The sequence below is a fragment of the Schistocerca nitens genome, chromosome 3 (assembly GCF_023898315.1).
Source record: "Schistocerca nitens isolate TAMUIC-IGC-003100 chromosome 3, iqSchNite1.1, whole genome shotgun sequence".
NCBI classification, from domain to species: domain Eukaryota; kingdom Metazoa; phylum Arthropoda; class Insecta; order Orthoptera; family Acrididae; genus Schistocerca; species Schistocerca nitens.
In genome coordinates this window covers 449,757,568-449,901,746 of record NC_064616.1, presented here as the reverse complement: position 1 = coordinate 449,901,746, position 144,179 = coordinate 449,757,568, and positions in this window count along the sequence as shown.

Below are 144,179 nucleotides of genomic sequence, written 5' to 3'. Positions count from 1 at the left end.
TCCTCTGTGAAACAGCTGTGGAAAAAGACATTTAGTATTTCGGCCTTTAGTCTGTCAACCTCTGTTTCAGTACCATTTTGGTCACAGAGTGTCTGGACATTTTGTTTTGATCCACCTACCGCTTTGACATAAGACCAAAATTTCTTAGGATTTTCTGCCAAGATTACTATTACTATTACTATTACCGCTTTGACATAAGAACAAAATTTCTTAGGATTTTCTGCCAAGATTACTATTTTATAAGATTAATAAAGGAAACCTGAGTCAGCACGATCTATCCTCTATTCAAATCCACTCCCCAAATTCCTTGTACTAATTGGCGGCATACCAGGGTGCTCCCGTTGATGTCTTTTAGTGCACCCCAGAAAGATAGCCATAGTAGTGGAGAGTTATGTTGGGGCTTCTCTGTGAGAGACCAGCCTGCAACACTGGAGTCTGCTCATAGCTGCTAGTCGGGGGCAGCAATTGGTGTGCCCCCCTGGAACAGTGGTGATTGATCAGCTCTCCAAGGACCATCAGTGAGGACTGCGAAGGCCTGTTGTTGGAAGGCACCGAAGTCTTCTCACCAGTGAAGGCAGGGATGATGCAGCAGCAGCTCTCAGTATCAGAATCTGTCAAATCTAATCGAAAGTGGCATCTTAGATCATAGTCATTTCAGTAGAAAGCTGATGGAGCATCAAAGGTTCTGCCTCGGTACAGTTTAGTGGCAACACTGACCTAAAACTGAGAGCTAAGCTGTGGAAAGTATGGTATATGTACTTCTTCAACTACGTTGACATTATCCTTCTGCAGGGATGACCGAATGTGCCCTACTTTTCTAAGCTCTTCAGGACTCTTGTTGATTTCAACATGCCATAACTTGACCTTTCAGATGCTCTTTCCTGAAGTGTCAGGAGATGAATTCATACTCTTGTGTTCAATATGAGCTTTCTTACGGAACTCTGTGCAGTCACAACTATGACGACATGCGTGTGTCGCCATGTCACTTTGCTACTTTGCCTGCTCGAGCGCTCAGCTATGCAAGGTGTTACAATAGCTTCCAGGTTTGTTGATATTTCATCAGTATTTCTTTCAGTGGCACTCAGTCTGGTCATTGACCCTGTCTGCTCTGCCTCAGCTTTGACAGGGATAAACTTCAACCACTTTTTATTCCACTTTGTGGAATATTATTTGTGGTCGCAACAATAGTTTATTTGACCCACAACAGTCTTAAGCTGCTTCATATTACTTAAAGATGGTGACATTTTAATTGCTTTGATATGATAGGGTGTGGATGTGATAGGTACTATAAACATTGAATTTGTGTCCCATGTACTTTATTTGATTGAAGATGAAAACATACTTCTGTTTATTGCAGTTTAAATTAGCCTGTTCAAATGGCTCTGAGCACTATGGGACTCAACTGCTGTGGTCATCAGTCCCCTAGAACTTAGAACTGCTTAAACCTAACTAACCTAAGGACATCACACACATCCACGCCCGAGGCAGGATTCGAACCTGCAACCGTAGCAGTCGCACGGTTCCGGACTGCGCGCCTAGAGCCGCGAGACCACCGCGGCCGGCTAGCCTGTTCTAGAGCTTGAACGAGGTTTCTAAATTGGAAATTTTTAATGTCCAAATAAGCTCAACAACCCGGCCGTACATCCCACATTAATACCCGGTGGGCGGAGTACTTCTGAGCAGCGATCTTTTGCCGACCTCATGACGGGCGATGCAAAGTATCGTGAGAAAGTTGTAGACCTGCGTAGGCCTTTTCCAAACTTCAGCTGTAGCCTTACTTCGTCTTGTCGTTTAAGGTCTTCTGAGCTGGCAATCCAAACGCTGTTGCTCTATGGCGCGAAGGCTTTGCGCTGCATGGGGTACAGAGGGGTCTTAATTCATATTTGCCCAGAGCAATTCTTGTCATAGAGTTGTAGGATTTTTCACATCTATCATTTATTAGTGACCACAGACAACTGTAGCATTGATTTGTAGTAATCAGTTGTGAAAGATAGTTTTTACAAAGGGTCAATGACCCCACAGGCACATAATGTCGAACACTACTATGGAACAAGAATAACTAACGTAAAACGTATCTTTTGCTAGTCAGTGTTTATTAACAGAATTTTGGCAATGAACTTTGGCTGTGAACTACACTCCTGGAAATTCAAATAAGAACACCGTGAATTCATTGTCCCAGGAAGGGGAAACTTTATTGACACATTCCTGGGGTCAGATACATCACATGATCACACTGACAGAACCACAGGCACATAGACACAGGCAACAGAGCATGCACAATGTCGGCACTAGTACAGTGTATATCCACCTTCGCAGCAATGCATGCTGCTATTCTCCCATGGAGACGATCGTAGAGATGCTGGATGTAGTCCTGTGGAACGGCTTGCCATGCCATTTCCACCTGGCGCCTCAGTTGGACCAGCGTTCGTGCTGGACGTGCAGACCGCGTGAGACGACGCTTCATCCAGTCCCAAACATGCTCAATGGGGGACAGATCCGGAGATCTTGCTGGCCAGGGTAATTGACTTACACCTTCTAGAGCACGTTGGGTGGCACGGGATACATGCGGACGTGCATTGTCCTGTTGGAACAGCAAGTTCCCTTGCCGGTCTAGGAATGGTAGAACGACGGGTTCGATGACGGTTTGGTTGTACCGTGCACTATTCAGTGTCCCCTCGACGATCACCAGTGGTGTACGGCCAGTGTAGGAGATCGCTCCCCACACCATGATGCCGGGTGTTGGCCCTGTGTGCCTCGGTCGTATGCAGTCCTGATTGTGGCGCTCACCTGCACGGCGCCAAACACGCATACGACCATCATTGGCACCAAGGCAGAAGCGACTCTCATCGCTGAAGACGACACGTCTCCATTCGTCCCTCCATTCACGCCTGTCGCGACACCACTGGAGGCGGGCTGCACGATGTTGGGGCGTGAGCGGAAGACGGCCTAACGGTGTGCGGGACCGTAGCCCAGCTTCATGGAGACGGTTGCGAATGGTCCTCGCCGATACCCCAGGAGCAACAGTGTCCCTAATTTGCTGGGAAGTGGCGGTGCGGTCCCCTACGGCACTGCGTAGGATCCTACGGTCTTGGCGTGCATCCGTGCGTCGCTGCGGTCCGGTCCCAGGTCGACGGGCACGTGCACCTTCCGCCGACCACTGGCGACAACATCGATGTACTGTGGAGACCTCACGCCCCACGTGTTGAGCAATTCGGCGGTACGTCCACCCGGCCTCCCGCATGCACACTATACGCCCTCGCTCAAAGTCCGTCAACTGCACATACGGTTCACGTCCACGCTGTCGCGGCATGCTACCAGTGTTAAAGCCTGCGATGGAGCTCCGTATGCCACGGCAAACTGGCTGACACTGACGGCGGCGGTGCACAAATGCTGCGCAGCTAGCGCCGTTCGACGGCCAACACCGCGGTTCCTGGTGTGTCCGATGTGCCGTGCGTGTGATCATTGCTTGTACAGCCCTCTCGCAGTGTCCGGAGCAAGTATGGTGGGTCTGACACACCGGTGTCAATGTGTTCTTTTTTCCATTTCCAGGAGTGTATTAAGTAATCATATTAAGTCGGTAAGTAACATAAAAAATATCGCTGTGCATGAAACTTCAAAGCATTTGACATGAAAATTTACATTTCATCTGCAGCGCGAATTTACAGATTTCTTTTTACAAAGCACACATTTTCTTCTGGCCTGACCACTAAGAAAAACATGTTTAGCTACAAGTTTTTTACAGAAACAGGTACAGTCGTCCTCATTTGCCGTTGTGGTCCACGCTAAATTTGCCATATTTCTGTAGTATAAACACCCCAATAGGTCGGCAAACTGTTAATGTGTCTACGTTCGCTTCTAGTGATCTGGCAAGCAACGGAGCATATTTGACTGCAACATCAGCTACCCACATCAAACTGGGAATACACCTGAGCTACCCAAGCAAGACTCACGATCCGTCCTCATAGCTTTTCTTCTGCGAGTACCTCGTCTCCTACCTTCCAAATTCCAGAGAAGCGACAGAAGTAAAGCTAAGTAGCTGAGTTGGTTGAGCACTTACTCACGGACGGTACAAGGTCTAAGTTCGACTCTCGGTCCAGCACACAGTTTTAATATGCCAGGGAGTCTGATATTCGGTGCTGACAGAAAATTTCATTCTTGGAATATATCACTTTTTGCCTCCTGTAGCAGCCGGTGAATTTCAGTATTAGCATCTAGTCTGTTTACTCCAATCGTAAGTCGGTTCTACTGATGTGCAGTATTTGGCTGATCAATGCCAATTTTTTGGTTAGTAGCGGCTGAATATCGGCGTGCTTCTTGAATGGGCTGTACTCCAAATTCACTTGACAACAGTGTAACCACACTGTTGTCATTCCGTGGTATGGCACCCATATTATCGTTTGTTCCAGTCTGTAGTCATAAAACTCTCTGGGTTACTTGTTACGAGATTTCAATTCAATTAATGTTAATTTGTCTGCATTGTTTTGACGAACAGTTGCAGCAATTTTCACATTGTTTCCTTGCAAAGTAGTTCGTAGTACTGGAGATGTAAAATACTTTCATATTAAACAGAAAACTGTGGGTCTGAATATTCATTCTCTATTGTATTTGTCAATCTCTTGTCAACATCTTTTCCAGAACCTGTATCTCGTGCTTCAAGTCTTCCCTCATACAAGTCATTTTGGAAACAGTACCCTGAACTAGTTGCTGCAAATCATGCTTTGACCCCAAAGCAGATCGACTTTCCATGGGTATCCTGTTTAGAGCTATGACGTCCATAATAGGGTATCATTGAGTCATCAGTACTAAAGTTTTTCCCACTAGGAGCATACACGAGAAAGTTTTCGTTCATGATGTCGAACAATGGCCGAATGTTATCCCTTTTTTCAACTGTGCATAAGTTGTTATCTGCGATATGTTTTTCAGTGGTTTACATTAGCGTGTGCCGCACAAAATGTCGTACGACTTTTTCGTTGACAAATATCTCAAAGAACTTGAATGTTTCACTATCTTTATTGAATGTAAGCACTACACATGAGAGTGGCAGTGACCATTCATCCTGCTGGGGAAGAAAATCGCTTTTTATACATTTATATGGCCTGACATTGCCCTGACTTCCATGTAGTAAGGAAGTACGACCAGAATTGTTGTTAGCCCTATCAGATCGCCCAGGTCATGGAGACTGTTCAGGAGGACGATAACGGCGCCGCCGCGACCTGCGTGAATTGTTCCCAGATGGAATAGGAATAGGTTCCCAGATTTGAGAATTACTTGTATGACAGACCTCATTGGTGATTGTGCTATCATCGTTTCCGCGTTGTAGTACAAATGGCTCTGAGCACTATGGGGCTTAACATCTGAGGCCATCAGTCCCCTAGAACTTAGAACTACGTAAACCTAACTAACCTAAGTACATCACACAAATCCATGCCCGAGGCAGGATTCGAACCTGCGACCGTAGCGGTCTCGCGGTTCTAGACTGCAGCGCCAGAACCGCGCGGCCACTTCGGCCGGCAATCTACTGTCATTGAAATTGGGTTGTGTTAATGTGTTGTCTCTTGGTCATAAAAAAAATGGAAAAGCGTTTGTTGGTTTAATTAATTTGCCACCAGAGAAATCTTCCTCTACCGGTTTAAATACTCCTCACAGGAAAAAATGACATTATGGAAAACCGTAGCGGTCGCGCGGTTCCAGATTGAAGAGCCTAGAACCTCTCGGCCACACCTGCCGGCTTATAGTACAACCATCTCTGCTGGAACGAGTAATAGGTTTCGGTTCAACCTATTTATGCTTTCGCAATCCTCTTATCTTGAGTCGCTGTCTGATGTTGTACCACCGCAAGCTAGGTCCATGTAAGCATCGATGCCTTGCGCAATTTCATAGTCATATAGATCATTCTGTATTTTGGCTCTTTCATGAGTAGTAAACATGCTCTAGGACCTCAGAAAGAAAATAAGAACATCAAGCATAATATGTCCCCACGGGGTCGTCACCAACTCAAAAAAGTAATGAGCTGATTTCAGAACAAAGTTCATAGGAATAATTTGTATTTCTCTGAATCACATATATAATTTACTGTATCAAAATTTGACTGAGAAATAACATAACAGATATGAAATACCTGCATTTGTATGCACTAGGTAGCAAACTTTTTCCAAGAAAGAACTTGCCTACCCAGTTGGAAAAAGGATCTCTAGCTCAGACCTATTCCCGTCACGTGCGCGGCGTGGGAAATTAGGCCGCATACAGCTGCGAACCTCCTATCTCTATTTTCTACTTATGTTGCTATAGGGGACTGCCAAATGCTCGGAACAACCAGGCAGCATCATGTGCAGTGCGGGTCAGCCTATGCCCAGGAGACCTTATCTTCGGGGTCGTTTTCGACCCAGTTAGGATAAACAGGGTGAAAAGTATTTAAACCGACAAACTCTGGGAGGTTGTAGGGGACATCAAAACAAATATTTTTCCCTAATGTCATTTTTTCCTATGAGGATTATTTAAACCGGTGGAGGCCGTATTGCGCTCTTCAGTTTTTAAAGGCCGTATTACGATCTTCAGTTGTTACACGGCGTATTACGCTCTTCACTTGTATAGGCAACTACTGTCCACCAGTGCACTAGTGCATTGTCTCTTTTTACTAATGGAACGATACACCTGGAGTGAGTTCACTGATATGGTTGGTGGGTACTATAGCGCACCACAACGGACGAGCTGCACAGCGGGTTTATCAACAAAATATCCTAATCGCCGTATCTCGCATCATACGACCTTTGCTGCTGTGTACCAACGTCTCCGTGAGACCGGGTCATTTAGCAGATTACCTGGACAGGGACGCCGTCGCACGGTAAGAACGCTGCAATTTGAGGAAGCTGTCTTGCAGCATGTGGAGCGGGATCCTTCAATCAGCACTCCTGCAATTGCACGCAACATGGGGACGAATCAGACGAATGTAAGAACAGTCCTTCGAGAGCAATTGTTACATCCATTTCACTTACAGCGTGTCCACAACCTGGAACCTGTTGATTATCCACCCAGAGCACAGTTTTCGCAGTGGTACCTGGAACAGTGTGAAATACGTCCTACATTTCCATCCTCTGTGTTGTTTACCAATGAAGCAAGGTACGGACGCGATGGGGTCTTCAATATGCACAATTCGCATGTTTGGAGTGAGGATAACGCACATGCCACAGTTACTAGCGCTCATCAAGTGCGGTTCTTCGGTAATGTGTGGGTCGGTGTTGTTGGTGACTGTTTAATTGGGCCGTATCTGCTACCTAGGCCATTAAATGGCAGACACTATTACAATTTTCTCGCCAGAGCATTGCCAGAATTGCTGTAAGACGTCCCGCTCCCTACAAGACAACGCATGTGCATCCAACATGAGGGGGCGCCGGCACATTTCAGCCGTCGTGTGCGTCGATTCCTGGACCGACGGTTCCCAGAAACGTGGATTGGCGGAGGTGGTCCTGTACCATGGCCTGCTCGATCCCCAGATATGTCCCCTCTGGACTTTTTTTGTGGGGAGAGATGCGCAACCTTGTTTACGCAACTCATGTTGCATCAGAAGAGGATCTGGTTGTCCGGATAGTAGCAGTAGCAGAAACAATTCAGGATACTCCTGGGGTTTTTGCCCGTGTCAGACAGAACATGATCCGACGGTGTACCCTTTGTCTACGTGTCAATGGAAGACTTTTTGAAAATCTACTGTCATTGGCTCTGAGCACTATGGGACTCAACTGCTGAGGTCATTAGTCCCCTAGAACTTAGAACTAGTTAAACCTAACTAACCTAAGGACATCACACACATCCATGCCCGAGGCAGGATTCGAACCTGCGACCGTAGCGGTCTCGCGGTTCTAGACTGCAGCGCCAGAACCGCGCGGCCACTTCGGCCGGCAATCTACTGTCATTGAAATTGGGTTGTGTTAATGTGTTGTCTCTTGGTCATAAAAAAAATGGAAAAGCGTTTGTTGGTTTAATTAATTTGCCACCAGAGAAATCTTCCTCTACCGGTTTAAATACTCCTCACAGGAAAAAATGACATTATGGAAAAATATTTGTTCTGATGGCCCCTACAACCTCCCAGAGTTTGTCGGTTTAAATACTTTTCAACCTGTATGAGTCAACGGCACATGTGTCACAGATAACATGATGCGGTGTGATGGCACTTGGCTCAAAAATGAGACTAGGTGATCTGTTGGACCGAGTGCCACTTGTAAACGAATAATGAGGCTTCTCCAGTGTGAAGCTGCAAGTTAACAAAAACAATGTGTCTCGAAAGTCACCGAGAAACCTGACAGCTGTTGAATGAGTATCAGACGAACAAGTTTCAGAGTAATAACTGTTCTCAGAGTGAACGTATGTCAGAAGTTGGTCCCAAACAGTCTCTACTGAAAAACATTTGCTCAGTATATTGTTAGCCAGTGGAATTAAATCCGGTACCCGTCACCATTTAATAAATAAAAAAAAAAAAAAAACGTGATTGTAGCCCTGTTCCGTCTACAGCATAAACCAGATTGTATACAAAATGAACCAGACCTCAAACGACATGACTACAGACTTTAATCAAAGATATCTTCCGCATATTTTGGTATTAGATACTCGTGGTCTTCGGTGATCTGATGTACAGCAATGATGTACTTATTATTTATTCGGTTTGTTACATTAATTATTTTTTCTCTGTGCAAATATTAAAATCCTGAAATATACTAGCATCGAAACGTACAACATAAACCTCAGGGTAATCTAACAGCTCTCAGACGAAACAAACTGGAACCACGACCGAGCAATACTGGATGAAAATTTGAGTGCGAAGAGTGAAACTGGCGAAACTATTGTCACAGGAAGTACCGTGAGTGGGTGGTACTAGTTTGTTCCCAAACACTACACGCAGTGCACACCTTCGACATTTACATATTTATACAGATAGTTTCTGAGTAATACAGACACAAACATATGACCAGTTCAGAAATCAAACGAAGTGAAATTACTCTGTAAGTAGCCAAGGGAGGCCATAGGTCACCTGTACCAAATACTCAAATATCCATCAAAATCCTCAGAATTTTGTTGGTGGCGTTTGGGTTCAGATTATATAGTCGTATTTAATTACTTGACCTATGGAAATGTAGTGATCTACTTCTCCGTTTAAAGAGGTTGAACGTTCTGCGGATGTTAGATGCACTGTGCGCGAGGTTTGCCTAATGTGGCAGTTACCGCAATAGAACGTAATTCTCGCATAGTGTATCACCGCATTGTCCTTTACAGTCCTTAAAAGTGGTGATATTTCAGCCATTGCATGAAATATTAGTTTTATATGAAGCTATTTATGTAAAAGGAAATGACCTATGGTACAGTTTGCTGGGATATCCCCCGAAGTGGGGTCAACCGCCTATCGGAGAAAGTGTTCTTTCGCGCACATTAACCTCTCCCAAATATGTGAGAGACATGTTGTATGCACATTTTTGTAGTGTAGAGGGGTGTAATGGGTGCGTGTATAGCGCTGTGATATGCTGGTGTAGTAGGATGACGATGAGAGAAGAGTGAGAGCGAAACTCAGTGTCGCTACATAAACTACTCTCTCGAGTAGCACCAAGACAGCTGTCAAGCAACTCAGCGGGACTCATCAGCAGAAGCAGCATTTCCTGAAGATGGCGAACAGTTGGATCGCCGAAATATCGAGTCAAGTTGATTTTAGGATCCGGCAGCAAACCCGAAGAGACTTTCTAGATTATGCTTCTGTATTTTTAATTCTTTCTTTTTGTGTAACACTGTTTTACCTTCCATTATCTGAAAATTGCACTTATAATTAATTGCTCATTAATTTCCACTGACTAGCAATTACTTTCTGCGTTTCTCCAACTGCCTTTTAGTTTGATGCCTTCATTCTCTTTATGCTGTTGCAACCATCTTTGTTAGTTTGAAGAGCCAAACGAATAGCGAAACACAGAGATAAGTGTCTTCAATCACTATTAATCTGTTCTAGTATGAGGTGCGGCTGAAAACAACGGGACGAGTGCAGTCAAACATCCTGATTTAGGTTTTCCGTGATTTCCCTAAATCTCTCCAGGCAAACGCCGGAATGGTTCCTTTTAAAGGGCACGGCCGACTTTCTTCCCCATCATTCCCTAATCCGATGGGACCGATGACCTCGCTATTTGGTCACCGCTCCCGAATCAACCAACCAACCACTCCACGCTGATTTTCAATTGATGGAAACAGTGCTGGTAGTCTACTTCTGTGAGATCCTTGATGACATTTCCCGCTTTTTCTTTCGCTGCTTCAACGAACTGAAATCTTCTTCCTTTTAATATAGATTTCACCTTCGGGAATAGAAAAAATTACATAGTGCTATGTCTGGAGAGTAGCGTGGGTGGTCTAAAACGGATTCAGTACTTCACTGCAAAACCTCTTAACCGATAATGCGGTGCGTTGTCTTGATGCAGAGCCCATGACTTGTTCTGCCATAAATCGGGTCAGTTTTTTTCTTTTTTTCTCACAGAGTTGAACTATAACCTCTAGGTAGTAGTGCTGATTAACAATTTGACCTCTAGGAACACGGTGAAGATACACAGTTCCATGAGTATCGAAAAAAAAAATCATTCACCCTTGCTTTGAGTTTTGATGTTCTTATTCGAGCTTTATTTCGCTCTCGGTGAAGTTGGGCCCTTCCATTGTATTAACTGGCTATTAGTTTCAGAATAATGAGTGAAAAAAACAAGATTCCTTATATATTATGATTCGTTCGTAGAAACTGGAATCATTTTCGATGGTATTAAAAGTGTCAGTACAAACATTCTCATGAGCTTCTTTTTGTTCGATCGTGAGAACCTTCGGCATCAGTTTCCCACATGCTTTTCTGATGTTAAATTGGTTATGTAAAATTTGCCTTAAGTATTATTTGTCAATTCCTGCAGTTTCAGCAACCCATCGAATACTCAACCGACGGTCAGATCGAATCAGACTGCCTACTTTTCGATATCTTCATTCCTTTTTGATGTTGAAGGACGTCCCTGGTTTAGTCATTTTGAAAGTCTTCTCGGCCATCTGGAAAAGCTTGAACCACTCACGAAATCGTGTATATGATAAACAGTCTTCATCATACACTTCTTTTAGTAAAAGGTTAAGTTTCAATAGCTATTTCTCCAAGTTTAATGAGAAACTTCGTAACAATTCGTTACTCTGTTATTGCACTTATCATTTTTCCGGCAAAACTAAATAATAGCTCCTACACAAATGGAGGCCACGGCAACACTGATTTGTCTACAGTCACCAGAGATGGCGCATTCGACTGAGAAGGCTTCACGCTTCACAACTATTGGTCATTCATCTTTAGCGCATGCACACTTACTCTGTGACAGCATCAGTCCCACCTATATTCACACCTTGTAGGTAGATGGAGTTCTGAAGCCATGAAGATTTTCTCTATAAGTCAGAGGGATCGTTGGTAGTCTTGTCATATCTGGACCCATGCAATAGTCATTCAACGTGGAAATTTGTTGGCACCAAGGTCGTGCTGTTACACAAGTCCAGAGGATGAATCTGGGTTTAACAATCGTTTTGTAGATTACAAAGTACTGTTCTCCCGGGATATATTACTCTCCTGTTAAGGGGATTTCATAAGTGCTCAGCAAACATCACATCTTATTTCCTCAGGTTAGTTACTGGGCAGTTTTCTGCAAACATCTCAGCAACTACTGATACCAACCGTTTGCGTCAATGACGATGACAAGCCTCATCGATGGTTGCTTGGAGCATATCCAGTTTAGCCACAATTCATCTATGACTCATTAGCTTTAAAGTCACGAGAGAACATCTTTAACTCAGTATCATGGTGCACAATTCTTAACTGTGAATGTAATTAATGCAGACTGATTTTCCAAGGTAAGATTTAGATATACTGGTCCAACGTTAAAAGCCAGTTACGGAAAGCATACTAGGCCAAAACTCGACAGTAAACATAATCTGCTTGACAAACATGATAAATTTCTAGAAACCTTCATCATTTATGTCCATATCTAATGTCCATACGTTTTAACGTTACAATAGTATCACTAACGAATCAGCTGCATAACTAACAACACATGGAATAAACGAAAATTAGATCAATGTATGAATAATATTCAAAGTGAGTTACAGAATTTTACCACGGACACTGCTGTAAAATGGTGAACAATAACGTCTAACAGATTAAAACAGTACAATACATTAACGCTGTATCTAGCTCTGCGAACAATGTTAGGAATATATATCGTTGGTTGTAACTAAAGTATCAGGGCAGAAGGTCGACGTTAAATACTTTGCCTCATCTGTCGGAGAGTAAAAATATTGATGATCGGCCAGAATTGTGCAAATTACTTAATATCGACTTACTCTACAGCTGGCCACATAAATCAGAGTTTCACTGATGCGGGCAAGTATATAGGGCTTTCTTAAAGGAGAGTATTCGAAGCAATTATCTCACAAGCTGCTAAAGGAAACAGGAAAGTTGTAAGGTGAATCAATGATAAAATCGCTGAATATCAGGTATGCATATCAGTAGGATGAAAGTTCAAGAATGCTAGTGAAGACCATTGTACAAAAAATAATTGTTGTTCTCAGTAATCAGAACAATGTACTTAGAAAGGACGGTTTCCAACCAGATTATCACAACCGTCAATTGAAACCTATCTGGAATGGAGAACATGATAGATTTCACACTGCAGCCAGAGATTCGTAATTATTTTACATGCTTCATGGGAAGCTTTGGTTTCTATCATATGTTTTCACTAGTGTCAGTGTTTGTTCTGAGTTACGATACACTCTGTGTATAAAAAAATAACATATTGCCTATACTATATTAACTGCTTTTAGCAATGCCGCCGAAAAATCCTTTGGCAAGGTAACTAAAAAGTCACCATCTGATAACTTACAATTCACAATTCTTGCTGAACCTCGAGATTAAGCACATGGAAGAACAGTTGTATGATTTTCCACATTCTTTGTCGTCTCACAACTAAATTTAACTTTCCTGCTGATAAACGCAATGGTAGTGTTGTACTGGACAAGTGGGAGTATGTTCAACACATGTAGTGTGTTAAGGTGGCAGATTGAATGAATGTAAATTTTGCACCTTTCATGAAATATTTTATATGTCATAACAAGTGGAGGAATATGTCACCTGACATACTTTAGTGATAATGAGCATATTTGCCTATCAAAATGTACTATATATAATCCAAAGGGATGACACTCAATTCGACGGTATTAATACACTAAACCCAAATTCTGCATGTAAATGAGCAAAAGCTGAAAAAGCTGCTGGAGGAAATGTTTTAGTTTGGGGGCAGATGCGAGTTGCGCCATCACAGCCCGAGTTCAACAGAACGCTTCTAAAAAGGGGTTGGTGATGAATACGCTTGGCGATACATCGAGGAGAACAGGTAGCGGGCCAGCGCTGCTAGCGATGGAGAAATTCTGTAGAAAACTGCATTGGGGAATTTCCAGATAGATACAAATAGACCTGCGACGCAGCTGATCGCGTGAAATGCTCGTGGTACACTCGTTATGTACACGTCTAACTTTTAGGCGTCAGGAGAGTGCACAAAATGTTAGATTGGCTGAAATAAAGTCGGAAGGATTAGAAAGGGGCGATATATTTCGATGCAGTTTAAAGGTAGGCCCTTTGCGATTGGCAGAGGTAGATTCCACAAGATGAAAGGAATGCTCCCATTGGTCTGATAAAGCCATGACGTGAAGCACGAAAGAACACAGGTGGGGGACAGTTTGCTACAAAAGACACAAAACTGAAAACTTGAAGGACTCTCCTCTGAACCAGCGTCAAGTGTAGAACAGGGCCAAAAGAGGAATTTTGTGTGAACACTGTGTCCACTTTGGCTGACATTCAGCTAGAAATTAGCTGAAGAGTCGTTAAGCTTCGACAGCAGACAAACGAAATAGCCACGTCGTTAATTATTCTTGCGAGAACTGAGAGGGCGTTGAAGTATAAACGCTGCACCATCTATGCACGTATATGTCGCAATACTTTCCAGACTACGGATGAGTGCATGTTTTCTCGCCTGACGAGAAACATAGGACAGTTTCAGCTGATAAAGTCAATAAAGATTTTGATTAGCTTTTTATAGGATATTCAGAGGGCGAGAATAGCCATGCAGCTCGTCACAGTTAAAAGGTAATTGCCGCTCGCAGACACGTAAACTTTCTGGTTCACCAGATTGCATACCTCTCTTTCCCACCCCCCACCCCCTTTTCTTTCCTACTAATCAGAGCACAGTATGAAAATGATTCTTCACCTGACATCCAGTAAAAATTATGTAACCTCAAAATGAAAGTCTCATAATTTGCTTATAAGTCAAAGAAATGCGTTATTTCCGGCAGAAAAGAGTTTTCATGTTACATTATTTCAGTAAAGTCAATATTTTATTTTATACTCATCCCTCTCTTCTCTATTTGCAACCAGTATTGAAATACTGCGCCAGATATGTAGTAAAATGTTACGTAGTCTCAACTAGAGAGCGGCATTATTTCCTCGAATATCAAAGATATGCACTATTTCTGGCATAAAAATAATGGCATGGAGTTCAGTTATTTATGGACAGACCAGTTTTCTTCTTTGTACCTCTCCATTTCCTCTGTCCAACCAGTATTAAAATGTTACGCCAGATACACTGAGAGGCACCCATCTGCCTTGCTCATACTGTGGCGTCAAGCAGTCAGGCCTGCAAGATGAGTGGTCTGCCAAGCGAATGGATTCATTCTTATTTATCGAGTAACATGAACTCTAGTACTCACACTTAAGTTACAAGTTATCCTCCTATATGATTAATACGCAACGGAAACACGCATCTGACTATCAGTAATTTACAGAACTCTGACTGTACACTACGCACTGGCAATACCACATTTTCTTTTTTTTTTTTTTTTATTTAACGGCTTATGTCAACACGTGGCCGCCGCACTGAATATGAATGGCGCACACATAAATTTGGGACATTATGACAACATACAATTCGAAGGAAAAGTCCACCAATCCTTTTCTTTTCACTATCTTATTTATTCCGATAAATTCTCTAACCTAAACACACAAATTCTATAACCTACAACAATAACACATGAGAAATTCCGCCCAGTGGGCATGGCTTTACAATAGTGAATCTCTATATTATGATCTCGTAATTATTTAACGCTACAGTGCACTTTCTGGATAGGATGGTGGATCATTTATTATTTCTCACACTTCGACTCTCACAATCATCATCACGAAACTATCCTCCAGACCGAGCAGTACAGAAGGAACAAGCATAACCCACTAATCTTTTGAAACTACCTCGCTACTCTCCCATGCAAACCACACATACCCAAATTACATGACGTACACCACACTACAATATGAAACGCTACACAGGGAATAGTCGCAACGTTATCACTTTCAGCTTTCCCACTTCAATTAATATTTATCCCAGTTTCACACGACACTGGCCCACTTCGTAATTCTACTTTCCTACTATGAACTCTGGAGATATATGCACGTCTTCCTGCGCAATGCAAGCCAAGTGGCGTTGCTGGATTGACGGCCGACTCACCTTGCTTCTCTCTCAGAGTTTGAATCTAGCGTCACACGGAATCATATCACGCAAAGTAATAATAAGAACGTATTCATCACACACGCGAGTCCTCAACTGATACCATGGACGAGTACTTCTCTTTATCTTTTGTCTCATACACAGTTTGAGACTCACACAGTACTCACCACGTGGAAGTACTCGTCTCTAATTTCAAGTCCTGCACACGCCATTTCTTAAATATTTCAACTTATGGTACACATGCTATTTCTTAAATATTTCAACTTATTGTACACACGCTAGTAATTCAGCTTAACTTAAGCACACGGAAGTATTTCAACTTATTGCTACACGTGGTTTCATTGTGACCGTTGGTCACTTCCGAAGATTACTACAATCCCATTAATATTACCTGCCTGACACTTAATTCTCCCCACAAAAGTTCCTGAAATAGAGAAATTATTATTTGAAACTACTCTTAAATATTCCACATGCATACCATGTCTCCACTCTTTTGTCATTACGGAGCACAACTAAAAAAGGTCTTAACAGCACAAGATCCAGCGGCAGAGTGCTGAAACATGGCCGTTCTCCAGGTCCTCTCACACCTCTGTCGAAGTGGGGGAGCACCTTGCTACCGTATTGGTCAGCCACATTTCAGGCGCTCAAAGCTCAGGTAAATTTCATCTCTTTGGTCCCACTGAAGGTGGCCAAAGGATCGTCTCAAAGATGATCATATATTCACACTCACTATCTGCAGTTAGCAGACGACCATATATTCATTCATTTCACAGATCTCACCAAACTGGATGTAGGGATTCATTTTGTGGGAGTGCACATGTGATCAATAAAATAAGTAAATTGTCATTCTTTCCCACACTGGTATCCGGCTTCGCTGTATTAATTGAAATTGAGTTATTTTACAAAAAAAATGTGTTGTTCTGACAAAAATAATGAAGTATGTTGTACCTATTTTCAATGTCGGGCGGTACTGTACCCTTTCAACACGTTAAAAGTATGTACCCCTCAGTTTAAAGTCAATTATATACCCATTATTTCCGCGAAAGTCCCACACCGTCAATATTACAGTGAAGTCAAGGGAAACGTTTTGCACATACATACCTCCAGCGTAAGATTAAAATGACTTCAAGGTCAAAGGTATGCATTGTATACGAAAGAGTAACGTCTGTGTATTTTTAAAAAAGGCTGTACTCCTTGTGTTCTTTCTGTATTTTATACATGAAAAAGTACTGTAGTTCTTAAACACACCTGTGATACGGTAATCATTTTCTTTTTGTTGCCTCTGACTACGTAACCTTCAGTTTAAAGTCAAACACATTCATTATTTCCGTGAAAGTCATATACCTCTGACTTCAGTGTGAAAGTGAAGCCGAAGTCAAAATTACGTATTACTTACCTAAACATCCATACCTATGGCGTAATATTCAAATGATTTCAAGTTCAAACATATGCATTATATGCACGCTCGCGTGCACGCACGCGTGTGCACACACCTCTGTACTTAATACACCAAATGCTGCGATCTGTAGTAATCATTTCTCTCTCTCATTCTCTCTGTCTCTCTTTCTTTTTCTCTTTCTCTCTCTCTCTCCCTCCCCCATTCACACCTCCGCCCGCGGTACACGTATCTCTGTATTTCATACGTCAAAAATCATGAAAATTCTGTATAATCCTTAACCGAACATGTGATCAGTTATCAATTCTTGTCAGGTTTTGCAGAAATTGCAAAAATTTCCCACGAACTTCTTGTCTGAACTGCATCGTCATTCAATTTCCTCATTCAGTCTCGTGCCAAATATGGTTTTGTGCACGTCTTCCCACCTCCGTCTCGCTATTAAATGTCATCTCTCATCTTGTTTTGTTAAAAACTATAAATACTCTCATCTTTCAAGCTCTTTCGTCACACAAAAAAATGGCTCAAATGGATCTGAGCACTATGGGACTCAACATCTGACGTCATCAGTCCCCTAGAACTTAGAACTACTTAAACCTAACTAACCTAAGGACATCACCGGCCGCGGTGGCCTAGCGGTTCTAGGCGCTCAGTCCGGAACCGCGCGACTGCTACGGCCGCAGGTTCGAATCCTGCCTCGGGCATGGATGTGTGTGGTGTCCTTAGGTTAGTTAGGTTTAAGTAGTTCTAAGTTCTAGGGGACTGATGACCACAGATGTTAAGTCCCATAGTGCTCAGAGCCATTTGAACCATTTGAACCTAAGGACATCACACACATCCATGCCCGAGGCAGGCGTCGAACCTGCGACCGTAGCAGTCGCGCGGTTCCCGGCTGCAGCGTCTAGAACCGCTTGGCCACCGCGGCCGGCTTCGTCACACACATGCCTACAGTAGGCATACTACGGAGTTGCAGTGAACGTTTTCATTTGGACACTGCGAGGCAGAGAGAGAGATCCAGAGCAGAGGGAAAATATCTCTACTAGGTCTCATTCACCATTGTAAGACACACCGCATCTGAAAGACAGATAGGCACTCTCTAACGCTGCGAAAACAGACTGAAGAATGAAATGGAAGGAAAACTCAAACACAAAAAACTACGTATTAAATTAGTCATAAAAAGAATTTTCGGAGAGTGGTTTAACATGCAAATATTTATGCACTATATGAGGAGCTACAATCCATCACTGAACTTTTACCAAAAAAGTATGCGATTCACATTTTTACATTCAGTTTTTTCTACATAAAATGAAATTGCAATGGGTCATTAAATTTCCATAAATGAGATCAATCAACAAACTTTCGTGATTTGTGCTGATACGGAATGCACATTGGTTGGCTGTTCGCAGTCGTAACATTGACTGACTCGTATTTCTATGACGTACATTTACATAAGTCATCAGGTATAGATTTTTATGCACTCTGAAGTTATAGTGACGAATATTCAGACTTTCGACTGTACTAAAGTGTCCATTGCATGGAGTAGCTTAATAAACAGCTGCAATCGATTGCCACACGAACAATGGATTAACTGTTGTAGACCAAGTAGATGATTGTTAGCGCTAAAGAGGAGGAAGCTTTCAAACAGCACAAATCAGTCACATCTTCAAAAGGAACGCTTTACGAAAACAGATGTGAAACACGGGGCTCAATGTCATTTTACTGGCAGGTTTCGTAGTGCCTCACGAGGTGGATTTAATGTTCATTGTAGACCTAATTTTAAGGTCCCTATTGAGTTCCACAATCTAAAGAATTATGACGCACATTTCATAGTCATGAACAACTAGGAACGTTTAGAAGAAATATCTAAAATAAATACAACCTTTGTTTCTGCGATTACACAGAATATGGAAAAAAAATAAAACATTCACTAAATCTATCATAATGAACTATCGCAGCGACATAAACTTTTGGTTTATAGGTTCCTTTAACTTTCTGGTATATTCTCCCGAAAAATGCGTCTCATATTTAGAGCCCTAAGACTTAAAAATAACAAGCGCACGTTTCCTCCGCCAGCGAAGAGTTAAACTGGATCCACAAGAAGCGCTTATTTCCCTACGAGAAGGTAACTGACGAATCTGTTTTATCGGAGGAACAGTTAACACAGATTGCGGCCTTCGAAATCTTGCAGTGAAACAGCAGTCAAATAACTGGATTACCAAAGAGCGTGCAAAGTATGGAGCTCATTTGAATACAAGACCTTGGGAGACTACTCCGATTTTTATTTTAAAAGCGACTGCTTTTTTCTACATGACGTGTTTGAACACTTTTGATCCTGCCTATTATGTGATCTCACCTCGCTTGCAGTGGGATGCGTTGCTGAAAATCACTGAAGAAAACTGCTTTTTAATGGTATTGAGCAATAACAGTTGAGCGTGGTAGCAGAGGAGGGATTGGCCACTGCTGCCACTGAGATGCAGTTGCAAACAACTGGTTCATGGCTGATTATGATAAAAATGAGTGTTATATAATACACCTCAAACCTAACAGTCTGTACAGCTGGGCCATGATACGCGTTCCACACTCTGGGTTTCCATGGATGCCGGTTGAGGGTTTTGATGTGATGAGTGTATCCAATGTCTCAAATGTGGGCTATACCTTACAAGTAGATCCAGACAACCCTGAAAATTTAAATGAACTCCACTCAGATCTACCAATACGTCCAGAGAAAACAGTGCCAACACCTAGCATCAACAATCTGGGCATCCCAAACAAAACATATTTCCACACTATATAATAAACAAAATTATATAATTCATTATAGAAATTTCATGCAGTGTCTTAGAAATAAACATATATGCCGCAAAATTCACGGCATTTTCGCATCAATCCGCATCGATGAAAATGCTGAGAAATACGTGAAATCAAAGAACGATTTTGAAAAAAAAAAGAAGTTCAAATTTATGAACGATAGCGTTTTCGGCAAAACTATTCAAGATGTCCAGAAAATGAGCGATGTCAAATTGGTAACGTATCAGGAAGGAAGACACGGTGCTGCTGCGCTGTTTGACACACCTAATTTCAAGCACAGCATCATATTCAGTGAAAATTTAGTTGCGACTAAAATGACCAGACTTAATATTGTTTTCGACAAACTCATGACCACGCGGATGGCTTTGCTAGACATTTCCAAGATACGGTTTGTAGAACCTGTTTATGATCACATGTGCAAAAAGATTGATCCAAGATGTACGTCATGTAAGGACAGCAAATATTTATGACATCATTAAAAACGATGTACATAGATGATATGACACTTCAGCTCATCATTCGCTGTTACACCACTACAGATTCCATTTATAAACTTTGAGTTCTCACAAACCCATTCTGTGCTATCATCACTGATATTAACATGCTTTGCAGATGGCTCAACGTTAAATTATAATTATGTTTAAAGTACTGCTTCACTTAATCAAAAGGTGATGACAAAGAGGATAATGACTATAACAATTACGTCCACGAAGTTTAGGTCTTCTTCTTCATCTTCTTCTTCTCCTCTTCTTCCTTTTTCTTCTTCTTCAGCTGCTGCTACTCAGTCTGAAGGAAGAGGGTAATAGACAACAGATTTTCCCAGATTCTGTAGCAGTGAAGAAGAGACATGCACGAATGATCAGTAATACTGTTAATAGTAAAACATATGTTAAATAAAAAAATTATGAACATGAATGATTTATCGGAATAAATCTTGCGGAGGAGCTAAAATGATGATGAGAGTTATGACGGTGGTGATGGTGGTGCTGACAGTGACAGTGACAGTGACGTTAATGACGGCCCGGAATCAACAGCAGGCACTGTAGTGAGTTTCCAGGTTTTATACTACGCCTCTTTGTCGAGTCAGTACGAATTTATTATCGCATATGCTTAATAATGGTTTATGTAATAACATTCCCAGAACACCCTTTTTCCACGAACACCAATTGTGAGGAAAGAGATAAACCTAAGAAAGCTTTTTCCCGAGACACACACACACACACACAGACAGACACATAAGAACAAGAGAAAGCGAGTTGAAATTTGTGAAGGCTTGTCTCATTCACTTCTCCACTCAACTGCAAGCCTCTTGGGGGAAGTATAGGAGACGTTCTGCGTTAAAAAATCATCATGGCATGAACCACAACAATATTTGTTCTTATTATCGATAGAGATTTCCACACCTAATGATGCAGCACGACAGCTCATGTCTCAGCAGCTACATGAGGCTGCCGGCGGCCTTGCAAAAGGTAAGATTTCGTATGTCTGAAGTCATCTGGAGTGTACTTGTCAGTTCGCCTGGCTTCACAATCAATGGTACTAGTTCTACCCAAAAATCAATAATTACATTGACTGCCCTTTCAAATCTAGCCCTTCACTTTAGTATTTTCATGAAACATCATAAACTTTTAGGAAATAATCAATGCTTTGTGAAGTTCTTCTTCAGTGGATATTATTACATTAACATGTGAATTGTTAGCCATAGCTTTAAAAGCTATAAAAAATACTGGTGGCTCCAGTAATTCATTCAGATTATTTCAGAGAACAAAATCGATATTGCTGGTAATTCAGTGGAGACTGTCTTCACTTCGGGAACATCAAGTGCATTATTGTTCTCTCTCTTACCGATATGTATGTCATCATCTATCAATATCCATCGAACAATTTTGTTGAATGCAAGCTTAACGACGTGAATGTATTTATAGCCATGGTTTGAATTTAATGGTTTGTGGGAGAGGTAGCTTAGCTTATAGACATCGCTATCCTTGAGAATTTTACAGGTCTCGTGCTGTGTCACTCGTTCTAGGTGGTCTAATTCTAAACAATATTGATCATATTGTTAGGTTACTCGCGGATTGTCACACATGGGAAGTGAAATGAGACATCAGGACGAAATAGATATGGTTTCACTTTTTATTCTGGCCCTCAGCTATAGTAGATCAGCAACAGTTTGGTGAAGGCTTCCATTTGCCTCTCATGAGAAACAATAGGTATGCGGCATTGCTGACAACGCGAAAAGCGGGGCTGAGCATGGCATCACTCGAATGCTGCTGTCAACAACATCTCCAGCAGCGACCGTGATGACAGCATGGCACTGCAGCTAATAATTCTGTGGGGGCGGCCGTGATCTCCCTCCAGCGGGTGGGCAGCTCTCTGATCCTGTGGTGGCCCTCTCGTGACTCAGGACAGGCTTCCCTGTCCAGTGGTCAAACAGTGGATCAACAGTGGACCCCGTTCTGCATTCCAGGATGTTTCTCTGGGTGTCACGGGCTCATGGTGTAAGCTGTGATACCGAGACAAGAATATTTTAGAACTCGAATGGCTGAGTACTTATACACTCCACACTATGTTCATTTAGGGATTAAGGCATGTACTCTAAACACTTCTGTGGTGGCAAGTGGGGAAACACTTCCGTCTTTCTACTAGCATAGCACAGCATTGGCTATTGCCATACCACAACTAGCTGGCTCTGCTTCACGATGCCTGTTGGCCAAGTTTTGCTTCACAATTCATAACACTCTTGCCCGCCTGCAGCTGCTTCTGTTGCAAGTCACTTTCATTCTGACATACTTTGTGACTGAATACAATCAATACGTTACAATATAATCCTCTGGTTCCCAGGTACCTTACACTATGAACTATTAAATCATTTCCAACGACAACTACTGTTGAATCACCACTCATCTGCACTATTGCTGTTGGTCCAAAACTGATGTCATATAGCCGGCCGGGGTGGCCGAGTGGTTCTAGGTGCTTCAGTCTGGAACCGCGCGACCGCTACGGTCGCAGGTTCGAATCCTGCCTCGGACATGGATGTGTATGATGTCCTTAGGTTAGTTAGGTTTAAGTAGTTCTAAGTCTATAAGGGACTGATGACCTTAGAAGGTAAGTCCCATAGTGCTCAGAGCCATTTGAACCATTGATGTCATATACTATATCACTCATTCTGTCTGCTGGTTCACTAAAAAGTAATGTTGGCAGTCTACACCATGCCTCTGGCATAATTTTCTCTTGTGGCTCTACTTCATCTCCATCACCATCTCCTTCTACTTCTGCTTCTTCTTCATAAATACTTTAAGCCCATCTTCTTTGTCTACGTATGTTTTGTTCCCCTATCGGAAGAGTTGTCCCAATGTCCCTAATGGTTGAGAAATAGGTCTAAATGTTCTTTCCAGTACAGAAACACGAGCTTCAGGTTGCCTTTTTTGAAGGAATTCCAGTTTCCAGCGAATATTTCAACACCTGTCCCTAAAGACTACTCTTCCATTCGGTCGAACTGAGATAGACGTGTTGACAACTGCAGTGCTCAGTCACAACAAGCAAGCAACTCAATTTATACCACTCCTCACAATTTTTGGTGATAGGTGTTATCGTGTCCTGAATAATATTGTAACACCATATGGCTGTCAGCTACTGGAGGGTGGAAGGTTGTACCCCTTGTGATACATCATAACGTAGTTACCTGGAGGCACCATGCATTAAGCTGTATTCCCTCTGTAATACATTATAATGTTGTTGCCTCAGATGTAATGACTTATACATTATTCATTAGGTAGTAGTGGATCTTTGTAACACTAGGTGGATGACAACTACTAGGAAAACTGTGTATCATGAAGCTGTTGCCTGGAGCCATAATGCATTATGTGTCAGTCGCTAAGCGTTAGGTTTCATCTGGACAGACCTTCAAGACCCAACAATACTGACCAGCCGCTGTGTCATCCTCAGCCCTTAGGCATCACCAGATATGGATACAGATGAGCGTGTGGCTACCATACAACTCTCCTACCCTTTGTCAGTTTTTGTGAGTGGTGCCACTACTTCTCAGTCAAGTAGCTTCTCAGTTGGCCTCACAAGGGCTGAGTGCACCCCGCTTGCCAACAGCACTCAGCTGATTTGGATGGTGACCCATCTGAGTTCTATCCAGCTCTTTACTTCAGTCATCTGATGGGGACCGATGTTACCACTGCAGCAAGGCCGTTGGCATAGTATTCTAACACCAGATGGATGTTAGTGACAGGAGCGAGGAAAACCATAGTCCCACCATAATACATTATAACGTTGTGTCTGTAGGCATTATTCTTTAGCCCTTGGGTTATAATTAAAACTGTTGGCAGACAGAGCTTAGTTTATAACCTTTTCTCTCACTCGTGCTGGAAGGTATACATCTACACCAGCCCATTTTCGTGTGTTCTTTTTACTGTAGAATGACAATAGTGTCCCATATGGTCTGTAATCCACGATGGTCAGTGATCTATGACGATTAGGGATCACTGACGGCGGGGAATCACTGATGGTCAAGAATCATTGACGATTAGTGATCTCTCACGGTTAGTTATCTGTGACGGCGAGCGACCAATTATGATCAGTGATCGATAGGCATTATGCATTAGCCACTAGGTATTAGCCTATAGGTGTCAGCTATTAGGCGTTAGTATTTGGCGTTAACCGTTAGGCGTTAACTGTTGGCTGTTCGCTGTTGCCGAGTGGAAACTTTGAGGGAATGTTAGCCCCCTAGGGGTGGAATTGTGCCATCTAATTTGATTTCCATAGAAATAATATAACTTACCACCAAGATTTGTGAACCATAAATTTTCACTGTAGCGTTTACCGTTTAGCGTTTTCCATTTACCTTTTAGCGTTTATTGTTAAGTTTTCAGCAATTACTATTTAGCATTTACTGTTTAGCGTTTACCATTATGCATGTAGCGTTTACTGTCTACCGCTAAGCGTTTAGCACTTACCGGTTAGCATTTACTGTTTATCATTTAGCGTGAACCGTTAACCTCTTTTTAAGCCATTTTGGGTTCACTGTTATGGCTTAGCGTTTTCCGCTTAGCGTTTAACATGTAATGTTTTCCGTTTTGCGGTTACCATTAGACGTTTAACGAAAAATGTTCAAATGTGTGTGAAATCTTATGGGACTTAATTGCTAAGATTATCAGTCCCTAAGCTTACACACTACTTAACCTAATTTATCCTAAGGACAAACACACACACCCATGCCCGAGGGAGGACTGGAACCTCCGCCGGGACCAGCCGCACAGTCCATGACTGCAGCGCCCAAGACCGCTCGGCTCATCCCGCGTGGCAGACGTTTAACATTTACTGTTTATTGTTTATCCATTACCATTATGAATTTAGTGTTTACCGTTCGGTCTGTACCACGGCAGGTGTGGGATATAAAACACACAATTGGCACATTTACATCATCTTGCATTTTTAGTACAGCGCCATGATTAGTCAGAAAAAAGACGAAGGCGATTATAAAGCATATATTTGCTCTCTAAGGAAATAACGTAATTTGACACCATTTTAGTGCCAGACATAATTTATATTTGACTTTTCATATAATAATCAAAATATTTTAGTGTCTATTTCCATCACCTTGGATTTTTAATACTGTTGTAGAAAGACGTGTGGGACTATAAAGCACAAAATTGGTCTGTATGAAAATAATATAACTTGTCACCATTTGTGTACAGCACTGTGACTGGGCGGAATGAGGAGAGGGAGGATTATAAAGCACAGCATACAACTGGCCTGTTTCCACACTAGGACGGCTAGACACAAAAAGGGGAGGTTGAGAGGGTTTTTAATTTCCCACGCTATTTTCTAATACTACACTCTAAAGTGGAAAGGGAGGAGGGTGTATAAAGCACAGAACGAGTCTGTTTCCACATAAGGAGGGAAGGGTTTTAAATTTTCCAGGGGCATATTTGCACTAATTCCATCACTGATATTTCACATTATGACTGACTGTTGTTAAGCAGTACTGCACTGTGTGATTGTTTAAAGATAAGGAGAGGGATTTAAATTTTCCACTCACTCAGTTGCGATATTTCCGCTATCTTGAAATTTTTTTAATTTTGTGCTATGAGTGGCTGACCACTGATAAGGATGATGACGTCACTGATGTTACGTCAACCTCTTGGGTTCTATTTGTGTGTGTTTGTTGCCAAATGTTTGTTGTAATTCTGCTCCTGCTGCTGTTAAAATTAAACTAGCAAGTGGCCTTATAATAAGAGACAGAGGAATCTTAATCTCTCCGTGGTCAAACAACACAGCGGAAAAATTAGCACTGTTTGCTCATCCAGTGTTGGTTAATATTTCACTAACGATAACGTCTGACGTTGGCCCTGTTTGGTTGCGTGATGAACCTGGTTGTTTATGGGGTGCGTTGTCTTCCCTCATACGCCTTATTTTGGTTTATTGGTTGGCGCTGCCCCGTCCACCGTGGGCTTATAATGACATGCACAGTGATCACTCGTTTCAGTGTTGCATTAAGAATGACGGTGGGAGGGGGGGGGGGCGTGAGTTTACCTGTCGAAATATCGGCGGTTATCGAAGACATTATCGGGCTACCTGTTCTTTGAACACTACATAACTTTCTACCACGTGTGGGACCAGAAGAAGTAACCATTACATAATTTAACACCTGCTGTTTGTCTACACAATATAGTGGGTGATATTTATTGTCCAAAACGTTGTTGCAGTTCAAGGGGTGAGAGTAAGATAATGCAGTTGCATTTATTAGGCACTTGCACGAATAAATGATAAGTTGAGGACGGTAGGTATCTACCATGATTTAACAAAGGCATTTCATTGTGTCAAACATGCTGTACTTGAGATCATAAGTTAAAGCATTACGTGATTAGATGACAACCCAGCAATAGTACACTTTACATGTAGAAAACTGGTACGACGTGTTTGTCCTTCAGGGATATGAAACAGTGACCACATCCGAATCTGACTACGGTACTGCTAGGTGGAAGATGGCACGTTGATCTTCATTTCTTAGAACCGTGGCATTTCTTAATATATAATAGTCATCTGCTACTAAACATGATAGGAAAACTATTTAGATCTCAATAATATTTCCTTGAGCACTGTACAGACAGCTATTCAGTATTCTGTAGGCTCCATTTTCATTAGGATTCGTACAGATCTGAAGCGTTTGAGAGATAAAGCCACGATATTCAAATCTATACGTATAAATAATTTGTATACTCTATACTTGTAGCATATTTTATATTTTTCTTAAGATTTTAGCTTCTTTAAATCCTTTTTAAGTGGTATTTGCATTCAGTAGTGATCGATTCCATATCCAAGTACAAATGTGTGCGAAATTTAAGGACGAATTTCACTTTCGCATGCTGTGTCACCGCCAGGTAACATAGCTCGATGAAACTTCGACCACACACGAAATGCAGTGCTGAAATTTTGTCTAGAAAGTAACTGAAAGAAATAAGCAATGATACCAACACGAATGACACCTCTATTCAAAGACAATAATTACACTGGGATCACCGCAATTTATGATAGTCCAGTGGACAGTACAGAAGACGGGACATGGTGTTTAATAGGGTGTGCGATAACCACGTGCTCTGAAACGTGATCCTATGCTTACCACAAGGTTGGTAAGACGTTCTTGTAGTCGGGCGTTCCATTCCTCCTGAGCGCCTTTCACAACTGCTGAATGGTCGTTAGTGCGTGTGGAAGTGCTACAATACGGCCTCGCAATGTATCACACACGTGCTCGGTGGGATTTAAGTCGGGCGAATGAGTATGGCAGTCCATTCATCGAATATCCATTCGTTCCAAGTACTCCTCCACCTGCGCACCTGCGCTGTTCGATACGGTTCCACTTTGTCATCCATACAAATGAAGTCCGGGCCGAATGCACCCCTGAAAAGACGCACATGGGGCAAAATACAAAATACAGTGTCACAATAACGCCTACCGGTGTAAGTACCGTGTTTAAACATCTGGAGGTCAGTACGTTAGTTCAACATGATGCCTCCCCACACCATAGCACCTAGACCACCAAAACGATCATTTTAGATTATGTTCCTCAGTGCATCACGTGTTCTCACCTCTCGCCATATGAAGTTACCTCCAGAGTTACTACTCAAAAGGGATGGTCACGATATGTTGTAGCGCAAACTGTATTCATATACAGTGCAATTAACCGAGCAACAAAATATACATACACTATAATAATTGCACCTGCTATGGACTATTGGAGGAGGAGATACAAGGTGTCAAAGTTGCCATGAGAATACGGTAAGTGTAAATTCTTTATTACACAAATGGCGACTGCGCTATCGGAGGTAAAAAATATGCAAGGCGGCAATAACAGCGTTGTCAATGCATAGACTGTTCTTGCAGAGTGCACATTTTATGAAAGCAGATTGGTCATAGGTCTCATGGAAACACTTTTCCGTTAATCCTCTTTCAAAACAGTACTCCAACGGTGTTTGAAATACACCTGGTAAGTCGTTGGTTTAGCAGCACACAAAAAATGCTAATCTGATTAAGTTGGAGAATCGTGTCGCTGAGAACTGGAAATACAGGAACAATTGAAGGCGTAAGAAGTCTGTTTGCTATAAGTTAATGTCATTGTCAGAAGATACCATAACTGCATCTGTGATAAATTATAAATAAAAAAAATGTGTATGAACGGAAGAAGAAAACGTCGGAAAGTTACACAATGTTTGTTCACCTTCCTGCAATCAGCTTGTTGATGAATTCAATGCCTTCAGGAACTGTAGAGTGCTGTAATTCGTTAACTTTATTGGCTGTCCAGGAGTTAACCAAAAGAAGGGCTTTACTTTTTCTTTTATATCTGGCCACATTATTTTTGGTAGGGAGACTTTTAAATTCCTCTTCGCCATATTGGCTGATTTGCTAGCAAACGCTTTGATGGTCGGTAAATTTATGTTTATATTTGCAGGAAAACTGCCAGTGGACAACGATACATGGACATACAAATGGTGTACCAATGTACATTCCATCACAATCCCAAGCGTTATCATACTGTATAATAGCGTGTGGTAGCCGCTATGGATTGCCCGCATCTCGTGGTCGTGCGGTAGCGTACTCGCTTCCCACGCCCGGGTTCCCGGGTTCGATTCCCGGCGGGGTCAGGGATTTTCTCTGCCTCGTGATGGCTGGGTGTTCTGTGATGTCCTTAGGTTTCTAAGTTCTAGGGGACTGATGACCATAAATGTTAAGTCCCATAGTGCTCAGAGCCATTTGAACCATTTTTGAACCGCTATGGATCCTACGACAACAAAGACATGCTTGCTTCCCTTCTGTACGGGGGTCCGTCCAGATCGTAACCCATAATCAAATACTGACTGGTCGACATTAATACTTGATCTGGTGACACAGGTTTTTCCTCAGTGAAGGAGATGGTTACTCTCACGAACTGATAAGCTTTTTGTTGAATATCAGCATCCACTTCAACGAACAGCTTGCTTACTTTTGTGAGCTATTTTGCGACGAGTTGGAAGCTTTGAACTGCAGTGAGTTGTGAGGATCAATTCTCTTTTTTATTATCAGTGCCCAAAACCTCTAGTTGCAGTCATGTATTATTGCATTTTCCTGTCCCTTTGCTGTAAAATTGATCATGTAATTCACGATTTATCATATCTTGTAGAATTTTTGGGTTTTACGAATGACGTTTTTTTAGCCTGTTTTCAAAGTTTTGTAACATAGTCTTGCTCTTTATTTCCCTTTTCTGTACCAACACTGTCGTAATCCTCAAGTGCGGTGTCGTATAAATTGCTAATCGACTTCGACACAGACTGGGAGGATCAAAATTTTCATTACTTTCCTTAATTGTTTTGTCCATATCTTGGCATCTGGCATAAGCCACATATCCTTCTGGAAACAATGTTCGTTTCCTTGGAGGTGATCGGCGATAAGATAATCCGCTGGTTCCCTAGAAATTCTCCACTGGTGACATTCTTGCATCCGTCACTGCCGCGACACTATTATTTTCTTCATCTGATTCCTCTCTCACTTATGCGTCTTCATCTATTAAGAGTGTAGTAACCTCTGCCATTCCTCTTCCGTTGCTTTACTTGTTCATAAATAACAGTTTCTTCTCATATAAGTGCATCTTCTGCAATACGAAGTATTCCACCAACACACAATTACTACCTATCTTATTGGTACAGGGTGAAACATTTACCAACTCTGTAAACACACCTCCCCACCACAAAGACAATCTGGTCTACTCTAACAGCAAACGCAAAGACATCTGACGTATTGTGACCACTGCGCTGCTTGCATAATGATACATAATTTGAGGGCTTTAGTAGAGAGGGAAAACATATTACCTATTCTTCCCTCTCCTGTCAATGCTGTTTTAGCATAGCAGTTGAAACTTCACAAAGAGTGTTTCTTTCTAGTCAGTAAAAAAGAAGAAAAAATAATACATTTGTTCTATTCTTTGCAATAGCTACCGTGACCTTCCCTTGTTATGCTGAAGTTTCTCTCATTCGGGAAGAGCAAGCGACCCCTCTACTAGTTGGTCCAGTCCCAGTGCTGTTGACGCTATCGTAAACGGTAGGGCCGATGTGCGGATGTTCAAGGAACGCAATGTACTGTTCGGCGGACAAAGAGACCGCCCACAAACAGTTACCGTGCCACTGTGAAGCCAGTTAAATGTGGTTGCTACTGCACCCGATGTTTGATGCAGATACCTTCTTGCCAGTTGCACAATGCAGTGGTCCTCTGTTGCGTTAGTTGGCCCTTGTCGACCACCTCCTCTCCTTCGGGGAGCCATGCCTGTGGTTCAGAACTTCACTCGCACACGTGAAACAATTCCGTGAGTAATACCAAGCTCCTCGGCTACACCCATCACACTTCGGCTGTGTAGTAAGGAAAAACACCACCACAGTACACAGTAACTGCTTCCCGATTGACAGACACAGTCTTTTCCCTTTCCTTCAGCTGACTCATATTGCGTGGCCAGCGCCATTTGGCGCTATAGTCACGCTGACTTGACGTCACGTTACGCCCGGTTTACTGTGCACGACTTGGGGCCCTCTGGCAACATGCTCCTGCACTTTGATTCATTTCCACGAAGTTGTAATATTTTGTGTATTTTATCTGCTCTTACAGAGCAGCATAGATTAGGTTCACATGGTGCAACGGAAAATAAAAATAAATAGGTGTGAATGGTTCTCACACATTAGTCAGCGATTCACTTAGAAAATACTCAACTGTTTCCAGCCGTGGTATAAGTTCAAAAATTAACGACAATACGATATAAAATTATGGAACAGACGAGACACTGTGATAGCTGTATGATTTCAAAACATCGAAGAATACTAGCCCAATTAGAGGTGAACGTGCGCTCCCGGCAGAACGTCCGGTGTATCTGAGTGACACAAGGACACTGTTGGTACCGCCAACGAGTTTCTTTTCTAACAGGATTCAGTGCACATAATGAGACAACTGAGTAACCACTTGCAATAGAAGGAATATCGTCTTTTTTGTACCAAGGCTTTTAAGGAACTACAGATAATGTATCAGTTTAATATTCCTGTCCAAAGAACCTCGGTCGTGAGATTGAGCAACAGTCGATCTAACGTACATGATCCAACGTAAAGTGTAGGCTACATACGTTTCATATATTGCGTGATCATGGTCTAATGAAGAACATAGGGCCCGTAAGTATCCAACAATAAAGTGAACTTAACAATCTAACAAATAAACTGGATTTTACGAAAATGTGGATTTGAAATACTACTGATGGACAGAGTAAGGTGTAATGGGTAACAAACCGCAAGAGCAAGTATCTGCTATTCGGATGCCAAAATACAATGCAGCTCCAGTAGCAATAAGAAACGGACAAAGTAACAAACAAAACAGAAAGCAATTGTACAAGATCGGAGGGAGGGTTCAAAAAACTATTAAAATAGATCAGGAGTAGAAGAATACAAATGAAGACTAAAACAATACAATGTGTTAAACAAAATGCCAAGGTACCTTGATAGAAACAAGACGGAACTTTTGGAAAACGTATATTGAGCAACAGTTGAAAGTAAGTGCTTCAGGATACCATGCGGGGCACCTCGGCTGTGTTACAGCGGCACCCTGAAAATACTCTTCCGCAGTAGCGGTGGATACAAACGGGACCAATAAAAAACTTTTTAATTTAGATTCGCGGTCAATAGAAAGATAGGAACCAGGCAAGATGACGATTTGAACAGTTAAAACTACTTACGTTTTTCGACCAGTTGCAGAATTGGATGAGGTACAAGACGAAACCCAGTCACCACTTAAGAAAAAGTATTTCCAAACTTAACGACTCTATTAAGCACATTATTCCGACTACGTTGCAGATGACAACCTGTCAAACGATAAAAAGCATGAAAAGCATCTTACCGGTAAAAATCCAATTTAACAAGTAATGTAGTTCCCCAGGAGCAACCAAAACAAAACAAATAAAATGCACATGCTCCAGATTTTAGCCACAAAATAGATAAAGACTCATAAACTTAGCATGATATTTTACACAAATGAATCGCGAAGCTTAGGTACACTAAGAAAGAAATACACTGTGTTTTGCAGAAGGCGGAGTTTAAAAACCCAAATTCATACAATGAATGCTAATTATTGTTGCTTCATCCAGAGAGAAAACGCATTTTTGTCATTGCTGTAACTGTAGTAGTTGTTGTTGAAGTACAAGGTTTCCTTAGGCTTCTTTCACACTACTAACTTCGTCGCGGCGATTCTACTGCAATGCGTTACTATCGTGCGGCTGAGTCGCGTGGGTTAATGGCCAGCCACACGACTGAACCGCGCGGCTGTAGCTCTGTGACATGCCCTGTCTTTGTGCTTGTGCGAGCCAGTTAAGAAATGGATTCTGACGACGAAGTGTTGCTTTTGGCATTGTTGTTGAAAAGATGCCACCAATGTCAATGAAAGTATTAGATATATCTTACGTTAATAACTCAAACAAGGGCTCCTTTTTTGCAATTTATAAGGGATTGAGAAAAATCTCCGAGAAATTTATTAACTGCTTCGGAATGTCTAGACGCCTTTTGACGAGATATGCTGTGCTGAGGGCTAATATAACAAGAGAAGATACGCAAATAAGTAGTACTGTATCATCAGAGGAAAGACTCGTGGATACGTTAAGATACGCATACGTTTATTTTAAAAGTAGGTTTCTGAACAAAGAACCAACTCTTTCATATTTCATCTACATAGAGAATAAATGAGTAACGTCTCATGACTCGGATGATATAGGCGATGGTGCTGTTGCTTGGTAAATGAACAGGATATAAAATGTATTCAATTAAGTAATAACAAAAAATACATAAAACATTGGTTTTTCTCCGATATAGTTTTATTTTTGAAGTGCGGAACAAATATTTTACACATCTCATCGCAAGCATTACGTTTTTCGATCTTATAGCTGCAATCTTTGTTTCCTGAATCCCAAATCACAGGACGCCGTTCTATTTCAGTGATGAAAAGTTTCACGTCTGAAGTCTTTTTGCGGCAAGAAAGCACGAAAAATTCTTTTAAAACAGCACAGGAAACGCAGGCGATTCGACAGTGAAAAAGCGCAACAAACGACAAACGCAGCACAACCTGACGAGGCGAGGCGAAAATAGTTTACCTCCTTCCACTGTAGACGCACTGGTGGATCGTCATATGAAAGGCTGAATTGCACAGTCGGATCGCGGCCACTGTGTTACTGTGTGTGCGTGTAAGCACACAAAGAAAGCGTGGCAGCGCAGTTATACGCGCCAGCGGGTGCACACAGAGAACACTGGTTAACCTACTGTATTTTGGCGGAATCCTGTAACCCATGGTATGCTTAATAGAGGACGAGAGGACGACTGGTATGGAAATTTATCAAAGAATTTTTTCCCTGCTCTCATCTGAGAAACATGAAAATAATTTGCAGGAAAAGTGTACCGTATTTTAGTTCCTATCTTCATTCAGAGTGAAGTAGTAAACTTCTTCACGGTAATTTCTTTTAATGTTTTGATTTTTCTAAAATAACAATGGTGTGTTATTGATGCAGTGTAGAACAGATCCAATACAACTCTTGCGTAACTCTCTTTGAAGCTATGAACACTCTGATGACTTGCAGAAATTTGCCAACTATTCTCCAAATACAATATCACTAGTGATTTAAAAGATATTTGTAGTAAGAAGAGCCAACTGCTCACTCTGTACAGGTGTAGCAACGGAAAGATGGTATGCTATTTCCTTAACTTTTACATATGCTAAAAATAACTGAAATGCAGAAATAATATATTTGTTAATTTCTGGTTCCAGCTGTTCACTGGTAAAGTTAAACTGGGTTACAGACTTCCCCTGTAATTACAACAGAATTGGTGATTTATTTTCATCTTCCCTGTTAATCTTTCCTCTAGAAGTGTCATCAATGACGAGTTTTGAGTACCACATATGGTATATTTATCTAGATGGCACGTTATAAATGGTTCAAATGGCTCCGAGCACTATGGGACTTAACATCTGTGGTCATCAGTCCCCGAGAACTCAGAACTACTTAAACCTAACTAACCTAAGGATATCAAACACATCCATGCCCGAGGCAGGATTCGAACCTGCGACCGTAGCGGTCACGCGGTTCCAGACTGCAGCGCCTAGAACCGCACGGCCACACCGGCCGGCCGGCACGTTATATTTCACTTATTTTACCAAACCAAAACAGAAACTGAAAGAACTTATCATTAAGTTCTAAAGAAACAATTTGGTAAAACACATTTGTATTCTCACTGTGTGCCTTGATAATAAATTATCGATCCTTTTACGCCTGATATCATTATCAGGCGTAAAAGGATCGATAATTTATTATCAAGGCACACAGTGAGAATACAAATGTGTTTCACCAAATTGTTTCTTTAGAATCGTAAGAACAAGGTTGTGCTGTATTACTGGTACTGACAGCGTACTTCTGCTGTGACAGCAGTGGGTTCACACCTTTGTTTTTATAGTCAAGTCTGTGATCAGTTTCTTTTGATTTGGCAAGAGACGCAGAGTTTAACGTAGCATCTAGAAAAACGTCACGTGTTACTCAAAACTTGTCACTGAGTACACTTCTCTGAAAAAAAGTTTAACAACTCAGATGAAAATGAACTACTGATTCTGATGCAATTCCAGAGGAATTCTGTAATCCAGCGTATCTGTAACATTGAAATGAAATGTGGTATGGCTAGGGCCTCCCGTCAGGTAGACCGGTCGCCTGAACAACTGAGACTGAAAATTACCAGGGATTTTATTTATGCACTTCAGTTATCTTTGAATTTTGAGAAAGTACAGCGAATACCGTACAATCTGTACGGTCTTATCACTCTGTAGGATGAGTGAGTGAATCATCTTACCACAAACATGATTTAGTTCATCGGGGATATTGATTTTGACGAAAAGTTGACAAAGCTCTGCAAATCATTAGTGTGTTCATAGCTTCAGGGCTGTGAAAGTATTTTATTGTGTCGGTTCTACTCTCCAGCAATAAATACAGCACTGCTCTATCAGAAAAATTCCTGTTTATCTATGTATAACAAAGGTACAAAAACATGATAAGTAATACTTTATGAACCACTTGAGACTAGTCATTAAGTTTAAAATAGATTATAAATATATACAATCCATATTTAACACACCAAAAGATAACTAAGGTGAAAACTTCACCACTTCACTCTGAATGAGGTTAGGAACTAGGGTATGGTACAGAATTTGCTATAAATTATTTTCATATTTCCCAGGCGAGGGACAGGAGAAAATCTTTTGATAAGTTTCCATTCCAATCATTCCCTATTATAAATAGGATGTGTTGCAGGATTCCACCAAAACTGCAACAAATCGGTCATCTATTTTTGTCTGTGTTAACCTTTACTTATTTGAAGAAGCATAATCTTTCGTTAGTAATGGCTACATTTCTCTTGTTGACAGGTTTAATTTTGCTTCCTATTAAACTAGTAATTGACGACCAGAGAGGTCAATGCCTCATGGAAAAAAAATGGTTCAAATGGCTCTGAGCACTATGGGACTCAACATCTTAGGTCATAAGTCCCCTAGAACTTAGAACTACTTAAACCTAACTAACCTAAGGACATCACACACACCCATGCCCGAGGCAGGATTCGAACCTGCGACCGTAGCAGCCCCGCGGTTCCGGACTGCAGCGCCAGAACCGCACGGCCACCGCGGACGGCTCATGGAAAATATCGTTGTGTCTGTTTGCAGTAACGTAAAAAAGAGATTTCATTTTCATACTAGCAAATTTTCTTATCACCAGTTATCGATAACTTTTTAAAAATTACAGTACTGGATTAAAAACAAATTAAAAAATATAGCCTCTGCTATATCGACAAAAGCCGGCCGAAGTGGCCGTGCGGTTAAAGGCGCTGCAGTCTGGAACCGCAAGACCGCTACGGTCGCAGGTTCGAATCCTGCCTCGGGCATGGATGTTTGTGATGTCCTTAGGTTAGTTAGGTTTAACTAGTTCTAAGTTCTAGGGGACTAATGACCTCAGCAGTTGAGTCCCATAGTGCTCAGAGCCATTTGAACCATTTTTTATATCGACAAAGTAAGGAAGTTGTGTATGTTAACCATATTGCAATGTACTCTCCTCTTTGTGTGCTATCATGCACCAAAATCTCGTTTATGTACCTCAAACAGTTTAGTAGATATGATGCATGATTTGAATATTTCATTCTCGTGTGCGCATGACTGGAAGGGCATATGCTACAAATAACACATTTTCTCAAGTTTAAAAATGGTTCAATATCTTAGCTACATCTAAGTTGTAGCAACGTATGGTGTAATATGCACCAAATGCAAAATCATAGCGACGCCTATTTTTCATTGCAAACTTTTCGAATTTCGGGTAATGTCACCCTTAAATGTGAATATCACAATAAGTATGACAATTGTGGAGATGATGAGCGTTTCACCATGAAGCTGACACAAATAGCTATATGTAGCTTAAAAATATTTTTTTATGAATAGTTTCGGTAACATCGTTTGAGAAGGGCGGCAGGGCGCGCCTCAATTGTCAGTGCAGCATATCGCCAACTCCTGCAATGGAGACAGACAAAGAATCTCTGAATCATTCCGGTTTGCCTGCAGCCTCGAAACCACGCGAGTTGGCCCAGCCAGCCAGCTGCCATTCTTTGCTCCCTCATAAGATAACAAGAGTATATTTTCCGAGACGGGTCAAACCACCTCGCACTGGGCCTCCATGGGCAGGTTGTCCAATTTCTTTCTGCGTGCATCCTTATGGGGATTGCGAGTGAAAAGAAAAATGCGACTCGGTTGTATGGGCAAGTCGCATATAGGAGCGCAATGAAACGTGATGATTGCTCATCGAGTGAAAAGAGTAAGGTAATAACATTCTGTGATGAAGGTAACACAGAAAGCAAAACGTTTGGGAGGATGTGCTACAAAGTCATGAGTGAGGAAAGTCTGCAAGTGGTATGAAGAAGCAGGATAAATCAGAACTGTTCCAAGAACTGGCGGAAAACCAGTGTAAACCAAGAGAGTCGTACAATTCGCCATCTTCCTCTGCAAAATCGGCGACACACTGTAAATTATATAAATGCCTTCTTGAACAATTCAGAGATTGTCGTTTAGCAAAGACTCCAAGAAAGAAGCCTTTGTGAACAAAATGCAAAAGCAGGCACATATGCAATGGGCTTTAGAACACAGGCAGCAGATGCAAGAAAACTGAGATATAGTAATTTGGAGTCACAAGACTAAGACCAACATCTTTGGAAGCAACGGATTTAAAATTCGTTCGTCGTCGGCTGGATGAAGACTTGATGCCTTGGTGCATTACTGCCACTGTGAAGCATAGAAGCATCCCATCAGTGTCATGGTGTAGGGCTACATGGCAAGACTTGCTACTAGCCATCTGTAAGTGCTACAGGAATAAATTATTGCCAAACCGTAGCAAGAATAAGTTTTAGTGCTGAAATTGATGCCCTACCCGCGACTTGTTTCAAGGTAACAACGATCAGTACACCTTTCAGCAAGACAGTGTGCCATGTCACAGCACTAAAAACAGTAAGAAATAGTTTTCTGACCATCTCATTTTTATGCTGACTTTGCCTAGCAACAGTCCCAACCCTTGCTCGATTGAGAACTTGTGGTCGAGGCTGTAAACTATGGTTTCACGATGGAATCCAAGTAACAGAAGAAGATTCTAGACGTCATCGTTATTTCATCATTTGGAGGGATGAAACTAAATCTTCGATATTTGGTAGACTGGATGCTCTACAAAATCGATTATCAATGGAATATTCCAACGAAATACTGAAAAACGTTGCAATAAGTTTTGCACCAAATAATCTTTAACTTTCTGAAATTGTGAATATTTCATTTGGATTTTCATCATATTTTTACGTTTTACTCAAATTTTCAAACGATGAATGTTAGGGCATGTTCCCTGATGATTTGATGTAAATTATAATGTATATTTCAACCAGAATAGACTCTTGAATGTAATATTCAATGACTCTCTATAAAGTGTCTAGAGTTAAAGCTACTACTGTAAACTGCAGGTTCGTCATATCAAAAAACTCTTTATTCATGGCTGTTTAATAAGCCTTCAAATCGACTAATTGCCCTATGCTAAAAGTCTCAGAGCTTTCCACCATTAATAGACATTGTCAAAATGAAGTTAACTAATCTAAAATTTCATATTACAATGGCCTACCGCACTTATAGAATAAGTTTCCTTCAAACGACGACGAAATATTGCTTCGGGAATATCATAAACATTTATGCATCCTAACAACTCATTTTTCCTTCTTTGAATTCTACCAAAGAAGCAACCATCTTATTTTCATCCCATTCGCCGCCCCAAGAGGACTTTTCTTACAATACACACCATAACTGAAACTGATATGCCTTTACTTAATTGCGCATTGCAAAAGAAAGCATTACAATAATTTCTGCTCGTCTACACGCCTTATACAAGCAAGTATCATACTGTTCAAAGAATCACATAAAAAATAAGGCATATGGTCGTAAAAGAAAACAATAAAAAGAACTTGGGGCAAGATAAGGATATGATAAAGATATCATCAACTTACTCAAGTCACGTATAAGTCCATGAATATGGAGTAGGATTAACAAGAATAACACACGAGAATAACTAAATATCTTGTCTGTTAGTCCAAAAGACATTATGTTGAGTGTTCTGAAAATTTTAACACTTCGAAAAACTTACACGGCACTTACCTAACGAAAACCGAACTGGCGCTTTCGGGCGGTGGTCTAGCGGTTCTAGGTGCTCAGTCCGGAACCGCGCGACCGCTACGGTCGCAGGTTCGAATCCTGCCTCGGGCATGGATGTGTGTGATGTCCTTAGGTTAGTTAGGTTTAAGTAGTTCTAAGTTCTAGGGGACTTATGACCACAGATGTTGAGTCCCATAGTGCTCAGAGCCATTTGAACCATTTTTTTGGCGCTTTCGGTTTTACTGTGCAGTATTTTAGTGTTTCACTGGTAGAACGCTAGTGCTGCAAAGAAGTATTGACATAAACTGGTTAGTCGGCTTTTCCTACTCGTCAACTTGCTCGGGCTCCCCTACGAGTCATGCACGTACAAAAGTGCGACACCTGATCGACCTACTGAACAACTGTATGTTAGGAAATAACAGGTAGTGGACAAAGTGGGCTGATGTTTGTACTGACGGTGGTTGTTTAGTCTACAAGTTTAATGGATAATTGATAGTCCTTATTAGAAACACAGCTTCAGTTTCAGTGTCGACCCATCATAGTGAAGCACTCACTTCAAAGGATTTCAGTCCTCCATTAAATTTATTGTTGGGTCTGGTTGTGAATATAATAAACTAAATGAAAACTTGTCAGGCGAAGGAAGTATTTCTTAAAACAGTGTGTGATGTTATGGCACCCGAAAACACGTCTTTGCTGCAGGCATGCTATTCTCACTCACAATGCCTCATTCGCGAATGTACTTTCTCCTTATTCAAATTACGGTGATATATCTCTTTCTTCAAGGAAACACCGACGAGATGCCAAACGGATTTTTTGTTAAACGATTATAGTTATGTGTTATATTCGAAAATATATTCGAGTCTAATCTCTCCTTACAAGTACTAAACTTACATATTTGCAGAAGATATTTTTCCAGAAAGTATTACAACCAAGGAAAAGAAAAATTAATGAAAGTGACATCGACGATTATTTTTTCTTGTGAAACCTGTTTTCAAGATCACCAATCATTACACGATCAAACGGTTCTAAAATTACTTTCAACCGGGAAAATATCGACAACTTCACATGGATTCAAGATTTATTTAGATTCAAAGCCTCAATTTACCATTTCAAAAGGAGAAAAGCGAATTGAATTGTGCTGAGACAGTATACTGAACACCAAGTGCAGCAACGTAGAGCATCATGATATTTAGATATGAGCGAAAGAACCGTGGTAAAGTTTAATAAACATGTATTCCACTTGCAAAATGAAATCAGATTTTCATAGTCGCTATAATAAAGGGAAACAGCATACAAACATTAACGTGCAACAGAGAATGAGAGTAACTGGAACCAGTTTTATCTAGAGATTTGAGAAGTTGTGTAGTGAGAAACGAGCTTATCCACCCCTTTAATTACGTTAATAATAAATCTCTTCAATTCATTGAGTGTGAATTTAAAACATTTATTTCATTTATTATTGTATTACATATTTAAACTAACCAAATTATATAAATACCACATTTCAGTTATGTTAGGCTACACCATTGTTTTTGCTTGGAACGTCAGGTAAAGTTTTTAATATATTAAGAACAAAAAGAATCAAAAAATTTTGCGAAACACTGGTCTAGAGCTTTCATTACTTGTTCAGTATTGGAGCACATAGCCACAACGGAGGACTGGAAGAACGAATGATTAGCAAATCCGAAAAGTGTGGAGAGCATCCATTAGAGCACTATATCCACCCTGTTTTGTTTGGACAAAGAATGCTTATGCTCTAAAAGATTCACAAACTATTACCACAGCAACTGTGGATGATCATCTATATCGAAAATTGAAGTGATAATCCTATATTAAATTTTATAGAAGGATGTTTATTGAGCTCTGTAACTGTAACTTTACGTGAATGAGTGACTGACGAAATAATACATTCAGTCTGCCGCTAAAACTGCACTTTCATTGAGATGTATTTTTAGCAGAACTAATGAAAAATTTATATTGAAGAGTGTGACAAGTGATTATTATTGTCAACTTTGTTTATAATTGAGAAAATGGCTCCAATAAAGCTACACCGTTGGCTCACATGAGTAAATCGAGCAAATGACCTAATAGGACTCGCTACAATCCACAAAATTAATTCAAATAAGTAGGTCGTCCAAACAAATTTATTCGCAAATAAGCTATGCGTAACCTACATAACGAATAAAACAGAATTCCAGTGTATCTACTTTATTTACTTCTTGTATCGAATTCTATAACCAGTAGGTGTTCCCTTCGCTTAATGAAGTTTGTATTTGATACATAGGTTATTCGTTATATGAACATAAATGTGCGTCATTGGCTCAGTGGACTAGGGTCCAACAACTAAAGGTCTGGGATTCAATTATTTCTTTCTTTTTGGAATTCAATGTGTGAATCCCCCACTAATCACTTTTTTTTCCACGTTTAACAATGAAAAAAATGCCAAGTTATGTTTCATCGTGTTTCGGAGAACCCGTTGAACACGTGCCTCTCTAACTCACTGTATTCGTCGATTCAGAGATGGAAAGAAGACACGGGGTACCATCACACCTGGTAAAGCACTTCCGTGTTCTAACCAACCTTGTTTGGTTACTTTGTTAACAGCGTAACAAATGACGCATAAATATACTTCGTAGGCGGACGGCCTTAGGAGTTACCCTACTCACTTGGCTCCACAGTACTTACTGGCTGCCCGCATGTTAAAACCACCGTACACCGCGCTCTTCCAGTAGGACGCGTTAACTTCAGCGCTAGTCGTCGCAATATCTGCAAATAGGCGACTTCGCTGCGTTCGGCGGTGTAACATGCTTCTTACGTGTAGCGAGATTTCGATGAGTATCATGGCATCGTACAACAGGTCACATACCGTGCAATACAAGTTCGACAGAAGTTTTTCACAACCAACGGCATATGACATTCATCTGTGGATTACGAACACTTTGATGGTTCAAATGGCTCTAAGCACTATGGGACTTAACATCTGAGGTCATCAGTCCCCTACACTTAGAACTATTTAAACCTAACTAACCTAAGGACATCGCACACATCCATGCCCAAGGTAGGATTCGAACCTGTGACAATAGCAGCAGTGCGGTTCCGGATTGAAGCGCCTAGAAAACACTTTGAAATTACCGGAAGAGGGTACAGTAGGCACTCGTTCTCGTTTCCGGTTCTGTTCTTGTTTTCTAAATTTGTGCTACGCTGATATTTCCGAATGGTTAATGGTAATAGGAAATTATTTTAATGACTGTTCTAACAGTGTTGCGACATTGCAGAATGATGGTTATGGCATCTGCACCGTGATGATTTTCAGCGTAGCTTTTGAGGTTCCTAACGAAGAATTTTCTAAAACTTCAGAAATATACGACACGGTGTTTCTAACCAGAGAAATCTGGTCAAAAGCACACATGGACAAAGTGGACCTCGGCCAGTCCAAATTGATACTTGGGAACTTTTTCCGTTATATATTAGGTTGGTGCAAAATTTAGTTGTGTTCCTGTTTTGCATGTTGGTATGTTGATATGGGTTTACTTATCGACTGTCATATTTCTGTCTCGTTCAATGTGGCTATTTGAGTTTAAAAAATAGTTTTGGTTTTACGATTTTTTTTCAGTCACTTTATTCCCCTTCACTGTTTACAACAGTCTGTCAACGTGGGGGCAACTTTTACATTCCGTGAATGTAGAAATCACGTGGTTTTGGGGCGAAGAATTCTTCGAGCCATGTTCGGAGCGCATTTTCAGCGGGAAAGAAAGTTCCTTGAAAGTTGTTCGACAGAGAGCGGAAAAGTTGAATATATAAGGGCGCAAGATCAGGTGAATGGGATGGGTGTGGAATGTCTTCCCAATCCAAGTCCGATATAGTGTTTTTTCGTATGTCTATCAGAATGCAGGCGAGCTTTATCGTGGAGTAGCAGCACTTTACGCGGTCATCCTGGTCGTTGCCTTGGATTGCATCTGAAGACCTCTCACTTCTTGACAATAAATATTAGCAGTGATGCTTACACCTCGGAGTAGGTGTAGTACACCCCACCGTCGCCGTCCCAATAGATGCATAACGTTATCTTTCGTGGATGCTCGCAGGTCTTGACCTCAACCATTCCATTCTTTTCCTTATGTTAACATAAAGACACGGTTTCCCGTCATCATGAACCATATATGATAGGAATGGTCGTGTTGTTCACGTGACAGTCGATGATAAGCAAACAGAGGTACACATATGACCACCCGTCGATTTTTGTGATTTTGGCTTCCAGTATGTGGTACCCATACACCCGATTTTTGAACCTTCCCCGTTGCATAAAATGTCACATACATGTCGCACAATGATGGAATGATCACAGTTATCACATTTGCCAGTTCTCGAGTACGCTGACGATCATTGAGGATTAATGCATGTAAACGATCTCCATCAAACGCCAAAGTTCTTCCAGGATGTGGAGAGTCACTAATCTCAAAATGATCCTCCTTAAAACCATTTTCTTGCCGTCCTCTGTCCAATTGCATTATCCCTACATAAAGCACAAATATTTCTGGCTGCCTCCGCTGTTATCGCCCCTCTATTTAGCTCAAACAGAAGAATATGTCGGAAATATTCCGATTTCTCCACTTGACATTTCATTTTCTAACGTCCACAGCTCCACTTACTACCTCCAAATGACAAATTGTTTGCGTAGCACGCAGACAGATTGGCTGCAGGCTCTTAATTGGCCGCCTTGTAACTAACACACGGCCATCAGTGGCACCGAAGCAGAACCAGCTTTTATCAGAAAACACAACAGACGTTCACCCTGACCCCCGATGAGATCTCGCTTGCGGGGTCAGTGGAATGCATGCCTCGGGGTGACTGGGTCGAAACTGTCAAATGGTTCAAATGGCTCTGAGCACTATGGGACTTAACATCTATGGTCATCAGTCCCCTAGAACTTAGAACTACTTAAACCTAACTAACCTAAGGACAGCACACAACACCCAGCCATCACGAGGCAGAGAAAATCCCTGACCCCGCCGGGAATCGAACCCGGGAACCCGGGCGTGGGAAGCGAGAACGCTACCGCTCGAAACTGTCCCTGAAGTAACTGATTTGTAACAGTTCGTTGTATGACTATGATGCCAGCAGGTGCTCAGATTACTCCTGCTCCTGCTAATGCAGTACGATGCGCCGGAGCCATATACCGAACACGATGGTCGTCCCTCTCGGTAGTGCCACGTGACTGCCCGTAGCCCGGTCTTCTTGCGACCGTACATTATCGTGACCACCGCTGACAGCAATCATGAATAGTGTCTACTTTCCTGCCAAGTCTTTCTGCAGTACCGTAGAAGCAACATCCTGCTTCTCGTAGCCCTATTACAAGATCCTGTTCAAGCTCAGGTAGGTGTTACTAATGGCACCTTTGTCGCCTTCAAGGCATTCTTGACTAACATCAATTCATCACGTCCTGTCTCAAAAGTAACTAACGCTCACGACCGTCACAGCGTGTATTTAAAGAAAACCTAATTTGCATGCTCATAGTCGCGCTACTAGCGCCACTCTTATGCGACTCGTGCGAAATTTGACTAGAAGTCATCTTCCAGATGTAGAAACACGCGTACCAGCTTCGGTTTACGTCACACAACTCATTCTTTGTGTGGCATCTACATCTACATCTACATGACTACTCTGCAATTCACATTTAAGTGCTTGGCAGAGGGTTCATCGAACCACAATCATACTATCTCTCTACCATTCCACTCCCGAACGGCGCGCGGGAAAAACGAACACCTAAACCTTTCTGTTCGAGCTATGATTTCTCTTATTTTATTTAGATGATCATTCCTACCTATGTAGGTTGGGCTCAACAAAATATTTTCGCATTCGGAAGAGAAAGTTGGTGACTGAAATTTCGTAAATAGATCTCGCCGCGACGAAAAACGTCTTTGCTGTAATGAGTTCCATCCCAATTCGCGTATCATATCTGCCACACTCTCTCCCCTACTACGTGATAATACAAAACGAGCTGCCCTTTTTTGCACCCTTTCGATGTCCTCCGTCAATCCCACCTGGTAAGGATCCCACACCGCGCAGCAATATTCTAACTGAGGACGAACGAGTGTAGTGTAAGCTGTCTCTTTAGTGGCCTTGTTGCATCTTCTAAGTGTCCTGCCAATGAAACGCAACCTTTGGCTCGCCTTCCCCACAACATTATCTATGTTGTCTTTCCAACTGAAGTTGTTCGTAATTTTAACACCCAGGTACTTAGTTGAATTGACAGCCTTGAGAATTGTACTATTTATCGAGTAATCGAATTCCAAAGTATTTCTTTTGGAACTCATGTGGATCACCTCACACTTTTCGTTATTTAGCGTCACCTGCCACACCATACAGCAATCTTTTCTAAATCGCTTTGCAACTGATACTGGTCTTCAGATGACCTTACTAGACGGTAAATTACAGCACCATCTGCGAACAACCTAAGAGAATTGCTCAGATTGTCACCCAGGTCATTTATATAGTTCAGGAACAGCAGAGGTCCCAGGACGCTTCCCTGGGGAACACCTGATATCACCTCAGTTTTACTTGATGATTTGCCGTCTATTACTACGAACTGCGACCTTCCTGACAGGAAATCACGAATCCAGTCGCGCAACTGAGACGATACCCCATAGGCCCGCAGCTTGATTAGAAGTCGCTTGTGAGGAACGGTGTCAAAAGTTTTCCGGAAATCTAGAAATACGGAATCAACTTGAGATCCCCTGTCGATAGCGGCCATTACTTCGTGCGAATAAAGAGCTAGCTGCGTTGCACAAGAACGATGTTTTCTGAAACCATGCTGATTACGTATCAATAGATCGTTCCCTTCGAGGTGATTCATAATGTTTGAATACAGTATATGCTCCAAAACCCTACTGCAAACCGACGTCAATGACATAGATCTGTAGTTAGATGGATTACTCCTACTATCCTTCTTAAACACTGGTGCGACCTGCGCAATTTTCCAGTCTGTAGGTACAGATCTATCGGTGCGCGAGCGGTTGCATATGAGTGCTAAGTAGGGAGCTATTGTATCAGCGTAATCTGAAAGGAACCTAATCGGTATACAATCTGGACCTGAAGACTTGCCCGTATAAAGCGATTTGAGTTGCTTCGCAACCCGTAAGGTATCAACTTCTAAGAAACTCATGCTAGCAGCTGTTCGTGTTTCAAATTCTGGAATATTCCATTCATCTTCCCTGGTGAAGGAATTTCGGAAAACTGTGTTCAATAACTCCGCTTTAGCGGCACAGTCGTCGGTAACAGTACCATCGGCACTGCCCAGCGAAGGTATTGACTGCGCCTTGCCGCTTGTGTACTTTACATACGACCTGAATTTCTTCGGATTTTCTACCAAATTTCGAGACAATGTTTCGTTGTGGAACCTATTAAAGGCATCTCGCATTGAAGTCCGTGCTAAATTTCGCGCGTCTGTAAATTTTAGCCAATCTTCGCGATTTCGCGTTCTTCTGAACTTCGCATGCTTTTTCCGTTGCCTCTGCAACAGAGTTCGGACCTGTTTTGTGTACCACGAGGGGATTAGTTCCATCTCTTACCAATTTATGAGGTATGAATCTCTCAATTGCTGTTGCTACTATATCTTTGAATTTGAGCCACATCTCGTCTACATTTGCAGAGTCAGTTCGGAAGGAATGGACATTGTCTCTTAGGAAGGCTTCTAGTGACACTTTATCCGCTTTGTTAAATAAAATTATTTTGCGTTTGTTTCTGGTGGATTTGGAAGAAACGGTATTGAGCCTAGAATGTTTTTACTGTCATTCTACAATATTCATGACTAAATTATAACTAAATTATTGATGACTAAAAACTGCGTGTATGTGTCTGTTGTGTTAATTAAACTTATGGAAAAACGCTACTAACGTATGCACCTTATGAGGTTATCTATGAGATTATTGAGCCTTTGTCTCGTATAGTGCCAACAAACCTGCGCAGTATGTCGGTCAACCGAATATTTGCGCCAAAACAGCCGTAGTAAGAGACCTGTTCAGCTGCCTAGGGAGTCTGTGATTTGACGCCGATAGGGCAACGTATTTATTGTGTAAAATAGTGGCTTGAACTGCTACCCGGGAACTGGAAGGGCCGCATATGTACAGTCGCCATCGTCCGAGCCGCGTCGGAAACCACTGTCGTCGTCGACGCACTAGATACCAATCACTCTCGCGACGCGGAGCCTCTCTCAATTGAGCCATTCACCGTGACGAGTCAGTCTGACACTTCTCATTGGAATATTTTAACTGTCAAAGTTAACAAAATATGTAGAAAGTACAAGGCAACCATCTCGAACCGCTGCTTACGGGAAAGTACGTGTTATATAGCGTTCCTACAGGAAGTGACATGTGAAGCTTTAAATTTCTTTACTGATTTTCCAGTATTTGAAAATGTAGATTCAGAGTTGGAAACAGGTACCGCTAGTTCAGACTAGCCGGATATGGACATCATGGACATTGCATACCTGCCAAATGATTGCATAATTACCTAAATTACTAATGACATTGTTGTTGTAAATTTTCAGACGTGATCTAGAAATAAACCGGTACTAAATCAGTTTTACAGCCAAGAACTTTGTCAGATTTTCCGTAAAAACAATAATGAAACAGCAGTAGAGCGTGAACCCACAGACTAAAGGAGCACTGTAATTTTCACGGAAGCTTATAAGTTAGCAACTATTAATATTAACAGAACAGAATCCTGTTTAAAAATACATTACTTACAAAACAATACTTATGAGCGACGGATGTTGACATCGGAACGATACAAGAAGTAGTCACGGTGAATGCCACGAATATAAACGGTTATGAAAAAATATATTAATATCGGCACTGAGGACACCACAGCGTTACTATACAGGGTGTTACAAAAAGGTACGGCCAAACTTTCAGGAAACATTCCTCACACACAAATAAATAAAAGATGTTATGTGGACATGTGTCCGGAAACGCTTATATCCATGTTAGAGTTCATTTTAGTTTCGTCAGTATGTACTGTAATTCCTCGATTCACCGCCATGATTTCATACGGGATACTCTACCTGTGCTGCTAGAACATGTGCCTTTACAAGTACGACACAACATGTGGTTCATGCGCGATGGAGCTCCAGCACATTTCAGTCGAAGTGTTCGTACGCTTCTCAACAACAGATTCGGTGACCGATGGATTGGTAGAGGCGGACCAATTCCATCGCCTCCACGTTTTCCTGACCTCAACCCTCTTCACTTTCATTTATGGAGGCATTTGAAAGCTCTTATCTACGCAACCCCGGTACCAAATGTAGAGACTCTTCGTGCTCGTATTGTGGACGGCTGTGATACAATACGCTATTCTCCAGGGCTGCATCAGCGCATCAGGGATTCCATGCGACGGAGGGTGGATGCATGTATCCTCGCTTACAGAGGACATTTTGAACATTTCCTGTAACAAAGTGTTTGAGATCACGCTGGTACGTTCTGTTGCTGTGTGTTTCCATTCCATGATTAATGTGATTTGAACAGAAGTAATAAAATGAGCTCTAAAATGGGAAGTAAGCGTTTCCGGACACATGTCCACATAACATATTTTCTTTCTTTGTGTGTGAGGAATGTTTCCTGAAAGTTTGGCCGTACCTTTTTGTAACACCCTGTATATGTAAATGTCGAAGGTGTGCACTGCGTGTAGTGTTTGGGACCAAACTAGTTCCACTCACTCACGGTACTTCCTGTGACAATAGTTTTGCCAGTTTCACTCTTCGCACTCAAATTTTCTTCCAGTATTGCTCGGTCGTGGTTCCAGTTTGTTTCGTCTGAGAGCTGTTAGATTACCCTGAGGTTTATGTTGCACGTTTCGATGTTAGTATATTTCAGGATTTTAATATTTTCATAGAGAACAAAAATAATTTATGTAACAAACCGAGTAAATAATAAGTACATCATTACTGTACATCAGATCACCGAAGACCACGAGTATCTTATACCAAAATATGCGGAAGATATCTTTGATTAACGTCTGTAATTTTGTCGTTTGAGGTCTGGTTCATTCTGTATACAATCTGGTTTATGCTGTAGACGGAACCTGGCTACAATCACGTTTTTTTTATTAAATGGTGACGGGTACTGGCTTTAATTCCACTGGCTAACAATATACTGAGCAGATGTTTTTCAGTAGAGACTGTTTGGGACCAACTTCTGGCATACGTTCACTCTGAGAACAGTTATTACTCTGAAACTTGTTCGTCTGATACTCCTTCAACAGCTGTCAGGTTTATCGGTGACTTTCGAGACACATTGTTTTTGTTAACTTGCAGCTTCACACTGGAGAAGCCCCATTATTTGTTTACAAGTGGCACTCGGTCTAACAGGTCACCTAGTCTCATTTTTGAGCCAAGTGCCATCACACCGCATCATGTTATCCGTTGACTCATACAGGGTGAAAAGTATTTAAACCGACAAACTCAGGGAGGCTGTAGGGGACATCAAAACAAATATTTTTCCTATGAGGAGTATTTAAACCGGTAGAGGAAGATTTCTCTGGCGGCAAATTAATTAAACCAACAAACACTTTTCCATTTTTTTTATTACCAAGCGACAACACATTAACACAACCCAATTTCAATGACAATAGATTTTCAAAAACTCTTCCATTGACACGTAGACAAAGGTTACACCGTCGGATCATGTTCTGTCTGACACGGGCAAAAACCCCAGGAGTATCCTGAATCGTTCCTGCTGCTGCTACTATCCGAACAACCAGATCCTCTTCTGATGCAACATGACTTGCGTAAACAAAGTTGCGCATCTCTCCCCACAAAAAAAAATCCAGAGGGGATATATCTGGGGATTGAGCAGGCCATGGTACAGGACCACCTCCGCCAATCCACGTTTCTGGGAACCGTCGGTCCAGGAATCGACGCACACGACGGCTGAAATGTGCCGGCGCCCCGTCATGTTGGAACCACATGCGTTGTCTTGTAGGGAGCGGGACGTCTTCCAGCAATTCTGGCAATGCTCTGGCGAGAAAATTGTAGTAGTGCCTGCCATTTAATGGCCTAGGTAGCAGATACGGCCCAATTAAACAGTCACCAACAACACAGACCCACTCATTAACGAAGAACCGCACTTGATGAGCGCATTTGAAAGCTCTTGTCTACAAACCCCGGTACCAAATGTAGAGACTCTTCGTGCTCGTATTGTGGACGGCTGTGATACAATATGCCATTCTCCAGGGCTGCATCAGCGCATCAGGGATCCATGCGATGGAGGGTGGATGCATGTATCCTCGCTAACGGAGGACATTTTGAACATTTCCTGTAACAAAGTGTTTGAAGTCACGCTGGTACGTTCTGTTGCTGTGTGTTTCCTTTCCATGATTAATGTGATTTGAAGAGAAGTAATAAAATGAGCTCTAACATGGAAAGTAAGCGTTTCCGAACACATGTCCACATAACATATTTTCTTTCTTCGTGTGAGAGGAATGTTTCCTGAAAGTTTGGCCGTACCTTTTGGTAACACCCTGTATAAATCGGGCATCCCATGTGAAAGTATAAATCTTTTGGACACTGGCAGAGGAATTTTCATCCAGATGTAAGATATGCAAGGTGGGGCAAATATATTGTCCCAGAGAACAAAGTTCCATGGTACAAAGAAACACAGCAGAGGAAAGGAAACACATTACTAACCTTTCCAGAGCAGGTGTTGAAAGTGACCCCCATTCATCTCTTGATACGTTTGGGTCCTGGTCAGCAAGTTACTGAAGGCGAATCGAAGCTGGACTGCTGGGACTGCTGCAGCCTCTTCTGAAATGTTCTGCTGCAGTTCTCGAAGACTATGAGGGTTGTTGCACACTTTACACCCGTGGCCTCCCCACACAAAGCAATCGCACACTGACAGATCAGGTGACTTGGGCCGTGATCAGACTAATCTCTGCTGACAACTCTGTCGGGTGTGAAGATTGTGTAAATGTACCCCGAAGGTCGGCCGGCTGTATGGGCAGTTGTTCCATGCTGATGGTTATCACGGGATGTGGTTACATGCATAGATTCAACTCCAATCGTATCCACTCGTCCGGCCACTTTTATTTGCTCCACCTCGTATATTTCATAAATATGAATGCACCGACAGCCTCAGCCAGGAAATAGGCACATGCACGTATAGAGATGGCGGTAGTATCGTGTACACAAGGTATAAAAGGGCGGTGCATTGGCGAAGCTGTCAGTTGTAATCAGGTGATTCATGTGAGAGGTTGGTTGGTTGGTTGGTTTTTGGGGAAGGAGACCAGACAGCGTGGTCATCGGTCTCATTGGATTAGGGAAGGATGGGGAAGGAAGTCGGCCGTGCCCTTTCAGAAGAATCATCCCGGCATTTACCTGGAGTGATTTAGGGAAATCACGGAAAACCTAAATCAGGATGGCCGGACGCGGGATTGAACCGTCGTCCTCCCGAATGCGAGTCCAGTGTCTAACCACTGCGCCACCTCGCTCGGTCATCATGTGAAAGGGTTCCGACATGATCATGGCCACACGACAGGAACTAAAAGACTTTGAACGCGGAAAGAGAGTTGGAGCTAGACACATGGGACATTGCATTTCGGAAATCGTTAAGGAATACAATATTCCGAGCTCCACAGTGTCAAGAGTGTGCCGGGAATACAAAATTTCAAGCATTACTCCTCACCACACACAACGCAGTGACCGATGTCCTTCACTTAACGAAGGAGAGCAGCGGCGTCTGAGCAGAGTCGTCAGTACTAATAGACAAGCAACACTGCTTGAAATATGTGGGACGTACGTCGAACGTATCCGTTAGGACAGTGTGGTGAAATTTGGCGTTAATGGGCTATGGCAGCAGACGACCGACGCGAGTGTCTTTGCTAACAGCACAACATCGCCTGCAGCGTCTCTCGTAGGCTCGTGACATATCAGTTGGACGCTAGACTACTGAAAAACCATGGCCTGGTCAGATGAGTTCCGATTTCAGTTGGTGAGAGCTGATGGTAGGGTTCAATTATGGTGCAGATCTTACGAAGTCATGGTTCAAAGTTGTCAACAATGCACTGTGCAAGCTGGTGGTGGCTTCATAATGGTGTGGGCTGTGTTTTCATGGTACGGATCTGGTCCTCTGGTGCAACTGAACCAATCGTTGACTGAAAATGTTTATGTTCGGTTATCTTAAGACCATTTGCAGCCATTCATGGGCTTGATGTCCTCAAACAGCGATGGTATTTTTATAGATAACAATGCCTCATTTCACCGGGCCACGAGTGTTCGCGATTGTTTTGAAGAACTTTCTTAACAACTGAAACTAATTATTTGGCCACCGAGATCGCCCGACGTGAAATGAATCACATCGAACATTTGTGGGACATAGTAGAGAAGTCAGTTCGTGCACAAAATGCTGCACCGGCAACACTTTCGCAGTTATTGATGTTTATAGAGGCAGCATGGCTCAATATTTCTTCAGGGGAGTTTCAAAGATTTGTTGAGTGCATGCCACGTTGAGCTGCTGCTTACGCCGGTCAAAAGGAGATCCGACCCGATATTAGGGGGTATCCCATGACTTTCGTCACGTCAGTGTACATCCAACGTTCATTCGTCATGGAGGACGATCCTAGGTACATTCACGAAGGCCCGATTCACATTACAAAGTAGAACCACCGGTATCACGATGTTTCACACGTAGAAGTACGGGATATACAAGGTGGTCATAAACAGTGTGAAAAGCTTGTAAGCCTGTTGCCGTGTAGGTTGTGGGAAAAAAATTCAGTGTTCTGTGCCCTTTCCGCAATAATTAGCAAAGAAGCTAGTGAATCAGACCATTGCGAGTGCAAAATCGAGATGCGCACCAGAGACGGTGTGACCAAATGTGTTCTTCGTTTCGTTTCCTAAAACGGAACAAGAGAGCGATACAGAAATTGGGCATGAGATGATAGGAATTACAGAACCAGAACCAAAGACTGAGTAGTCCAGTGCGCTGTCATATGCGTTACAACTGATACTAGTTGTATTCGGCGGGACGCTTGAATTTGCGCGTGCAACGGCCTAAATGGCTAACTTCAATACTAATAAACTCTGGAATGGTGCTACATACCGAAGTTTTGTCTTAACAGTTACTGCCCGGCACAAGCTATAATGCAATACCCTTTAAAGCTTTTCAGACTCTTTCTGACCACCCTGTAGATGGCGAAAAAGTGATTCCATTTGTGTGGATAATTTCAGTGATTATGGAGTAAGGGTATATTAGATGCTAATTTAACTGTGCGAGGTAGCATAAGTATGCATCGTAGCCAGAAGCAAAAAGTCTATACGCCTACAAATATGACTTCTTAACATAAATCCGAGGATATTATAGCCAATGTCTGGGTTTACCGACAATCACTCTTTAGAAGCGTTGTCAAGTCTTTTTTTAAATATAGAATGATTATGACTATATCTAATTTGTTTTGATAGAGAGGTGAACTACGTAGAAATCGATTACCCACTATTTATATTTCGGCAGTAAACTTACTGGGATTGAATCCTTGCTAAATCGCCGGTTGAACCAAGACTATATGTAACATGCTTTTTATTTGCCGTGGTGCACTTGCAACAGCTCCACACTCATAAGGTATTTCTGCCGGAATGAACAATCTTAATTCACCAACAGCGTTTGGTGGTGGTAGGCATTCCGCTCGTATTGCTACGGCAAGTGCATGCCAAACATGGGAAGGTGAATGGACGAATGATGGAGAGAAAATAGTCTTAAGCTTCGATGTATAACTGCAATGTTTGACCCTACACACAAAGAAAAACATTAATAGAGTTGAGAGAAGCAACAAATAAAAAACTAAGACTAACGGTGCACGATGGAAACCAGCATCTTCCGATCTATAGCGTAGAGCACAATTAACATGATGAACGCCAAGGATGTGCAACGTACAGTCATTTACCCATCAGAAGCATAATTATGTGTAAGGGGCGGGGAGTATTTAAAGGATTTCGTGATTTTCATTGTATGAAGACACAGTTGCCCGGCTATGAAAACTACACACAGTAAACTCTGAAACGTAGCGCCTGGACAGTAATTTTGGGCCCTTAATTTTGGTAACATTGGGTACAGCTTTAAATTAGGATAATACCGAGGCCGGCCGAAGTGGCCGCGCGGTTCTGGCGCTGCAGTCTGGAACCGCGAGACCGCTACGGTCGCAGGTTCGAATCCTGCCTCGGGCATGGATGTGTGTGATGTCCTTAGGTTAGTTAGGTTTAACTAGTTCTAAGTTCTAGGGGACTAATGACCTCAGCAGTTGAGTCCCATAGTGCTCAGAGCCATTTGAACCATTTTTGATAATACCGTGTCATACACAATTAGTCTGGAGTCTCTCGCCATCTTGCACAATATATTATGACATTATAACTTTATAGTAACTCATCCGCACAGTGTAATGTTAAACTGGCTCACATCGTAAATTATGGTATGCCTAAAGTTTGTCATCATTTTTGAAGTAGGACAACTGACCACTAAGTAATCCATCCTCTCACTACATCATAGAACAATGACGAAGTCCATGCATATCCTTTAGGAAAAAAAGTATGAGAAGGGGCACGGGGAGTTTGATTCCTATTGATCCAGAGGAGGAACCTCGTTGGTTGTAGGGACCTGGCAGAATGTTTCAGATCGTGTCAGTCTCTCCCCAGACATCCAAGATTCCAGAACACAGTAACAGAGGGATGTGAGGATTCTTGAGCGTGGCTGCATACAGTAAAAACAAGAGAATATTTTTTGGTTACAGAATGCATTGCACATACTCGTTATCGTAGGATATCGGCGAATTTTACCGAAGTAATGAGACGCAGTGATGGTTTAACACACTATTTACATATATCTTAAAATGTAAACGCGGTTTTTTGGGGTGACTTAGATCAAAAAAATGTGAATAGCAACGGGAGGTGGAATGCATAAGCCATTTTTTAACATTCTGCGTTATCCCACATTAATAAGGCAGAGATAAGTTCCTAGTAAACCTGGTACATATTTGTTTGTAATGTAGATAGTCTTGTACTTATAAGTGGACATCTGTGGAAAATCAGCTAGAATTGTGAATAGCACTAGGAAGTGCAGTGCTTACAGAAAATGTCCAGTTCTTTGCCACAGTATTATAGTATTTCTGCCAATAGAACTAGGCACCAGTTTTAACACACACACTCTATGTCACAAACCAATAATGTAGAGCATATTTGTTGTTAATAAAGCGTTGTAGAAATTGTTTGATGAAGAATATCGGCGTATTTTGTCAAAATAATGAGCTGCAGCAATTAGTCAATGCAGCATTTACACTACTGGCCTTTAAAATTGCTTCACCAAGAGGAAATGCAGAGGACAAACGGGTATTCATTGGACAAATATATTATACTAGAACTGACATGTGACTACATTTTCAGGCAATTTGGGTGCATAGATCCTGAGAAATCAGTACCCAGAACAACCACTTCTGGCCGAAATAACGGCCTTGATACGCCTGGGCATTGAATCAAACAGAGCTTGGATGGCGTGTACAGGTACAGCTGCCCATGCAGCTTCAGCACGATACCACAGTTCATTAAGAGTAGTGACTGGCGTATTGTGACGAGCCAGTTGCTCGGCCACCATTGACCAGACGTTTTCAATTGGTGAGAGATCTGGAGAATGTGCTGGGCAGGGCAGCAGTCGAACATTTTCTGTATCCAGAAAGGCCCGTACAGGACCTGCAACATGCGGTCGTCCATTATCCTGCTGAAATGCACGGTGTTCAAATGGTTCAAATGGCTCTGAGCACTATGGGACTCAACTGCTGTGGTCATCACTCCCCTATAACTTAGAACTACTTAAACCTAACTAACCTAAGGACATCACACACATCCATGCCCGAGGCAGGATTCGAACCTGCGACCGTAGCAGTCGCACGGTTCCGGACTGCGCGCCTAGAACCGCGAGACCACCGCGGCCGGCAAATGCACGGTGTCGCAGGGCTCGAATGAAGGGTAGAGCCACGGGTCGTAACACATCTGACATGCAACGTCCACTGTTCAAAGTTCCGTCAATGCGAACAAGAGGTGACCGAGACGTGTAACCAATGGCACTCCATACCAACACGCCGGGTGATACGCCAGTATGGCGATGACGAATACACGCTTCCAATGTGCGTTCACCGCGATGGCGCCAAACACGGATGCGACCATCATGATGCTGTAAACAGAACCTGGATTCATCCGAAAAAATGACGTTTGCCATTCGTGCACCCAGGTTCGTCGTTGAGTACACCATCGGAGGCGCTCCTGTCTGTGATGCAGCGTCAAGGGTAACCGCAGCCATGGTCTCCGAGCTGATAGTCCATGCTGCTGCCAACGTCGTTCGTGCAGATGGTTGTTGTCTTGCTAACGTCCCCATCTGCTGAAACAGGGATCGAGACGTGGCTGCACGATAAGATGCCTGTCATCTCGACTGCTAGTGATACGATGCCGTTGGGATCCAGAACGGCGTTCCGTATTACCCTCCTGAACCCACCGATTCCATATTCTGCTAACAGTCTTTGGATCTCGACCAACGCTAGCAGCAATGTCGCGATACGATAAACCGCAATCGCGATAGGCTACAATCCGACCTTTATCAAAGTCGGAAACGTGATGGTACGCATTTCTCCTCGTTAGACGAGGTATCAGAACAACGTTTCACGAGGCAACACCGGTCTACTGCTGTTTGTGTATGAGAAATCGGTTGGAAACTTTCCTCGTGTCAGCACGTTGTAGGTGTCGCCACCGGCGCCAACCTTGTATGAACGTTCTGAAAAGCTAATCATTTGCATATCCCAGCATCTTCTTCCTGTCGTTTAAATTTCGCGTCTGTAGCACGTCATCTTCGTCGTGTAACAATTTTAATGGCCAGTAGTGTATTTAACATAGTATTAATTTGATACATTATATGAGGGAAAATCGGTCAAAAATGTAAGTAGGTTTGGGAGGTTTAGTTTTTATGCCATTGTTTTTAACAAACTATGACGTCACAGATTAGTAATTCATGTAAATATTTCCTCACAGCAACAGTTCGATTTGTTGCTCTGGGGTAATTGCTCTGTGTTGTATTTAAGAGCGGGTGTTTTTTCAGAAACCGGCTAAAATTGTAGGTAGCAGTGGGAGATGGAAAGCTTACAGAAAATGCTCAATACTTAGCTGGTAACTGTGTTAATTAAGAGATGAAATTTGAAGGTGGCCCTTTCGGACCATTAGTGTTGGTAACATTATCTACCATTTCTAAGTAGAATAGCACACTGTCACATACAACTGGCCTAGATAGTGAATGGAATAGCATTATCTATGATTTTGAGGAATATGCCTGACGTCATAAAACTATTGTACACACTGTAATGCCAGAGTGTCTTACCTCGTTGATTATGGTAATTTTCAGCACTTTTTTTTAAAAGAAAAGGGTAACTCAGCTGTTGGCGCCCCTCTCACTACAGCCTACAGAGCAAGAGTGGCGAAGCTTATGCATTTGCTGTAGCTGTAAAGGGGGAACGTGCATATGGTGGAGCTTGATCTTATTGGTGTAGAGAGAAAGAGAGAGGGGGCCTGAAAGGGAGGGGATGTGGCTGGGGTAGTGGTTCCCCCGAGGAGTTAAGTAGCGGGTCGCAACTATACTAAACCCATTAAATTATAAGTTATCTAAATTTTTTTATGTAACCATGGATCGATTGATGTCCATACCTACATGTTTGAAAACATTGATGTCTTTGTAACTTCGAAAATGAATGTTTTTAATATGCATTGTTTTGATAAAAGTATATGGTAAAAGCATTTTTATAAAATTGTAAGTCACTAAACGACACCAAGGGAAATAAATTTTGTAGAAGTCAAATTTCAAACATTCAGCCACACATGTTATGGAAGTTCGTTGGGTGCTTTGTTGAGATGATCTGGACGCAGCTGGTGGTGTGTGCAGTAGCGAGAAAAAGTCGTACAGTAGTGAGACATTCGTGAGTGTGGAAGTGTTGTTGATGACTGGAGATATAAATTTAATTTTGCTATTCATTGTTTGACGAATCACGTCTAAAGTGATGTGGCTTTACTTGCACGTTTATAAGTTGTCTGTGAAGTTGCTTGGTCACGGATGCGAGACTTTCGTGACTTATGAAGTCCCAGAGCTTTTCAAGTCATGGCTGCAGTTGTAACAATGAATCCGGATGGGGGCACGTTCTTCTACGTCAATTCACTTTGTCAGAGAGATGATGAAATTGTACAGGGTTGTTTGCCACAACTTATTTCGACGGAAAACCAACGACAAGGCAAAATCTCTATATTCTTTGATAGAATTAGATTTGTTAATGGGGTGACAGTCGTCTTGACGCAAACATTGAAAGTAACCTTATTTGAACATTATACATTTTATGTCCTCAGTATTTCTAAATTTCATTTAACTTACAAATTGTGGTATAATGTATTGATACCACCCACGGGCGACGTGGCAATGGAACTGGAAATTTCCATCTTACGCCGATTCCAGTCGCGCGGGATCTGGTGGAACCAATTCTGCGTGTCTGCTGAGCCACACCTCTAGGAGTTCTGTACCTCGAGGTGCTCTGCCACCGCAGTATAGGAGGGCCGGTAGCAGCGGCTCAGGCCCACTCGCACTCGGAGCCACTTTCGCAGCGTGATGCTACGCAGACGCCGCCTGCTCGCAGCTCCGCCTTCATCGTTCGTGTTTTAGTAGAGAGAGACTTTTGCTTCTTGACATTGTGATAGCTTGACTCTGTTTCTAGCTACCTGATTTTTAATATACCTTCGTACGTTTAGAGAAATAAAAGTTAAGTAAATCTTCTGTTTGCTATGTTACTTGTTCGCTAATCTCTTGGCCGCGCGGTTCTGGCGCTGCAGTCTGGAACCGCGAGACCGCTACGGTCGCAGGTTCGAATCCTGCCTCGGGCATGGATGTGTGTGATGTCCTTAGGTTAGTTAGGTTTAACTAGTTCTTAGTTCTAGGGGACTAATGACCTCAGCAGTTGAGTCCCATAGTGCTCAGAGCCAGCTAATCTCTTCTGCCCCTGCCCAGCTCTCCACCGACGACAGCTCCTGTACCACTCTGTAGCCCACTACCCTTTACCGCTGTATATGAAGTCGTACACAACACAAATCGCATTACTAGTTTCTATGCCATATATTTTATTAATGACCTTCGTTAAAATTACAATATCAAAGACCGTACTTGCATAACACGACGCTGTATCATATTCAAAAATATTAGAAAGTTCTGTCACATTCATTTAAATAGAACTCAGAGCCAAATTTAAGCATTGGGCACCTATTTTGCCACTTTGATTGAATAAAATCTGAGGTTCTCGTTACGAAGTTTCATAATTGTTCAACTGAAATTTCAAATGCAGCAACCTAAGCGTGGAGTTAGAAACACTACTGCTTGCTTCCTTATTCACGTTTAAGTGCAAGTTACATTGATAAAATCAAATACTGCTTCGTTGTAAATTTCAAAGGCTGTATATTAAATTAGCTCCTTGAGAGCTTGACGACTGAAAATTTATAGTCAAAATATTTAGTTCAGAGGGGTGGTCATGAGGTGATTTAAAAGCACCTCTCATTATGTTCCCACATAGATTGACTGATAGATATAATCACGTTATCAAAAAACGATAACGAAGGTAGGCAGTGATACGTGCAGTGAAGTGTATTTATGGCTGTGTGTCACATATATAATCGAACCCCTGTATGCAACAGTCACTGTGGGAGATAATAGTCGGTAGATTTTACTATGGTAGTTCACTTTAGGACACACATGGTTTAGAAATTTATTAAAATTGCTTCTATCAATGTATTTCCCAACGTGATAACATTGCTTCTACACCATTGATTGGTAGAACGTATCTGTTATCCTTAGTTACGGCGAGAGCACAAGTTACAACACGTTTCGCAGTTAATATCGCGAGCCACGGTCACTCCCTCGGCCGATTAAGTCGTCGTTTCCGAGCGTAGCAGCTTAAGGTACAGAACTCTGCCCCACGTAGGTTAGTATAAAAGTTTTGGCTACACTTGGGATGTCTAAACGACATTCATAGACGAGATAAAGATTACGTAAGATCGCACAACAACTAACAGTATTTTAGTAACTCTCACGTAAAAATTTGTTTCGGTTACAAGCGATTTGTTGCCGATAAAGGACAAATTGAAACAAAATATGTGTACTTGTGAGGCTTCGGTTATATGTAGCTTTAGCATGATTTGGCCTCCCTGGAAGACGACACCTGTGGTGCAACCGATCGTCGGCCTCTTCCCGGAGCGACGCCCAGTTCTCCAGTTGATTCGAACTTCTTCATCACGCTCTGCACAACAGTTGGAGAAAGAGGGCCCTTTAGTAAACCTTGCAGCCGGCGATATTCTCGAAGTGCAGCTGCAGCATTACTGCTGTTTTGATAATAGAGCTTCACCAATAATGCCTTGCTCCTTTTGTCGAAGCTCATGTTGACACGTCAACAAGTGCACTGCGACTGGTCAGGCGTGTGAGACTATGAATCTCGCTGACTCATCACCACACCTGGTTGCCGCAGTTGGAACTGGACGGTGTCACTGTGACACATGGAAATCATGCACACCATACTCTGGACGTTAATGCTACTAGGTTTGGTACTCGTACAGTAACTAGTTTCCGTGTTATAACGTGTTACATAGGGAAAGTTTAGTTATAACTACACGGTACGTAACTGTGTAATAGAACATTAGGTCTGATACTAGTCGAAAGAATTTTACAGAGTGGAGTTTGGTAAAGTCGAAGGACGCGAACTTGCAAAGCAATAAGAGACCACTATTCTCGAACTTTGCGTCAAATTGTTTTACAGTGCATGTACCTAATAGCAAGGCAGGAAAGCGAGTATCAAAACCGAAATTCAAACCGCCATAAAGAAGCGGTAGCAGAATTAAAAATGAAACCAAACGGTGACACAGCAAATGTGAACGTTGTACACACGAACACGAAAGGTTCAAGCGTTACCCAAAAGGTGACACCTGCAGCGGAATCGCAGGCGCAAATGGGGTATAGGACTCAGTTTCCAGAGACAGTCTGTTTTAAGTCAAAATAAAAACAAAAGCAGACAGTCCTCATCCAGTTAATGTAAAAACTGAAACAGTAAGTTAAGAACAAAAGAATGAAGATATGGATCAGAGTGTAGCATAAGTGCAATATTTGTTCGTCACTGAAATAATACACAATATAAGGAACATTAGTGTTAACATGAACACCACTAACAGGAATATGAACACAGTGACTAGTAATATGGGTGATCTTCGTACTCATTTTACCAGTGAGACGGAAACAATGAAATCTAATTTCACCATTGAGTTGGAGGAATTGTCAAATATTGACTACGTAATGACTTGTACATTGTTAATCTTAGCTGCTGGAAGACAGCAGGGACACTCTAAGATAGGATATCAGAGACACCATGCAGAGGGCAGACAAAAATTGTGGCGTTTAATTTACCGGAGGTCAACAGTAACGCTAGTATCCTACGAACAGTAGGCACTCTGAGCAGCTGTCCCAGGGGAGAAGTTTCACTTCAGGGAAATAACTGGTAACTCCATCCACCGTCTAGACGCTGCTGTAAGGCGTCACAGTAGAAGGAGGTCACAAAAAACCGTATCTTAGCAGACGCAGCAGGCTTGATACTTGCCCCTGAGAACCGTGAAGTCAGTGGGTTTACACTGGTTAGAGTGCTACAAAAGCGGTCCCCACTCACGAAAGGGCTCGGGGCGCGGCCAAGTGACGTAACAAAAACTGTTGTTGCTGGTCGTGAGAAGAAGGTCAGTGAAGTTTAGCTTTCAGCCGAACGCTGTTGCTGCCAAACTTGGAGTTTTTTAATGTGAAGTGTAAATACATCGCTACCTACCGACTAGGAGGAGCAACCTGAATGTGGTTGGCTAGAGGCGCCCTGGAGGTGCAGAGCCACTCTTCAGATTAACTGAAGACTGTAAGGTGCCGATGGATTAGAGGGCCGGCAATGGGAAGGAAAAAATACTGCGCCGCCACAATCCTCCAAAAACCCATGTTTTTGTATTCAGACAGAGTTCTCAGCCACATAATTCTGGCGCAAAAGACTGTGTCGCTCGTTGCCAGCCTCGGTACGCTCCGACAAGTCTGTTTTCCTCACGTGAATTGCTGCTTTCGGAGTTTTAACTGAAAATGCTGCTGGTGTTCGCAGCTTCTGTCAGCGCATACTCCACGGGCTTAGACACTGACTTCTGTTGTGCAATCAGATGCACCCTTTGTTTTTCGCTAACGTTTATAATTAGCCTTCAGTGTAATAGTTAATTTGATTGAAAATGGAAATGGAAATGCCGTGTGGCTAGGGCCACCCATCGGGTAGACCGTTCGCCTGGTGCAAGTCTTCTGAGTTGATGCCACTTCGGTGACATGCGTGTCGATGGGGATGAAATGATGATGATAAGAAAAACACAACACCAAGTCCGTGAGCGGAGAAAATATCCGACCCAGCCGGGAATCGAACCCAGGCCGTCAGGCATGACATTCCGTCTCGCTAACCACTTTTTTTCTTTCGCGCGGTTCTGGACTTTTTTTTGGGGGGGGGGGAGGGGGGGAAATAGGAAGGCAGGGTAAACAAACAATCTTTATTCGTACAGTTGTGCTGTCCTATGGATGAGAAAAGTATCGAGACAGCAAAAACAATTTGGAAACCACAAAATCAACGCAAAGGCCGCCTTCTTTTTTTTTGTGTAACAGGAATAAAGTAAATGACAATACGGAGTGAAAATGAAGTTATCATCTGCATCACAATCCCTGCAGCACGCGGTGTCGCATGATAGACCTTGCAGAAAGGCATATAATCTTGACCATTTCTGCTAGTGTGGGCGGTATGTATTTCTCCTGCGTCGACCATTCGAAGGACCATTATCTGAGGCGGTTTCGGTGTTTACCATCATTGTGTGTGTGTGCTTTTTTTCACGTTAACATAATCCAGTCATAACTGGCGCCAACAGGTAGGGGCCAGTTTTCTTCTCAGTGTGCTATATGCCAATATAATTGAACCGCGCAGTACTGTCTCTAGTCGTTCTGCTGCAGGAGTCTTCTCAGTTCTGGGACACCCCAGATATCGGGCGGATTGTGAAAAACACTTCCTAAAAAATTGGAAAAGTAAGTCCTGTATTTCGTATGCCTCCGTATGAGCACGTGTTGTTCTTGTAAATACATCCAATAATCCATCACGGACTTAATATCGTACGAATACAAATATTTCGTCGCATGTCCAGCGATCCAATTGACCGCATACGTCTTTTGTTGGGGAAAAAAGGTCTTGTCCGGTAGAAAAAGTACCTCCGATGTGATTTCTGTGTAGTTAGTGCGCCGAAGGAAGGCCAGTATTCGACGCGTCAGCGTCCAGACGTCCCTCGCTGCGCCACACACTAAACCATGTTCTTCCGTTGCTAACAGTCCACAGTTTGTGCAAGGAGGAAAATCGACGATATGAATTGTATGTAATCGACTCCTGGTCACAAGTTTACGGTTTATAAGAATATACCACATCGATCTCGCTGCTGTTGACAGTAATGGAGTATGCACTGCACACCAAATGTGGTTCCACGTTCTCGACGGGTATTTGAATTCCATTATGTTGCGGCCATGGTGATCCATCAAGCATCTATAGATCTCCCGAGTCGTGGGTATTCTCGTCGAAGGTACTTTCAGACGAACATAACTGTAATCAACAAGAAATGAGGCAATGTGTGCAAGAGAAGGCGAAATATTGCCCACCGCAATAGGGGGTTCGTACGAAGGCGGAACAAGTACTTGTAACAGAGCTGACGTTATGGTATGCTTTCTTTGTTGCCAATTTCGTATCATCGCTCGCATGTAAAGCGCCAGAGCTTTGTTTCGCACGTTTGTGAGGTTGAGGCCACCGTTCCGGAACTGTAGCGTTAACGTATCATATTTGATCTTAAATAACATCCCAGTACTAACATAGTAACCAAAGGCAGCCATGAGGCGGTCTGCAATACCCTTCGGTATTGGTAGGATCTGCGCTAAATGGGGAAGTCGTGACGCTATGTGAACGTTGGTGTATGCCACACGTTGGATCATGTCAAAGGTTCTCAGTGAGTTGTTGCGTATCGTCACACGAAGATTCTGCAGAAGCCGCCGAGAACTCGCCGCCGCTGACCGCCGTAGTGAACGGGTAAATGTAATCCCCAGACTTCTCAGCGATTCCACCGTCTGAAACGGTCCCGGTACGTCTTCCAGACCCCGTCCAATGTGCATAATTTTGGATTTCGTCATGTTAACGACACTGCCTGCCGCCGCCCCGTAAGAGTCTAGATGTTCAACAGACTGACGCACTTCATGTCCTGATCTGACCAGAAGGATCAGGTCGTCCGCAAATGCGCGACAAACGAAAGAGTTCGCATTAAGCGCTATCCCATTAAGTGAGCGCCTCATAACACACATCAGCGTCTCAAGCGCTATCGCAAACAGCATCATGGAGAGTGGGCACCCTTGTCGGACTGAGCTGTTAATAGGAATCGAGCCCGCTTCCCGACCGTTTACAATCACCTTCAATGTAGCCCCTCGTATTAGCCTCATAACGATGGAGATGAAAACAGGTGGAATCGCCATTCGGCTCATGACTGACGCCAAGAAGTCATGGTTTATCCTGTCGAACGCACGATCGAAGTCCACAGATATCATCGCTGCTCGCATTTTACACGTTTCCGCAAGGGCGATAACGTCACGGTATTCACTTAACGCCGAGGAGATGTTGCTTCGCACCCCTAGGCAAGCCTGATCAGGGGATATTGTCCTGGATATCGCCAGCTTGAGACGAGACACTAGTAGTCGTGCAAAGATTTTATAGTCGGTGTTTAGCATAGTGAGAGGCCGATAATGATTAACACTGCGACTCCCCGCCATCTTCGGGATGGGAAGAAGAAAGCCCGTCACAAAATCCGACGGTAGGCGCATGTCCGGACGCATCGCCTCATTGTACATCGACACCAACTGTGGCATCATCATGTCCACGAGTTCTCGATAAAACTCTAGAGTAATCCCATCTGGCCCTGGTGATTTATGGGCCGCTCCTTTTGTGAGTGCCACCTTTATATCGTCTTCTGTGAGTGGCTCCATAAGCGCTGCCTTATCCGTCTCTGTCAATGTCGTTTGCAGATGTTGCAGTACCTTTCCCCCACCAGACGGTCCGTCGGTGTACCGGCATAGAGGTGGCGGAAATGCTCTAAAAATTCATTTGCAATGTCCTGTTGTGTTGTCAGTTGACGGCCATCTAAACCGTGGAGCACTGTTACCAATGTCCGGTGGTAACGTTTATGTTCCCACGACACATGGTGCATCGAGGTACGTTCCCCAGTGATGGTGTCGAGACATCTTGCCCGTATTGGGATGCCACCCAGTCGTCGTCGCGTGATCGATAGGATTTGTGCCTTGACACGATGAACTTCCGCATGATGTTCTGCAGACGGCACCTGGAAGGACAGCTCAAGAAGCATGGTGTAATAATAATCAAGAGTGTCTCTTTGCCATCTCGTCTTATCCCGACCATACTGTATGAGAGCTCTTCTTATTGCCGGCTTAGTACACTCGAGCCACCATTGAAGCACGGAGGTATATGTTGGTAGACGGCGTTGACATGTGGCCTATACCTCCTCGACTCTCTGACGATATTCGGGGTCCGCCAAAAGCGACGAATTGAGCTTCCATGTCCCGCGGCTTCTCCACACACTTTGCCTAGGGAGTGATATGGTACAAATGTAAGCCAGATGATCAGTAAATGCAGCAGGCCATCGTTCCGCGTCGACCTCCTTATCCTGTCGGCCAACCGAAACATATATTCGATCGACTCTGCTCGCCGAGTGACTGGTATAAAAAGTATATCCCTCACGGTTCCTATGAATCATGTCCCAGGTGTCGCTTAACTCCAGATCCCGGCATAGCACATGCAATTCACGACAGGTATTGCAATGTGGAGTCTGGTCTTTTGGGCTAAAACACAATTGAAGTCACCACATATAATGAAATGATCGAATCTTCCGGTAAATAAGGGCACAATCTCTTCCGAATAATATCTCGCACGCGCCCGTCTGTTGTCTGTGTCAGAAGGGGCATAAACATTGAGAATGCGAATTCCATTAACAGTTATCGCCAGTCCTCGTGCCGAAGGTAGAGAAGCCAGGTCGCGAACCGGAATCCCGTCCCGGACCAATATCGCCGTTCCACTGTCGTTGTTCGAGTGCGGCGAGGTGTAGGAGATGTATCCATGGACTTCCTGGAACTCAGGAATGTAAATTTCCTGCACCATCAGTATATCCACATCCGACGCGTATATCATGTCCCTTAACAACTGCTGTTTCACGGGCGATCTAATGGTATTTACATTCACTGTCCCTATTCTGTATGCCTGGGGTCGAGTAGCTGTCATCTCCACATGATGCTAGAATGACAAAGTTTCACCGTATCGATAGTCCATTTGCACATCCGCAAAGGGTCGCCCGACGGACGTGTCCCTGCGGCATTTGGTTTCTTGAGATGCGGACGGATGCGAGTCCCCAACAATAGAATGGTCCGCATCGGTGATTTCGTCGTCCTGCTCATACCAGCTGATATTATTGGGGTGTTACAAATTTTCCTGTGCGGCATTGATGTGTGACATCTGTTGTTCTTTCGCAGCTTTAGACTCCACCGCAGAAGGGGTAGCAGGCCCCTGAGCGGATGCGTCGTCTGAACGACATGACATCTTTTCACTGTCCGAATTCTTATGGTCTGCGACATCCGAAGCTTGTGGTTCCAAGTCAGACAGGTCCACAGTGTTAGACTCATCTGGGCTCCCAAGAAGAGAAGGGAGCGTCTCCGCAGAGTTTAGTCGGCCCTTCTTGCGGCGCTTTGGCGAGCGTTGTTTGCGGGCCCTAACCTCGGCCTCTGGTGTTGGCGAATCTTGCATCAACTGCGTTCTCGGCGCCGCCACAACGCCCTGGGGCCGTTCCACTTCAGCTTCCATGCCTGTTGTGATGCTGTCATTCTCTTTCTGCACCACCTGTAATGTCTGGGATTGTAGGTTGGTCGGAGCCATTCCTTCTTCAGTGGGGTTCGAAGGCGCCTCAATCAACTGCGGCCTCGGTTCGATAGTGCGCTCCGACTTCGGCGTCACCTCCCCTCGAAGCGCCGCCACGTAAGTGATCGGCAGTGACGTTGGTGTAGTCGGATTCTGGAGGTCTCCGCTGGGGAGTTGCACGAAACTCCTCTGCATACACACAGATCGAAGATGTCCTTCACCACCACACACGGAGCATGTCCGGGGCTGTCCATCATAGATGACAATAGCTCGACAGCCGCCGATGTTGATGTACGATGGCACATGTTTCGTAAGGGCAATTCGCCCCTGTCGGACACCATTGAGCACTGGATACGTGCTAAAACTTGCCCAACGTTCGGCCGTATGACTGATAACTCTGCCATATGGCTGGAGCGATTCAGTGACCAATGATTCTGGTACCTCGAAAGGCAGCTCGAAGACTCGAATCGTACGCACGCCCAAGCCCGAATGAGCGACTAAAACTTCGCCAATATGACCATCGGAGTGTGGGAACTGGAATCCTCGTTTGGCGGCTTCAATGATCCTATCGCATGCTGCGTCGTCAATCATCTTTCCGTAAAGAGTGCTGATCACGATTGATAAATGAATTCCAATAATCTCCGTGTAATTAAGTTGCACTTCATCCCTCAAGAAACGTTCGATTTCGAAAGCCTTCGGTCGCGCATACTCGTTACAGAACATGAACTGGATCGTGGTTTTTCGGAAATTGTGTGCCATTGCGTTCGATTCAAACAGTAACACACGCGAGTGACGACTGTGTAACACCGCTTCTTCCGCGAACGTTCGCAGCCGGGACGTAAACAAGTCCGAGCTGCTCCGTGGCTAAAGGCGGACTGTAAGTCTTTTGAGTTGATGCCACTTCGGTGACATACGTGTCGATGGGGATGAAATGATGATGATAAGAACAACACAACACCAATTCCGTGAGCGGAGAAAATATCCGACCCAGCCGGGAATCGAACCCGGGCCGTCAGGCGTGACATTCCGTCTCGCTAACCACTCAGCTACCAGGGGCGGATATTTGATTGTAAATAAACATTGTTAATCAGACCTCCGATTGTCCTTTAGTCTCCTGCTGTGAGCATCCTACCGAGTATTAAATTCCGCGCCTCTTGTAGGTGCCTTGTGACAGCGTTTGGCGCTACTGCAAACATTCAACCCGGTATCACTGAAAGGTTCTCTTTTTGCATTTCCTCCTAATCGTTCGGAAATTGCAAACTGTCCTATAGCCCACCGTCTTCCCTCCAATATGGGTCAGAATACGACAGAATATGTAAAGGAGTTGAAAGCGGACGATAATAAACTGGAGGCTAATATAATAAAATAGGAATAAACAATTGGAGGCAAATCTTACACACAAAATAGAAACTAACCTATCTATTTTCGCTAAACAAAGTGAAAGGATGATATAGCATAGTAAATCTATGGTTTCTGTGTTAAAAGATGTATCAGAAATTAAAACACAGCTTGTTGGTAACATTAAGTTCAGCTCCGAAATACAGCAGAGTGAAGAGAGAGCTGAAATTTCTGCAGAAACAAATTCAGAGATATAAGCATTAAGGAATATTCTTTCGAATAATCATCTTGAGGTGTTGCAGTTTTTATTGTTATGTCCGTGCTTGCTACGAAATAGGAACAGGAATTCCGCCTTATGCAAGATGCCTTTCTTCTGTTTTATTTCGCCCACACATATTTCAGCACATTTTGTGCTACCTTCAGTTGGTTATTTTCGTATTTTCTAATTTAAATGATACAATTGGACATTTATGGCTCAAATGGCTCTGAGCACGATGCGACTTAACTTCTGAGGTCATCAGTCGCCTAGAACTTAGAACTAATTAAACCTAACTAACCTAAGGACATCACACACATCAATGCCCGAGGCAGGATTCGAACCTGTGACCGGAGCGGTCGCTCGACTCCAGACTGTAGCGCCTAGAACCTCACGGCCACCCCGGCCGGCTTGGACATTTATTTTTGTTGCTATTCTGCTACACAATCAACAACTTCTCATGGTTTTGATATCGTTATGCTCCCTCATATGTTGTTGGTGAAGTGAATAGGGAGATTTCGTGACCTATCGTCGCTTGACACTGCACTTTCTCGTATTTTTCAAAACATAGGCAGAGTTTTCGCCGCCATTACGTGTTGTTATCGGAGAAAGTGCATGTCAAGCGACCATAGGTCACGAAAACTGCCTATTCACTTCACCAACAACATATGAGAAAACACCACAATATCAAAACATTGAGAAGTTGTAGATTGTGCAGAAAAATAGCTACGAAAATAAATGTCCAATACTATTATGTAAGTTAGAAAATAAAAAACTAACCCAATGAAGATAGCACAAAATGTGCTGAAACATGTATGGGTGAAACAAAACAGAAAAAAGGTGTCTTGCATAAGGCGGAATTCCTCTTCCCAACTTTTTGAATGTTCAGACGCCAGTAAGTTCTTGCATAACGCAAGACCAATTAGGGAATAGTGACACCGAAATTGCCAATGAAACAATCAGTGCAAGCAACAGTTACAGACTAAGTGGAGCAGTGTGCCACCTATTGTTGAGAAATCTGAACTGCTGTGTAAGGAAGAAGAGTACAACCCGCAAAGAAAGAGAAAAAAAAGAACAAGGAGTTTGGCAATATTGTGATTCTGTAAAAAGTTGTGAACAAGTAATAGTGAATGAGACGAGTAACAGGGAAAAAATCAGCTTAGTGATTGATGCCCTAGAAGCTAATACAAAAAGGTGATGTTTGAATTTAGACTTAACTAACTTAATATTTTCAGAATTCAGGGACAAGTCTGAGGAAGAGTTTTGGTCTATCCAAAAACAAAACAATTTGTGGCGTCGTCACCCGATTCCCACACAATATTATTGTGAGTCATGGTTCTGAAAACTAGAGCACCTGAAAGGCAGCAGGTGAGAATCAGAAATACACAGAGGTGACAAAAGTCGTGGGACTGCGGTATGCTAATGGTTCTGGTAGTACGGCGGTAGTATCGCCTACACAGGGTATTAAGGGTTATACACTGACGTACATGCCATTTTTACTCTGGTGATTCAAATGAAAAGTTCACCAACGTGATTATGGCAGTACGACGGAATTAACAGACTTTGAACGCTGAATGGTAGTAGGAGCTAGGCGCATGGGACATTCCATTTCGTAAAACGTTAGGGCTTTCATTATTCCGAGATCCACAGTGTCAAGAGTGTGCCGAAAATACGAGATCCGTAAAACAACCGCAGATATCAATGAGAGGCATACGACGAACGTATCCATTAAGACAGTGCTGCGAAATCTTGCGTTAATGGGCTATGGTAGCAGACGACCGACGAGAGTGTCTTTGCTAAGGGCACGACAATGCCTGGTGGGGCTCTCCTGGGCTCGTGATCAAATCTGTTGGATCTTAGACGATTGGAAAATCGTGGAATGGTCAAATGAGTCCCGATTTCAGTTGGTAAGAGCTGATGGTAGGATTTGATTGTGGAGCAGACCCCACGAAGCCATGGACACAGGTTTACAACAAGACACTGTGCATGCTAGTGGTGGCTCCATAATGGTGTGGGCTGTGTTTACATGGAATGGACTGGGCCCTCTAGTCAAACTGAACCCATTAATTACTGGAAATGGTTACGTTCGGCTATTTGGAGGCCATTTGCAGCCATTCATGGACTTCATGTTCCCAAACAACGATGGAATTTTTGTTCATCGCATTGCTCCATGTCCCCTGGCCACATGTTAGCTATTTGTTTGAAGAATATCCTGGACGATTTGAACGAATGATCTGGCCATCCATACCCCCCGAAAATTTTTGAGACATAGTAGATAGGTCAGTTCGTGCACAAAATCCTGCACCAGCAACACTTTTACAATTATTGAAGGCTACAGAGGCAACTTGGCTCGATATTTCTGGAGGGGCTTCCACCGACTTGTTAATCCATGCCACGTCAAACTGCTGCTCTATGCCAGGCAGAAGCAGGTCCGACACGATATTAGGAGGTATTCCATGACTTTCGTCACCTCAATTCACTTCATCCTCATCACCAGCGCGCAGGTCGCCCAATGTGGCGTCGAATGCAATAAGACTTGCACTTGGCGGCCGAACTTCCCCGCATAGGGGCCTCCCGGCCAACGATGCCATATGCTCATTTTCCATTCCAGTGCGACATGGCAGTTAAGGAAAGAAACCCTAGACGACTTGAAAAAGTACATCGGAAGTAACCAAAAAATGCACGACGAATTCTTAGAAAAGTTAGAGAATGATGATAATAAGCACGAAACTCGCGGTCAACCAAATTTTGAGGCAGTTGAACGTAACTGAACGAGGTGGTCGGAATGGAATGCAAATGAACGTAATGAGAGTGCGCTGTAGAGGCAGTTTTGCTGTCTGTGGACATGATAACTTCAATAGCAATAGCGTGCAGCCTGATAAGGAAGTCTAGTTTTTCACAGGTCGTGGGGCTATAGGACACGGGAGTTATTGGCACAGAAATGACAGGAAACCTATGTACTTTCAAAATTAGGAGAGGGAGAGGATATCGAAGTGTTGTCAGAATGGAAATTGGGGTCAGACAGGGAGCTACGTTAGGAATACAACAATACTGAAAACATTGCACATAGGCATAGAATTGATCACATAAGCAATCGCTCAGAGAATCAAAGATCGATTGGAATTTAAGGAAAATAATGACATGCGAATTTAAGAATAGGATCTGTGTGAAGGTGAGCCTGAAGTTTCAGTAGAAAGGCATACTGTTGTTACAAATGTATGTCGAAGAATCCATTGATGCGGGCGATTCAGTTATCAGTAGTGATGAGGAATATATATTTCCTTTGCAAGATAGTAATAAAGAAGTCTATAATAATGAGTGTGATTCAGAGGATAGTGGCAGCAAAGTGGAATATGTATCCAATGACAGAGAAACAACTTCGTCTGAAAGTACGCTTGCAGACGTTAATGCAACACGTGAGAATATTTTATGCATGTAAGTTGAAAATGACAACTATGTGTACGATTCTGATGGAGAAGATAGGAGGTTCAAATGGTTCAAATGGCTCTGAGCACTATGGGACTTAACATCTTAGGTCATCAGTCCCCTAGAACTTAGAACTACTTAAATCTAACTAACCTAAGGACATCACACACATCCATGCCCGAGGCAGGATTCGAACCTGCGACCGTAGCAGTCCCGCGGTTCCGAACTGCAGCGCCTAGAACCGCTAGACCACCGCGGCCGGCCAAGATTGAAGGGGAAAACAACCTGCTGATAAGGGAAAAGCTGTAAAAGTGGGACAGATTTCATGGAAGGACCTCACAGTAACAAAAGGCTTGCTGTGGTAAAATAACGAGCACAGAAAAATGGAAGCTCAGACCCAAGACTATAATTCCGACTGAAATTTGTGGGAATTACTTACATGTTTGGTTACATATCAGAGTGTAAATTAACGTCATATCTAATGCAGTTTTTTAAGTAATTGAAAACGAATCTGGTGTCTAAATTATGCAAGTAACTGGTGTGAAAACACTATGAGTAACTGAAAGGTGTGCAAACCATTAAGAACCAAACATTAAGTTTTAAAGGCAATTATTTGCTTTAAGTCTTTGGCAGTACCAGAACTGAGTGCAGACATTATATAGGGAATACATTTTTTGGTAAAACAAATCGTTATTATTGATTGTAACCAGAAAGTAATATTGTGGCAAGTAAAAGATAAGAGCTCATTAGATTCAGTAACGGAAGTTGAAAAGGGTCAAACGGATTTTTTAGAGTTTATTGGGACAGACAACAACAAAAATGCGATGTCAGACAAATAGTAGATCAGACTCATCATCTGTTGCCAGATAAAAGAAAAAACTTGATAACAAACATGTAATTGTGATATTTTGGCTATAGGGTGACCTTGTAATTGTGTCGCGTGTAAGATGATACTCCAGAACTTTTATCTTATCACTGGAACTCTTATTTTTTCAGTGACATTGAATTTGGATCTTGAAACTGCCTGCCCCCCTACAGCCCTACAGCACAAATCGAGGAATCTGGAGCCTACATGTCCCCGGAACCATCTTAACCTCTAAAGGTAAAGAAATTGCTTTAACTTTAATTTGTAAACGATCGCTGACTACGCAGCCATGTTTAAAACATTCATCTTAGCCTCTGATTCAGCGCTCCACTCTGCTCAGTACCGAAGGCCCACAGTCAGGTCTGTCGATGATGGTAGAGATTGTGAGCTCTGCCTTTATCTTGCAACCAAGACTGGCGGTATTTAATACTGCATATAGTCGGCCAAAACCAGAGAAAATCTCTTCCAATCTAAAGTGGCGCACATCATTAGTAGCGACATGAGCCACCGTCTGCAATTGGCTGCACTGTGTGCTCTTCATGGCAACCAGAATCAGCCATTCCACATGTGGAATGACTGCGCAGTACGCATACAGAGTGCACACTGCACTTCTTGCCTCTTTGGCATCCATGTCCCTAAGGGGCACCATTATGCATCTAAAATTAGAGGTTCCATCGTCTATTAATTCCACCCTCTGTGACTGCCCAGATCTTGCAGGTCAGAGACGTCCTCTGAACTGGAGCTCTGAGCGAAGAGTCTCCAACTCAGCTAGCATCTGAACACAACAATCGGAGTCTCTGTCCATAAATAAGACGGCGGAAATGTACACTAGCTAGTCATTAAAACGCAGGACTGGACCTAGTAAATACAGAAACACACAATAAATTTAAGAATCTTAACTAAAAATTGCGCAGGTACATCAAAATAAACCGCATCTGATTAGAAGCTCGTGACAACTAACAAACTAAATGGTATGCCCTGCTGAGGTGGGATGGAAGAAGCAGCCTAGCTCAAGCGTCTAATAACTAAGTTAGAAGCCAGGACCGAAAGGAAGGGCTGAAAGGGAGGAAAGAGGTCCTTAAAAAAGAATAAGGATCTAAATGTCTGTAGTTCCGTCCCGTGTCGGTCCTACGAATTTTTATGTTACTTGTCGCTTTCTTCACCTATAACAAGGAAAAAATTCCGAGTCAAGTTCTACCGTATTCCGGAGTACATGTACATTTGTATGTCCCCTCTGACTGGTGTATTAGTGTTGCAGAGGTGGGAGGAAGGCAAGTGTATAGCAGCATGCCTAGTAAAGCGCTGCAGCACCAACCTCTGAGATGCGCACAACTTTACTTACTGTAGAGTATAGCGAATGCAACATAAAAATGTTCGTAGGCTGACAGCCTTAGGACGAATACTACCGAAACGGCCCAATTCAACTGACTCTGCACTTGCCAGTATTTTCGCCTCTCTCGCTAACACGTAGAGGTACTCAACGAAATAGCCAAATATGAGAATTCAGCCAAGAGAAACTCTTAATCTGCAACATCTTTCACCATTGTACTAAGACTACTAACACTATCGAATATGGGTGCGTCACTGATGTAATTACGCAGTTCGTTCCAGTTTGTAGTGCCACAAAATGGGTCAACAAAATAACAACTCAATAGTTGCTAATGACTAACAGCAACAAACTTCAGATTTATAATCTCCTAAAACGTTTGTAGTATGCTGCTGGACTTGCACGGTCATCTGGAAGTATTTTAGGACTAACTCTGAGTAATCCTCCCGTTAGATGGTATAGATCTCGATCCTACATGGAGCTTTGAGACTGCAAAAATTCAGAAGAAAGGAAGTTAAGTGTTTAATGTCCGTCGACACTGAAGTCATTAGAGATGGAGCACAAACTTGGTTTGGTTCAAGGATGGGGAAGGAAGGCGACCCTTCGCTTTTAAAGGAAACATCCGGCATTTTTCTGGAGCGATATAGGAAAATCACAGAAAACCCAAATTAAGATAGTCGGACACTGATTTGTATCGTGGTCCTACCGACTGCGAGTCCGTCGTGCTTACTACTGCCCCACTTCTCACGGCAGCATTGGGTTTGAGTACCTGAAAGAGGTCATAATAGTGAAGAACACTGGACAAAGTGACAAGAGACGATTGCAAGACTTCTGCGTCAACTGTTGTTATTGCACCAATATCTTACCGACGAAAAGGAATAGTCCATCTGTATTGTTTCTCATGACACATAGGAGGGTTAAAACAAACTAAAGGCATATAATAACCGAAGAAAGGGTGAAGAAATGGTACCGCAAATTTCATATAATGTAATGTGTAAAAACAAAGCTTTGAAAATGATTTGGGACGTTAAGCTAATACGGACTCACGGTGAAGCTATTTGACACAAACCACAGCAGAATTTAAGATATCTCATTTTTTACTTAGAAAGATTGTCGTTTGGAAATCTTCCTGTTATTCCATTAAGAAGACGATTTCAAGAGATATAATACACCAATGTCCCCTTCGTAAGTGTAGAACGTATTTTCTAGCACAGTGGAAAATCTTTGAAAATCAAATAAAACTTCGTGATGCGATGTTGAAAAAAGAAATGTTCCGAAAACTAATCTAAAAGTAACAAAATAGAGATCTACAGTAATAAACAAAGTTTAACGATGTTTCGAAATATCTTGAAAAGTGCTTGACGGGTTTACCTCAGATTTTTACAGATGCCTTAGTTAACGTTCCAATCACAAAGAGTATACGTTTTTCATAGTATATAATATACAAATATATAAAGGTCGATTCAGACTGTCCCTACCGCTGTCGTTTTGAGCAACCCGCAATGTTATACCTGGCCTTCTAAGAACATGGGTGAGATTTTCGTACTCTCTCGCTCGCTACGCTCAAACAATTAGTCCTACAGAAACATTAGCATGACTTCTTTGTGTTGGAAATTCAACGTAGTTAAATTTTGTAACGAAATACGTTTTCGCTACAAGCCGTAGTTTTCGAGAGACATTCAGGAAAACCGTACAAGAGAAGCTTTCAGACGCACTCCCACACTCAGCGCCCACCGACAGGATTTCTAGTCTGTTGTTCATGGCACTCCGTCCTACCATTGTACAAAAGTTTGCGACTCAACAAATTATTTCCCACATTCGACCTTTTTTGGTCTTCATTGATAGCCTTATTATGCTATCAGCCTAGTCGAGCAACTGCAAATCGTAAAACTGACGTTTGTGTAAATTTTAACTAACAATTTTAACTGCATAACTGCATGAATTTTAACTGCATAAAATAAACAATTATATGTTTGTATTCGTCAGGACTTCTGACTACGAAACTACAGTGCTTGTAAGGATTAAGTCTGGACTGAACTGTCAATGTAATTTGCTTGAGCGGAACATTCTCAGAAGTCGTTTTTCTTTCATTATCTTCATGGACACGTTTAAATTAAATAATGCTAACGAAATACCAGATTATGCTGGTAGCGTAATGACCCAATCGATGGAGACAAAAAAATCAAATATCAGGAAGATATCGTGTAGTCAGGAATTTTTGTACAGTGGCAGGAGAGAGTGCCACTAACTACATTCTAGAAATCCTTCGTGGCGGGGGATTAGTGTGGGGGAGGAGGTGTGTTTGAAAGTCACTTCTTACGTTTTTTCTTGAATGACTCTAAAACGGTGGCCACCAGCGAAAACTTAATCTACTTAAAAATTTAATTACATTAAATTACCTTCAAAAAAGATCCTGTGCATTTTTTTCTGTGGGAGTAATGATTTTAGCGTAGCGAGAGACGGAATACGAAAATCTCTCGCGTGGTTTGTGAACGCAAGAGATAACATTGAGGGTTGCATCAAAGGACAGCGGTAGGGGCAGCTGAATCACCCTGTATATGTAACGTTATAGCATGATCAGCGATTTCAGAACGTGCCTCACCCGATACGCCGTCCGTTAATTCGTGTACCATCAACTGCCCCGTCTGATCGCTGTTAAACTGCTGATCTCGTCGTGTTATTGATGTCTGTCAGCGTCATCATGCTGTAGCGAACCAGTTTAGCCACACAGATATCCTTCTCTTATTGTGGGCTCACTGTGACACGCTGTCTCTTACCAAATCCACTTCCTTTAGCTGGAGGTTTCAAAATTCCATATTTGACCAGTGGTGTATTAAGTTGGTGGGAGCCTTCATATCTCGAGGTCCTCAAGATTTGGACGCTCTCCAACACCAGGAAATTTTTAATCAAATCCCAAACAAGGCCGAAATATATTCAGTAAATAAGAGGCAGTAGGGAGTTCGAAGCCTCATACGTATCCAAAATGTGTGCAAAATAAATGTCGGGAAAGACTGCAGAAGCTATATCGTAAGATATTCAACAGTAGTTGGAAAAGGATGCCCTGGATATCAGTGTCAGGTATACATGGATGAGTAAAAAGAAAAATTCGGAAAGTCAATCCGAAAGCTCTGTTCAGTCCCTGTGCTAATCATTCCTGAAATCTTTGTGGAGGTCATGAATTCTCATGTCTTCTCTCTAGCATCATCTGTCATGGAAATGTAGAAAAGTTATATTTATTCCGTGTCGTCTTCTTCATATAAATGAGAATTACTTGTAGGGAAAAAGAAGAGAACAAGAAAAAGTTCATAACGATCGTCTCATACTCGCTGGAGTTCTCATTACAATTCAGTTACAGCCATAAAAGTAATCGTGAGTTACGCAGGATTCATCCGAGGGAAACCTTAATAACAGATCAGAAGGAAGCTTGCTCCTTCCGTCTACATATGATTTTACCTTTTTGACCTACATCACATGGAGGAAGTAAATTTAGTCCATAAATAATATCTACAGTTTCCTAAACTGATTTTAGGCAAAGGACTCGCCAAATTAAAAACCCTGAATGTGCTTTTGGTAACGGAACGTTGTTGACAATCCTGTTACTTTTGGCACTTAAAAATGCAGTGATATGGACATTCGCATCGACCAACAATAAAGAAGACGAATAAATAAGACAATGTGTGGCAAACTAGCTTACAACATTGGATTCTCTATTCAAGAAGAAGTTCCACAATCAATGTTTGAATGCATAGACTGATTTACACAAGAACTGCCATAACGATACATGGTCATGAAAGAAATCAACAAAAAGTCACAAATTGTTGGAACAAAATTTATGCTTGAAGTCTCTGATGACGCTCTGGCTGTATACCTGGAGAATATTGTAATATTTACAATGAGTTTGATAAGGAGCATATGCTGCAAGAAATGAAAAGGAATTGTAGGTATATAAGTGCAACCCATAGGAGCGTGAACGTTGTTGATACATGGACATCCAAAGAAATATTCAGATTTATAATTAAATGGGACATCAGTGAATCATGACCCTGTACATCACCTATATCGTCGAATACCTCTTGACCATTTATGTCACAGTAGGTAGTCACACCATCGGAAAGGAATTTTTCTAAACTGAATCTCATAAAAAATTATCTTCACTCTACGACGAATTAAGAACGGCTAACCAATCTGTCCATTTCATAAATTTGGAGAAAATTTTCGAATGAAATATATTTAAACGAAGTTTCTGCGAATTTCTGTACAATAAGGGCACGAAAGTATGTACTGTAATAACACCTATAAAAATTACTACCTCGTACCAAGGTTACGAATTGACATTATAATTCTACAATCTTTGAGACACATATAATAAAATATAATTTTCTTATTGTATTCTTTGTTAATTGTAGCTACTCTCCCTGATGCCTGCTGTGCTAACTGCTGATTCGTATTCTAAGTTGCATACCTATATCTTCAAGTAGGTACCTGTATGCTCACTGCCGGGGGGAAATGAACCCGCTAAAGGACAAATTCATTTTCTTGACACGTGATGTGAAAGGTAGCTCACCATTGTAGAAATATATGAAAACAAGTCACGTCAAATGGAACACACGTATCACAGTAAAGGGTGCCCAGACAGTCGCGTGAATACGCTGTCTATCCCCCGGTGGTGGCAACTCAGCCGTGCATTCTCTCAGTGATACTCAGATAAAGATGCCGAGTGGCACCCTGCGACAAATTTACACAAATATCTTGCATCTCTCCATGCAATTCAGCTATGGTTCACTCAGGCCCGGAAGAACGAGGAAATTTCTACTTCATCATGTCCTATATGTGTTCAGCTGGCGAGAGATCAGAGGATCTTGCTGGCCACGGCAGTCGTTGTATACCATGAAGAGCACGTAGCATCACAGCAGACGTATGTGGGCGGGCATTGACGTTGAAAGTAGTGACATAATGCCTATACATTGTGCCCATCATGTGCAGCAGTCAGTCGATATGTCCATCCAACTTCCCGGAAGCCCACAATGCGAGCCCTGGTCAATACAAGTAAGTACAGGTTGGTGGGGCATGGTTGTTGCAAACACTGTTCATCTCTCAACTCGAAGTAGTTATTGGTTGTAGAGTCACTTATAATCCTATACTTCTCAACCATTTGTATTTCAGTAGTATGTTACAACATGCGAGAGAAATTTTTCTGAGCTTGAACTCATAAAAAGTTGTCTTCACCCTTCAGTCAATCAGAGGGTTCAGAGACAGGTCACCTGAGTGCCATCTGATCACCTATGACCGTGACAAATCGATCACTAACACTACAACCCCTCAGTATGCACGTATCATATTGTGATGCAATTGAACACAGTGCTTGTGGGTGCTGCATTTCTTTTTCAGGCTGTATATATTACAATTACTACAGTGTAGAGTACACACATTGCAAATACTGACGTTTTTTCCCAGCCGCTACAGTCAAGTTATTAATGTTTTTACAAAATATAAACACAAATACGTTTATTTCTAAGCAGACTGGAGGCCTCATTTAGTTTCTACCACAGACAACGAAAGGTAAGTCAGATTTATTTAATGTGGTGGTTGCCGGTTGAAAACAATTTTCAGTTTGAAAGAAAGTGATAATTCCATGGTAGCGAAGAACGGTGACGTGAGTGTGAGTCAAACTAGCACTCCAGAACAAAGGTGTGTACAGGAAATAGAACGTAAAGTTATGTTTATTATAAATGTACAGCAATTATCTCCGAAAGTAACGGTAGAATCAGAACACAATGAATCACTGAATCAAAACGATGGTTTTAATTTTGATGGCAGTATGTCAAATGATGTTAGTGATTATAACTCTATATCCATTTGTCATGGTTAACTGAGTGAACGAGAAACAGTGGAACCTGATGATAAATTTGCTCCACTTCTTGTAAAGCAAATAAAACAAGTATTGGTGCATGATGGAAATAAACTCGATCGCATGCGGCAAATATTTGCGCTATTAATGTTTAGCATCAACAAATATGTTTTTGCTGTCAAATAAAACATCAATTGGCAGTCGGGTACCATAAGTAACTTGGCTAGTGAACTCAGAGAACAGTCTGGTAACAGAAGTAGTTTGGCAAGTGAATTTAAAAGTTTTAAATCTGAAACTAACAGTAAAATAGAACCACCGGTTTCTGATTCAAAGTAAATCTGTGAAAAGGATTTACACCTCTTTGACTGTAAGGTCGAGAAAACAATTTTCCAAGTTGAAATAACAACTAAAAATTCCTCAGACAACGTCGAAAGCGAATTAAGGGAGGTAATTAAAAGGTTAGCTCATGAAAGCAAATGGAGGGCAGATGCATGAAATCAAAATGTACAAAAAATAGAATTGAAGCTCACTGCTGTCGAATCAGTCTGTAAAAGTAATTACGAGCTCTAGAGTGTAAATTAATTGCTGAAAGTGAAAATGCGTGCAGACTGAGAAGAACCTGTCTCCTTGTGTAGATGTGGTGGAAATTAATGTATATCATCTAACTAATCAAGCTGAAGTGGAGAGGGCAGTCAGCATGATCGTGACAGTAGGTCGTCTAATGTAAAAAAGAACGTTAGAATAGCCACAAACCAGGCTGAACATAACTTTGTAGCTAAGTCATCTAGAGTGGCATATATTTCTCACACACAGTTTTAAAGATTTGATACCTCTGGTAAAGTTCATTCAGAATAATTTTGGAACGAGTCTGAAAATTTTTACCCCGATTATGAGGTGACTGAGAAAATATTGGGTTTATTACTTCAGTTTTCGGAAGAAACGAGGATGTGAAGGATTACTACAGATGAGGCATATGATATTTTGAAAAAAAAATTCAAGGAAACGTTTTTCAGTCAATAATGGAGACGACAAAAGCAAATGCAGCAGGAAAGCAGTTCAACTTGGGAAATTGTTTTCTCGACCTTACAGTCAAAGAGGTGCAAATCCTTTTCACAGATTTACTTTGAATCAGAAACCGGTGGTTCTATTTTACTGTTAGTTTCAGATTTAAAACTTTTAAATTCACTTGCCAAACTACTTCTGTTACCAGACTGTTCTCTGAGTTCACTAGCCAAGTTACTTATGGTACCCGACTGCCAAATGATGTTTTGTTTGACAGCAAAAACATATTTGTTGATGCTAAACATTAATATTGCAAATATTTGCCGCATGCGATCGAGTTTATTTCCATCATGCACCAATACTTGTTTTATTTGCTTTACAAGAAGTGGGGCAAATTTATCATCAGGTTCCACTGTTTCTCGTTCACTCATGACAAATGGATATAGAGTTATAATCACTAACATCATTTGACATACTGCCATCAAAATTAAAACCATCGTTTTGATTCAGTGATTCATTGTGTTCTGATTCTACCGTTATTCTCGGAGATAATTGCTGTACATTTATAATAAACATAACTTTACGTTCTATTTCCTGTACACACCTTTGTTCTGGAGTGCTAGTTTGACTCACACTCACGTCACCGTTCTTCGCTACCATGGAATTATCACTTTCTTTCAAACTGAAAATTGTTTTCAACCGGCAACCACCACATTAAATAAATCTGACGTACCTTTCGTTGTCTGTGGTAGAAACTAAATGAGGCCTCCAGTCTGCTTAGAAATAAACGTATTTGTGTTTATATTTTGTAAAAAATTAGGGAAAAATTCAGTCCTAGAAAGGAAAGTGGAAAGACGTTTGATTTAAAGCAGGTAACAAATTTGTCCAATTCAACCAACAAATTGCAGCATGAGTAAATTATTTTGGGTTTAGGTGGGAAACTACTTATGAACTAGAAAAGGAAAATCATTGCAGCTCTAGCGATGAAATTGTAAAGTTTATTAATTATCTGAAATGAGTGGAAAAATTAATACACGAAGAACAGCAGACAACCCGTGATTTCATGAACCAGGACAACGCAGATAATCTACAAAATGCTAATATCAATACACAGGGTGCATCACGAAATAACAGTAGTGGTAGGGAGGCAAGTAGTTGGTGCTACGCCTCTCCAGCTAGACAAAGTCACGAGTAATGAGTGTGATGGGCAAACATCTATTAGGCGCACTACGAATGTAGTGGTGTGGACATGTTGGGAATGTGGGTCTTACGGGGAGGGTGCAAAGGACAAGTACCTGCAGGCGAGCTATCCTTTGTGCCCTCGCTGGCTCAGGTGGATAGAGCGTCTGCCATGTAAGCAGGAGATCCCGGGTTCGAATCCCGGTTGCGGCACACATTTTCAACATGTCTTCAATGGTGTATATCAACGCCTGTTTTCAGGTAGGGTATCGATTTAATTATCATTTAATAAAGGAGGAGAGTTTGAAGAAATATTTTAGGAAATAGAAGATGGTTTATTTGAGTCTAAGAAAGATGGGAAAGACGATAAAGGTGCTCCAGCTAAGTGGCTATGTGAAAATATTAAAGAGGATAATGTAAAGGGAAATGTTGAAGCGGAAGTAATGGAGACCCAGGAAATTATGGATAAAGTGCATTTATTGAAGTGTTCCAATTTGTCATTAATAGACAAAACGACCAATGTTGAGAGAGAAAATAGTGAAAGCTACGGTGTGAACTGGTCTGTAACCTCTAGACAAAGTGAAGACTTAAGGAGATGGGAAACTGTGTACGATTAACTGGAAGAAACTGAAATTAACAGTTGTGAGGAGAAAGTTGGGCCGCCAGTTATTAATCTCTCATACAAAACGAAGAGTTGTGTTATTTATCTGAAAGTGGCAGTAATCTATGTGCAGTGAATCAGAAGATGCTCTACATGATAAGAAATTGTTGCCATTAATGCTTGTTTCTGGCATACAAATAATAGTCACCACAGGGAAAGTGGATAAATTTGTGAAGCATGAAGCAATGTTGTTCATCAAAATAAATGATTTTTAGTTGTATCATATATAAATAACTCTAGCATAGACATGATTTTAGGTAGGTGTGGACTTCCGTAAAAATAGTTGGATTGCGTCATGGATTCTGTACTTTACGAAACACATAGAAAAATATATGTGCACAGTGAGTAGAAGCATGGGGTAAGATGCCCCAGGGGACGTGCACTCTTTGTAATGTCAGGTGATTGAAGAACCCATGGTGTCCAAGTTACTGGATATACTACTCCATTTTCTTTTGTCACTCTCAACTATATTTTTCTTCTTAATGTTAATCTCTGTTGAGGAAGAGGGGTGTGTGGATAGAAAGGGAGCTACAGGTCGTTATCTGTCTTGAGAAGAAGGAATTTTGTGAAGGGAGTAATGGATATGTTTCGAGAGAAAAGTTATTTGTGGTGGAATAGGTCTTAAGAAAGAGCTGACAAGTATAATGTTTCGTGGTTCTATGTAGAGGATGTTAGAGTAGAATCCTGAACTTCAAGGGTTGAACTTGAACGACAAGTGACAAGTACATAGAATGTGGCTATGATGGTATTTTCGTATGTACACCGTGAAGGTTTCAGAAGATATGCTGAAGAGTCTTTTTAAGTAGTAACCAGAATGTTGAAAAAGGAGGGTAGTGTGTTTTTGCAGTAATACTGGAAGAATAGTAAATCAGTATTAACGGATGTGGACAGGACAACGAAGTTTTACCTTACTGCCATGAACTGCGTCATTCAGAGGGAGGATGAGAGAGAACACTGTGAACATTTGTTTTCCTGTGTATAATGTACATCTGTCTTTGCTGGAAACATAGAAAGACGAAGATGATTGATAGGTATATTGTTTACCTAGCACAATGGCACTGTCTGATATTCTGTACAAGTCAAACCAGAATTATTCTAAGACTGTTTGCTACTCAGTTTGAAAGCAACAGTTTCAAGTAATTTCAATTTTGTGTGCCACTTGATAGCACCAGTAAATGAGGTTCTCTATTAATTCACTTTTCTTGAAAACAATTTCTGTTCTAGTTCTTATCGTAAATTTAAGAATTGTAAAAGAAATTTACGAGGGAATATATGTACTGATCTTTATTTTACAGGATATATGGTGGGAAACCATAGTATGAGATAGTACTGAGTTTACAGGAGATATGTCTAGCAAACAAGAAGATGGATTGTCATTAATACAAGACATAAATTATTATGGACACCATGCAAACGAAAAGTGACTTAAACAATGTGTGAGAAGTGGAACATGAAGTAACGAAAAGTAAACGCAGTGTTATGGACTACGAGCAAGAGCAGTGGTAACCTCTCAACAATGTCTTCAGCAAGGAAAAAGATGTCGTAGAAGTGTCTCTGCAAAGGTAGGACTCAATGTTTATGTGTTAAACAGTCTTCGGATGCTCAAAAAAGTGATGAAGTAGTCAAATAAATTCAGATACTTTGACAGGTCCAGCATTTGAAGTAATGGAAACTAAACTTCATTAAAATTTAGTGTGTCAAAGGCAACTTAAAATAATACTTTGAACTCTCCCATGCAAAAATTTATCTCAGTAAAGCATCTATTTTTGAAGAAACGTAACAATTTTTTAAAGATCTGCATTATTACACAGTCACAAAAAGTTTTGTAAAGTGTGTGACTACTTACCAGAGCTGACAAATCCAGAATATTGATTTCGGTACGAAATAATTTAAGTATGATTTTTGTGGTTGAAAAGTTTTAATTTTCTGCGCCGTTTAGTTAATTCCTAAGATTAACTAGAGAAATATAACCTTGCTGTTGTTTATGGGTCAATAGAACTCGAAAAGGAAGTTGTTTTTCCCTAACTTTTTTGTATTTAAATGGTATTGCTCCAAACTTGATGACTTTGTTTCTGTAAACATTCTAAATTCCTTAAAGCTCAAATTAAAAAAAAATAGTTTTCTCTCCCTTCCTAAAACTTAATTTGTTACACTACTGTTCCTCGGCACAATATGACCCATGGGGCTTAAAAATTCACAGAATTTATAAATGTCACAGTCAAGCTTTATTTATACATGCATGAGGTACCTGTTTAACAGTTTTTTTATGACAAAGTAAATTTCTTAACGTTGAACTGTGCGAGGACTAGGCAACAATATAAGTAACTGATTGCGTACAGATTATTATAGCATATTATCGCTAACAGTTACGTTTTATCAACTGTTGTGCGTAGACGAAGTTCATGTATCTATCATAGTAAGTTCTGTGTGGCAATGATGACAAAGCAAGTTGTTTCTGATGAGCAATTGGAAGCATTAGTAAATGCATCTGACAGCGAGGAAAAGAAGAAGAAAATCATACCAGTGATGACAACATTCGTCCTTCATCTGATTTCAGACACTGATACTTCAAATGACAATGTGCAAGTTGTTCAACGGATGCAATTTAAAAACAAAAAGAATCACGTGGGGCTTAGAACCTTTTCCGCAAACTGAAAGAGGATCTAGTGCAAACATTACAAAACTGACTCACGGTCTGACAAGATACGAGTATGCTATCGCCAGAGTAAGTGATATAAAATCATCTTTTCAAGTTATGATGAAGTATAGTGGTGGAAATGATTAACATTGAGGTTCGAAGAGTCTATGGGGATAGCAGGGAAGCATTAGATGAAATTGCGCTTGAAGCATATATTGCCCTGTTATTACTGGCTGTTGTGTATAAATCATACGGTGAATCAAAAGTCTGTGGGATCCAGAAACAGGTAGAGTCATCTTTCCCGCCGTAATGCCGTTGTAAAGGTTCTGTCTCATGTCACAAGTGTTACTTTTCCATGACAAACTGATCGAAGAGCATGAAGAGAAAATGAGAAATTGGCACCTGTAACAGTTGTGCAGTGTAAGTGAACGGAAATACTTTCAAAACTGTGTAATCCTTGCACAAATGTAGCCGTACGTGAACAACTGGTGGCTTTCCGAGGACGTTGTACATTCAAACAATATATATAGAGCAAACCGTCAAAATATGGGGTAAAAATGTGAACATTGCGTGATAGTGTTACTTATAATGTTCTGAAGGCACAAATCTATACATGGAAATTACCTGGATAAGCACTTGAGAAAAGTCAAGAAATGAGGATTTTTACGTATGTAGACTGAAGCGGGAGTGAGAATTTGTACTGAGGCCGGGAACTGAACCTGGGTGTCCTGCTTACTAGGCAGGTGCGTTAGTCGCTAAGCCACCTTCGTACAGCGATTCACACAGCTGCGTACCACCTTTGGACGCCTCCCTCATCGAGTCAAACCCTCACTGCCGCCCCAGTCAACTTTAAATTCCACCATACACACGAAAAGAGTTTTTGAGGCTCTCCATGTTCTGGAATGAGACCTCAGCATCGAACGTAAATGGAGGATCCAGCCTGAAACCCAGGTGCAGGTAATTATACAAATAAAAGGACACAATTTCAGAGACTTTAATGGTCGCATATAGATATTATTTTTATTTGTATAGACTGAAGTGGCAAGTGAAAATTTGTACCAAGGCCGGGTGGGCGGCAGTGAGAATTTGAATCGAGGATGGAGGTGTGCCGGGGTAATCTGTGCAGTGATGTGAACAGCTGTGCCAAAGTGGCTTAGTGGCTAACGCAGCTGCTTGGTAAGCAGGAGATCCGGATTCATTTCCAGGCCTTGGTACAAATTTTCATTCGCCGCTTCCATCTATATACATAAAAATCATATATGTATAAGACTACTAAATTCTCTGAAATTGTGTCATTTCACTGCTATGAGGGTGTTCATGGATCTGACACGTGAGCTAAAAGGACAAAATGTCACCTGTGTCAAATTCTTCACATCGTGTGCATTGGGCTAAGGACTTCTCAAGAGACATCTTACAATGCTCGCGACAGTGAGAAAAAGTAAGCATGAACTCTCTACTAATATATCAAACAAAGAAGATGTTCGTACTTCAAAGTCTTTTTTACTATGGATGCTACATTCACATCTTACATTCCAAGGAAGAATAAACAGGTCGTCCTGATGAGCAGAATGCACAACAATGAGGAAATAAGCAACAGAGAAGACATGAAACCAGGAATGATATTAGACTGCAATGCAAGCAAAGGATTAATTGACACATTGTATCAGCTTACTGGCATGTACACTTACAAGAGAAAAATCAACCGCTGACCAATGATCATCATCACACCAAGCCCCAGTGGTGGCAATCAAAACTGCAAACGTGCCAGATTTAAATTCTGTTCAGCACGTTGTGACAACAAGATATCAATGAAGTGTTCAAATTGTAACAAACACGTTTGTAACGCTCACGTTGGACTCTACTGGGGGCTGAATCGCACAATAACCCTGGGTTCGGTATTTGGCGGCGGTGGAGCGGGTAGACTGTTGTGGCCTGTTTTGAGGTTGTGAACCTCTGAGTAGAGGACTACGGCGGGACGAAGCCTCTCCGTCGTTTCTAGATCTCCGTTTTAAATACACAATACTTCATATTGTAATTTTTCAAACAACATTTGCTATTTTCAGTTGTTTGCTGTTACTATTTTAACTTATGACACTGCAAGGGTGAATGTAGGAGTGAGTGTATCATGTGTACGGCATATGAATATCGAAACTTGTTTGTAATTAATGATGGATTAGCCAGTGAATCATCTTGTATAATCGAACAGTGAGTCACATACATGGCATCATACGCTTAACGCAATGTAACCAGTTTAAGGATTATCCATGCTGATGCCATGTTTCTAGACTTCCATAATGCTATGTTCGACTGTGCAGTAGATTCAGCCGCAGCGCCAGTTCATCTTTCCCGCCGTAATGCCGTTGTAAAGGTTCTGTCTCATGTCACAAGTGTTACTTTTCCATGACAAACTGATCGAAGAGCATGAAGAGAAAATGAGAAATTGGCACCTGTAACAGTTGTGCAGTATATCTGACTGCACGACAGTTCGATCTAGCATCAGTTCAACCTCATCCCCGGTGAAGAGGGGGTGAAAGGTGTGGTTCTCACTGAGGCGATACGATATACGATACGACATGTTGCAATAAAAGTCGCACAATACAATGGTTATCCATGCGGCACTCGTTTCCCACAGGATCGACACAGCAAGCAACAAGACACAGCAGGCGGCAATAGCCCCACGCGTTGCGCATCGCTGTCAGCCTCATCATGGACAGTATCTAAATATGTCAGATATTTACTCGAGGTTGGAAAGACTATGGCTCTCCATCCACCATTAAAAAGAATTTCGAAGTGCTACATTTGGTATGCATCATTGTATGTCCTAAAATGCACCAAACGTAAACTGGCCGGCGACTTCATTTTGTACTGAAAATTTTGCAAAATAAGAGCTGTGTTAGTGGCAACAGCGAAAATAAAACTGTATCATTACTTAGCTGTGATACCAGACTGTAAGTTGCAAAACAGTCATATCCTCTTTCCAAATAGTTTCCTCAAATTCGAATGAGAAAAGTTGCATAGCGGTGAACATATACAAATCCCAAAACAGTGATTTCTAATTTTTTACGCGAAAAGTAGAAATTTTACTTAGGGAATAAATACAGAGCAAGATGTAGCATTGCTTCATTTATCTAAAAGAATTTTTTGAAGCACATTAGATACGTGGGGTAATCTGTGCTCGCTGTTGTAACAGGTGATATGACAGAAAATCGTATTGTGTTGTGTCATGTGAACCAGTATGTTCCTAAGCACTCCACCAGTGTGGGGTGACTCTAAGTCATATCGCGAGTTGCATCACGTATTGTATTGCACATCATATTCTTCAGTGAGAACATTCCCTTACTCCACACGTGTGACCTGCTTTCGCACCAGGGGTCGTGACTTGGGTTTTATAAGGTGTACCGGAGGAAACGTCCCCCACTCTCTCATGGTACTCTACTGTTGACAACTCGCCTTGCCATGCTGAAGTATTATGATGAAATATGGATTACATACTGGTACCTCTCTTTGCTGGACTTTGACCTGGACCCAACAGTTTCGAACGTCTTGTTCTGTGCTTCGCCAAAAGTAATTAAGCGATTGTATCTGTTTTTCGTGTAATAAAAGATGTAGCGTCCATACAAACAAAAGGAAGAAAATGCTGTTATACGCGAACAGCTCAAACATCGATAAAAGCGAAGTTTTGCAATCACTGTCTACACAGATTATGTATCAACTACCACCGTTCCACTCCCATCGCCAAGAGAAAGATGTTTGTCCATTGTATCGCCAATGGCTTCACTAACATTTCACCACTTTCATCCTACACATTCTAGATCAGCAACTTACGTTTTTCTGGCTTCGGTTGAGCCAGAACGTATGATTTACGGACATCCCGTACGCTTGCACATGGAAACCAGTGCTTTGGTTATTAACTTCAGCATCTGTAAGAAGATGGTATCTCCTTTACTAGAGCAAGCGTCACTGAAGCGGGTAGCCTGTGGGAATATTCACATTCTCATCAAAGTTTAATTAGTGACTGAGGCTACATACAAGACAGTGACATGCATACTTCATGTCCTTGAGGTTGATTGGATGGACGCTTCGAATTTTTTCAGACTCAAGCTTTTGATTGCACTGTCGAGGATTCAGTGAACGTTGCCTCTGCTTAAGTACCGTGTCGGCCATTGGAAAACCAGTGTGATAACTTCAAGGACCTGTTCTCCTCGGGAATGGGGTCTGTGACTGATTACACGATCCATATCACTCTCAAGGAGCCAGCAGCCATAAGTTGGTGCCGAGAATGAGCAATTTGATTTGCTTTAAAATCTGAGATCAAGGAAGGACTAGGCCAACTAATCCACCGGTGCGTCCCTCAGTTTGGTTCTTATAGCAAGTGGTCAGCGTCGTTTATTATCATCAAGAAATTCGACAGAAAATTGTGCCGTTGCTGCTATTTAAAGTCCGTAGTTACTATTTTTTCACGCAGCGATATATACACAATTCCCAAGCCAAAAGAGCTGTTTGGGAAACTAGCATGGATCAAGGGATTTTAGAAATACAGCAGACGACTATCTGCAAATTCCTCTCGACAGAAGTTGACGGCCATCAACGTTTAGTTCATGCGTTATCAATATACGACATTGTTTTTCGTGATAATCAGTACACTAGCATCGTTTCAACGACACTCGAATACTTCGCTCAATCAATTCCTTATGTTAATTACATAGCTGACAGAATTGTCTCATGGGTGTCTGAAAAGGATCACCAACGAAACGTGAAAGAGGTACTTGTGAAACTAATTAGAGAGGGACTTCGTTGTAACCTAGAAAAGTGTATTTCGTATCAAGATGGATTATTTCGTCCATGTTTTGACCAGATCAAGTATTCGTCTTATTGATAAGCATGTGGCACCGAATTCAAACTTACTACTTCTGTCTGATCTGAAAAGACTCGAAGTTTTTCTGCAAAACATAAATTACAGTGCAAAGTTTATACTTCAGGCTGCTATCACTGTATATCCACTTAATCAATTACGCGAAAAAGGACCCTGTTCGTACGGCCTCTAAAGTGCCAACACGCATTTGCACAACTGAGAGTGAACCTTGAAGCAGCAGCCGAGTTTGCAAATTGTTGTCATGCCCTTCCCCCCCCCCCCCCCCCCCGCAAACCCAGCACCTGATGGCTAACCGTATGGTTCACATTTAAGAGGACAATGCTTCCAGTACGCCCCCCCCCCCCCCCCACTTACCCCCGCCATCAAGATTTGGGTTTCCTAGATTTCCCTAAATCGCTCCGGGAAAATGCATAGATGGTTCCTTTGAAAGGGCATGATCGATTTCCTTCCTCTTCCTTGAAACATTCCGCGGTTGTTCCCCGTCTCCATTCACCTCGATGTTGATGTGAAATAAATCCTAATCTTCCTTCCTTCCATCCTCACATTACAACACGAGCACAGTGTTCTCCCTGAAAGATTAATTACGCACAGATTGGCCCATCCCCTTCCCATTCAAAACGTTGACACGGCGCAGAGGAGCTATTCGCAGTATTCGCAGTTTATGCGGAAAGCTATGGCATTTATCTATAGGGTCTCCAACTTAAATACATTTTAATATGGATCCACATTTCATATTTTTACGGATCATAACCCTGTGGTAGCTACTTTCAGTCCTAAGATTAAACCACTCGAATGAACGGATCTCTTTGCAATGTTGGACGTTGCTACTCAGTACTGACAGTTACCAGGTCCATTACGGGGCAATTAATTAGCACCCCAGCACAGATGCAGTGTCATGACTCCTAATGGAGTCACACCCAGAATTTTATAGAAACTCCAATACATGTTGCTATATCGTCATCACCACCAAACAGTTGATCGATTGTTTTCTCTTGATGGCGTCCAAGGTAGCACAGGCCACCTGAAGGATCCTGCTTTGCAGCAAGTATGACAGTGGTTGCTTCAAAGTTGGCCAGCCCCTTGCTAGTTTCTGCGACTACTCACTTATAAACATATTTCCATCTCTGACATCACAGTATTCAATTCATGACGATGAGTGTTATGTCGTCTTTCTTAAGAACCCTACGGAACATGTCCTTGGTTCGTTTCACCCTTGACGCTGGGGCACTTTCCAGATGATGAATCTGTCCTGTCGACAAGTCTACTAGTAATCCATTAGCGCCGATGCTGGAGCTATGATTATCAAATATGTTGCCTGCACAGAGCAGCAGTCGGCACCACCTCAGAACTTCAATCCTGGCCTACACCTAACCAATGGATCCGTGTGGACTTAGCAGTACCGTTTCCCTGTACCATAATGGTCGCTTATGCACGTTCTAATTACATGTATGCCCTTGATCTGCAGTCAACAACCACGGAAGCCATCATCTACGTATTGACGGAACGTTTTTCAATAGGAGACCTCATAGGTACCATGATGTTAGCAGATGACTCTCAGTTCACTTCTCAGTTATTTCGGGAAATCTAACAGAGAAATGACATCGAGCATCTAAAGTCACCGCCATTCCACCAAGAGGCAAATGGAGAGGAAGAGAGGATGGTGCTGACCTTCAAGTCGTAGATGTCCAAAGTAATACAGAAATCCTTAACAAAACCGAAATTTACCCTTTATAGTACCAAAAGGTCGACTTTCATAGATGAGGAGAGTCCTGAAGGGGTCCCCTAAATTCACCAGTTCCATACCATCCTCTGCCTCCTCACTCAGCAGCTGCACAGTGTCCAGTGCCATACCATCCATCAGTAGCACCCACACCTACTGGACCAAGTCTTACAGCCACAATCCTGGTTCGGTGCCCACCATCGCCCACAGCCATAAGACCTGATCAGTATTCATTACCATTATGGAAACTGGAAAACCCCACATGATGCACAACCAGCTACAACCCCAGAGATGTGCCACATGATTTATAGCCATGGCTATTATGACAACATCATCACTCACGCTATCCATCACTAATAAGTTGTTCTCAATCCTGCAGTTTGGACCGACCCTGCATTGTCGAGTGAGCAGCGCTACCACATCGCCATCCCCACATCCATTTTGCAATGACTGCCAGCCAGAGATTACGACCACTCCAAAACCTCAAAATGGCTCTGAGCACTATGGGACTCAACTGCTGTGGTCATAAGTCCCCTAGAACTTAGAACTACTTAAACCTAACTAACCTAAGGACAGCACACAACACCCAGCCATCACGAGGCAGAGAAAATCCCTGACCCCGCCGGGAATCGAACCCGGGAACCAGGGCGTGGGAAGCGAGAACGCTACCGCACGACCACGAGATGCTGGCTCCAAAACCTCATCAGGAGGTCCCCCTTTCTATATGCCCAGTGCTGGCAGCTCCATGGGTCGCGGCATCAGCGCCAACGCCTGCAGCGTGCCAGCCAACGTTACCATGGAGTCTCCACCGTTCCCGACAAGCCAGCTGGAAGTGATATCAGATCTGGCACAAGCACCAGAACAGCCTCCTCCAGCACTATCTGACTTTCCTCCAAGACGCAGCTGGTATTATTCGAGTCATTTTCACCCGTCCTCATAAGCCCTAGAAGACAATGAGTTGATCCCTGCACTGGCCACATGAACACCAGACATGAACGTAGCCATCATATCTACCTTATCGTAACAGAATGTGTGGTCCAGAGCGGTGTAACTTTTAGTCTCTGAGTGAAGCGGGGAGGAACACTGAGTGTGACTCAAAAGCAGTGCCAGTTCGTTTACAACGCTGTAGGCCAACTAGACACTACTAGATACCACGCCGGATCATACACAGCCCTAGCTACCAGGCAATATTCAGCACGTGCTCACTCCTCCCAACTACGGCATCCGAACCGCACACATCAGGAGTGGTTGCTTGGCTATTACGAATAGTATCGAACACACCATTCGCCACTCACAAGTGTGTACTTTGCTGCTGAGTACTTGCCTTGCCATGCCATGTATTACGACGCCATTTAGATTACGGAACTGTACGTCTCTTTATTGGACTTTGACTGAGACACAACATTTAAAGTCTTCTGTCTGCGTGAGCGATTGCATACCCGGCAGTAAAGTATTAATTGGTTGTATGTGTTTTGTGTGTCTGATACAGTAAAAGCGGTAGCGTCTGATAGTTCACGGAAGACATTCGACGATGCTAGGAGATCATCGGATTCTGGTCTAACTTCTATATAGTTTCTCCTCTGAGAATACATATGTTTTCTGTGTACCATACCCATATAGAAACGTAAGAGAAATTGAGTTTTAGGGTCCTAGATGCTTTTGTAATTGTACAAAAGACAAGAGATATCTAAGAGAACACGGCAAATTTTTATTTCACATCTTCAGTGTATGCGTTGAGACTGGCAATAATCAGTTATAAGATTTACCATGAACATAACTCTCTATTATAAAATCTAAGATGTTTATGTCAACAAGGCATTAAATATTCAAAGCTGACAATTAGTTCTTTATCTCAAGGGACTCAATTTATGATAGTCTGTCAACGGTATGTATTTGACCCTAAAGGTTTGGGACAGCGTGTAAGTCACATACACAGAATCAACACCCTCGCACTCCCGTAAACCAGTTGTTCCAAGTCAATGTGTCTTGCTATGTACTTTCCCATCATATCTGTTAATGATCGAAAACAGCAACTTTTGTCAGAATATTCTGCCCTGCTGTTATTTATTAGTAGTTTCAGACAACTATTATGCAATAAAAATCGTTTTATTTTTTTTTTTATTTTGCCACTCACACTGGCAACACGAATGTGCATTTCGTGGAACTGTTTCAGCGTCACGATCGGCCTCATCTTAATACAGCCGTCAGGCGTAATAACATGAGACTTGGGGGTGCGCTGATGACAGAAGGCATGAGTCACATTTCAGTGGTGTCGGTGGAGTCTATCGGCAGGACGGGTTTCACTAGATATGGCCTACACCTCAACAGGTATGGGAAGGGGAGGTTGGCAAAACTTATAGGTGACAGCATAGGTGGGGGTGGTGGGATCACTCATGGGAAAATTCCGGTAGTTGTGGGTGTTAGAGCTGTACCTTTTTTAGATTGAAGTCAGCTGATAGGTATTCCTGCTTAAGGGAAGTCTCTCTAACAAAGAAACCACTTTCTACAAAGCTTGGGTATCCGATTAATGAAGGAATTAGTATATTTCATCAAAATATACAAGGTATTAGAGATAAAGTTAGTGAACTGCTTATAGATGTTGACTCTGAAATTATTGGTATATCTGAACACTTCTTAAATAAGGAGATAATTCAGAGGCTTCCTTTACCAGGATACAGGTTGGCTGGCAGCTTTTCTAGGAGCTCTTTGCGGTGTGGGGGAGTAGCCATGTATGTGAAAAACGGTATCCCATTTGAGTCAATTGACGTTTCAAAGTACTGCACTGAAAAGGTGTTTGAATGTTGTGCAGGTGTGGTTAAATTTAGTGGAGCTAAACTTCTTACTGTTGTTATTTATAGATCCCCAGACTCCGATTTCACAACATTTTTGCTAAAGCTAGAGGAGGTTCTTGGTTCACTTTATAGGAAATACAAAAAGTTAGTTATATGTGGTGACTTCAATATTAATTGTATAAGTGATTGTGCAAGAAAAAGGATGCTGGTAGACCTCCTTAATTCATATAATCTTATGCAAACCGTATTCTTTCCAACGAGAGTGCAAGGGAACAGTAGAACAACCATAGACAATATTTTTGTTCATTTGTCATTATTAGAAGGGCATTCTGTTAGCAAAAAGGTGAATGGCCTTTCAGATCATGATGCACAAATTTTAAGTCTAAAAGATTTTTGTGCTGCAACACATGTTAAATATAGTTACCAACTTTTTAGGAAAGCTGATCCAGTTGCTGTACAGACTTTTGTAAACCTTATCAAGGAACAAGAGTGGCAAGATGTTTATAGTGCTGATACAGTAGATGATAAATATAATGCTTTCCTCAAGACTTTTCTCGTGCTCTTTGAAAGTTGCTTTCCGTTAGAACGTTCAAAACAGGGTACTAGCACAAACAGGCAGCCTGGGTGGCTGACTGAAGGGATAAGAATATCTTGTAGAACAAAGTGGCAATTATATCAAAACGTTAGAAACAGTCACAATCTAAATGCAGCAGCCCATTACAAACAGTATTGTAAGGTGCTTAAAAAAGTTATTAGGAAGGCAAAAAGTATGTGGTATGCAGATAGAATAGCTAAGTCTCAGGATAAAATTAAAACCATATGGTCAGTCGTAAAGGAAGTGGCTGGTCTGCAGAGACAGGTCGAGAATATAGAATCAGTGCGTAGTGGGGATGTCCGTGTTACTGATAAGTCGCATATATGTACAGTACTTAATAATCACTTTCTGAATATAGCAGGTGAACTAAATAGAAACCTAGTCCCAACAGGGAATCATATAGCGCTCTTAGAAAAAAGTGTTCCGAGACTGTTACCTGAAATGCTCCTCCATGATACTGACAAGAGGGAGATTGAGTTAATAATTAAATCACTAAAGACCAAGAACTCTCATGGATATGACGGGGTATCTAGCAGAATACTTTAGTATTGTTCCACGTATGTTAGCTCAGTACTTAGCCATATCTGTAACTTTTCCTTTACGAGTGGTCGGTTTCCTGACCGATTAAAGTACTCGGTAGTGAAGCCACTTTATAAAAAGGGAGACAGGGATAATGTTGACAACTATAGACCTATTTCTATGCCATCGGTGTTTGCTAAAGTTATCGAGAAGGTTGTATATACAAGGTTACTGCAGCATTTAAATTCACATAATTTGCTGTCAAATGTACAGTTTGGTTTTAGAAATGGCTTAACAACTGAAAATGCTATAGTCTCTTTTCTCTGTGAGGTTTTGGACGGATTAAATAAAAGGTTGCGAACGTTAGGTGTTTTCTTTTATTTAACGATGGCTTTTGACTGTGTTGACCACAAAATATTACTGCAGAAGTTGGAACATTATGGAGTAAGGGGAGTAGCTTACAATTGGTTCGCCTCCTACTTTAAGAACAGAAAGCAGAAGGTAATCCTCCGCAATATTGAGAGTGGTAGTGATGTTCAGTCCCAATGGGGCACTGTTAAATGGGGTGTTCCCCAAGGGTCGGTGCTGGGGCCACTGCTGTTTCTTATTTATATAAATGATATGCCTTCTAGTATTACAGGTGATTCAAAAATATTTCTGTTTGCTGATGACACCACCTTGGTAGTGAAGGATCTTGTGTGTAATATTGAAACATTATCAAATAATGTAGTTCATGATATAAGTTCGTGGCTTGTGGGAAATAATTTGATGCTAAATCACAGTAAGACTCAGTTTTTACGGTTTCTAACTCACAATTCAACAAGAACTGACATTTTAATCAGACAGAATGGGCATGTTATAAGCGAGACGGAACAGTTCAAGTTCCTAGGCGTATGGATAGATAGTAAGCTGTTGTGGAAAGCCCATGTTCTGGATCTTGTTCAGAAACTAAATGCCGCTTTATTTACCATTAGAACAGTATCTGAAATAAGTGACATTTCAACACGAAAAGTAGTATACTTCGCATATTTTCATACGCTTATGTCATATGGTATTATTTTTTGGGGTAATTCTTCTGATTCAAAAAGGGTATTTTTGGCTCAAAAACGGGCTGTTCGAGCTATGTATGGTGTAAGTTCGAAAACCTCTTGTCGACCCCTATTCAATAGTCTGGGAATTTTGACATTGCCCTCACAGTATGTATTTTCTTTAATGTCGTTTGTTGTTAGCAATATTAGCTTATTCCCAAGAGTTAGCAGCTTTCACTCAGTTAATACTAGGCAGAAATCAAATCTGCATGTGGAATGCACTTCCTTGACTCTTGTGCAGAAAGGAGTGCAGTATTCTGCTGCATCCATTTTCAATAAGCTACCACAAGAACTCAAAAACCTTAGCAGTAGCCCAAACACTTTTAAGTCTAAACTGAAGAGTTTCCACATGGCTCACTCCTTCTATTCTGTCGAGGAGCTCATGGAAGAGCTAAAAAATTAAGCAAATTCCAGTGTTACTTTCTTGATTTTCTTTATTTAAACTAACGACTTGTCGCCTGAATATGTTTCTTATATTTCGTTTCATTCTGTTTCTACAATCGTGTTATAATTTCATGTATTGACTCGTTCCATGACCATGGAGACTTCTCCTAAATGTGGTCCCACGGAACAATAAATAAATAAATAAATATAATTGGCTCTTTTTTGCACTGTCTTGCCACACTATGGATATTGCAGTACACAACTACCAGGATGCTTGTTGCTATTGCTACTTACTTGTAGTGTGCGCAGAGACTGTCGCGAGCAGCCGCTACGGTCATCTCATTATGCGGGCTTCCCAGGATCATTTTGTAGATGATGATTTTGCCGAAATTCTTCGAGATAATGGTGTTACTGTAAATAAGAGAGAGGCGTTAGCAGTCCGAATTCGTGGTATATGTTATGTATTTCACCTACAGCTATTAAAATATAAAAACTAAGACACAATTTCATAGGCCATTTTTTTAACAACATCCATAAAATGTAGGACTTAGGTTCAAGTGAATTAATCAGAAATTAACCTACAGGCTAGATTTTCGTCTATTCATATGATAGGTGCCCTCTCACTGGCGAATAGCTCAGTGGAGTTACAGTTGTCTCCAATTAATTCCCGCATGTTGGCAGTTAAATATATCCTCAAGAAGTTGTGGTTGGTAGTTCAGCTTACACTCATCAACTTTTTTTCTCTCAGAAACAACACCCATAAAATCACCGCGAAAAAGTACTGCAATAAGGGCTATAGTTGGCTCCCTTTCACTGACATGTTGTAAGATTCTATTGACTATCTCTTTAACCTTGCAATATACCGTAGCACACTCGTCACACAAAACATAAGTATTGTAATTTCTGTTCTAAACAGCGCTATATTACCTTGGTTTTTCAATCGGGGTGAGATAGGTTTAGCGAGTTGCTCTATTGACACGTATAGGCTTACTAACACAGAACTCGGAATCAGATATTAAATGTATGCCATTTTGCTTTCGGGCGGACTACTTTACCTATAATAGAGGAGCGCCATTCATTTATATGTTTAATCGCTACCATTGGGTTATGTCTGATGAACTGCTGAGAGAGGTAGAGCAGTTTGTGGTAGTTCCTAGCGTTCATGGGGGTCAAGCTGACCAATCTTTAGACGAGTTGGTTATGCGAATAACTGTTGCCCTATAAAAAGGGGACGACGGCAGGTCGAGCACATTCTGCAGTATGTTATCTGTGTAATCACTCGTGTAAGGAGAAAAACAGAGTGCCAAAAATGATCTTGAAACCAGTTGATCAGTACCTTTTCACACCATAAGGCTTTCGTTATGAAGAGTCTCATTAATCAACGCCAAAAGTTATCCGTCCCTGATGGTAACGAGCTTCTGGAGGAGGAGATGTTACGCACGCCCAGTATTATATTTTTGAGTACCTGTACCCCCTACTGTATACGAAAACAAGGATAATTCATTTTGTGATTGAAATTATTTTGAAATTTTGGTGATGAAGTGGAACCCGTAGCGTGGTGTGGTAGTTCTGCAACTTGAAATGATGTTGTAACAGAGCAGTGAGGTTTGTCCACATCGATAGAGCACACCTATTTTCTTTTTCAGTATTTTAGATTGGCCAGTGGCTGTAAAGTGCCTCATTTGTGTTACCCCCATTCGCATTGCAATCAGGAGCGTTCTACCGCGACGGTCAGAAAAGGTGGCCGTGTTCTTACAAACTCCCTGCCTGGGTATAGGACTCGGGTATGTGGATGCCTCATCCTTCAGTAATCATAACGCTTAATGCATTTTTTTCAGATATGTAATGTTACAGAGAATTTTATGTAGTTCGTTTTCCTTTAATTATTCCGTGTGTGCAAGTAATAACATTTCCGCGAGGGCACTTTGTTTTGATCCGAACTGCCTGCTTCCTCGAGAACTCTTTACTAACTGAAGTAACTGTGAGTGTCAGTAGTTAATATACTGTCAATTCCTTTTGGGTCCGAATTGTGGCAGAGTTAGAGACTTGAACATTTTTCCCACGTGGTGTTCGGTGTGGTCTGAGCCTTACGCTCTTCCAGTATACATCAGATACTTGGACCTTAGAGCTTACATAATAACGTGCTCATTCATAATTACTCACCGAGTTTGGGAATCTTTGTAATAGCCGAATTTTCTTCCTTCCTCGTAACCATAACATACGTTCAATATACTGTCAATTCCTTTTGGGTCCGAATTGTGGCAGAGTTAGAGACTTGAACATTTTTCCCACGTGGTGTTCGGTGTGGTCTGAGCCTTACGCTCTTCCAGTATACATCAGATACTTGGACCTTAGAGCTTACATAATAACGTGCTCATTCATAATTACTCACCGAGTTTGGGAATCTTTGTAATAGCCGAATTTTCTTCCTTCCTCGTGACCATAACATACGTTCACGAGTTCTGCAGACTCGCCTTTGTTCTGAAGCTATGTTACCAAATTTTTCCACCCCCTTCTACGAATCTAGATTAACGAATATTTATGGTGAACTTTTATAACGCGGATTAACAAATATTTATGGTGAACTTTGATACCGCGACTTCCTAATTGTGTGAAATTCACGTCGGGAGAACTATACGTATTGTTATCTCACTAGTGACTGCCTGAAGCAGTTTAATAAACGAATAATACGTAGTTTTCATGCTGAATATGTCTATGTGGCTGGCTAAGTTCGTCCATTTCGCTTAACGTCCGGTTTAACGTGCTTTTTAATCTCGGGTATACCCATGAAGTGACCACACACTTTTTCTGCTTGGATCATTATCCTCATGTGGTTACATAGTGAAGAATCTTACTTTGAGGGTTGAATAACACTTAGGTGGTTTTTTGTTGTACTGATTTTTATTTGTATGAACTAGTTCTTATGTTAAAGAACAGTTTTACAGAACAAAAAGTAAAAAAAACCGTTTGAGAATTCCAGAGACAATACCGCAACTAAAGATGGTATGTAAGCGCGTTGAATCTTAGTCCAGAATGTTGGGTTCGTAAGAACACAAGCTCCTTGTAAACAATAGCCAGAAGTTATCTGAAGATGGACTAATAAGCCGAAAACTAGTTTATACAAAATAAAAATCAGTAGAACAAAAAGCCGCCTAAGTGTTATTCAACCCTCAATACGGAATTGTTCTATGAAGAAGCGACCGAAGAATCCAGAAATAGAATCTTACTTTGTTCTTTATTTTATATTTGAACAAATTCGTAAGTCATTCCTTGGTGTCGATCGGTTCTCTGTTTCATATACGTTCCCATCTTTCTCGCACCATATGATACTGCTCCAGACCGTAAGCACATAGGTAAATTTAGTGTGTGTTATTTCTTTCGGATGGCCAACGGCCTTGCCGCGGTGGTAACACCGGTTCCCGTCAGGTCAGCGAAGTTAAACGCTGTCAGGCTGGCGTAGCATTTGGATATGTCGTTGTCCGGGTCTGTCGAGTGCTGCTGGCAAGTGGGATGCACTCAGCCGTTTTGAGGCCAATTGAGGAGCTACTTGACTGACAAGTAACGCCACCGGCCACGAAAACTGATAATGGTCAAAAGTGCGATGTGGTGACTGCATGCCCCACAGTATCCGCATCCGGCGACGCCTAAGGGCTGAGGATGATACGGCGGCCGTTCGGGACCATTGAGCCTTCAAGGCCTGTTTGGAAAATATTTGTTTTTATTTATTTTGGATTAATGGACCATGTTTATAAATAATTCTCACGTATAGGGTAAGTGGTCAGCAAGTCAAACTTTCCGGTGCCTTTCTTTTAGCTTTTCTGACGTTTTACTTCTGTTTTAATCCCACATATAGCACCTTCGACGCTTCTCCGTTGTCTTAAGACGTATCAGATAGAGTGACTCTGTGGTTCAACGCAAGTGAGGTGGGAGTGAGTGAATGAGTGTCATTTTATTGGTTTCCTCCTCTCTTTCTGACAGCAGTTTTAGTCATTTTATCCAAATCCGTATCTATTAATGTGTGTAAGGGCGCTGATAATCTCGTCGTTGAGCGTCCATAAGCTCAAACACACACACACGCACACACAAACACACACGCAGACAGAAGCCTTCTCATGAATGGGAACCACTTAAAGTACTTTAGGGACGGAAATACCACTGTTTATAGGAAGTGGCCTGCACAAGGTGGGGCAGAAGGCAGATGACGAATGCAAGTAAGAAGTTTCTTTCTATTTCATTAATGACAATATTTGATCGTCTTATGGAGGGGTGGGCAAAAAAACTTCGGCTCGCCCGCCATACCCAGGCTCGAGTGCCAAAGCGCTGAGCCTCGCTTCACGTTTTCCTTACCGCCACGCCTCACTGCCTGAGGGTGAAGAGGGGGAAGAGTGAAAAACAGTGAACGCGCCACATTTATATGGTATACACCTATACTGAATATGACTTAGCCTTATATTTCATACTTGTCAACAAGTTTTCAGTATTAATTAATTATTTTTGGAACGTTGAAGATATAATTTTTATGTGGTACAAACTGTCGTCATACGGACAGACGCAAACAATTTCACAGAGTTTTGCATTCAAGTTGCCACGTAATCGTGACTCATATAGTTTTATAGTCGATAGAAGGTCTTTCACAGAAATATGTCGATGGAAATTTCGTAGCACTTTTGCAACGTCATTATGGAGGCTTGGAAAATCTACCTGAGATAAGCAATAAAGACGTCATGGACAGTTCTAACGTAAAAATATTTGTAATTAAAACTGGAATTACCTAGCAGATCAGTCAGTTACATCTCCACATATAAGGGTCCCTTTCAACTAAAACGGCAAATGGTCACGAAAACCGCTCGAAAACAGATGTAACATTGACACTGTCCTCGAAACGTTTACAAAACTAATTCATGTAACTCTTGTAAGGCCACAATCAATTCTTCAAATCTGGCGCTTTCTTTCACGCCAGTGAGCTTAGGGAACTGAACTGCCTTTGTCAGAATGTGTCCCTTCTACAACACGATTTTATTTTTAAATGCATCCCCATCAAATCAGAAAGTGGTTACCTTGCAGTGTCTTACTTTGGGCAATGTGCACTCAAGTCCAATTAAAATGCAAAGTCTGCAATGGATACTGGATGTTCTAATTCTCTTTCCTGCACTCTTATTTCCTTCATCAATTCAACAATAGCGAGACTGAAGTCGAAAAATCGTTCCAGGCATGCCCCTTGATTTCACCAACGCACTTTGTGGTAATATACGAGGTCTCCATACTCTTCCTTCATTTCAATTGAAAACTGTTGCAACTGAAAATTGCATAAGGGGAGTGACTTCAGAAATTTTACTATTTGTACCAGCAATTTCTTCAAGTGCGCTATGCCTGCAGATTCAGCACCAAGTTCTTCTTGATGTACAGAACAATGAATCCCGTCTGTCGATAGTTATAACTTTTTGCTCTTTCATTCTCATCTAGAAGTTTAAATTCCTTCTGCATGGCACTATAATATGGTTTGATAGCAAATAAGCAGTACCCGCAGCTCATGCGAAATGAGAAATCAGGTCCCTCTCTTCTGTCACTCCCATTCATTTTAAAGGATTGTGGCTATGGATCGCTAGACTCGCCCTTTTTTCGCAAACAACCACTGGATCTACCAACGCCCTACACACCACGAACGAATAGCGAAGGGTAAACACGCTGATATCACGATTCTGTCGAACTCAGAGAGCTGTGCCGACTGCCAAACGCCATACCGCAATGCTACACTACTGACCATTAAAATTGTTACACCACGAAGAGGACGTGCTACAGACGCGAAATTTAACCGACAGGAAGAAGAAGCTGTGATATGCAACTGATTAGCTTTTCAGAGCATTCAGACAAAGTTGGCGCCGGTGGGGACACCTACCACGTGCTGACATGAGGAAAGTATCCAACCGATTTCTCATACACAAACATCAGTTGACCGGCGTTGCCTCATGAAACGTTGTTGTGATGCCTCGTGTAAGGAGGAGAAATGCATACCATCACGTTTCCTACTTTGATAAAGGTCGCATTGTAGCCTATCGCGATTGCGGTTTATCGCATCGCGACATTGCTGCTCGCGTTGGTCGAGATCCAATGACTGTTAGCAGAATATGGAATCGGTGGGTTCAGGAGGGTAATACGGAATGCCGTGCTGGATCCCAACGGCCTCGTATCACCAGCAGTCGAGATGACAGGCACCTTATCCGCATGGCTGTAACGGATCGTGCAGCCACGTCCTGATCCCTGAGTCAACAGATGGGGACGTTTGCAAGACAACAACCATCTGCACGAACAGTTCGACGGCGTTTGCAGCAGCATGGACTATCAGGTCGGCGACAATGGCTGCGGTTACCCTTGACGCTGCATCACAGACAGGAGCGCCTGCGATGGTGTACTCAACGACGAACCTGGGTGCACGAATGGCAAAACGTCATTTTTTCGGATGAATCCAGGTTCTGTTTACAGTATCATGATGGTCGCATCCGTGTTTGGCGACATCGCGGTGAACGCACACTGGAAGCGTGTATTCGTCATCGCCACCCGGCGTGAAGGTATGGGGTGCCATTGGTTACACGTCTCGGTCACCTTTTGTTCGCATTGACGGCACTTTGAACAGTGGACGTTACATTTCAGATGTGTTACGACCCGTCGCTCTACCCTTCATTCGATCCTTGCGAAACCCTATATTTCAGCAGGATAATGCACGACCGCATGTCGCAATTCCTGTACGGGCCTTTCTGGATAAAGAAAATGTTCGACTGCTGCCCTGGCCAGCACATTGTCCAGATCTCTCACCAACTGAAAACGTTTGGTCAATGGTGGCCGAGCAACTGGCTCGTCACAATACGCCAGTCCCTACTCTTGATGAACTGTGGTATCGTGTTGAAGCTGCATGGGCAGCTGTACCTGTACACGTCATCCAAACTCTTTCCTACTCAATGCCCAGGCGTATCAAGGCCGTTATTACGGCCAGAGGTGATTGTTATGGGTACTGATTTCTCAGGATCTGTACACCCAAATTGCGTGAAAATGTTATCACATGTCAGTTCTAGTATGATATATTTGTCCTATGAGTACCCGTTCATCATCTGCATTTCTCCTTGGTGTAACAATTTTAATGGCCAATAGTGTAAAATGAAATGCCGCGCTGTTGCGGTGCTTTCGAGAAGCACCGAGCAAAGCCGCGTGACAGGCCAGGCCTTGGCCGGCGCATGGCCCGCACACGCTGCACGCGTTAAGTTTGGCACGCCGTGGCCGGTCCTGGTCTTATGCATAAGAATTAGCAATCACAGCACAGGAATTATTCTGATCTTAGGCCTTTCAGTTTTTCTGTAATGTGGAATTTTTAATCTACCGCATTGAATATTATGCGTTTCTTATTGCCTTTACCTCATGCTCTACTGTCAGTGACAACATTCCATACACCTTATATTAGCAAGATATTCGAATTCTGTACCGCAACGTAATAAGTTCAGAGAACTGATTCAGCGGCCTATAAATTGTTACTGGTGACTACTAACAGAAAAACGGTGCCTTTTATCAGGGGCTTCATAATCTCTATGTTTCAAAGTGAATGTGCGGCAGAATGTCACAACAGAAGAGAGTGAGTCCTGTTTCAGCTAATGTATTATTGGACTTGTAGATAGTAAAGTTTTTTTTATCTCCATGTCTTTTTTTAAAGACTCTTAAAACCTAATGAATAAAGATAAGGCTTTAATGCCCCCTCGAAGTCGGAAACTGGAAACAGTTTCGGACTGGAGAATAATGTGGCCGCTCAAAAGAACCTTATCGGCATTCACCTTAAGCCATTTAGGAAAATGAAGGAAATTCTTAAATCTACATGGCCAGACAGGAATCTGAACTACCGCCCTCACGAGTACAAGTCGAGCAAGTTACCATTACGTCGCCTCGCTCGGTGTCTAATAACAGAGCTGCTGGGCAAAATGGGTACATTAATGCCACAAAAGGTTTTGCAACATGTTCAAAGTATTTTAATTATTACCTGCTCCTGCTGACCCTCTCTCCACTACTTTAGAACAATTTACTTCTGTTTGTCTTTTTACGTCTCTCACCAGTCTGTTTCTTCTTCTGATAAGAATTTCCCACAGATCTGTTTCCTCACTTGTTCTTTCCAGAGACTCTCAATTACGTACTTAACCTCTTCAACTAATTTTCTATATCGTCCATGTACCACCACAGTTTAACTGTCTGCGAATGCTCTTCGCCAGCTTTTCCATGCTCGACGTTTTCCTGTATTGAGGAAGTACACTTCTAAACTTCTCTCCCTTATTCTCGTCGATATCAGACATTAGAATATCTTTCTTGATGAACAGTGAAGTGAGTTCTTATGGGGACAAGGCACGTGTGTTGTTGAACAAGGGCAACAACGAAATCAGCTAAGGTATCGTTGAAGGAGCCACTTCAGCACTAGTATGAAATGACGAGTTTTATGGGAAACCTAAATTACGGTGGCAAGATAGAGCTTTAAGAACTTGTTGCTACTGAATAAGAACTCAGCACATTCACAGTTCTATCACCTGTATTTTCGGTGCAGAAAGCTTCTTTCAGCCCCAACTGACTCAGTCAGCTGTGTCCCTCGCTGAGATCGTTTAGTGTAAGCTGGCGATGTAAACAGCAATTCTACTCATGTATCGCCCTAATTTTAAAGTTTAGCGTGTCAGTATTTTAACCATACTCTTGACAGAATCACGAATTTATTATCCCCGGGTCGGCCGAAATGGCCGAGAGGTTCTAGACGCTTCAGTCTGGAACCGCGCGACAGCTCCGGTCACAGGTTCGAAACCTGACTCGGGCATGGATGTGTGTGATGTCCTTAGGTTAGTTAGGTTTAAATAGTTCTAAGTTCTAGGGGACTGATGACCTCAGATGTTAAGTCCCATAGTGCTCAGAGCCATTTGAAACATTTTTTTTAACTCAGTACATCGCATCTGGAACCTCTTCACTCCGCTTTATATTTTCCATGATCACTGGAAGAGAATATCGGGAGGTTTCCTTAGAAGAGGATGACATCAAATAATTTCTTTCTGTAAACTGAGAATGTGCTTCATCTCTAACTATCTCGATGTCGGTTAGACTTGAACATCTAATCCTACTTTCTTCATTTAACTTCGATTTTACCTTTTACACTAACGAGGCCAAATTTATATTTTAATATCCATTTATATGTATACGATGTTATGCTATGAGAATAACTAATACACATGCAGCCATAATTATTTACTGAAGAACAGTCTGTTTTGGATAAAACTTGAAACTAGGGAGATTTGCAGGTAAAATGAATACAGCGATAATCCAAACATCATGACCACTCCCCACCGCAATGTTGGATCTCACCTGATAACACAACGGGCAAGTGGAGCGCCAAGTGAAGTGCGTAAGCGGAGAAGAGACGGACGGGAAAACATTTCAGAGACGGTAGCGGCCGAAAGTACAGACATGCGCTAACATAGCGACTTTGACAAAGAGCAGATTTTGTGATGCGCCACCTGGAAACGAGCATCTTTTGAAAGGACAAAGCTGTTAATGCATGAGAAGTTGTTGCAGGATGGTAAAACCGCGAGTAGGCGAAAAAATTTTGAACGTCCACACGTCATCACTGAATATGGACGTCGGAGGCTTACTAACTCCGTAGAAAGGAATAGGTAGCGCGATCCTTGGAAGACGTGGCTACATAGAGTAATTGAGATGCAGGCAAAAATGTTTTGGTGGAAGCCGTTTAGCGCACATTATTGGACATGGGGCTCCGCAGCAGACGACCCGCTGTGTGACTGTATTGACCCAAGAACATAATCAATTAAAACTGAAATGGTCGTGATGTCCCGAGATTGTACCGTGGATAAATATAAACGCGTTTCTAAATCGGATGAATCACATTTCTTGTTACATCATGTCGATGAACATGTGCACATACGCCGTCATTCAGCAAACGGCTGTTCGAAATATACACCGCGCTACAGATGCAGGCCGGCGAAGACAGTATTTTGCTAAAGGGATATTCACCTGGGCTTCCGTGATACCTGTGGTAATAAACGAATTCATCATGACAGCTATAGACAACGTGAACACTGCTGCGATCCACCTGTATCCCGTCACACATAATATGTTCCTCGATGGGGATGGCAATTTCCAGCAGGATAACTCAAGGCTAGTTGTGTGCTACAGTGGGTTTAGCAGTATGATAGTGAGCTCCAGTCGGTGTCTTGACCGCCAGATTCGCCTGATCTAACCCTATACAACACATCTTGACAGTTATTGAGAGGCAGTGGGTCGCAATAAACTCGAATTGCGGGGCCTTTGCGTAAACACCTGGTGCCATACACCTCCGGCACCCTATGAAGAGATTGTCGAACACATGCCACATAGAACAGCTACTCTATTAAGCCAAAAGATTATGATAACCTGCGTAAAAGTCCGCTGGTTCGCCTTCGGAACGCATTAGTGCATAAAGAAATCAATAGGCTGAATTTAAATCCGTATAGTCCCCTAATCATCTCTCGGACTTGATTTCTTAGACTCAAAAATAAATAACACACAGCCTATCAAATAACAGGTGTCGTATAAACATTAAGTCTTTGCTTAAAAATAATAAAGAAGTTGAAGTAAACAATGTGCGTAAACACTAACTAAGAATAAGACTTAGGCACAAAGGTTTTAAATATAGTATCACTCCTAGCTTAAATCAAAGGAATCTAAAACGTATTATTGCACATCTCATGGTAGCCACTGAAAGAACGAAACTTGGCCATTCGTATCAGTATAAAGTTACCTTACAAAACGTAGCGTAGAGATAAATCCATAGTTCCCGAACAGTGTCGTTTATTTTTTCGCCATGGGAATATAGCGTGGTTTTGTTGTCTTCTACACTCATTCGTTTCTTTTTACAGGAAGAACATCCTTCTCAGAATCTGTCTTACATTGACTTGTAAAATAACTGTTCTGCTACATATTTTTGATTTATTTGGCAGCAACACAGATCTTCCAGCCGAATGAGTGTACAGTAGAATTGTACAGTAGAATTGTGTAAAAAATCTTAAATCTTTTAAAATAAAACGAACGTTATTAACATACTACGCCTTTAGTTTTTTAGGTTAGATGGCCTTGGGCAAGTACAGAAAGGGCAACAGCCTCAACGGGTGCGGGGCAAAGTCAGGACATGCGGGGACCAAGCAGCAATCGGTATTGTAATTGTAAACTGTCGAAGCTGCGTTGGTAAAGTACCGGAACTTCAAGCGCTGATAGAAAGCACCGAAGCTGAAATCGTTATAGGTACAGAAAGCTGGCTGAAGCCAGAGATGAATTCTGCCGAAATTTTTACAAAGACACAGACGGTGTTTAGAAAGGATAGATTGCATGCAACCGGTGGTGGCGTGTTTGTCGCTGTTAGTAGTAGTTCATCCTGTAGTCAAATAGAAGTGGATAGTTCCTGTGAATTATTATGGGTGGAGGTTACACTCAACCGAGCTAGGTTAATAATTGGCTCCTTTTACCGACCTCCCGACTCAGCAGCATTAGTGGCAGAACGACTGAGCGAAAATTTGGAATACATTTCACATAAATTTTCTCAGCATGTTATAGTCTTAGGTGGAGATTTCAATTTACCAGATATATACTGGGACACTCAGATGTTTAGGACGGATGGTAGGGAAAGAGCATTGAGTGACATTATACTGAGTGCACTACCCGAAAATTACCTCGAGCAATTAAACAGAGAACCGACTCGTGGAGATAACATCTTGGACCTACTGATAACAAACAGACCCGAAATTTTCGACTCTGCATGTGCAGAACAGGGAATCAGTGATCATAAGGCCGTTGCAGCATCCCTGAATATGGAAGTTAATAGGAATATAAAAAAAGGGAGGAAGGTTTATCTGTTTAGCAAGAGTAATTGCAGGCAGATTTCAAACTACCTAACAGATCAAAACGAAAATTTCTGTTCCGACACTGACAATGTTGAGTGTTTATGGAAAAAGTTCAAGGCAATCGTAAAATGCGTTTTAGACAGGTACATGCCGAGTAAAACTGTGAGGGACGGGAAAAACCCACCGTGGTACAACAACAAAGTTAGGAAACTACTGCGAAAGCAAAGAGAGCTTCACTCCAAGTTTAAACGCAGCCAAAACCTCTCAGACAAACAGAACCTAAACGATGTCAAAGTTAGCGTAAGGAGGGCTATGCGTGAAGCGTTCAGTGAATTCGAAAGTAAAGTTCTAGGTGCCGACTTGATAGAAAATCCTAGGAAGTTCTGGTCTTACGTTAAATCAGTAAGTGGCTCGAAACAGCATATCCAGACACTCCGGGATGTTGATGGCATTGAAACAGAGGATGACACGCGTAAAGCTGAAATACTAAACACCTTTTTCCAAAGCTGTTTCACAGAGGAAGACCGCACTGCAGTTCCTTCTCTAAATCCTCGCACAAACGAAAAAATGGCTGACATCGAAATAAGTGTCCAAGGAATAGAAAAGCAACTGGAATCACTCAACAGAGGAAACTCCACTGGATCTGACGGGATACCAATTCGATTCTACACAGAGTACGCGAAAGAACTTGCCCCCCTTCTAACAGCCGTGTACCGCAAGTCTCTAGAGGAACGGAAGGTTCCAAATGATTGGAAAAGAGCACAGGTAGTCCCAGTCTTCAAGAAGGGTCGTCGAGCAGATGCGCTAAACTATAGACCTATATCTCTGACGTCGGTCTGTTGTAGAATTTTAGAACATGCTTTTTGCTCGAGTATCATGTCGTTTTGGAAACCCAGAATCTACTATGTAGGAATCAACATGGATTCCGCAAACAGCGATCGTGTGAGACCCAACTCGCTTTATTTGTTCATGAGACCCAGAAAATATTAGATACGGGCTCCCAGGTGGATGCTGTTTTTCTTGACTTCCGGAGGGCGTTCGATACAGTTCCGCACTGTCGCCTGATAAACAAAGTAAGAGCCTACGTAATATCAGACCAGCTGTGTGGCTGGATTGAAGAGTTTTTAGCAAAAAGAACACAGCATGTTGTTCTCAATGGAGAGACGTCTACAGACGTTAAAGTAACCTCTGGCGTGCCACAGGGGAGTGTTATGGGACCATTGCTTTTCACAATATATATAAATGACCTAGTAGATAGTGTCGGAAGTTCCATGCGGCTTTTCTCGGATGATGCTGTAGTATACAGACAAGTTGCTGCATTAGAAAATTGTAGCGAAATGCAGGTAGATCTGCAGCGGATAGGCACTTGGTGCAGGGAGTGGCAACTGACCCTTAACATAGACAAATGTAATGTATTGCGAATACATAGAAAGAAGGATCCTTTACTGTATGATTATTGATGCTAGCGGAACAAACACTGGTAGCAGTTACTTCTGTAAAATATCTAGGAGTATGCGTTCGGAACGATTTGAAGTGGAATGATCATATAAAATTAATTGTTGTTAAGGCGGGTACCAGGTTGAGATTCATTGGGAGAGTCCTTAGAAAATGTAGTCCATCAACAAAGGAGGTGGCTTACAAAACACTCGTTCGACCTATACTTGAGTATTGCTCATCGGTGTGGGATCCGTACGAGATCGGGTTGACGGAGGAGATAGAGAAGATTCAAAGAAGAGCGGCGCGTTTCGTCACAGGGTTATTTGGTAACCGTGATAGCGTTACGGAGATGTTTAACAAACTCAAGTGTCAGACTCTGCAAGAGAGGCGCTCTGCATCGCGGTGTAGCTTGCTGTCCAGGTTTCGAGAGGGTGCGTTTCTGGATAAGGTATCGAATATATCGCTTCCCCCTACCTATACGTCCCGAGGAGATCACGAATGTAAAATTAGAGAGATTAGAGCGCGCTCGGAGGCTTTCAGACAGTCGTTCTTCCCGCGAACCATACGCGACTGGAACAGGAAAGGGAGGTAATGACAGTGGCACGTAAAGTGCCCTCCGCCACACACCGTTGGGTGGCTTGCGGAGTATACATGTAGATGTAGATGTATTCTCCATGTCTACATATTTGCAGCGCTCTGCCAATAGACGCCTCCGAATGTGGTGTGCAACGTAACTGTGGGTGATTGAGAAACAGCGTACTGTAATCGAGTTTCGCCATCTGCAACAATCAAACGCCATGGTTCACAGTCATCGATCATCCCCCATACAGAGCCGACTTGACCTCATCTGATTTTCATCTGTTCCTAAACTTAAAGAACACCTTCGTGGCCTTGTGATGAAGTGGTACAAACAGAGGTGATGATGTGGCTCCATCAAAAAAGTCAGACAATCTACAATGACGGTAACAGTAAACTGGTCTCTCGTTGGGAGAAAGGTGTTCGTTGAGAAATGAATATAAAGACTTCAAGAATAAAGATGTAGAATGCTAAAATTTTTTGTTTTATTTAAAAAGTCTTAAGAATTTTCACACAAGAAATTCGGAGGCAATACTTTGCAGCGAGCCATCGTATTTTGCCTTCGATGTGCACAAATCGTCTTCTGAAAATACTTTTCTTGAGGTTGTAATCTATGCCTGAAAGGCTTATTTGTCTGTGATGTGGAGATCCTTCCCCTCCCCCTCTTGCTTTATTATTGCTTGACCTATAATTTCCTGTCTTCTGCCTTCATGACCCTACATATTTTCTCTAATGATGATTATAGGCTTTGTCAACAGAATGCTAAAGATTTTCGAAAGTTAAACAACCACTTCTACGGTTCTTGTTCTTACACAAACTAATCTTACACCGTTCACAACTGGCTTTCACTACTTTCTGTGCGTCATTAGTAGTGTTTTCTAGAACACACATGACGCGTAGGCTGTAGGATCCCTATTATTGACTCATCACTGACTTAACTTCAAAGTAATAAGGAATGGGACTTCCAGGCATTCACACGACTACGAAGTTCTTTCCTGATAAGGTGTGCACGTCAGCAACTCAAAGCCTACTGTACTGCTCCAGACATTTTTATTTGACCTCTTTTCTCCTCGTGTCCTAGTACTATTCTTAATTTTACTGTCCTCTCCCTATTACCATTCTGATTTTCATACAACACCAGATTTTCAGTACCACTAACGTTCTCACACCATTTCATTTACTCTCCCATCCTTGACTGATAATTCCTGAATATACTTAAATATAACACAAGCAGTGAACTGTGCCACAAAACCGCTTTTTAGAACCCTGGTCTCATAATTTGCTGGACTCACGGGAAGGGTCTGCTCGCAGATTTGCCCAATAACCCTAAGGAGCCACAGTCTTGCCTCCTAATTAGCATTATCTGCGTTCCACTGTCCTATGGTCGGCACCGAAGATTTTTCACAAAATGCATCTCTGAAGGCCCAATACCAAACTAATAATATAACCGATTCTTTCGTAATCTTTGTATCTATCCGATACATTCATGTAACAACAGATCCTCTGACTTAAATAAAAAATAAAAACACCACACTCTGTCTAATCAAATAGCGGCACTATGATTGGCTGGTACACTACTCCACCATGTACTTGAAAGGCTGTGACCAAGGAATACAAATAGTATATTCAGCGACGAAATAGGCCTTTAACCACAAAATAAAATTTCTGTGTAAACCGGCCAGTAATGTCCGCAGCTCGTGGTCGTGCGGTAGCGTCCTCGCTTCCCGCGCCCGGGTTCCCGGGTTCGATCCCGGCGGGGTCAGGGATTTTCTCTGCTTCGTGATGACTGGGTGTTGTGTGCTGTCCTTAGGTTAGTTAGGTTTAAGTAGTTCTAGGGGACTGATGACCATATATGTTAAGTCCCACAGTGCTCAGAGCCATTTTGAGCCGGCCAGTAAAAAGACCTCTCCACCTTTGAAACAAATCAGTAACTGTTACTAAAGGTTCTTTTAACGTTTACCTTTATATTTAAACCAACGTCTTTAACTGCAGTTTTCTTCGATTGATTCAAATAGAATCTCGTATCCAGATCCTACAGTTCCGACATGTCAAGTACAATAGCATTTGCTAGAACAATCTGAACACAGTAAATTAGATACAACAGGTACTCCGCCGTTATTTCACCTTGTATAGAACACATCCCCTCATCTTTTGCTCTGTGTATTTTCTCACTTTATCATTGGTTCAGTTACTCTTAGTCTGGATTCTTCTGATTCCTAAAGAGTATTTCTTCATTTTCTTGTGTTAATTTAAAACAAATAGGTTCTTTTCAAGAACACAGAGTATCAAAGCTTCGTTCATGTGTAAGCTTAGCACAGTGTTTATGTAATACGACCGAGATATTGGTACAAAAAAATTAAATCAGCTAATATCTTTGCATGCCCCTGGAATCTAGTTATATTTAGCCTTCTGGAGCTGGCAACGGGACAACGTGACATGTAAAAGTGACTCCCGGTGAAAATAAGGCAGTACAGTTTAATTGGGTGTAGAACTATAGCAGTCCAATTTGCTTCGTAAGATTATTAGCCTGAACTCCAACATCTCCTGTCTCTAATGACCTCATTGTCGATAGGACATTAAACCCTCATCTTTCTTCCTTCCTTCCGGTGTTTTTCCTCAAGTACATGTCAGTCTTCATAATTATTCGATAACTGAACGAGAGAAAGAATGTACAGAATGACATCTGAAATTATTCTGTTATACATACTAGTGATGAGAAGGAGTTTGAGAAACTAAATCGTTGCAAATGTGAATCGCATAAATAAGTGAATTTTCAAAATACACTTTGGATGGCTCTAGTATCTCAATGTGAGAAATTGTAATAATTATTCTGTATAATATGGAATACAAGTAGAATTGTGCCACCTATTAGGATCACTGAAGAATCCCACATGACTTGTCAGAGGTTGACACATAACAGAGCTGAAAGATTTATTGATTAGTGTCCCATTCCGGTGCACTGTCTCATACAAAGATACTATAATTCTATAATGTGCCCATACGGAAGTACAATGGAGTGAGTGAAACAGTGAGGAGTCCAAAATTTAATCTGCATGAAAACTGTGAATAATATCTTACGAAAGGAGTACCACAAAAGGAATTTCACTGTTTTAATTGATAAATATACTGCTGTGATGTGGGCAAGAAACTAAAGCAAGAAATCTGGAAGGCATGGCTACATCATGATGGAATTTTACGATAGAAACGGAATACCAGTGATGACAAGATATTTCACGCAGCGGTGGGTGAATGATTTGTTGATACTTCTGTGCCATGAACTTCTTTTACTACTCTTCAGGTTTTTCCGTGGAACAATCCATAATTTACAAAATCTACATTCCACCTCATGTTATGGTTTTCTTGAAATACCTAAAAATAATTTTTCGGTTTCAAAGTCTTATAATTCCGAAATATTACTAAGTCCAGGAAATCACAAGAAGACGAACGATTAGGGATTCAATGGTCGTTCGGCATCAGATTTGCACTTAAATGATCTTTAAAACTGCAAGTGGACTCGAAGCTCCATACCTCCACTACCCATGTCATCACAAGCCACGCTCTCCTTGTCAATGACATCGTCATCATATGGCATCACCCCTCCGTTTAATGACCTCATCATGCATCCCCATCCCTCTTCCTCTCCTTTCCCTCTCCTCTCCCCATCTTCTGTCCCTTCACCGTCCCCTCTGCACACAACCACAGTGCAATACATTAGAGAATATTGAAATGAAGCAACCGATTACAATGTAGCTCTCAAATTACGTATGCTTCATCTGAATTCCGTAAAAGTAGCGCAATGTTCGAAGAAGAACAGTATTTCCATATCAAATAGCATGTTACCATCACTTGAATTGGTAGCATCATCAAAAAACTGTGTAAGCTTCGCCTGACTTGTATTAGAAAAATCGTCGGTAGCTCAGTACTTCAAAACAAAAGAATACATAAGCAATGGGATCTAATTTCCGTAAACTGGCACCGCTCATCAAACACACACACACACACACACACACACACACAACTCTCTGTGTTTCATATGTAACTTAAAAAATGTTTATGCCAGATACTGTGCACTTATACTGTAACCAGAACAACTTGTCATAGTTTCATTTAACATCGATAAATTATTACCGTTCTGCTACATCATGAAGGGCAATTTGTCACAGTCCTGCTGTTACTTGGGACAATTTTTTACAGTTTCACTCTAATAAGAACAATTTGTTACAGTTATGCTGCATTTTGGACATTTTTTAAGAGTGTACTGTAACATGAATGACAATGTGTTACAGTTTTGTTACAATGTTGGCAATGTGTTACAGTTTCACTGACATATGAAACACATTGCGTTAAGGTTTTGTTGTAACACGCCAATTTCTTACAGTTTTGTTGTAACATGGAAGACAATTTTTGGCCGTTTTATTGTAATATGAGTCAATTTATTACAGTTTTCTGCAGGTCAGTTTGGTACACTTTTGCTACAACACAGAAGGCAATTTGTTACAGTTTCTCTATAAAATGGGTGAGTTTACTACAGTTTTGCTGTAAATTGCGTCAGTTCATTATTGTTTTGCTGTAACATGGGTCAATTTGGTACAGTTTGCTTTAACTGCAGCGTCACAGCTCTCCATACTTTCATCTTTGTCTATTCACAATCTACTGTGTTGAGTAAATTTACAGTGCAGATAAACAACCTGTCAACCACAATATACCATGGTAACTTCCACTAGTGAAATATGGTGATATGACAATGATGAACAGGAGAATAGACACGGCTAACAACATTCCCTAATTTGCAGCTGATCGTTTATAGTGAGTCTACCACTTCCACTACCAATCACTTTGTTATTTTGCCGCGCGGGAATAGCCGAGAGGTCTCGGAGGCTGCAGTCATAGACTGTGCGGCTGGTCCCGGCAGAGTTTCGAGTCCTCCCTCGTGCATGGGTGTGCGTTAGTCCTTAGGATAATTTAGGTTAAGTAGTGTGTAAGCTTAGGGACTGATGACCTTAGCAGTTAAATCCCATAAGATTTAAGACACATTTAGTTAGTTTTATTTATTGTGATACAATTGTAGGCCACCACTCGTCTGACAGCCATCTAGGAAGGTATGGAGCTGTATAAGCATTCGAGAGTGGAAGGCTTGCTGATAGCAAGCAGGTCACCACCATTTCTTAAATTAGTTAAATAACATCCTGACGTTAGCACAGGAGAAGAGCTATCCCAGTCATGTTTGATCCTCTAGTACTGATAATGCAAGCAAAGATTTGGGAGCATTGCTCATTTTGCACACACTTACTTATAATAGCAAATACCAGGATGGAGATAATGACCCACCTGTGGCCCAAATATATGATTTATGTAATTTGAAAAACCTTGACGATATATGCCTAGTGGCTTAACGACACAGGGCAAGAGCACTGGCCAGCTTGGATATTATGTTTAAGTGTTTTCCCGCAACTGGGCAGGTAAATACTGGACTGATACCCTTGTTCTACATCAGGTACACTTTATGCAAAAGCTTAAAAATATTCTCAACTATTTAGTATGACATTTACTCTAGGCACAGACAGACTAAGTCCACAAACTCCTTTTAGGTGGAGGGGGAGGACGAGTGGTGGTGTCAGGAAAGGCACCATTCCACCAGTTCCCATCCCGCATTACCAAAACCCTTATCAACCACTGACCCTACAGAGATATGGGAAAAGGGAAAGAAGAAGAAGACTGTTTCACATACTAACATATATCCATGGTGTCTTTGCTAATTTTTTCAAATGTTTCAGCAGAAATTTGGAACTTCGTTTCTACAGTGTGTAGATGGAGTCGACCCAAACAAATATTGCTCATCATAAGTTCCATGCGAAGTTCAGTGTCAGCAGAAAGCGTCAGTTTCATTCCCGTTACAGACAAAGTAATTTTTAAAGAGAAATTTTGCGTGCCCATTCGATACAGGTGCCACAACTACGTATAGTGTGATATTCATTTGACTGAAATGTATTAACAGGGTCGCTAAAACACGAAGAATAACCACTACTCCAAATTCAACTCATATGTAGCACTGGTCCATGCTGACTGCTACTGTCCTGCAGCAGCGCTACTCAGGGGCAACTGCAGTACTGGTTATTCTTCGTATTTTTCTGTCTTAGTTAATAGATATTGGTAAAATGAATATCGCTCTAGACTAATTTGGGATCGCTATATCGAATGGGCCCATAAAATCCAGGTATAAAAATAATTTTGTTTGTAACAGGAAACAAATTGATGCTTTCCATTGACCTGGACGTTGCATTAAAACGCGAAGAGCAGAATTTGTTTTGGCTGAATCCATCTACACATTGGAGAAAAGAAATGGCATGTATCTGAGTAAACAAAAAATGGTTCAAATGGCTCTGAGCACTATGGGACTTAACAAAATGGTTCAAATGGCTCTGAGCACTATGGGACTCAACATCTTAGGTCATAAGTCCCCTAGAACTTAGAACTACTTAAACCTAACTAACCTAAGGACATCACACACACCCATGCCCGAGGCAGGATTCGAACCTGCGACCGTAGCGGTCACGCGGTTCCGGACTGAAGTGCCTAGAACCGCACGGCCACACCCGCCGGCTAGAGTAAACACCAGAGTGAATGCTCCTGACGACTCTGACAGACACCCAGTGTAGTGGACATCTTTCTGTGTTATGCAACTAGTTTTACGTGTGTTAAAATTATTGTGCCATTGGGCACAATAAAGATACTCAAGCTGAAAATTGCATTGTACAACTGGTGCATCATAATATCCATGCTGACATCGTAATACAGTTGTAATATGGCTTTACAAAGCTTAAACTTTGCTTATTAGTAAGGAAGGCTCCAAAACCCAACATTTGCAACAATGGTGACGTATGGTGCCATTTTTAACCATTTATTTTTATGCTTATCCGTAACCGAATATAAAATAATGGTAAATGTGTTATATATTGAATTTTTTTTACTATTAGTTACGGCATAAAAACTTGCCAGAGTCATATGCAGTTCCCTGTTGTGTATTTGCCTTGTGAAGGCAACATAGGAAATTATGAAAAGAAGGGATAGGGAGGCATATTAGTAACTCTGTAGGACGAGTTTGCGTAGATTCAACTTTTAAAGATTGAATATGTGCTGGAATAAGAGCCAATTGTAATGGGCTTCAAGGTTCCAAGCAATTTCTTGTTGCATGTCTCCGATTTCTCACTGAAAGAGTGTGCGAGCTATTTCGGCCTGTTACGGAAGTTCTCAGTAGTTCATAAATTCCTATTGCGCCAATCGAGTGACGTAAAAACATCGAGAATATGCCGCTATCACTGTCTGATGACACCGGTAAATGGTATTTAACCAGTACCACTAACTGACTCTTAAAAAGCTGGATACTTTTCCAGTTCTTAGTATCACGTCGGCATTGAAAGAAATTATGAAATTAAGCTTTAACTTTAATACAAGTAAAGGGATTTATTTCGCAACGTAAAATTACCAAAAATGATTGAAAACAAAGAAGCTATGTTAAATGTTGATTCAAAGAACGATGATTATTGCACTTACCGGTCGAATATAGCTAGTTTGTACCAAGCAAATAATAGTGCAAACCATATGAGTAGTTGTTTTCCTTGTATTAAACTTTGAGAATTTTTCATTTTATAATGAACTGAGAGTTGTAGAAATATTTAAGAAAACAATATAAATGTTTCTGTTAATATGTATGGTACTCATTACTCTGGGCACAAGTGGATTATTATAGGTCGGACTTAAGAAAACGAAAGAAATGTGTTCCATGTGGTTCCATTGCAAGTCTAGAAAAATCATAATTGTAACTATCATGTGAATGTCTTAATGCTGTCTGTTGCAAACACAGAAATGTGCCAATTTCAGTACATAAAATCAACCTTTCAAGGTTATCACGTAGTTGCATTACTGCTCATCATCATTCAGTTGAAGTCTGTGAGATCCTGTTTATGATATTTCCATTCCAAAGATATGTTGGCTGTACATTTAGTTTATACTTCGCAATTAAAACCAGTCACAACTAGCATGCTCAAAGTGGAGTAAAATTTTGCAAAATGTGACTCGTATAATAAACAGTTAACGCACAATTTGTTATGGTTGTAAATATATAATGCTTGATGCAAGCAGATGTTAGTAAAAACATTCATAAGCCTAACCATTATAGTATTGAATTTCTTGTGCACTACGATCATAGTAACAAAAATTTATATTTTCAATTTTACCAAGCAGCAGATTGCACAGAACAGTTTAGTAAACAGCAGCATCAGCTTGCAGAGCGCACACAGAATTACGTTTTGCTGAACAATCAGATGGTTATTAGAGCAAAAGAGGAAAGATGTTCTGTATTGGGGAAATTTCTCGCATCTGCACGAAACTGTTCAAGCACATTGAAGTAAAACACAGAAATCTCTGCCATTTTATTTGCAGATTCCGTATTGCTGCACGTGACTGATGTAATTTAAATTACTTACTAATGTTTACACTGTGTGTTGTGTTTCACAGTCTGACAAATTACGATGCACATTTTATCATTATGGACCTATTTGACCGATTGGAGGAAACGACTAAAATAAAGCCAAGCTACGCTTCTGTGATTGTACAAACACAAGAAAAAAGTATTCACTAATTCTATTGCAGTGGGCTATCGTAACAACATAAAATTGTGGTTTTCACTAAATCTGTTGCAGTGGGCTACCGTAACAACATAAAATTTCGGTTTATAGATTCTGTCGACATTCTGGTGTACTCCGTATAAAAATATGTCTGAGGAGTTGGAAATAACGAGAGAGTATTTCCCCTTCAGCGAACAGTTTAATTTGATCAATAAAAATGCATGTTACCTGATGAGCATATAACTGATGAATCCGTTTTATGGTAACAAAATGTACCACTCAATGAATAATTCAAAAACTTGTTTATTGGTGAAACAACCGTCAAAGAATTGGATTTCCCAAGAGAATCCAAAGTGTGGAGTTTCTCTGAATGCAATGCATTAGGAAATTACTGCAACATATATTTGAAAATGGATGTCTTGCTTTTAGCTGATGTGTCTGGAAATTTTCACACCTTCCGTTTTAAAACATATGAGCAAGATCTGTGCTTTTATGTGACCTTATCTAGCTCGACAGTAGTTGCATTGCTAAACACTACTATTGTAAAACTGCAACGTATTACGGACCTAGAAAATTTACAGTTTGTTAAGTGTGACATCACAGGTTTGATTGTCCAAATTTAAATCATAGAGTGGCACGCTACATATCAGATTAAAGAGTGGAAATGAATTGGAACCAAAGGTAAGCCCTACTTTGCGTCACATGGTTTTCGAATAAATCCATCTGGTGGTCATCCTGTAAACTAACCTCATCCGTTTTTCGTGTTTTAAAAGGGTACAAAATGGGATGCAGAAGATTTGGTAAAGCTAAAACAGGTTGCTGCTGGATATTTATCGATTACAAAGACAGCTTAATTTTTAAAATTACCTCATAGCACACGGAAAATCAGATTAAAGAGGGAAGATGAATCGTAACCAAGCTTTAGAAGGAAGTGCGTGCATCATGAGACTCTAATTAGCAAACGGAATGCAGTAGTCGAGCAGCCATACAAATTTCTCTAGTCAGTGCTAAGCAACTCTATAGATGATGAAACGAGCGACGCCACTTTACAGTGGTTGACTGGAAACAAGTGTTTTGGAATGGTGAAAGATACTTACAAGGGAACCTCCCCATCACACCCCCCTCAGATTTAGTTATAAGTTGGCACAGTGGGTAGGCCTTGAAAAACTGAACACAGATCAATCGAGAAAAGACGAAGAAATTGTGTGGAACTATGAAAAAATAAGCAAAATATACAAACTGAGTAGTCCATGCGCAAGATACGCTACATCTATGATAATGTAAGCTCAAGAGTGCCGTGGTCCCGTGGTTAGCGTCAGCAGCTCCGGAATGAGAGGTCCGTAGTTCAAGTATTCCCTCGAGTGAACCTCTGTAATTAAAAAACTGAGTTAATGGATCAACAACGAACTGAAACGGGTGTCTTGCGACGTCCGCCCTGAGCACATACAACGAACTAAAAGCGAACAAAAAAAGTGAAAAGTTTAATTTTTTATTTTCAGACAATTATTATCTGTCCGTTGTCCGCTGTATTTGCTGGATTCATATTGCCCACGGAATACATCTCACGTATTTAATGCACTCTCGTCCAAAGTAGCGAACAGTCAACTGCCAGCCAGGGAGCCTCGTTAGCAGGAATACTCTCTCTTCCGTGTGCTGTAGTCGACTGACGTGTGTTTCAATGTTTGTTTAGGTGTAACGTCCCCATACTACGGCGCAGTTACCTCGCATCGGACGGACGGACGGACGGTCAGATAATAATTGTCTGAAAATAAAAAATTAAAATTTTTCACTCGAGGGAAGACTTGAACCAAAGACTTTTTTTTTCCGCGTTTGTTCGTTGTATCTGCTCGGGGCGGACGTCGTAAGACATCCGATTAAGTTCGTTGATGATCGATCAACTCAGTTTTTTTTTTATTACAGAGGGTACGTAACCCTCTGTCCGAACACGCTGAGCTACCGTCCCGGCGGCAGGACCACGGTGCTCCTGCGCTTACAGTGTCCTTTATATTGCTTATGTTGCGCATGGACTACTCAGTTTGTATATTCCGTTTATTTTTTTCATAGTTCCACACAACTTCTTCTTGTTTTCTCGATTGATCTGTGTTCAGTTTTTCAAGGCCTATCCACTGTGACATAACTAAATCTGAGGGGGGTGCGATGGGGAGGTTCCCTTGTTAGTAACAGTGTGGCATGGAGGTGATGGAGTAATAGAATGGAGCTGCTTCTCGTGGTTAGGGCGTGGTCTCCTTATTTCATTAATAAAAAGCTAAATGCGGTAGGATATGAAGGCATTTTACAGCATTGCGTATTGCATACAGTACAGGAACAGTTCGGAGACGATGATTGTTTTTGTGAACAGGACAATTCTCCCTAACACAAAGTTGCATCTGTGAGACCATGGTTTGTGTGCAATAACATTCCTGAAATGGACTGATGTACCCGAGTCCCAACCTGAACCAGATGGAACCCTCTGGAATGAGTTGAAACGTCAGCTTCAATCCAGAAATGAGCATCAATCATTGGTTTCGGCCATTGGGGAAGAGTGAACTGCCATTTCTCCATAGACATTCAGATGTCTCACCACTAAAAGTCTTCCCAGCGAAATTCAAGCCGTCATAAAGGCTAAAGGCAGACACATCCCATATTAATTGTACAGTGTTGCAATTTTTCGGAAGTAGCAATTTGCTATAATATGAAACAGTCGAAACTCACAGGCAGTAATTCACAAGATAATAGAATAATGCCCGTTCAATAGTATTATTCCTTGAAGTTTACGATCATTCAGTTGCAGAACTTTCCAGGGAACTTTCAAAATATTTGTGTGGAAGTGCTTCACTTTATCATCTGTGCACGTACCACAAGGGCAATGTCTAGAGATAGCCTCCATATGGGCGCATTATCTTCTTATGGCAGGCTGCGGGCTACCGGTTTTTTTCTGCTGTGTCTTAGTATGCACGATTTTATTGAATCATTAAGCACGCTGTAAATAACTGAAAATAGAATCTTAACCCAAAATCTGTGTCCTACAGAGATGTGAGGTCTGCTTAGCTGCCTCTCGCTGTTGTAGGGAAGTGGGCATGGTTTGTAAAGTCATAGATAAAAAGGGCATTACATGTCGTGCAGCTGATAAGAGGAGGTATGGTATTTGCTATTTTGGATTTTGACGTCAATGATATGGATCACCCGGTGTAAGCAAATTAAAACTTTATGACTTGTGAACAAAGTGAGCCAGAAGTCCCATAGATTTCGTACTCCCACGTTCCGAGAAATTTTCAAAGGTGATGTTGCTCTGAAACCTAATCAACTGGCACATTTATCGAGATTTAAATTTCGTTAGTATTATAGTCTTTCAAGATGAAAACTGAATTACCATGAGGGTGAAATTCACAGAGTAAAGCACGAAACCTATATTTGCCTTTCAGCATTTAAGAATTTGGCTGTTCCTTAATGCTTTTTCTGAGTAAAAAATTCTTGAACTTCTAGAGTAAGCGTCAAACATCCATATAAAAACATTAGGCAACAGAACTCCATTCACTTTAATTCCATTCACTTCATTTCCTCAAATCATTTTGTTGCTTTATGAATGTCTATCCACTTAAAGAAGAATACATGAGATACCGATTCTCGTTCGCTTGCAGTCAAACGTATCAGACAACGTGTGAAGGTTAAATCACTCTCATGTATTTTTGAAGCCATGAACTGCTGAGCAAGTTGATGAAATGAGGACACTAGAGGCATATTTTACATGTGGCAGATATTCTCTTCAATTTTTCTCAGTCTCTTCTTGTCATAAAATTACTGGACAAGTGTTCAAATTGTGTATGTTACAGCAGGTCGGAAAATAAAAATGGAAGTCATATGAAAGAATAACTTAAATAATAGCTTTTACATCCTTACACAGTATCTGTCAATGTAAAAACGTAAGCGGTTCAAATTGCGTTTAATGCGTTGAGCAGCAGATAAACACCCTTAAAGTTCATTTAAAACTGGACTTACCGTCCACAAACGACTGTGGCGTATGGTGTAAGTTGTGCGTTATGAATGTATTTGTTTTTCTGCATGTGAAAATAATTCTGTCCGACAGCGTAGTTTAATTTTAAGTGTAGTTTAAGTATAGGTAAATGTACTTTAAATGTCTCTATTTGCCACTCAAAGCTTCTTCAATGTGGTGAGGAGCCATCTACTCTGTTTTATGTTCTTATTATTCCGTTCCAGATTCACTATTGTTTGAAAATAGGTACTTGATGTTCAGGAGATTAAATTCACATGAATAATCGCAAAAGACTACGATCAATCCTACAAAATGGATTATACAGCTTCGTGCCCAAAGCCAGCATCCAGTCCATCAATATCATTTAGTTTCGTCTTGTTAGGAACAGCTTCACGACGAAATTGAAAATATATCTGCAACGAATGTAATACTACAGAAAGGCCATTTTGTATTTGATCTGTAAAGCTGCTTTACATGAAACTCCATGTGTTGATATTGGCGCCGTTCCCTGCCATCTGCCCCCATTTCCCAACCCTTCCTCCCCCATCACCCGGCTCCACCAAAGTTGAGAACAAGGTTAACCCGGTCGTCACGTAACTTAATTACAAGTAGGAACGACCCCTGACTGCGCTGGCCCAGTAGGACAAAGTTGCTCCTCTATAGGTGTGCCACAGGGAAGAACATCGTTACGATCGTCAGGGGAAAATTACCGTATGCAAAGGCTGCTCAGTGTGAAAGTACGCTTTCGTTGTCTTCACTGAAGTTCAGTTAACATCTTGCACAATATACTGTAGTTATACTTACTCTTTAAATCTTGCTGAAACCACACGAGCAAATCTTTAACAGCAAATAAGGTAGGTATGAAGTATATTGTATTTGTCTCTATATTTTAGTTGTCTCTTTATGTTCAGTATCGTTCTTTTTTTCTAAAAAAAAGTATTTTCCAGCCATAAATCTGCAGTCTTTAACAGGTCACCATTAAATTCTCTTTTTAAACTTAGAAAAGACGGAAAAGAACAACCTTATCAGGTGCTTTGTAATTGCTCGGTATGCATTTCTATGTTATCCATCTGCTCGACGTTAAGTGAATTTATGAGTTCATCGTAAATCCCAAAAATTACACAATAACCGCAAACGCTTTAATATTATTTCTCATTTATCCGTTTTTCACATTCTGAATAGAACAGTAACAGCGATGATGCTGCACACCGACGGCAGTACTTTTTAATAAATAATATATTAAGTTTTTAAGTGATTGTTCACTGGTGAAGCATGGAAGGAACCATTGCTTGATTGTCTTTGTGTGGCCTCTGATCAGTCATATTTAATTCTCCGGATTTTTGCGAGGTCGATGCAAAGGGAGTTGAAGCATATTCGTGGTTCCCACTTGGGAAAGAGGTTCTAGAAGTTTTCTAAGAAAATGCGTTTGAATTACACAGCGGCTTTCATAGTGTCTGGAGGAAAACATAATCACAATTTCTGTTATATTCTCTCAGCACTGAAACAAAGCAAAAGACAATTCGCAACACTACACGCTCAACTTCCCTTTTAATGTCACACACACGAGAAACATACCGCTGTGAACGTTACCAGTATTCTGTATCATTATTAAGCTGCTATCTCACAGTAACTCAGAAATAAAACTTTCCATTTGCTTCATTTACAACTGAGCGTATGTTTTCATTCCACGCCCTGTCTCTACATAACATGGCATGCCTAACTCCAAGTGCGTTTTATCTATGGTGTACACAATGGCTGTTACAGCTTTATATAACTTAAATAATAATCTTCATCAAATGTATCGCTAAGCCACCTTTGATAAGCACGTTACTTTCACGGGGTATAAGTCGTATTTATGGCGACTTCACTCTATTCGTAGTATTTCTAATTTGCATACGCACCGAAAGGAAGATAAACACGACTGAATGGCTTTATTGCATGTAGATCCTATATCATATGATTTCTAATATCAAGTTTTCGGTATTATACACAAGCTTTGTTGATGCGTATTTATGATACCCATACCTATGTGTCTTAAGTCGCAAACGGGTGAAAGTTCGATTGCCTATCCTTGCTGTTCATTGTTTTGGCACGGAAAGGACGACCAAGCATAAACTGTGAAGTTCTTGAACATCCTCGTTATAACTCTGTCCTTGCGTAATGGGGCTTTCCTTTTATTCCACGAGTGAAAACTGCAGAAATGGTCGACGCTTCTCCTGCAGTCGTGGGACAATGAATAAGGCGAGCTTCCAGAAGACATTTAACAAGTCATTCCGTTGACCTCTTTCGAATGATGAGCAAACATATTGCTTGAAGTTGTAATTATTTAGAAAAAGTATCCATATCGCGAAGCTTCCCTTGCACTCTGCATATTACGTACTAGCATAACTTACATTAAACGACATTCATTTCCGTACGTTATTCTTGTCCCCCTTGTTACCTAATACGTGCGTGAAACTTCAGCTGAACAATGTTTTAATAGAAACATACACGCTTACAAATGCATTAGTCTATGTGCTTTCTTTTATGTTTACATAATCGTTTCTTTAACAACCCCGTTGTTTCATATTTTCGATGAGAGTTTAAAGGTGAGAAATATGATACACAATATTCGTACGTGAAGTTGTCCGTTATTTTCCAAAACTTATAATTGTGCCAGCAATCACATTGTACAATGAACTACAGCAATACGTTTGAAGACAAAATTTTAGACAAAACGCTTTCAACAGTTTCAGTTACTTTTTTGGTAGTTTGAGTACACAAAAACTAATGACTTATGGGAGACAGGTTGTTCTTCGGTGAAACAAAGACAGGTGCTCTGTAGTCATGGAAAACGCATTGTATCGCTGAGGCTGGCAAGCACACAATCTTCGAAATACTACGTAGTGTTTCACGTAATTTGAGTTAAATATCGACGAGTATTCGATGGAGGAAAACCTACTATACTACTATAAAGTGCTCAAATGCCGTTTACAGTTGTGTGGGGGACATTCAAGAGAATTTCAAGGAACTACTTCATTGCAGAATGAGCGTCTGCAGGCCTGACTAGGAAGGAATCTGGAGATACGCCGAAGATTTAGTCGGGATTACTGCAACCACTAGCCAGTATCCATCTTTCCTACGCTACAGAGGCATAACTGAAGCTAGTAGTTCGATTTAGAACTACATACGATGTGTGAGAGAAGGTACGTGATGATATAGATCATTAAATTATTTCTACTGCCTTGGCCTTCCGTTCGCCTATCGTGCACAAGAGAAACTAATTTATCTATTTTTCTTTCATTTTACTTCATTAAACAATATGAACGTTTATGGAAGTGATACGTTCCTTGAATCGTACTGAAACGAGAACTGTCTTAATTCCCATTTGCACGGTTCCTTTCTTGTAACGTCTCTCGTTAGAGTTTGCTAAACATTTCTGGGACACTGTCCAACTAAGACAACACGTGACGAAATGTGTAACTCTTCTTTGAATGTTTCGTATACGAACTGGTAAGTGTTCCACACCGCCGAACAGCAGTCACCGAACTGTCGAACAAGGACTTTGCTGCCGAGTCAGTGTAAGACCGGCGATCGTGTAGTCAAACGATATCTGGCCCTCTCTTTCTAAAGCGCATTATATAACACTTACCTATGCTGCCAGCTGCCAATCGTTGCAGCAAGCATCCTCAAGTCTTCCGCACTCCATAACAAATTCACAACTTATGACCTCCCTGTACACAACTGCTTCGTCTGTGAATAGGTTTAAAAGGCTAAAAGGTTGTCCATTTCGTTTAAATATAACGTACGCACGATATCGGTTCTACTATACTTACTTGAAATACATCAGACTTTACGTTCTCTGAACGTCATTTACAGGAATAAAGAAGTTTAAAAATGCACTCTGCCCTCTGGCCTTTATAGAAGCAGTTATTCGTCTAGGAACTGACTGATACGGTTGTTGGACGTCCTGCTGACGGATATCGTGCCAGATTCTGTCCAATCGTCGCCTTCTGTCATCAAAATCTCGAGCTGGTTGGAGGGCCAGCCTGTAACGCTCCACACTTTCTCAACTGCGGAGAGATCCGGCGGACCTTACTGGACAGTGTAGAGTCTGACAAGGACGAAGAAATGCAGTAGAAACTCTCACCGTTTGCGGGCGGGCAATATCTTCTGGAATGTACGCCCAGGATGGCTTGCAATGAAGGGCCGTAAACGGGGCGAACAATATCGTCGTTGTACCGCAGTGCTGTAAGAGTGCCGCTGCTGACAACCAAAGTGGTCTTGCCATGCAATTAAATGGCACCTCAGACTAAAAATCCTGGATGTTCGGCCGTATGACGGGTGACAGGCACGACGGAATCCCACCGCAGTCTGAGGCGTCTCCAGACTTATTTTCACTGGTCATCGGGGCTCAATTCAAAGCAAGACTTATTAGTGAAGACACATCTACTTCAGCTAATGAGATTCCAGGCCGAAGACGTGTCTGGAGACGCTCTGGACAGCGGTGGGATATCAACCTGACTGTCGTACGTCATACGACTCCACAACCAGGTGTAATGCCCTGGAGTGCCATTTCTTTTCGTAGGAGGACCCCTTTAGTTGTCATCTGCGGTGCCCTTACAGGACAACGGTATGTCGACTATATTTTACACCCTGTTTTGTTGCCGTTGGTGAAAATCCATGCTGGACTTACGTTTCAACAAATTAATGCCCACCCGCACACAGAGAGTGTTTCTACTGTTTGTCTTCATACTTGCCAACCCCTACCTTGGCCAACAAGGTCGCTGGATCTCTCCCCAGTTGAGCACGTTTGTAGCATTATGAGAAGGGCGCTCCGACCAGCTCTGTATTTTTAAATCTAAAGCGCCATTTGGACTGATTCTGGCACGATATTCCTCAGGTGGACATACAAAAAGTCTACTAATCAGTGCCAAGGCGAGTAACTTCTTGCATAAAGGCCAGAGAGGGGCCAACGAGTTATTGACTTGCTCAATTTGTAAAGCTCATTCTCTTAAATAAAATATCCAGTTTTTCTGTAATTTTAATTATTTGTTTGTCTGTACAAATACACTTTAAGACAAAGAAAAAGACACATCATGAAGGAATTCTCCGAATGGGACGGGAATTGGTAGATTTTATGTACATGCACAGTCAAGGAATCCTAACTGAATATTTTTGATGTACGAGAACGTAGTGAAGATTGTAACCCCAGCAAGGAAAATGAAAATGGAACTACTATTTTAATCCATGATAGTGTTCCATACAATAATATTAGACGTCTTGTAAGTGAAAGAGTAATTAGTGTCAACCTGAATGGTTTGCAGGTTCAAATGGTTCAAATGGCTCTGAGCACTATGGGACTCAACTGCTGAGGTCATAAGTCCCCCAGAACTTAGAACTACTTAAACCTAACTAACCTAAGGACAACACACACATGCATACCCGAGGCAGGATTCGAACCTGCGACCGTAGCGGTCACGCGGTTCCAGACTGTAGCGCCTAGAACCGCACGGCCACTCCGGCCAGCAATGGTTTGCAGGTTGTGAACATATACGCACCACTGAGTAGACAACCTAAAACGCCAAGCAAACTTCTTCAAGACAGAAATTTTCGGACAGTTTGACAATCACGTATGCTGTTTAATTCTCGGAGGAGTCTTCAGTTGTGTTCTGTGAAGGAAACAGAAGACGCCACGCATAAATAAAGACACATTACATTACATTAATACTAGTCCCCTAGATCATGTATACGACATTTCTTAATGATGTGGGAAGTATCAGTTTAACACAAGTGTTCTTTACACGATACAACCTTTTTTTTGTATTAATACTACTTCACATTAAACATTCATCTGTTGAGTTCAAAGAGTTGTCATTTACAAATTCTTTTAATTTCTTTTTGAAAGGTGGTTGGCTACCAGTCAGCTTTGTAATGCTACTTGGTAAATAACCAAATATTTTTGAGGCAGCGTAGTGCACCACTTTCTGTGCCAAAGTCAAATTTAACCCATAACAGTGAAGATCATTCTTTCTTCTAGTGGTGTATATATGCACTTTGCTGTTATTTTTGAATTGGGATGGGTTATTAATAACAAATTTCGTAAATGAATATACGTATTGCGAAGGTAAAGTTTCTTAAATAAATAACTTTTAGGTGATATTGGGTGGGCTCCAGCTATTATTTTGATTACACGATTTTGTGCACTGAATACGTTTTCTCTTAACGATGAATTACCCCAAAATATGATGCCTTATGAAGGCAGTGAATGAATACAGTCATAGTAGGTTTATTTACTGATATGTTTATCACCAAAATTTGCAATAATTCTAATAGCATAACTAGCTGAACCTAGATGTTTCAGCATATCATCGACTTATTTCTTTCAGTTCAAGTTCTCATCAATACACACATCCAGAGATTATAAATGTTCTACCTTAGCAAGAGACTTATGTTAAAGGTCTGCATTTATCAATGATGTTATGCCTTTTACTGTACAGAACTGTATATACCGTGTTTTCTAAAAATTTTAGTAAGAGTCCATTTACAGAAAACCACTTAATTTTCTGAAGGACATTATTTACGACTTCATCCACTAATTCTTGTCTGTTCTGTCTATCATCAGCAAAAATAATTAGCCTTGCATCTTCATGAATATAGAGTAGCAAGTCTTTAATATATATTAAAAACAATAAGGGACCAAATATTGAACACTGCAGAGCACTATTCTCGATACCTCCCCAGTTGGAGGACTCTGCTGATTTTTCCAGAATATCTGTACTGTGAATTTCAACCTCATGCACTCTTCCCGTTAAATATGAATTAAACAATTTGTACTCTGGCCCACTCAGACCACAATACTAAAGCTTATCTAGGAGAATTCCATGATTCACGCTGTGAAAATCCTTTGAGAGATCACAAAAAATTCCAATGGGTGATGCCAGGTTATTCAGGGCATTTAAAATTTGACTAGTGAAAGTATACACAGCATTTTCTGTTGAAAAACCTTTCGGAAAATCAAACTGACTTTTAGTTAGTATTTAATTTTTAAAAATATGTGATGCAACTCTTGAATACATTACTTTTTCAAGAATTTTGGATAAAGCTGTCAGAAGTGTCATTGGGAAGTAATTGTTTGCGTAAGACTATCACCTTTTTATGGTATGGTTTATCAGCAGCCTATTTCAGTCTATCTGGAAAAATGGCCTGATTCAGCGTGCTATTACATATGTGGTTGAGAATCCTACTTATCTGTTCGGAACAAATTGTTAGTACTCTGCTGGAAATGCCATCAATTCCAAGCAAACTTTTCCTTTTGAGTGAAGTTATTATTTTTCTAATATCGGTAGAAGAGGTGGGCTCAATTTCAGTTCTACCAAATTGCATAGGTATTTCTTCTTCCTAATGCAACCCTGCATTTTCTAATGGACAGCTGGATCCTATTTTCTCTAGAACACTTAAAAGATGATTATTAAAACATTTTCTATTTCTGACTTTTTGTTAACAAACCTTTTATTGATTTTGATAGAAATACAGTTTCCCTGTTCTCTCGGTTGCCCTGTTTCCCTTTTAACAGTATTCCAAATTGTTTTAACTTTATTATCAGAGGTGCTGATGTCAGACATAATGCACATACTTCAAGTCTTTTTAATAACATTTCTTAACACACTGCAGTATGTTGTATAATATTTGACTGTTTCTGGATAATTACAAGCTAAAGGTGCATTTTCTTTTTCTATTTACAAGATATTTTTCTCCCTTTAGTAGGCCATGTCTCACTGAATTAAGAAGTCTCGAACAAGGGCTCGTACTTACAGACACGAGGGAGAAGATGTGTGGCGGTAATGTAGGCATCATATATATAAATTCTAACTCACTAAACATAATACACTGAATTTATGTTTCCCAAGATCTTACAATAAATGGTGATAACTGTAGCATCCTACCAGTAATATCCGATCACTGTGCATACCAGACATACATCAACATGGCGATCCAGAAAACGTGGCGCACTAAATGATACTGATAAATCAGTCCAAACCTACTGAATGATGACAACTTGAAAGAAGAAATAATACAGGCATGGCAAAGAAAAGTCACTATCCAAATACCGTTAGTGCACCTAACTGCCAAAACCCAAACAAAGGAGAGCAAAATACGAGTACAATAGCCCAGAAGAAAACAGCAATGAGAAAAATAAACATCTGCAGCAACGTCAAAAAATACATAGCAAGGGTAACATGCATTAGCAGGAAACAAATGGAAGGGACGATAATAAGTTCAAAGCCGAAACACCCTGCAAGTGAAGAAAAAGTCACTTTTTCGTGCCATCAGGACCTTGAAAGAAGAAGAAAGCAATTAATAGACAACGTCAGGGTTCTAACCACCAAGAGAACATTTGGACGCCCCTTTACTGCGGATGAACTCAAAAAAAGCTCAAAAGGAAAATCATCAGGCCCTGATGAACTGTGAGTCGAGTTTTATGAGCGCGACTAGAATATACTCGCTTATGAGTTGACACAATTGGCGAATTACAAGTGGGAAACGTAGGGCTCGAGGAGGGCGTGATCTGTTTAATCCTGAAAAAGCACAGCGAGGAGATGGAGGACATAACACTCATCACTCCTCAAAAAATATTATAAAATCATCCCCGTGCTGTCAAACTCAGACTGAATGAGGCTGTAGACGGACCTTCACATACGTTATAGAACAGTACGCTAACTGGTGGAAATATATTGTCAGCGATATATGAAATCAGGCACATCATCTGCAATGCGACCAAGAATATGTCAAACACATGGCACCACTGGTTTTATATTTTGATAAGGACTTCGATCGAATTAGCCACATTTATGTTATTCAAGTAATTCGACAAAGTGGATGTGGAAACAGATTCATGCATTTAATACAAGGACTTTTGAAAAATGCGTCATCTAGAGCCCTTATAATGGAACACTGATGCAAAGCCAAATTTGTCACACAGGAATAGCCACTGTCTATGACGTTGTTTGCCTTATCAATGGAACTGCTTAAGATAATATTGTAAAGATACGACACACGCCTTTGAAATTGAATGTATGAGTATAACATGCAGGACTTACGCATATAATACACATGACGTCTCTCAGAAGAGTCGCCAGGTGCAATTTCTGTGATGTATCACGAGATATCTCCAACTTTATTTTTGAATTTGTAGATGGGGTCAACCGAAATAAATACTGCTCATGACATGTTGCTTTCTATGCCCATTATTAACGAAAAGTGACGTTTTTTTCCAGTTACAAACAAATCTTTTTTAAAGAGGAATTTTAGTTGCTCATTCGATATAACGGTCCCAGATTAGTCGATCACGATATCAGATTGATCAATATACGAGGGTTATTCGGAAAGTAAGGAACGATCGGTCGCGAAATGGAAACAACAGTGAAAATTCGGTGAAGTTTTGCACAAGTGTGTTGAGCAGTGTCTCTAGTATGCCCGTCGATCGCGTTACGTCGTTCGTTTTAGTTCTGAGCACGCAGGGAGCACATAAAGATACCTAGAACAATAGCCTCTCCCGCCAAGTACGAGGGCCTGGTGAGAAATTTCTCCTGAAGCTATGCAGCCAACATTACGTAACTGTTGTGCGGTTTCTTCTTCAAGACAATTTTCAGCCGCATTCTGCAGGAGCAGTGAAGATGCTCCTGCATCGTTTTCAATTGTAAATGTTTGATTACCCATAACATAGCACGTAGTTGTCTCCCTCTGAGTTTCATTTCTGCTCAATGACCCGCTGGCTATGAAGACAACATTTTGGCACAGAAAGGAACTGTAGGCCAGCGTAGAGAATTGTCGGAAATCACTGGCGGCTGCCTTCTATAATGGGGGTATTGTAAAGTTGGTAAAGCGCTACGACAAACGTCTAAGTCGTATAGCTGACTACGGAGGTAAGTAGCTGGAAGTTGTAGCTAACTGTTGAAAATAAAACAGTTTTGATTTTCACTGTGGTTTCCACTTCGCGAACTATCGTTCCTTACTTTCCGAATAGTCCTCGTATATTAACAGGGACACTAAAAACACGAAGAATAACAGGTATTCCAGCAGCGATTGAGTGTGTGACCCTGCCCACGCGAACTACTACCGCCATGCAGCAGCCCTGCTCAATCACTACTGGAGCGTTTCTTTGTGTTTTACTGTCCCTGTTAATCTATTTCGCTCAACCTAATATCGTGGTAGACCAAAGTGGGGCCGCTCTAACGAATGGGCAAGTAAAATTTCGCTTTAAAAATAATTTTCTTTGTAACAGGAAACAAATCGATACTTTTCGCTGACAAGCAGTGTCTTTTGGTTCAAATGGCTCTGAGCACTATGGGACTCAACTGCTGAGGTCATTAGTCCCCTAGAACTTAGAACTAGTTAAACCTAACTAACCTAAGGACATCACAAACATCCATGTCCGAGGCAGGATTCGAACCTGCGACCGTAGCGGTCTTGCGGTTCCAGACTGCAGCGCCTTTAACCGCACGGCCACTTCGGCCGGCCAGTGTCTTTTAAAAGAAGTTCTGAGCCGTATTGGTTTGGGGTGACTCCGGCTACACACAGCAAAAGAGAATTTGCAAACATCTGCCTCATCCAGTAGAGGTAGTAATAATCTCATTCAGCGGGTTACGCTACCCGGTAACAGAAACTTCCACCTTAAACACTAAACTTCCTTCCTTTCTCGTCTGGCTTTTAGTCATAAATAACATTTCTGAAAATCAAATTCGATGCCCTTGCAATGGCTATGGAAAAAGAAGGACTCGGCTTAATAAACATCATAGCAAAATGTTGAACTTTACTAATTAAGCACATTTTGAAGCAAATGTTCACTCAGTACCAGTGCACAATTCAGCGTTTAGTAACGGCAAAGAAAGAACATAGGTCTGGACTGTCGGTGAGTCTGGAAGCTAGTCCATCATCAGACTCCACCTGAGAGTATTTTATTTCGAGTGGGAACACTTTCCTAAAAGTGTGGACGGAAGACGTTTAAAAATAAATGTATCTACACCTGACATGCAATCAGGTAAGTAATATAGCTGAAAAGAGAAACCTGCAGATAAGATGGAATCTTGTATGGCACAGAAAACATTACTCCATTTCCGTCGAATCTGATACCTGAATATATACGACAAAATAGCTACCAAAGGAGAACTGCAAAAGATCAATATCTCCATGGAATAGAGATCAACATAAACATCATTTCCGCCCTCTTTATTGTTCATGAAAACCACACATTGCATGTTGTACCGCCATACAGAGAGACCTTCAGAAGTGGTGTTCCAGACTGCTGTACACGCCGGTAACTCTAATACCCAGTAGCACGTCCTCTTGCATTGATGCATGCCTGTACTCGTCGTGGCGTACTATCCAGAAGTTCATCAAGGAACTGTTGGTCTAGATCATCCCACTCCTCAACGGCGATTCGGCGTAGATACCTCAGAGTGGTTGGTGAGTCACGTCGTGCATAAACAACCCTTTTCCATTTATCCCTTGCATGTTCCATAGGGTTCACGTCTGGAGAACATGATGGCCACTCTAGTCGAGTGGTGTCGTTATCCTGAAGGAAGTCATTCACAACATGTGCACGATGGGGGCGCGAATTGTCGTCCATGAAAACGAATGCCTCGCCAATATACTGCCGATATGGTTGCACTATTGGTCGGAGAATGGCATTCTCTTATCGTACAGCAGTTACGGCGCCTTCCATGACCACCAACGGCGTACGTCGGCCCCACGTAAAGCCACCCCAAAACATCAGATAACCTCCACTTTGTTGCGCTTGCTGGACAGTTCATCTAAGGCGTTCAGCCTGACCAGGTTGCCCCCAAACACTTCTCCGACGATTGTCTGGTTGAAGGCATATGCGACACTCATCGGTGAAGAGAACATGATGCCAATCCTGAGCGGTCGATTGGGCCTGTTTTTGGATCCATCTGTAGCGCGCTGCATGGTGTCGTGGTTGCAAAGATGAACCTCGTCATGGACGTCGGAGTGAGGTTGCGCATCATACAGCCTATTGCGCACAATTTGAATCGTAACTTGACGTTCTGTAGCTGCACGAAAAGCATTATTCAACCTGGTGGTGTTGCTGTCAGGGTTCCTCCGAGCCATATTCCGTAGGTAGCGGTCATCCACTACAGCGTTAGCCCTTGGGCGGCCTGAGCGAGGTATGGCATCGACAGTTCCTGTCTCTTTGTATGTCCTCCATGTCCGAACAACATCGCTTTGGTTCACTCCGAGACACCTGGACACTTCCCTTGTTGAGAGCCATTCTTGGCACAAAATAACAATGCGGACGCGATGGAACCGCGGTATTGACCGTCTAGGCATGATTGAACTACAGACGAGACGAGCCGTGTTCCTGGTGGGATGACTGGAACTGATCGGCTATCGGACCCCCTCCGTCTAATAGGCGCTGCTCATGCATGGTTGTTTACTTCTTTGCGCCGGTTTAGTGATATCTCTGAACAGTCAAAGAGACTGTGTCTGTGATACAATATCCACAGTCAACGTCTATCTTCAGGAGTTCTCGGAACCGGGGTTATTGAAAACTTTTCTTAGTGTTTGTAGAATGTGAAACATCTTCCCTTGGAAAATGCTATGCATAGATTGAAACGGAATTCATTAAATAAACCCATCGTACCAGCACACATACAGAAATTGCCTAACTAACTGCATAAGAGAGGAAAAATAAGTCATGGAGAGATGTACCAAGACCAAAATGGAATATTATCTTGTATCTTACATGTTACTTTTATCATTTTTTACCTTGTTACACATTTTAAAAATATAGGTTCAACTGCTATTTTAAGCCTAAAGCATTTTAACCACATGAAAAAACATGTCCTGTATTCAGTTTTGTCGCTGGGCGCACTACTGTTAGCGCGATTCTCTGTGCTGTTGCGTCAAAGCAAAACACAACGAAGGTCGGTTAAGACTGAAGTGCTTGGAGTATCCAATTACTATGTTCTTAATGAATACCAACTAGGGTCGAAGGCGATGAGCTTTCATTAATGTAGTGGTCTAAATCCCATTTATAACATGTCATATTTTCCTTTATACTTCTAAATAGTGATTTTTGATAGTAAGTCTACTATGAACAATAGTTTTAATGCTATAAAATATTTGTTCTAAGTAAGAAAAGATATGACACAGTACGAAAGAAGATGTCACGTTCTTCACGAGGTTGATGGTATCCTCTGATACAATAAATTACCTGAATTTATCAAAACCACGTGTACGGTGATTACTGTATGACGAACGACTGTACTCACCTCACATTTGGAGTCTACATAACAGTTGTATATACATGTAAGCGACAATGGTGAGTAACCACAATTTTGCGGTTACGTCCCAATAAGGGCCGGAGCTGCTCTGAGTTCACCAACCCGCCCTCCGCGCAGGCGTCTCTTCGATTGGTGCCAGATGCTGAAATCGTTTAAAGTTTCTGAACATGATTCGGTGGTTATATTCCTGCATTAACGGAAGAATTTTACGGTCAGTGAGAAATGTGTAGTTTTCGTAGGTCCATGGTTTGAAATGGAAACTTTTATTATTTCAATGAGGTATGCGTAAGGAAGTGATACTAAAATGTAGACTTTCACGGCCGGAAATATCATGTCCATTATAATTATCCGGGCTGTTATGCCGTGGTCGGTTGATGAATTCTGTGTCGATTCCCAACGTTTCGTCTCCGACTGCGGGAGACATCTTCAAGGGAGTCCGTAGCTCGATGGAAGGTCCAACACACCCACTGGCTCGCTACTGACTGCCACTAAATTCCGTGTCCGCGCGCTCCCACGCCGCGGCGTGACGTCACGTGTTTTGAAAACGTCAGTGCAATTGGCCGCTGTCCGTCGCCGTCGATCGCCGTTGCCATCACCCAGTAGTGGACGGGTGGTACACATCTTCTTTAACACCGGCATCCATATACCGTCTAATTTCACGCCCTCCTCCTTTCGGTTAAAATTATTTGGGTGTTTAGCGATTTCGATTGCCTCCCTGTAGAGCCTTTCGTAATATCCGCTTGTGGCCGCTATTACTTGCGTCTCCTCGAAACGAATATTGTGGTTCCCTGGCTGGAAAGCATGCTCCGCAACAGCTGATCGTTCCGTTTCTCCTCTTCTACAATTTCCCTTGTGCTCTTCCAAACGTTTAGAAACCGTTCTTTTAGTGGTACCCACATAAACATCACCACAGCTGTATGGGACCCTATACACTCCCGCTTTTTCCAATGGTTTGCGAGCGTCCTTGGCAGGCTTAAGGTATTCCTGTATCTTCCTGGTGGGCTTGTAAATTATGGTAATATTCCGCTTCGTCAAGATCCTCCCTATTCTTTCCGTTACATTTTGAACAAACGGCAGGAAATCCTTAGATTTTGCAGTAGCCTGTACGTCAGTATGATTTCTGCGTGGCTGCCTCAACGCACGTTTTATTTCGGCGGACGGATATCCGTTCTTCATTAGTGCATTGTGGAGATGTTCCATCTCAGCGTCGAGCAACTCAGGTTCACAAATGTTACTAGCTCTGTCCGCTAACGTCTTGATAACACCCCGCTGTGGTGATGTTTATGTGGGTACCACTAAAAGAACGGTTTCTAAACGTTTGGAAGAGCACAAGGGAAATTGTAGAAGAGGAGAAACGGAACGATCAGTTGTTGCGGAGCATGCTGTCCGGCGAGGGAACCACAATATTTGTTTCGAAGAGACGCAAGTACTAGCGGCCACAAGCTGATATTACGTAAGGCTCTACAGGGAGGCAATCGAAATCGCTAAACACCCAAATAATTTCAACCGAAAGGAGGAGGGCGTGAAATTAAACGGTATATGGATGCCGGTGTTAAAGAAGATGTGTACCACCCGTCCACTACTGGGTGATGGCAACGGCGATCGACAGCGACGGACAGCGGCCAATTGCACTGACGTTTTCAAAACACGTGACGTCACGCCGCGGCGTGGGAGCGCGCGGACACGGAATTTAGCGGCAGTCAGTAGCGAGCCAGTGGGTGTGTTGGACCTTCCATCGAGCTACGGACTCCCTTGAAGATGTCTCCCGCAGTCGGAGACGAAACGTTGGGAATCGACACAGAATTCATCAACCGACCACGGCATAACAGCCCGGATAATTATAATGGACATGATATTTCTGGCCGTGAAAGTCTACATTTTAGTATCAGACGCCTCTACGGGGAGGAGATGTCAAGAGAAGTGCGACGCCTGGAAGGACTCCGGAAGAAGAGAGTGCAGCTTTTGTGTTCCCTCACATTCCTGTCTCGTTGCAGAACCGTCGGCGTTATACCGAAGTTTCTGAAGATAAAGCGACTGTTCTATTCGGGAAAGGCACAACGCATTTTCAAACGGACTGAGGAGGCCATACTACGAGAGCGCATTCAGCAGACCCGACGGGACTTGGCAAGCACAAACTGTAAGTTAATGTCTGTGCATATTGCGATCAGTAATAAACTGTGCAGCGGTGACTGGGATAAAATTGGTAGACTACTGCATGATACCATGGGGAAGCGTATGTTGACAACGTCTAGTAGGCAGAAGAAGAAGTTTGATAATTTGCTACCTAATCAGACTGTTCGGCATTTAGACGTTTCCCGGACCGTTATCAATTTGTCCAAACGTTCGTTATCTGACGATGAGAAATCTGTGCTTTCCAAGGGAGGAAATTTTGCTGTTATTCCGCGTTTTGTGCCCTCGGAAGAAATTATAGCCAGTGTAGAAGCAGGAATTCGCAGTGCGGATTCTGTAACAGCTGAAGAAATCCGTATACAAACAGTGAGAATATTAGCCAATGCAAAACCGCCGAAAAGTAATATAACTGTGGGTGAGAGAAGAGCTTTAAAACTCCTGAATGACGACGATAGTATTTTGGTTCTCCCAGCTGACAAAGGAAGCGCAACGGTGGTTATGGATGTGGCCGACTATCAGAGTAAAATTACTGATCTACTGGATCCGCAAGCATATACGAAGCTGAATAAGGACCCTACTAACAACGTTCTCAAAAATGGTTCAAACGGCTCTGAGCACTATGGGACTCAACTGCTGTGGTCATCAGTCCCCTAGAACTTAGAACTACTTAAACCTAACTAACCTATGGACATCACACACATCCATGCCCGAGGCAGGATTCGAACCTGCGACCGTAGCAGTCGCACGGTTCCTGACTGCGCGCCTAGAACCGTGAGACCACCGCGGCCGGCAACAACGTTCTCAGAACTATGTCTCGGTTAATAAAAAAGTCCTCCATTCAAGAGAGTGTACAGAAAGGTCTCTGCAATTCGGTTGCGCTACCACCGAGGTTTTATGGATTGCCCAAAATTCATAAAGAAAATGTGCCGTTAAGACCGATACTAAGTGCCATTGGTTCGCCCACCTACTCGTTAGCCAAGTTTTTGACTACGCTGTTAAAACCACATGTGGGCCGTTCGGACTCTTATATAAAGAATTCGACACATTTCATCAGCAGATTGAATGGCATAGTGGTCCAGCCGGAAGACATATTGGTCAGCTTCGATGTGGTATCGCTGTTTACCATGGTTCCACTTAATGATGTATTGGAACAGCTGGATCGAATTTTTCCTGCCGACATTTCAGAACTGTTTAAGTGTTGTTTGACGACCACGTATTTCAAGTGGAATGAACAGTTTTATGAGCAAACGGATGGCGTGGCTATGGGAAGCCCCCTAAGTCCCGTAATTGCAAACTTCTTTATGGAGAAATTCGAAGAACAGGCCTGAGGTACTGCCAGCAAAAAACCAAATGTTTGGTTCTGATACGTGGATGATACGTTTGTGCTGTGGAGACATGGTAGGGAGAAACTAAGCCGGTTCCACGAACATCTGAACAGTATAAACACGAGAATTCAGTTTACAATGGAGGAGGAGGTAGACGGCAAATTATATTTCCTCGATGTGCTTGTTTCTAGAAACGAAAATGGTAGTTTGGGCCACTCAGTATACCGCAAACCCACGCACACGGACCGTTATTTGCACCGGGATTCGAACCACCACCCACAACAGAAGCGGGGTGTTATCAAGACGTTTGCGGACAGGGCTAGAAACATTTGTGAACCTGAGTTGCTCGACGCTGAGGTGGAACATCTCCACAATGCACTAATGAAGAACGGATATTCGTCCGCCGAAATAAAACGTGCGTTGAGGCAGCCACGCAGAAATCATACTGACGTACAGGCTACTGCAAAATCTAAGGTTTTCCTGCCGTTTGTTAAAAATGTAACGGAAAGAATAGGGAGGATCTTGACGAAGCGGAATATTACCGTAATTTACAAGCCCACCAGGAAAATACAGGAATACCTTAAGCCTGCCAAGGACGCTCGCAAACCATTGGAAAAAGCGGGAGTGTGTAGGATCCCATGCAGCTGTGGTGATGTTTATGTGGGTACCACTAAAAGAACGGTTTCTAAACGTTTGGAAGAGCACAAGGGAAATTGTAGAAGAGGAGAAACGGAACGATCAGCTGTTGCGGAGCATGCTTTCCAGCCAGGGAACCACAATATTCGTTTCGAGGAGACGCAAGTACTAGCGGCCACAAGTGGATATTACGAAAGGCTCTACAGGGAGGCAATCGAAATCGCTAAACACCCAAATAATTTCAACCGAAAGGAGGAGGGCGTGAAATTAAACGGTATATGGATGCCGGTGTTAAAGAAGATGTGTACCACCCGTCCACTACTGGGTGATGGCAACGGCGATCGACGGCGACGGACAGCGGCCAATTGCACTGACGTTTTCAAAACACGTGACGTCACGCCGCGGCGTGGGAGCGCGCAGACACGGAATTTAGTGGCAGTCAGTAGCGAGCCAGTGGGTGTGTTGGATCTTCCATCGAGCTACGGACCCCTTGAAGTTGTCTCCCGCAGTCGGAGACGAAACGTTGGGAATCGACACAAAATTCATCAACCGACCACGGCATAACAGCCCGGATAATTATAATGGACACGTAAGGAAGTGAGATATGAAACAAGAAAGACCGTCTCCGGGTTCTACATGCTATGTGGTAGGATGGACTGATAGATAAACAGGAAGAGAGAAAAATTGCCTCAAATAAGCCTATCTACTGCACACTAACCTAGCCACCTAGAGATTTCCTGTGTTAAAGGTGATCAGTGCTAAATGTTAACAGAACAGCTCTAACGTCAATTCACTCCACCTCTCACTGATTCAAGGCTAGAAATCTACACAACCCTATAACATTCTCTAGCTAAGCAAGGTGAGAGAGTGGTTTTGACATTAGAGTCGCATTCAGAACGAACAAGGTCCTGATCCCATTTATCTTCCCAGAATTAGCTTTCTGTCCTGCCTCTGAGTTATTTAAAGTGAATACGGCGATCGTTCGTTTGGAAACTCCCTGGTCTATTTCCTGCCTCATCTTTAAGCTGTCTAAGCTTATGAAGCTACTCAAATGAGGCCGTCGTAAACGAGACTGTAGACTCAAATCTTATTTTTCTTTCCTTTTACATATTACACAGGCGCCAGCTAGGGTTCTGCTTGTTAAAGTTACCAAAGTACTTGTCAGTAAGGAAGCATGATGTCATAAGGCGCGGGTACGACGTGTCTAACACGTTTTGGAACGCGTTTTGTTAAGCTTTCTACGAATACTGGGCATTGGTTCCATAACAGTCCTATTGGACACAGCTGCAGAGTTTTAGAGTCTGCTTCAAGGACAGGCTGTGACGATGGACTGCATATGTATGCCGGTCGCCACAACTATGATTCTCTCATAGAGTAATCCACGGTCCAAAAAAGGCCATACACCTTGGAAACGTATGACTCCTGCGCTGCTCTTTTGCAGTTATCTCCAAGATCTACTGTGCAATCTCCAGGTCGTCCGGTGAGTCTAAGTGTTATTTACGTAGGTTCAAAATTTCCTTTAATATTCTTTACGTTTTACAGTAAATTGTGGCCTACGTGTCCAGGTAGAATCACCGTGTCAGTAGAGGTCTCTGTTCTCTCGAGATACTGAAACAGAGTCTGCCTGCTACGTACTAGAATGTAAGCAGCCAAGGGGGGATGTTTCATACTCGTGATTCAAAACCGAGTAGCAGTGACTAATGACTGTTCCAAAACCCTTAAGCCTACAGATTGGTAGCGAGTGCATAGCTGTTCGTCACAGGTATTTGCAGCATGACGTCTCTCCTAGAACGCCAGTTTTGTATCATGTACATAGAGGAGTTTAATAGCGGTATTAACAGTAGGAAAACCAGAATCGTTATTTCGTGAATTTAAAAATCATTAATGTTAGTGTAAGTTATTGAAAACATGGTAATTACATTAAATGTAGCTAATAAACTGAAGGACTTCTGATAAATGGCTAATAAAGTAAGTACTTAAATTTATTCAGTACACAGCCCGCATCTCGTGGTCGTGCGGTAGCGTTCTCGCTTCCCACGCCCGGGTTCCCGGGTTCGATTCCCGGCGGGGTCAGGGATTTTCTCTGCCTCGTGATGGCTGGGTGTTGTGTGCTGTCCTTAGGTTAGTTAGGTTTAAGTAGTTCTAAGTTCTAGGGGACTTATGACCACAGCAGTTGAGTCCCATAGTGCTCAGAGCCATTTGAACCCAACCATTTTATTCAGTACACAGACAGCAGAGTTTTCCTTGCACTCACGATGCTCAAGAATGTCAGCAAGCTTACAAATCTTTAACATAATACAGCGCGTCAGCAACCGTATATGCATAGAAAAAAAAAACAATTTTTTCAGCCTTCAGTTGCAAGGTAAATTACCTTGCAACTGAAGGCTGAAAAAATTGTTTATTTTCTCAGCAAGCTTACCCTGTCCACCTCAGTCATTATCTGTTATTTGTAAACATTGTTCCAGTACTGATCAAAACACTTGTTGCACAACCCAGTTTCCCTCTGAAAATTCAATTAGAAGTCTCTTGACTGTTAGTTAGTCTTATCGGCATTAGCATAGCTGTATCAAAACATAGCCAAGGCTAATAACTGATACGTGGTTGTTGTCCATGATAGATTTTCCCATTGGGAGCTAAATTAGATTATGATCATATTAAGGCGACAGCTTAACATTTT